The following is a 144,179-nucleotide window of genomic DNA, read 5'->3' as shown; positions in this document are numbered from 1 at the left end:
TTTGGGTTAACTGTCTCAGATAATTATGCCATTCGTCTTGTAGCTGCTCCAGCGATGGTCCTTCGTAGGGTCCTCTCAGGTATGGAATAGGCATCGGCCGACCTGTAAGAGCTTCAAATGGTGTCAAATGGGTTAGTCGGTTAGTTTGTGAGCGCATTGACAATAAAGCAAGCGGCAACGCATCCAGCCAGGTTAGTTTGCCATTGCTGTCTGCTATGATTTTTGCTAGTTTGTTCTTTAAAATGCCATTAGCCCGTTCCACTGCCCCATTTGATTGAGGGTGATAAACACACCCAAACTTCTGTTTGATACCCAATTGTTTGAATGTTTCTTGTGTAACCTTGGCTACAAAAGCCCTACCGTTGTCAGATGAGATAGTATCTGGAATGCCAAATCTTGGAAAGACATCTCGGCACAAGAATTTGGCTACCGTTTTATGGTCTTGATTTGCAGAGGCTACTGCCTCAATCCATCGGCTGAATCTGCATATCACTACCAAAACATATCTCATTCGTTTAACTCGATTTTCAGCTCCCATGTCTATGAAATCCATCATAAGATGTCTGAATGGCCCATCAGGGACCGGAATGTGGGCTAAAGGGGCTGTGAATGATTTCCGGACATTGTACTGTGCACATACCTCACACTCATTCAACAAACGGTCCACTGTAGCTGCCATATATGGTGACCACCAGACAGCTTTTAGTTTGTTCATAATTTGGACTCGCGAACAATGATCGGGTCCGTGGGCCCAAATGATTGCATGTCGTAATAAATTGGTGGGTAACACAAAATGTCCATGACTACTGCGCCACAGCTTGTCCGCTGGCCCCTGACTGCGTGTCTCAATAGCGCCTCGTTTAACCCACATTCGTTTTTCTTCTCCACTGGCCCTACTTTGAGCCACTATCAGTGCGTCAAGTGAAACCAGTGGGGCACAATCTTGGATGGTTAGCAGGGGAAACATATTTTCTCCTTGTGCTCCTTTGCGAGCTGCGTCATCTGCTAGGTTGTTACCTTGAGCTATGATGTTATTATTCTTTTGATGACCTGCACATTTAATGATGGCTACCTCAGACGGTAATTGGAGAGCTTGTAACAGTTGGGAAATCGCTTCTCCATGAGTGACAGGGGTGCCATCTGCTCTCAGGAATCCCCTTTGTTTCCAAATGTTTGCATGTACATGACATACGCCATAAGCGTAGGCTGAGTCTGTGTAGATATTAACACGTTGATCTTTAGCTATCTGGCAAGCCATAGTTAAGGCTTTGATTTCTGCCAGTTGGGCTGAACAAGGCTGATCAATTCCTTGGGACTCCAGTAATTCAAAGGTTTCGCCATCCGTGTTTAGTTTAACAATCCCCATACCCGCATGCAATCCCGCGGCATCCCGAAAGCATGAGCCATCCACGAACAGGGTTAGATCTGCATCTATGGCGTGATTATACAAATGTTCTCTGGCTCTCAAAAATTTCTCTGTCTCTGCCACACAGTTATGTGGAGTACCATCTAACGGTGTGGTCAATTTGGTGGCGGGATTCACCGTGTGACAACGTTGTATTGTTATTTCTGGAGCGGACAACACAACTTCATATCCAGTGCGTCTAGCTTGTGTTAAGACAAAACGTTGACTGGTTAGCAGGGCATGTAACTGATGCGACGTGTACAACGTTACTGCATGTCCCATGATTATGGATGATGCTTTTTGAAATGCAAAAGCAGCTGCTGCTAGACCCTGATAGCATGGTGGCAATCCTGTTTCAATGTTGTCAAGCTTTGTACTATAATAGGCCAATGGTTGTTTTCCTTCATTTGTTTCCTGCATTAGTACAGCACAAGCATATCCAGTTTTTTCAGTAACATACAAATGGAAAGGTTTCCCATAATCTGGGTTACCTAACGCGGGAGCAGATTGCATGTCTGTTTTTAGGGCCTCAAAAGCTCCCGTTGCCTGATCTGTCCAGACGAGGAGAGCTGCATTGCTTGTTTGCCCCACTGCTCTAATCATGGCACGCAAAGGTGCAGTTTTTATAGCATAATCACAAATCCACGGCCGACTGTACCCTGCCATCCCAAGGAATGAAAGCATCTGTCCCACTGTTTGGGGTTTGGGAGCCTTGATTATAGCCTCCACTTGGCTTGGGGCTATACATCGCGTGGTCCCACACAACTGTCTTCCCAAGTATTCTACTTGTTGTTTGCAGAACTGCAATTTGTCCTTACTTACTTTATGACCTCCATCTGCCAATGCATGCAATACAATTAATGAATCTTTTTCACACTGTTCTTGAGTCTCTGATGCAATAAGGAGATCATCCATATATTGCACCAATGTACTGGGTATATCAAGGTGTTGTAAATCTTCAGCCAGGACTTTGTTAAAGATGGCTGGGGACAGGTTCAGTCCCTGAGGTAGCCGTGTATACGTTAGCTGTTGTCCCAGAAATGTGAATGCAAACAAATGTTGTGAGTCTGGGTGCACAGGCACACTGAAATAGGCTGAACACAGATCGATTACTGTGTACCATTTTGCTCCAGCAGGGATGCTTGATAGTATAGTATGCGGATCAGGTACTATAGGTGCATCCATTTCTATTATTGCATTGATAGGACGCAGATCATGTACCAGCCGATACTCTTTGGTATTGTTTTTAGGGATAGGGTAGATAGGAGTATTGCATGGGCTTGCAGTTTTTATTAAAACTCCAGCTGCCATTAGTCCCTTAATTACTGGTTTTATGCCTTCAATAGCCTGAGGTTTTAATGGATACTGCCTTTGGTGAGGCAGTTTTGCTCCCGGTTTTGCTTTTATTTTTACTGGTAAGGCTGTTTTTACTAGTCCTACATCCGTTTTGCTTTTGGGCCACACCACTGGTGGTATTTGCTCTAACAATTTCTCTTGTTGGGCCGATAACACCATCTGTCCCTCTGGTCTAGGATTGAGCTCCACTTTTTGAGCTATAGCCTCATCATTTACTTTTAAATTAATTCGTATAAACTGCTGGTCTTTTGACAGATGTACTTGTGGACTTTCCATGTTTTGCCATTCTTCAACTTCTGAGGCTGTCTTTACCATTGGACCTAGGTCATGGGATTCGTACTTTTCTGAGACTAAAAGGGTCACATGAGGCATGGCATTCGGCACTTGATACCATTGTTGTTCAGCTGAAGTTAGCTTGACAGAAGCTGCGGCCCCTTGGGGGCCTAAATAAATTTCTGTGGTGGTTATGTGAAACAGCCGTTGATTCATCAATGCATCCCAGCAGCATGCATAGTCAGTTTGTTCTTGTTTGGCATCGAACATCAGGGTGACATGTAAAGGTAAACTAGGTGTACATACTGCTTCATAGTGTTGTTCTGCCCAGGGCTTCCATTTTTCCCATTCCAGTTGAAGATTTGAATTTTCTGGTTGTAACTTCAGCCAGTATACCATGGGTTGCACAGGTCGGACCTTGTTTTCCATGTCCATAAGCACCATAATGTTGGCAAGTGCCTCGTCAGGAAAGTGTATTTGCAGTCCTTGATGGGTACACACTATCTGGGTTTGTAGCTTACATAAAATGTCTCTTCCCAGCAAATTCACAGGTGTATTTTGTGAGTATAACAGGGGTGCTTCAATTGTTTTTCCTGCAATCGTTACAGGAAGTGGGCGTGTAAACGGTATTATTTGAGTCTTCCCAGAGAAGCCGATGGTCTTAATTACAGACCCAGAGAGGGGGAGATGAGCGCCCATTTTCCCTATGCAAGAGTATGTTGCCCCTGTATCCACCATGAAAGGGAAATCTCTGTTTTGTATATTAACAGTGACGGTTGGCTCTTCCTTAGGTATCATCGAAATAGCCAATGCCACCGTTTCCCCCTCTGTCTTCTCTAGGCCTCCCTATTGCCAATAGGCAGAGGGTCCAACCCAAGGTCGGGCCGGACAATTTCTCATTCGATGTCCAGGTTGTCCACAGCTCCAACACTCATTAGAGGGTTGATCCCCTATTGGGGGTGTTGGTCCCATAGGCGGTCCCGCTTGACTGTTCCTGGGAGCTGAGTTTTGGAATCTGTTTCCAAATGAAGGTTGGCGAGATCCTCTTCGCCACCCTCCTCTTTGACCTTGAAAGTTCCGTGACTCTCCTCTCCACCCCTGACTGTAGGTGGGTCCATTTCCGGGTGTGCCAGTGCTATGGTAGTGATAGTGATGCTCCACTGGTGCCGAGACTTCTCCTGCAGCAGTGCTCCCTGCTGCTCCTTGGGGGCTCTGTGTGGCTGTTACCACAGGTGCCTGTATGGTGGCAGCAGTGTTTGTCGTAGGGGCTAGGCTTGCCGACTCAGAAGGAACAGGGGTCATCATTGGTGCCTGGGTCTTTGTTTTTTCTTTCTTGACTTTGGTTAGCTCTCCCAACTGCATCTGCACCAATTTTTTCGTCAGGGATTTTGCTGCATCTTCTTCTTTTTGTTTTTCTTTCTTGTAGATTTCAAGATGGTGACAAATATGCTCAGAGTATAAAGCCCAATTCATTTTCGATAGTCCCACAACTCCATCTAGGGCTTTCTGAACCTCATCTGGTAGAGCCTTTTTTACAGTTATTTTAAACAGGATTTCAGTTGCTGGAGAATGGTTCCATGCATTTCCTGTTTCCTCCGCCCATCTTTTCTGGAATCGGTGCAGGAACTTCTTTGGGCACTCTTCAGGTGTCCACTCCTCATCATCCAATTTAGAGGGATCCAAGACCTCAGGGTACTTTCTTCTCAGTCCTTCCCACATGGAGTTTCTATAGCGATTAAAGGGGACTTCATTATGTTGATTAGTGCCCATCATTTGTGTTAGTCCAACCTTTCCTGCTAATTCTTCAGTGTCATGTTTTCCCATGACATGCATTAGCAAGGCTTTTATGTCACCTAAAGACAAGGTTACCCCTGCAGTGCCTTCTTCTAAGGCAGTTATCCATCTCCCAGCTCCTTGGGTGATGTCTGGCAGTCTGTTGGCCAGCCCCACCATGTCTGTCCAGCTCCATGGGGTATACACATGATGACCATTTCTAACCACCAATGGGCATATGAGGTCTTCGTCCTCCTCTTCTTCTGTGCGGGCTCCATACTGTCTTCCAGATCGAGTGCGACTGACTGGTTCCAGGCAGTCCATCCAGTCGGTTATATTCTGTTCTAAAGCCGCTATGTCTTTGGCTACACATTGTTGTCTTTGCCTGAGTCGGGCCTCTTTTGCACTCTCAATGATGATCTCACCAGAAATTTTTCGGGTGGGTGGCTGTATAATGTGATTCCCTTGATTGGGCGTCGATTGTTGTAATATTCTTCTTTCCTCAGCATCCCTATGTCTTTGTATTCTTTCCTTCGCTAGCCGAAGTTGCTCAGCTAGTTCTTCATTATCTCTTCTGGCCAGATCCAGTGTGTCACAGAAGCTCTTGTGCCACTCTTCGGAGCCTCTATAGCCTGTGAAGGTCCAGTCGGCTGACTTATGGTGGGAGGGGACGGTTTTCAGTGGACCTCGATGTGCAGGCGGAGCCTTTAGGTCTCTCTCTTTATCCTCGTCTGCCTCCGTGTCACTGTTATTTGTGGCCCCCCCTGCTGGTCGTGGTGTGCGACCACTTACTTTCGGACTTGGAGACCTTGTATGATCCATTTGACAGACTGAGGACCTGTCTCCTTGTGGCTCTCGAGCTTTTAGTGTCAGTGTGAATTTGCCCTCCACATCCATGCCTTGGTCCTCTTCACGAGTTCCTAATACAAATTGTCCAGCTGTCTTTCCCATATCATGACGTTTATATGGGGGTGGCTCTGATTCCCAGCTCGGTGCACTGGCTTTAGTCTCTTTGGATCTTTCCTCTGTCATTTTTTCTCTTTTCTGCTGTAGCCTCTGTGCTTCCTGCTTGAACAAGGCCAAAACTTCTTTTTCTTCAGTGCGTTTTTTGTTGTTTTTTACGTTCTTCTGCTGATCTTTAATTTCTTTTTTCTGTATTTCTACCGCAACTGCTTCACACATCACCGGATCAAATGATCCCTCCAAAGGCCATTGCCTGCCCCCATGTGACCTTTTGTGCCACTTTCTCATACATTGGTTGGCCTTAGTGCGTTTTCCTGGATATTTTCTTAGTACTAAGTCTAGCGGGGTACTTTCCCGACCTTGACCTTGAGAGTTACCCATGTAACCCTGACAAACGCTATGTGAGGTGTTTCTATGGTGTTCTGGTAGTCCCTCAGGGGCTGTCCTGATCCAGACCAATAACTTGCTGGCTGTAACACCTGTTTTGTATTTTAAACCCTTAAAAGGATTAAATTTCCAACTGTTATGCCCGTCTTCTTTTTCTTTAACTAAATACGAAAATTTACCTGTTTCCCACCGAACCTTCCTTGGGACCACAGTCAAAGTCAACCTAGGAAACAGTTCTTCACCTGGATCGGTTGGCAGTGTTATTAAATGATTTAATGGTATGCTAATTTCTTTATTAGGATCAGCACAAAGCAGCTCCAACCACGGGGTTAAACCCTGATGCCACAGACGTCTTATCAGCAGCTCCCAATTAATTAGAGGGAATTGTTCTTTCTTTTGCTTCAGATTGATTACCTTAGTAATCTGCCATAATTTCTGATTGATCTCTTGTTCGTCCTGCCAATGTTCTGCTCCTACCCTGTCAAAATAGGTCCTTTCCAGCCAAAAATGTGTCCTGATTCCCTGGGTTTCGATGTCTCCGTCAGTCAAGTAATGTTCTGGGAGTATTATTTCATCATCACTTAAGTCTCCCATCAATGACTGTCCCAAGCATTGATCAGTCTGTCAGCTTTTTCACTATAATCTAAGCTTTATCTCTTTTGATTTATAACCAATTTTATTTATTTAATCCTCTTACAACCCTAACACTTCCTAATGTCTTTGCTCCCGACTTTCTATTTTCCTTCTAATTTTTTTAACTTTCTGCTTCTAGTCTTTTTCTGCTATATTTGTTTATTAGTTTTCTCTCTTTGAAATAATATCTACCTTCTCTGTATTTACATAGCACTCTTCTCCTGTCTTTTTCTTCACTGTCTCTGTTTCACACTTTCCTCTCTGCCTGTCATGCACCTCCCAAGTCCTCCTGTTGGGTCTAAATACCTCCCCCTCGTACTCTTTCACATTAATCTTGTATGTCAGCCAGCTTGCAAGCCCTCACAGCTTTGCTTGCACCTCCCCGCTTACTCTCCACTCTCCCACACACAATTTTCAACAGCTTTATACACAAAAATTATTAAAAACAACTTTCTATATATCTCTATCTAGACTTCTGCCACTTTTCACTCCGCGGCTTTAAACAACCTTTTTATTCACTTAACACCAATGTGTTCTGTTTAAGCATGTATCTCTTCTTCACGTTAGACAGCTTCTCCGGCGCTGTCAGCAACTTCATATATTACTTTTTTCAAGCCCTCTTTGAGCGTACAATATTTCATTTACTTCTACGCCTTACCGCGCCTCGCGTGCGTATCCTGTGCTTAATATATTATTTTTCACCAGCTCCTTTCTGAGCATACAATATTTCATTTACTTCTACGCCTTACCGCGTCTTGCGTGCGTATCCTGTGCTTACTATATTATTTTCACAAGCTCCTTTCTGAGCATACAATATTTCATTTATTTCTACGCCTTACCGCGCCTCGCGTGCGTATCCTGTGCCTTTCTGCACTTTCTTCTACCTTTTTTTTTTCACTTACTGAGCTCCTCGTGAGCTTAATGTGCCTTTGCACTGAAAATATTCTCTTTTTCTTTTCTTATAAAAAAAACTCATATTACTGTGTACTTAATTACTTATTCTTCTCCCACGCCCCACAAGCGTGTATCTGGTGCCTTACTGCACTATTTTCTGCTTCATTAATTCTCATGTATTCTGCACTAACTCATCATTTATTTTATTTTTTATAGTTTTTTCTCTTTTCTTAAAAAATGACGTCCTTTATTGAGCTCTTTTACTTACTGTCAGCGGTGCTACTTTGCACTTTTAAATCTCTTTATCACGTACGGTATTTCTACTGCGCCCCCTCAGGCGCTTATCTTGTGCTTTCTATGCACGTATTCTCTTGTTAAACTCTTTTTTCTCACTTATTTCACTTCAGTCTCTGTTAAACTCTTTAAATAACCTTGTATTACCTTGTATCTATTTGTCAGTATACTCCCCTAAATTAACCCCTACAGCGCATGCTATCAGCCGGCACGTTAGTAACGAATTTCAACACCAATTATTCTCCAAGCATCCAGGTTAGTTCTTCACGCACTCTTTCCGTACCAGAGTTCATGAACATTCCTGACCTTTCACTCACATAGACATTCTTTTTCCCGGGAACACACACACCTTCTGAGCATTTTATCTACAAGGCCTGATAATTTTCAATCTTATCTTTTTTAGTCTCTTATCAATTTTCTTAGTCCAGGTTCTTTTGGGTAAGAGGCAATTAAAAAATATCACCTGTCAACTTGGGCGGAAATCCCGACTCACTCCTCCAGATCGTGCAGAAATTATAAAAGGTTTCTGCTTACCTTTTAGTCGTGATCACTGTTATTTACGGTCTGGAGGGATGAGCTGGACTGCCCCAGGCTGCCGGAATGCCCCTGGACCCTCCTGAAGCTGGCTCGCCAAGTTCTGTCGCGGCTCGTCTTTAGTCTTCTCAGGATGTCGTCTTTTAGATAACACAAACTAATTGCAAGTGATATGCTAGAAAATGACACAACACTTTAGAATAATTCAGCCTTAAGCAAGATAAAATGCACAGAGTTTTTAAGTTTATTTAAGCCTTCGACACAAAGCTTAGACAAACTGAGTCCTCTAGAGAGACTGAATATGACAACCGCGCTCGTCTATTTATTGGAGACCCGCGGGCATCGCTCCTCCTTCGACTTTTTTATTTATTTCATTCCCAAGACATGGTTTTCTATTGGAAGCGTCCTCTAGTGAACCCTAAGCAGGTGTTAGGCCATTATTTCAATGTGACAAACGCTCCCATTAAAACATGAAGGATTTACAACTGATTTTTTTAAAAGACCTTCAGCCACAGGTGCAGCTGGCCTGAGGCCCCCCCCCGCACGTGGCCTCAGTCACACGTGCAGCTGGCCTGAGGCCCCTGCACGTGGCCTGCGGGAAAGCACCTAAAAGGCCTTGGAAAGCCCCTGACAGACTGAATGACTAATAGAGCCCTTTTTTTGGGTTGAACACCTGCTAGTTCAACCAGAGGATATACAGTTCAGATCAGGACACTTGATAGTTCATCACAGTTCAAATATGGACCTAAAAATTCTTCTACATTGTTTTGGCGCTGGGTTCCGTCAGATGCAGGTCCGCTCCTCAACCCGTGTCGACACATAACAGTAGTTCCCGGCCATTCTAAAATGGACCCAGCGGCAGAGGCGGTTCCATTTGCCGAAAGAGTTCAAGAACACTTGGAGAAAATATGGGAGCAATTACAGCATCTCGCAAACCAAATTAAACAAACAGATGCCTGCGTTATGGAGCTTGCAGCGCAAGCCGTTCCGCTTCCTGCTGCTCCAGCTGCGGCACCATAGATACCGGTGCAGATAATTCCGTCACCCAGAGATTCGGCTTCCGAACTGATTATTTGTCGTCCGGAGCCTTATGCGGGAAACGTTGAAGCCTGTGCTCCGTTTTTGATGCAATGTTTTCTGGTTTTTGCTTATACCGTTGCCCAACGGTTGCTGAATCTCAGGCAGGGGAGGCGGAGTGTGACGGATTATTCTGTGGATTTCCGAATTTTTTCTGCTCAGTCCGGTTGGAATGCCGCAGCATTAAGCGGAGTGTTTGTGGATGGTTTAAATGATCCATTAAAAGACGAGCTAGTAGTCCGTGACGAACCAAACGATTTAGATGAGCTAATATCTTTGTGATTCGTCTAGATGATCGGCTAAAGGAGCGTGGACGCGAGAGGGCAGCCATCAGAACGGGTTTTTTCATCTCTGGGCTTTCCCCGACACAGGTTTGGGCTGCCTCTTCTTCGCCCCACTGAGCCTCCTCCGACGGGACCTCTGGCTCCTCTTGCGGATGAGTCCATGCAGCTCGGACGAGCTGAAGTCGCTATATTGCCCCGTCATATAAGCGTCAAGAAAAATAGTGGTGACGTCTCTCCAGGTGTTCTGGGACAGGCAAAATAATAAAAAAAAAAAAAAAAAAATTGTTTGGGCTAATGTTTTTTTTTTCTGAAAGGGGTTATAAATTGTTTGGGGAGTCAGAGGCGTTTCTGGTGGAGTGAACGACAGGCGGCTCGAAGCCCGTCTGGACTCAGTTGGTCGTTGTTTTTTTTATGTGTATTTAGGTATTTTCTGTTTGGGTTTTGGGGTCGTTTTGTTTTGTTGATTTTTTTATTTCCCTACTTCCCTAACCCCAACCTCACTTGCCCCAAGACCGTTCGTCTTGTGGGTTGTGGGGTGGTGCAGGTTGGTCACGCTGAGCATTCTCAGAAGACCTCTGCACCTAGGGGGGGGGGGGGGGTTGTTAGGGGCGTTTTTTCTGGTTTAGTTAGGGCCCAGTTCCACTCCAGCCTCGGTGGGCCTTTGTACCGTTCGTCATTGGTGTTGCCGGGGTGTGGTGCAGCGAGAACATACCTCAGTCAGAGGGGTGGGCCGATCTGTTGCCGTTCACCATTTCGGTAGTTCCACCCCTCCCGATAGGCTGGGGTATGGTCGGGTTGAGACACCCGACGTATTTCCGGTTTTCCGCTGTGCCTTGGGGTTGGGGCCGGGTTAGTTTTTCCTGTTCCCTTCCCCGGCTTGATATTTTGTGCCGTTCGCCAAAATTGAGCCGCCGAAAGGCTCTGGGAGGGATCTGGGGTCTTTCGGGGTGCTGGGGAAGGTAACAGGGTTTATCGGTTGTTTTATTTGCCCCCGGGGTTGTTTAATGTAGTCCTCCGGGGGTTGGAATTTTGTGTTTTTGTTTCCTTCCAGGTTCCACCTCCAGGGTTGATGGGACGGTCCTCTGGGGGGGAATTGGCTTGTGGGGCCGACTAGCCAAGGGTGGCCGGGTCTGGGGTTCCTGGGTTGTGGGGAGGGTGCCTCCTGGGGCTTGATGGTACGGTCCTCTGGGGGCGCCGTTGCTCCATGTGTACCCGGGGACCTCTGTGGGATTCCGGCTTTGGCTATTTCTCCTGGAACTGGCGGTAAAGGCCTTCTGGGGGGTGTTGGGCTCTGCAAGTCGTTCTGGGGGGGTTGTTTGTTATTTTTCTTTGTGCATTTATGTTTGTATTGTGTTTGTGGGGCTGTGTTGGGTTTTTGCATTTGGGAGTTTTTCTTTTCTTCCCGGGGTTGAATGGGACGGTCCCCTGGGGAGGTTTTGGGTGGGTTTTATGTTTTTATTGTATGTTGGGTTGTATTAGGGACTGTTTTGGGGTTTTTGATGATGCCGGCCGGCCTTCCAGCTGCGGTGCCCTGTCCTGCTGTCTGTGGTGGACCTTGGGAGCGTTACGCTGTCTGCTTCTTGACGAGGACCCTGGAGGGAGGTGCTGTTCTCGGACCTGGTCTGTTCGGTCGCCGGGAGGCTTCCCGTTAAAGGGGGGGTACTGTTGTGTGTTGGGGGGGTGTGGCTGGAGGTTTTGGTGTTCTTTTCTTTCTTTGCTCTCCAGGTGGTATGCAAACTGATTTATTGTCTGTGGAGGAGGTGCTGGCAGAAGAGTCCTTCACCCTCATCAACGTAATGTGCAGCACCTGTGGATGGTGCTCACGTGCAACCTTAAAGACTTTCAGCTGAAGCAGATAATGAGATGGCGTTCTGCATTTAAGCCATGTGTGATTCAAGCAGAATTGCCGGGAACTCGACCTTGTGATGTTCGTTTGTGAGACGCTGAGGACCGCGCCTGGGTTTGACACATCGTGCCTGTGAAGGAGGACGGGTGAGGGACACATGCTGTCAGCACACATCAGAGGTGATTTGATTGTCTGAATAATTGTTAACAGTAACTTGGTATTTTGTTACGCAGTATATGTGAATATTGATGAGAGTTGTGTAGCTTGCTTCTCACTGCCGTGGCGTGCAGACTGATGATCCTCCACCTGTTGTGAGAAGCTGCTCATTTACATAAAGCTTAAATTCAGACCTGAATGTGTTGCTGATAGTGTGTGCCTTTAAAGGATATTAGTTGTAGCTGCTGACTTACCTCACCTTTTCGATCCTTCGCAGAGTCGGTTTGTCGTGTCCACCTGGGGGGTGTTTGGCGGTGAACGTGGGTCCAGAAGCGCCGGGCTTCGATCCTTTTGGGCGCTGGAGAGCGCGCCGTCCTTCACTCTGCCAGACAGACGCATTTTATGTTTGTACACTTTGTATTGCACAGAAGGGGGAAAATAAATTGTTTTGTTATTGGAACCGCTTTCTGGTTGTTTTGGTGCTGGGTTCCGTCAGACGCAGGTCCACTCCTCAGCCCTGCTAAGTATAAGATGGAGCTATTTTTAAAAAGCATTTAAAAAACATGGATTTTTATCTGAATTTTAACCATCTTGGACAAAAGTTATTTATTTATTTATTTATGTGGTAGTTGGAGAAGAAAAGCCTTTTTTATTGCTGTGTGTTAGTTGCATTGTGAGGAGAAGGTTGAATGCGCAATTTAACCACAGTAACAAAAACTTATAGACAGCTACAATGCACACCATCAGCAGTTTTAGAACAAAATGTCACACAATAGATTATAACATGAAAATTGCCAAAACGTGGGTGTATCAGTTGTAAAAACTGCAAACATGTTGGATATACATACATATAAATATATTAATGTCTGTATGCTGCAGTCAAAAACAAACAAAAAACATCTTGATGAGAAAGTTTAAGAATAACCTGTGCCGAGAAACAGAGGTCATCACAGACCTACTGAGGATTTGTCACTTGAACTTATCGGTGAGATTTGCTGAATTGCTGTCATGCAGTTGTTGAAAATGCAACATGTTCTGTACAAAGGAAACCATTGTTATCTCAATAAACTTTATTTGTTCAAATAAATACAGTTTGTGCAATTATTGCAAAATCATGAGGTTTGATGCGAGTTCTTACATCATTCTAGATTTACAGTAGTGTTCAGAATAATAGTAGTGCTATGTGACTAAGAAGTTTAATACAGGTTTTGAGTATATTTCTTATTGTTACATGGGAAACAAGGTACCAGTAGATGCAGTAGATTCTCATAAATCCAACAAGACCAAGCATTCATGATATACACACTCTTAAGGCTATGAAATTGGGCTATTAGTAAAAAAAAGAAAAGAAAAGGGGTGTTCACAATAATAGTAGCATCTGCTGTTGACGCTAAAACCTCAAAACTATTATGTTCAAACTGCTTTTTTAGCAATCCTGTGAATCACTAAACTAGTATTTAGTTGTATAACCACAGTTTTTCATGATTTCGTCACATCTGTGAGGCATTAATTTTGTTGGTTTGGAACCAAGATTTTGCTTGTTTACTAGTGTGCTTGAGGTCATTGTCTTGTTGAAACACCCATTTCAAGGGCATGTCCTCTTCAGCATAAGGCAACATGACCTCTTCAAGTATTTTGACATATCCAAACTGATCCATGATACCTGGTATGCGATATATAGACCCAACACCATAGTAGGACAAACATGCCCATATCATGATGCTTGCACCACCATGCTTCACTGTCTTCACTGTGAACTGTGGCTTGAATTCAGAGTTTGGGGGTCGTCTCACAAACTGTCTGCGGCCCTTGGACCCAAAAAGAACAGTTTTACTCTCATCAGTTCACAAAATATTCCTCCATTTCTCTTTAGGCCAGTTGATGTGTTCTTTGGCAAATTGTAACCTCTTCTGCACATGTCTTTTATTTAACAGAGGGACTTTGCGGGGGATTCTTGCAAATAAATTAGCTTCACACAGGCATCTTCTAAGTGTCACAGCACTTACAGGTAACTCCAGACTGTCTTTGATCATCCTGGAGCTGATCAGTGGGTGAGCCTTTGCCATTCTGGTTATTTCTATCCATTTTGATGGTTGTTTTCTGTTTTCTTCCACGCGTTTCTGGGTTTTTGTCCATTTTAAAGCATTGGAGATCATTGTAGATGAACAGCCTATAATTTTTTGCAAGTTTTTAAGTTTTCCCCTCTCCAATCAACTTTTTAATCAAACTATGCTGTTCTTCTGAACAATGTCTTGAACATCCCATTTTCCTTAGGCATGTTCAACAGGTGCTGGCTGGCTTCATCCTTAAATAGGGGACACCTGATTCACACCTGTTTGTTCCACAAAATTGACAAACTCATTGACTGAATGCCACACTACTATTATTGTGAACACCCCCTTTTCTACTTTTTTGTACTAACAGCCCAATTTCATAGCCTTAAGAGTGTGCATATCATGAATGATTTGTGAGAATCTACTGAATCTACTGGTATCTTGTTTCCCATGTAACAATAAGAAATATACTCAAAACTTGGATTATTTCCAACAAAGTTGTATATTAATGAAGGCTCGCTGTTAAATGGGCTTAAACAATTCATTTTGACAAAGGTCAAGGTGAAGGAATGTGATTTTCAACCCAGTTTGGACCAAAAGTGGCACATACTTAGGTGAGTTCCACAGCTGTCCCAGCAAAGTCAGCTAGAAGGCAGTCATTTGGGTGAAGGTCAAAGTCATTGGAGTTAAATGTCTGATTGATGTCCACATAACCCACAGGTACTATTACCTCATGTGGCTTTTTTTTTTTTTTTTCTTTTGATAGTAGGAAGAAACTTCAAGCAGGCCAGGCTCAGTGAGGTGACCACCTGCTTTGGCCATACTAACAAGAAAAAACAAAATGCATGACACAAAATTGACAGAAATGTTGAGTCAAACAACTATAAGGAATCCAGTGTTGCAATAATAACATAGTTTAAAAGACAACCACTAGATGAAAATAAGATTCCAAATTTAAGAAACGACTGCATTAGTAAGTTAGTGGTTGTACTGATGTCAGGCTATGCAATTGAGGTAGGAGAATTCTGTGTACCTCGAGCCTCTCTCTGAGATGCCCCGTCATCCAGGACAGTGTGATAGCCACATGGACATTTGGAGGACTCTGGGGGATTATATGCACCTTGGGCAGGGGGTCTAAGTAGTACATCTGTCAAGTAATTATGCTGATTCTTATTGTGTTCCACTTCACAGGTCCATGGTCTTCACTACATGATTGTTCGGACAATTGGTTAATACGACCACTGAACTCCATAAGTATTTGGTTGCTGAGCTACATCATTGCTGGCTTTGAATGTTTAGCAGTTCTTTCTTAAGCTTTTTTTTTATTTGTTATTTTGCTATTGGTAGTATGACAAAAACAGATGGTCACCCCTCTAAGACTGTTCTGCTTAACATTTCTTCCTATAATCAAAAACACCTGAGGGAGCTTTTCTTAACCACTGTTGCCAATGTGCTTGTTCAGTTGGGTGGGTAAGGTTACCCTTGTGAAGTCCCTTGTGGTAATTTATGTTGTGATTTGGCGCTGCAAAAATAAACTGAATTGGGATCCTGAATCCAAAAGGAAAATATGGACTGTATGCATATCAGTGGACTTTCTCGCCCTCAACAGATGTTGAATGTTTGACATTTTGAGTTGTTGTGTTAATAAACGAGAGGTGACGGATCACAGCATTTTAGAGGGTACATGCCTAGGCTCTCCCAAAGCCTAGGAAAATGCAGCCAGTTTACCACTAAATGCTGTCTGAATCAAAATAAATGGTACCTTGAGTTTTACTACTACAACTAAATACCAGTTTAGTGATTCACAGGATTGCTAAAAAAGCAGTTTGAACATCATAGTTTTGAGTTTGTAGCGTCAACAGCACATGCTACTATTATTGTGAACACCCGTTTTCTACTTTTTTTACTAATACCCCAATTTCATAGCCTTAAGAGTGTGCATATCATGAACGTTTGGACTTGTTGGATTTGTGAGAATCTACTGAATCTACTGGTACCTTGTTTCCCATGTAACAATAAGAAATACACTCAACACCTGGATTAATCTTTTTAGTCACATAGCACTACTATTATTCTGAACACTACTGTATATATATATATATATATATATATATATATATATATATATATAAATCACGGTGAGACTCTGCAGGAGTGAGTGGGGGTGTCACCGCTGCCTTTCCCTGCAAAAAGTAAAATTAAAAATCATCACAGCTCCAATAACAGATTCCGATATCATAAATATGCATGATCAAAGGGAAAATTAATAGTTAAAAGAATTGTATTGCATACTTATACAACTGATTATCTAGAAGAATTCAAAAATAGGGATATCTAAGGACATTATTCTACCTAAATACACAAATAAGTTTCAATCTTACCTCTCAGAACGTGCAATTTGCAGCTTTGCAGAAAGAGCTTTGCAGTGTTGCTTTCAGTTTGAAATTGTGTAACTGATGTGGTCAGCCAATCAGGATGCAGCCAGTCAGGAAGCAGGAGCCAATCAGCAGCAGCTGTATTTCTGTACAGAAATTATTCTGTTCTAGGTGCCAGTGACAGTATGGTCAAATATATGGAAATTAATAAATAGTTAATTTGTACTTCATGGCTTTGATTTTTTTTTTTTTTTTAATCAAATAAATACTGCTCTGCCCTAATATGAAACAAAATGGCTTTCAAACCATCTGGGAAACATGTGTCAAACATTGTCCTAAAACATTCTGTTGTGACCTTAGGAAAACATACATAGAACATACTGCAACATTCCGAAACATTTTGTTACGATGTGTCGGCGAGCCTACACGTTAATGTTTTCAAAATGTATTTTGTAGAAAAAACTTTCTAATACCAAAGCACAACATTCTGGATACAGTTTGGTTTTCCTGCATGAAAAAAAAGAACCAACTTAAACCAACTTAAAAAAGTGTTACAGTTGGTAAAACCTGAATGAATTAAGTTGTATGAACTTAAGTTTGTACGTTACTTAAGCTCAAACAACTTAATTTGTTCAGGTTTGCCAAATGTAATGCTTTTTTAAAAGTTGGTTCAACTATTCTCTTTTTTCAGTGTGGGAGAGGACACTTCTATGTTGTCACCATGGTAACAAGCAGCCCTGATCTCCCACCAGCATGCAGGATATTAACAAAACATGAAGTGTCACAGAAGCTAATATGACCTCATTTACTGAAGTTATTTGGAAAGTTGAATTTTGTGTTTGTGTGTGTGTGTGATTTTCTTCTACCTCGTTTATGCAACATAAAATGAAGCGATTAAGAATAATTGTGTCATTGCTAGAAGAAGCTTATAGCTGAGGATGTAAGCGGCTTTTGTGTAATTAAAGCTATTGTGGGATGTAGTACCGTGTTTATCTCATGACATTACAGTGCTCCCTATTCAGGACATCATTCAGTTTCATGCAGTTATTTATGAAAAATTAATTCTCATTTGGCAACAAAAATGGGTGTTGTTGCTTCTCGTATATATATATATATAAAATATTAATCCTCCAGAAAGCGCTCTAATGGCTGTTTTGTCTCCACGCTGGGGGTCAGCTTTTACTGGGTACAAAATGTTCAAAGTAGGTCACGCCTCCATCAGTAGTTATTGTTTTCTACAGCCACGTGTAAACCTTCAACACAAACTGGAATCCATCAGGCCCAGAAAGGCTTCAGCTTCTTTGTGATTCTAAGCATTCTGTGCACACAACGGGAAAGAAAAATGAATGAAAGAGTTTCTGTCAGTAAAGTCTTTGCTAAAAGAGGTAGATGCAGAACAGCATTAACCACAGAGGTTTTTACAAAGGGGCCCGTGGGCCACGCAGCGGCACAGAGCGCGGCCTTCATCTGAGGAGACTCTGCTTCTGAGTGGGTGGGTGGAAGAACTGATCTCCCTGCAGGCACCTCATTCTGTTTACTCCTATCATGTGTTAGACTGTCTGTCTGTCTTGGCTCAAACCACAACTCTGTAAATAAAAAGATTATCTCCTGTAAGTCGAACTCGGGAAAATGTCACAACGAGGATGATTGGGGTTTATGCAAATGTGACGGGGTGTATGTTAGATTACATTTCTACTTTTGGCGTCAACAGCGAGAATCAAAGTTCAGACATCTTTCAAACAGGAAGCACTTCAACTGTCTAATTTTCTGCAAAGTTTTAGGCATCCGAGGGTTTTGATTGGAAAAAAAAAAAAAACTATTTGTAACTCCATGCCCCAATTAGCAGATCCGCATACTGTATGTCGTCCTACATCGTGGGTCCTGGGTGGTAACTGCCCAGACAGTCAACTGATCCATCCCCACCCCTTCAACAGTCGGGCACATGCGTGCTAGATCACGTCCAGAGTAACACGGCCAAAACATTGTTAGCTGACATTCCCTTGTAATGCAAATGATACTTGTTTGTCTCCATAAGAAACCACTCGTTTGTGAGAGTTATTCTAGCAGTACACGAGGATCCTCAGAAAAGACCTCGTACCCAAGACGTCCAATCATCACCTTGGATTGCTAGTTACCATCCAACAACCATACAGTAAAACAGGAAACACTAGGATCCTAAGAGTTTGGACTTTCATTTTCTTGCAAACACATCTGCATCGTCAGTGAGCTCATGACTCCAGCAGAGCTTCCCAAGCATGTTTTGAAGTTAAAGGCAGAGGATCCAGAGACATGGATATCACTGCTGAGATAAGTGAATGCCTCTACGAGTTTGACATTTTCACCACATGGGTGATTCTTAGACTACTGGCACTTATTATGTCCTTTGATCATATTGTATGAAAAACAGAAAAAAGGGGAAATTTCACACTTTTATAGTTATCTTTACAATGAAAGTGTGTTAAGAAATTTGTTCTAGTAGTCTATGATGACTTTTTCACCTTTTTTCAGCATCATTATATGCAAATATTGCCATTTTGTGCTTGTCCCACACCCAGACTTTTGATCTTCAATGATAAAAATGAATGGTAAAGAAACGTTTTTCTAATGTTTAAAATATCTCTGAATAAAATATCAGTAAAATAATAAAAACATAATTGGGGTATTCAATGTCATACAACTGTTGTGATTTTTTTTAAACAAAATGTAGTTGTCCCACACTATTGCCGTAATTTCCACTACAACACTGTAATGTCCCTTTAAACAGTTTGTATGAAAGATTGTTTGGGTAGTTTCTATGGAGATAAACAGTGACATCAGAGCACATGTATATAGCGCCAAATCACAACAAACAGTTGCCCCAAGGGGCTTTATATTGTAAGGGAATGGTGTGGTGGAAATTACATTTACAAGGCCAATAGTGCCCGTAGTTAAAGAATCACCCACATACGGATACACTTCTGATGGCCCACTCAGGTGATCAATGAAAATCTAGATCTTAGCCTTGAACCAGGACAATCACAAACCAAGACAGTCTGATCCACTGATTCCACAAAGATCACAGTATCATCCACAAAAATCAAGGTCAGTAAACCTTTCCTCACCAACAAAGGAACCTAAGCTGGTGGTTTTGTGATTCTTTTCTTATTGATTTCTGCTCTCTTGGCAAAACTGACTCCAAAGACTTGTGAAACCTGGATCCGTTTAGTGAGTTACACAGAAAATTATGAATTCTGAAAATGACTCGAGTTTCCATAATGTCTCACATAGGGTCGTAAAAAGGTTCAGTGAATCAGAGAGTCATTTTTCACATGAGCCATTAGAGGTCCGTGTTGCACAGACTCTACAGACATCCACAGACACGCGCTCAGTCACAGTGAAGGAAGTGGAAAAAGAAAATGTCTCGTAATCATGAAAGTCACCGTACAGCAGTAATCAGAATAATAATATTTCTGAAAAGAGACATTTTATTAGACCAACAATATTTCCAACACTGTATCTTTCCCTATTTTTTTTTTAATTAAATGGAATACAGTCACATTATAATTATCAACCCTCCAGTATAGCTCAGACAGAGCATCTACTAAACAATCACAGAGGTGGAGAAATCAGCTTTTTAAAAAAAGAAAAAAAAAAAGAAAAAGAAAAGCATTTTCCTTATATGAAAGCTATGGTTACCATAGCAACTTGGTATTACGCAGGACTGAAGAAGTTGTGAGTTCAGCTGAAAAACAGCACAGTTATCAATCAGTCTGGCATCAGCATATTCACACCTGCACTTCACATCAAGATATACACACACACACACACATACATACATACATACATACATACACACACACACACACAACTGCAAAGGGGGTAGGTAAAAAAGAGCCTCTGTCACTCTTCATCCTCGTCACTGTTCCAGAAACAGTAGGATCTACCATCCCTGGTTCTCAAGACCAGGCACCTAAGTGGCTCTAATCTACACTTTTCTACTCAATTATTTTACTCTTCCTTTTTAGATATACCTTTGTATACTGGCATAGTTCCACCTTAGAACTGAAATATAATATATAAGATATACCTTACTGAATTTTCAGGAAACACCTCATGCAAATTTTTTATCTGTGTGCGATCCAAATCAAAGCACAGATCGATCTTACCTCCGATTATTCTTGATATGGCACACCTGTGAGGTGGGATGGATTATCTCAGCAAAGGAGAAGTGCTCACTATCACAGATTTAGACTGGTTTGTGAACAATATTTGAGGGAAATGGTGATATTGTGTATGTGGAAAACGTTCATCTCATACAAAATGGGAGCAAAACCAAAAGTGCTGCGTTTATATTTTTGTTGAGTGTAGATCCCTGATCTTTGATTGGTTGATTGTATGTCATGAAGCACTGATTTGTCCCACTCTGTTAAAAAATAGTTAGTTCAACTTGGTTCCATTTTTCATGCATATCAGTCCCATATGCTTTCAGCTTCCTGTTTCCAGAAGAAACATATAATTTCAAGAAAAATATCAAACAAATGACAAGACCTCTTTAGGTGTCATATAAAACAAATAATGAATGTTTTCCATTCATGTAATAGTAAGAATGTTTGCATGAGTGAAAAGATGGAGTGTACCATTTTTATACTATATTGCTAATGCTGAAGTTAACAAGCTTATACTAGGCCCATTAATCAGTCTAACATTGTTTCTCTTTACATGCTGGCCTTAAAATCAAACACTGATGAAGTTGATGTCTAAGAATAACATTTATAAGGTATACGAGGTCTGTCAAAGTATAGGTCCTTTTTATTTTTTTCAAAAACTATATGGATTTCATTCATATGTTTTTACGTCAGACATGCTTGAACCCTCGTGCGCATGCGTGAGTTTTTCCACGCCTGTCGGTGACGTCATTCGCCTGTGAGCACTCCTTGTGGGAGGAGTCGTCCAGCCCCTCATCGGAATTACTTTGTCTGAGAAGTTGCTGAGAGACTGGCGCTTTGTTTGATAAAAATTTCTTCTAAACCTGTGAGGCACATCGAAGTGGACACGGTTCAAAAAATTAAGCTGGTTTTCGGTGAAAATTTTAACGGCTGATGAGAGATTTTGAGGTGATACTGTCACTTTAAGGACTTCCCACGGTGCGAGATGTCGCGCAGCGCTCTCAGGCGCCGTCGTCAGCCTGTTTCAAGCTGAAAACCTCCACATTTCAGGCTCTATTGATCCAGGACGTCGTGAGAGAACAGAGAAGTTTCAGAAGAAGTCGGTTTCAGCATTTTATCCGGATATTCCACTGTTAAAGGAGATTTCTTTAATGTCCTTTTTATTTAAAAATAAAAAGGACCTATACTTTATTGACAGCCCTCGTATATCACATATCTGCTGGTTGGAAACAGGAAGACCACACACTACATTTAACTTTCATCACAAGCCAAAGGTAAAGTTGTCTCCATGTACATTGTTCAGAGGAAGACAGGAGGTGAACTCAGCACCAAGCTATTACAAGCAGGGCATTGAACAAGATTTTTTTTCCCACCTGGTTTGTTCCAAACAGAAACGGTATTATAACAGTAGAAGCTCAAAGTTTTGAAAAAACGCACGCATGTGCACGAAGGTTCAAGCTTGGCTAATGCAAGCGCACATGATTCAAATCCATATAGTTTTTGCAAAAAATAAAAAGGTCGGATAGTTTTCTAACAGACCTCGTATTTAGCGGTATTAATATTCGCGTTTACATTATGAATATGTACGTATATGTAAGCAAGGTTTATGTATTATTGTAAGTTTTGAATGATAAGTTAAAGCACAAAATGTCCAATTTACTGGTTATTGTCAAATAGAGCTGGAGTGACCAAACAAAGCAAACCTTATATTAATAATTTATTACCAATTTTACAACGTAAAAAAAGAGAAATCTTAAAATACCATTCTTAAAAGAGGAAAAAAAATATTAAAAAAACCAACTTCCAGCAGAGCCAACCAATCCGGACCCAACCAAACATCCACCAATCCGCGGACGTTTTCCCACTGTCAGCTTAGGGGCGTGTCCTTCTCTCCTCCGATGTGGCACGACGCACTCTCTCAGCCGAGGGAAGGCTCCTCCCTGGCTGTGGCACGTAACGCCCCTCGTCGCTCGTTTCTCCTCCTGGCGTCTCTCTCCGTCACCTCGCCTTCCGTGCACCTACACACACACACACACACCCAGGCCAGCGAGCACACAACTCCGTCCCCGCGGGAAACTCCAACTTTCTGCTTAAAAAGCACCACCTCACAAACACATGAGAGTGTACTCACAGACACGGCAGGGTTCTCCCCTGCCGCTGCAGATAATCCACGTTTATGGCGTTTCTCCGGCGCGAGCGTTCAGCTGGAACCAGTAACATCAATGTCAACACGACTCCCGTTATCCAGTCGCTCTCCTCACCAGCTGCTCTTCATGCCTTCCGCCACCAGATCCTTTCCTCTCCGTGAAGTGAAGTGGAATGAAGTGAAGTCCTCCCCTCACACTACAAAACCCCTTTTTGTATCCACCACTTCACACCCCAGGTGAGCTGATTGCAAAGATCCAAAAGAAATCAGGTGCGCCCACAGTTACCATAGCAACCATCAAGGAGCGGCACTCCAAAATCCAACCAGCAAATAAACTTCCCCAAAGGCTGGATTACATCCCCCCCACCTTATCGTTACCAGTCCCTGCAACGCACACAAAACTAATCAGGATAATGGGCCGGTGGTCGGCCAAAGTTTACACGAGTAGAGCGGCGAAGCACGTCCTGGGGGGCATCCAACGGTCGCTGCTCAGGCACAGCTGGGTAAAACCCATACCACACAGGGGTTCCACATCCCATCCCCTGAGGGGTCCATCCTTTAGTTGATAATCCAGACTCAGCCTGAGGTGTGGTGCACACCTTTAAAGCGTTCCTGTGCACAGTCTGCTCACGCCCCCCTTTCTCTGGACGCACCCTATATACAACCCCAGTACTCCCTACACAATCCAAGATTACATAGGGTTCAGGGTCCCACCAAGTACTTAACTTACTCTTCCCCTTGCGACGTCTATTCCGCATCCACACCCGTTCCCCAGGTACCAGAGGCAAGGCTTTAGCACTTTTATCAAACTGACATTTACGCTGGGAGGCCTCACTAGCTGCCCTCTGACGTGCAATGTTATAGGCCGACAACAGTTTGCAATGATGATCTTTTACCCACCCCGTCAACCCAAACGATAATTGCTCAGAACTCACCCCAAGACCCACATCCACAGGGAGCCGTAAATGCCTACTGAACATCAAAAACGAAGGAGCATAACCCGTCGCACTATGCACTGTATTGTTATAAGCATGAACCAACTCAGAAATGTAGTTTGGCCAACTCCGCTGCCTCTCCTCTCCCAATGAATGGAGCATATTCAGCAACGTTTGGTTAAAACGCTCCACACCACCATTACCCGCCGGATGATACGACGTTGTCCTACTTTTGCCTATCCCATACAATTCACAGAGTTGCTGCATTAAAGCAGACTCAAAATTCGGGCCACGATCAGAATGGAACCGTGCGGGGCACCCAAACTGCTGTATTATATGCTTCCACAGCATTTTAACCGTCGTTTGCGCAGACTGATCTAAAGTGGGAATTGCCCATGCAAAACGAGTGAACTGATCAGTTGCAACCAAAATGTTCTGATACGTATCCATTGGTCGGCCAAGGGTTAAAAAATCCAACCCAATAACCTCCAATGGATAAGTAGCACCAATCGAACCAAGCGGAGCCCTAGGCTCAACACGGCTCCTTTGGAGACTGCACATAGCACACTTCTCCTGAAATGCCCGTACCTCCCTCTCCATATCAGGCCAATAAAACCTTCGACGAAGCTGAGCAAGAGTCCTATCCACACCAAAGTGAGCCCCAGCCTCATGAATCTTCTGCCACACCTCCTCACAGCGACAACCTGGACACACGATCTGACGATATTCCTCATGACTCTGTCCATCAACAAAGGTCCGGCATAACACACCCTCTACCACTGTCAGCTTTCTCCATTGCCGGAGCAAGTTTTGGGCTCGGCTCGTGAGCACCAGACGTTGGGAGCGAGTTGGAACGCTCCCCTCAACAACATACCCCTTAACAGCCTGGATATCCAAATCCAGGCTTTGAGCCTCCGCCCATCCATCCTCAGGTATTACCCCGACACCCGCACTAACCATTAACCCCTGGTCGTGCTCCTTTGCTGACACTATAACCCCCTTTGATGGAACCGGAAACCTTGACAAGACATCAGCATTGACGTTAGTTTTACCTGAACGGTATCTCACTGTGTAATTAAAAGAAGCCAACTGTGCCACCCAGCGCTGCTCCACTGCCCCAAGATGTGCTGTCTGCAAATGAGCCAAGGGGTTGTTATCTGTATAGACGGTAAATTCTGCTCCTGTCAAAAAATCTTTAAACTTTTCCGTCACAGCCCATTTCAAGGCCAACAACTCAAGTTTGAATGAGCTAGAATTCGCATCATTCTGTTCACGTGGATGCAGGCTCCGACTAGCATAAGCTACAACACGTTCCTGACCATCCTGGACCTGAGACAACACAGCCCCAAGTCCCTGGTTACTAGCGTCAGTGTACAAAATAAAAGGCTTATCATAATGAGCGTATGCCAGAACCGGAGCCTGCGTTAAAGCCTTCTTGAGGGCATCAAACGAGACTTGACACGCCGTGGTCCAATTCACCTTCTTGGACTGTGACTTCTTATCCACCCGAACGCCTGTCAAAAGCCTATTCAGGGGCCGAGCTAATTTAGCAAATCCCGCAACAAATCGCCTATAATACCCAGCTAACCCCAAAAATGCCCTGACCTGCTTAATAGTACTCGGGACAGGCCAATCCAAGACAGCACGGACTTTTTCTGGATCAGGTCTCACACCCTGTCGATCCACCACATGTCCCAGGAATGCTACCTCCCGCTGCAACAACCTGCACTTATCTGGACGCAATTTCAGACCATGCCGCCACAACCGCTCAAACACCCGGTCAAGATGCTGAAGGTGGGAAGAAAAATTAGCGGAATATATAATGATGTCATCCAAATACACCAGTAATGATTCCGCCATCTGTCCATTTAGGCACTGCTGCATCAACCGTTGGAAGGTTGCAGGCGCATTACAAAGTCCAAAAGGCATTCGCTCAAACTCATACAAGCCCAGCGGGGTAGCAAAAGCCGTCTTTTCCCGGTCATCAGGATGCATTTCAACCTGCCAGTAACCACTGGCAAGGTCCAAAGTCGAGAACCATTCTGAATGGCTAAGGCCAGTCAGTGTTTCTTCAATGCGAGGCAAGGGAAATGCATCCTTGTGCGTAACTGCATTCAACTTCCTATAATCTACGCAGAAACGCCAACTACCATCCTTTTTCCGCACAAGAACTATAGGAGCCGCCCAAGGACTACTACTCTCCCTTATCACTCCCCTCTCAAGCATACCTGAAAGAAGAGTCTTCACTTCTTTATACAACATAGGTGGGATCGGACGGTATCTCTCTCGAATAGGGGCAGCATCTCCCGTAGGGATCCTATGCTGCACCAAATTTGTCCGCCCAAAATCTTCCTCATGACGGACAAACACCTTCCCCCATTTTCGCAGCAAAGCCTGCAATTCTCCTTGCTGTTGTTCAGACAAATCCAGACAACTCTCACCCACACCAACTGCCACAGGCAATTCCGGACCAGCCTCAGCGACTGCAGCACTCACCAACAAGACCTGGACAACACCATCCTCCACAATCGACAGGGCCACATCATCAGGACCACACACATCAGAATCCTCAATATAATAAAGCCGACCTAGTTTGTGGAAACGGCCGATCGAAACGCTATACGGATGTGGGTTACACACACGAACCGGGACCCTCCCCTTCTTAACTTCCACCAGGGCCCTTGCCACACCCACAGCCCCAGAACCAGGCACAGCCTCCATCAAGGCACCATAATCCACCCCCCTTGGTCCCATCTTAGTACGACCCCACACCATCAACTCACTCTTTGGTGGAACAGAAATGCCATATTTAGAGGCCAACCTCACGTACTCCACCAAGCCATCCTCCGCTGAGGAAACCCTAACACCCCGGCACACAGCAAACGCATCCCTCCAGACCTTCTGTCTCTTAAAGGCCGGTGGGAAGGCAGATTCCCTGGGACATTTAAACAAGGCATCCCAACAGGCCCCAATGACATTCATTCCAACAACTAAGGGGTTCGTACACTTCTCATCTTTAACAACCACCACTCCCCGACTCGGGACCATGATACCCTCAACCTCTAACTCTAGTACAGCATAACCAACACAAGGTATCTCTAACCCATTAGCAGCGCTCAATCGAAACCACGTAGGAGCCTGCCCAAGCTTAATTTGTCCAAAATGCTTATTAAACAGGCTCTCTGCCATTAATGTAACTTGTGACCCTGTGTCCAAAAGACCACCCAACCGAATTCCCTCAATAGTCAATTCTATAGTAGGACATTGGCCAACAAAAGCATCAGAGGTCCTGGTCAATGGTGGTGTGGCAGCAAACCCGGCAGCTCGGACCTCAGCAGCCGGGTCTACCAGTTTAAAGCCGGTTCAGCTGTAACTACACAATACCGCGCAATATGTCCCACCTTCCCACAACGATAGCAAATGGGCCTCCCCCGCTCATCCCGATCGTGGAATCGCCTAGATGAATACCGCTGATTCCGCATTGAGTTAGCAACCCTAGGTTGAGGTGAAACTGACTGTCTTCGTGGTTTAAGTTCCGCCACAACATCCTGTGCCAACCCCCTGACCTGTTCCTTAACCTCTGCCAAAATTTCACCCTTTAACTTCTCCCTCCAATCAGAACCCTGATGGGGTCCACCTGAACCATGCAACTTACCTACCGAAGCACAGGTTACATCCGACTGGACACCCCCATATTCTAAATCAAGCTGGAGGGCCTCCTGCTGCAACTCAGCAAAACCCAACTCGGGGTTCCGATGAGCATAGACCTTCAAGGCCCGAGCAAAAGGCCCTTCACGGAGTCCCAACAACAATTGATCTCACAAAATGCTTTCAGAGGGGGCATTATCAAAATCTAGATGTTGCAACTTACGGTACAATTCACACAACCTCAACATAAATGATTATATAGGCTCATCTAGTCTCTGTGTACAACTGAAAAAACTAGACCTCAAAATAGGGGCGGGAACCCGTTCATCATATAATGAATCTAAATGAGCAAAGATTTTTGTGAGTTTACCTTTTTCATCCTCATCTAAAACTACAATTTGACATTTAGCCTCCCCAGTCAGTGCTCCTAAGACAATACTTACTTTCCTTGCCTCTGTCAAATCCTGAAACCCCAAAAACCCCTTAATCTGTTCCTTCCAATCACAATACCTTAATTCATCACCTGGCCCCCTAAATTTAGGGAGCCAAGGTGCACCTGGATACACTGGCATCATCATATTTGCTCTTGTTTAGAAACACCAGCTCCCAAAAGTGAATCCTGTTCGTGACGCCAAAATATGTAAGCAAGGTTTATGTATTATTGTAAGTTTTGAATGATAAGTTAAAGCACAAAATGTCAAATTTACTGGTTATTGTCAAATAGAGCTGGAGTGACCAAACAAGGCAAACCTTATATTAATAATTTATTACCAATTTTACAACGTAAAAAAAGAGAAATCTTAAAATACAATTCTTAAAAGAGAAAAAAATATTAAAAAAACAACTTCCAGCAGAGCCAACCAATCCGGACCCAACCAAACATCCACCAATCCGCGGATGTTTTCCCACTGTCAGCTTAGGGGCGTGTCCTTCTCTCCTCCGACGTGGCACGACGCACTGTCTCAGCCGAGGGAAGGCTCCTCCCCGGCTGTGGCACGTAACGCCCCTCGTCGCTCGTCTCTCCTCCTGGCGTCTCTCTCCGTCACCTCACCTTCCGTGCACCTACACACACACACACCCAGGCCAGCGAGCACACAACTCCGTCCCCGCGGGAAACTCCAACTTTCTGCTTAAAAAGCACCACCTCACAAACACATGAGAGCGTACTCACAGACACGGCAGGGTTCTCTCGTTTATGGCGTTTCTCCGGCGCGAGCGTTCAGCTGGAACCAGTAACATCAACGTCAACACGACTCCCGTTATCCAGTCGCTCTCCTCACCAGCTGCTCTTCATGCCTTCCACCACCAGATCCTTTCCTCTCCATGAAGTGAAGTGGAATGAAGTGAAGTCCTCCCCTCACACTACAAAACCCCTTTTTGTATCCACCACTTCACACCCCAGGTGAGCTAATTGCAAAGATCCAAAAGAAATCAGGTGCGCCCACAGTTACCATAGCAACCATCAAGGAGCGGCACTCCAAAATCCAACCAGCAAATAAACTTCCCCAAAGGCTGGATTACATATATGTACGTTATGTATTAAAATAGCAGTATTTAATTTGGCGACCTTGTTTAACTCACGAAATTCGCATAATAAATCCCACGCGAATATTTGCACCTTTACAGTATTTGCTGCAGGAAGGAGAAGCTCCCTTTATTTCTCAGCTTATACATACAAACATGTTTTTACAAACCAGACAAGTGTAATTGTATGTCTACATGGGTATTTACAAGCCTACAAATCTGTGTGATATCAGAGGAGGATAGGGACCAGGGAGCAAAAATTCTCAACCCCCATGGGAAAAGTTTATCTTGTTGTGGGCTGGGGTGTTTGGCTGGCTTTGTTTTTGTTTTCTGTTTCTCCCACCAGGTGGTATGCGTTCAAGACTGAGTGGCTGACGTGTGGCTGAGTATTAGGACCTCACCCTGAACACCTGAGGCTTGTTATCACGTGCAGGTCATCAGGACTCACAGCTGTGGTGTATCTGTCTTGATCAGAGCTTGCTGCACTTAAACCTTGAATGCACAGTGTGTGATTGCCAGAGACTCGACCTTGTGAGCAGACGTGTGAGATCGATGTCAGGAGAACAATCTCACCATTACGGACGCAGAGACCACTCCAGGTTTGACGCCACAGTCTGTGAAGGAGGATTGGGTGAGGTCTCACGCTCTTCAGCACCCTTCCTGAGGTAATATGTTTTTGGTGACTTTCATGAAGTAATGACAGTGGATTTGGTGTCCCTCACACCTTGTTATATTGAGCTGTTACGCTATGCTAATCGCCTAATCAGCTTCTGCTGCAGTGGAGATTTGAACTGAGTTGTTCCGTGCCTGCAGGGTGAGAAGCTGAGTTATATTAAAGCCAGGAAGTGTTTGCTGATTGTGTGCACCTTTGAACTGTGTATCTCTGTGTGGAGAGTGTTGGACTCACCTCATGATTTCTTCCTTCGCAGACTCGGTTTGTCGCGGCCGCCTGGGGGTGTCGGCGGGGTCCCTAGGTCCGAACTGCTGTGGCTCCGGACCGTTTGCGCTGCTGAGAGCGCGCCGTGTTTCCACCTCACCAGACCACAGACTTTTTGGGTTGTTTATCACTCCACTCACTATTATGTTTATTAAATTCTGTTACCTTTTGAACCGTCCTGTCAAACGCTGGGTCGGTGATCCGACTGCGCCCGACACATAACATATCTAGCAGTTTCCCCTTTCAACACTTAAGGGATTACTCTGGCAGAGGAAATTGAAACTTGAGGGTGTGTAATAATAGCTGTGTAACAGTTAGTGCTTGTTGCTTATTATCAATGAAAAGAAAATACATAATGTTGATATCCAGATCAGAAAAAAATCAGCAGAAAAAAAATCAGCAGAATTCTTGGGGGGGGGGGGGGGGGGGTCGGTTGAACCCCCTGAACCCCCATATACAGGCATGCAGAGCACAAGTGGCCTTGAACCCAAGACCATCTGTTTGGGAGGCAACCATGCTCACCGCTTGCACTACTGTACAGCCCAGCACAGTAGAGCAAATGTGTGCTCCACAGCTCAGGGAGTAAAAATGCTTCAGCTCAGGCACCGTCAGCTGAATCTTTAAGTGGACAGGAAACCTGCAGGGACACAGAGCTGTATCTAACCCGGAGAGGTTAAGTCCTTCTCCCAAAGCGCCTCAGCTGATCCAGTTTCTCACTGTCTCAGTTGGTCTTGCAGAAGTGGCTTTTAACGGATCATACAGTGTTTTTACACAAAAAAGAGAGATCTAATTATTTTTGCAAACAACACTTCCGTTTTAGACAGCATCTTTCTACCCTTGCAGGCTTTCCTCTCATTTCCACACAATATGAATATCAACTAGCCGACTCTTGAAAGCTGCTTACGCTATGTTGTGTAATTCATTACAGTGAAGTCTGCATCCATCTTTGTCAGTAGTAAATTATTATGAGGTAATGAAGCGCCCACCCCAACCCATAAAAACAACAGTATATTCAACATGATGAATTATAAAATGAATGCAAACTTCAAGAATCTAATTGTTTTTCATTCCAAGGAGAAATTGGCTTTTTGAAATCTAAAATGATATTAACTTTTGCCAGGAAAACATCAAAGGTCGAATATAAAGAGTTAAAACAAGAGCTTACAAAATCTCACAGTTTGGCAGAGGTGGGACAAAGTCAGTGTCAAGTCATTCTCAAGTCATCAATCTGCAAGTCCCAAGTCAAGTCTTAAGTCAGCTTGCAAAAAAATTGGGAGTCATCATGATTTGAGACTTGACCCGGGACTTGCTGATTCATGACTTGAGAGTGACTTGATGGTGACCTTGTCCCACCTCTGCAGTTTGGAATGTGAATTGAAGAAAAAATGTTGTGTGTTGGGGGGTTTGGCTGGACATTTTGGTGTTGTTTTCTTTTCTTTGCTCTCCAGGTGGTATGCAAACTGGTTTTTGTCTGTGGAGAAGGTGCTGGCAGAAGAGTCCTTCACCCTCATCAGCATGATTTGCAGCACCTGTGGATGATGCTCACGTGCAGACTTCAGGACTTTCAGCTGAAGCAGATAATGAGATGGTGTTCTGCATTTAAGCCACGAGTGGTTCAAGCAGAATTGCCGGGAACTCGACCTTGTGACGTTCGTTTGTGAGACGCTGAAGACCGCGCCTGGGTTTGACACATCGTGCCTGTGAAGGAGGACGGGTGAGGGACACATGCTGTCAGCACACATCAGAGGTGATTGATTGTCTGAATAAGTGTTAACAGTAATTTGGTATTTTGTTACGCATTATATTTGAATATTGATGAGAATTGTGCAGCTCGCTTCTCACTGCCGTGGCGTACGGACTGATGATCCTCCACCTGTTGTGAGAAGCTGCTCATTTACATAAAGCTTAAATTCAGACCTGAATGTGTTGCTGACAGTGTGTGCCTCTGAAAGATATTTGTTGTAGCTGTTGACTTACCTCACCTTTTCCATCCTTCACAGAATCAGTTTGTCGTATCCACCTGGGGGGTGTTTGGCGGTGAGTCTGGGTCCAGAAGCGCCGAGCTTTGATCCATTTCGGCGCTGGAGAGCGCGCCGTCCTTCACCTCGCCAGACAAACGCACATTTATGTTGTACACCAATTATTGCATGGGAGAAAAATAAAATTGTTTTGTTTTTGGAACCGCTTTCTGGTTATTTAGCGCTGGGTTCAGTCAGACGTAGGTCCGCTCCTCAACCCGCGTCTGCACATAACAAAAAAGCTTCTGTACTTTTCATTGTCAAGGAGGCACTGGACCATATCCCAGCTTGCACTGGTTTGAAGGAAGAGAGGCAGGTTTGACAGAGTGCAAGTCCGTCTCCTCTCCACTCCACATGCAGGAAACCAACACATTGAAATGGACCTAGAACAAACTGGGAAGTGCATCTCTTTGGCGCAGTCTATGAAGATGAACCGAATTACTTTCAGTTGTCCAGCTCCTGTTTGTAACTGAACCTTCAAAAAGAGGGTCTGGATCAAAGTATGTCCGTCGACTGTGAGGTGTCAGTAACCGAAACTTTGATTTCTTAGTTGCTGCAAATGTTTTTGTTGTAGAAAAAGCTTGACTTCTTCACAAAGTACCACATGATTTAAAACAAAAACAACTCATATGCATCACCATTTCCAGATCACAGTACCCTGTGATGGTCCCAACAGAACACTACGCATTTCACCCATAATTATAATAATAGTAATAATAATGATATATTTTTACTTATAGAGCACTTTAAGCAGAAAAATGTGAAAAACACTGAACATAATAAAACAGAATAAACACAGCTCATGTAATAATCAAATACATATGACCGACTCCTGCGTAGGAGGTGTCATTGGGAGTGAGTCTCGAACCAAATCAGAAGTTTATTTGTTTCTGACACTGGAAGCTACTTCCAGAAAGGGCAGCTAAGCTTATGGAATCAGAACTGGGCTCCAAGCTGACAGCGCACCTGTCTAACAACCTTGTATGAGGATTAGCTGCACAAAAAGTGCAGAAATTTCAACAGTACTTCCACAATTTATACAACAGCTTTGTCGGAAGTCTTGCGCAGTAGTCTAATTCTGACTTGGTCCAGGTCAATTCAGGTTTCAACCTTCCTGTACCGCACAGAACATATACTGTAGATATTTAACATTTACAAGCTGAGCTCAGGTGGGCTATGATTTTAATAATACCCCTTCTCAGAGTGTTTGCACCATGGGAGCTACAGACTCCAGTATTTATTTATATGGTGCATCGAAAAGTATTCATAGCGCTTCACTTTTTTCACATTTTTTCATGTTACAGCCTTATTCCAAAATGGATGAAATTCTTTTATACCTCAAAATGCTACACACAGTACCCCATAATGACATTGTAAAACTTTTTTTTTTTAGATTCTTGCAAATTTATTAAAAAAAAAAAAAACAACTAAGAAATCACATGTACACATTCATAGCCTTTGCCATGAAGCTCAAAACTGAGCTCAGGTGTATCCCATTTCCACTGATCATCCTTGAGATGTTTCTACACCATAACTGGAGTCCACCTCGGAAAATTCAGTTGATTAGGCATCATTTGGAAAGGCACAGACCTGTTTATATTTAATGTCCGACAGTTGACAATGACAACACAACTGTCAACAACTCAACACAACAACTCAGAGCACAAACCAAGCATGAAGTCAAAGGAATGGTCTGCAGTCCTCTGAGACAGGATTGTCACGAGGCACAAATCTGGTGCCTTTGTTGGAGCTCTGAATGAGCTCCAGCATTCCTATGTAGCGTGATGAGAACTTCCAAGAGGACAATCATCTCTGCAGTAATCCACCAATCAGGACTGGATGGTAGAGTGGCCAGACGGAAGCCACTCTTCAGCAAGAGGCACATGGGAGCCCACCTGGAGTTTCCCAAAAGGCACCTGAAAGACTCTCAGATGAGGAGAAACAAAATTCTCTGGTCTGATGAGATAAAGATTGAACTCTTTGGTGTGAATGCCAGGTGTCATGTTTGAAGGAAACCAGGCACCATCCCGACAGTGAAGCATGGTGGTGGCAGGAGACTAGTCAGGATTGAGGGAAAGATGAATGCAGCAATGTACAGAGACATGAAAATCTTCTCCAGAGCGCTCTTGATCTCAGACCGGGGTGATGGTTCATCTTTCAGCAGGACAATGAGCCTAAGCACACAGCCAAATATCAAAGATGTGGCTTCAGAACAACTCTGTGAATGTCCTTGAGTGGCCCAGCCAGAGCCCAGACCTGACTCTGATTGAACATCTCTGGAGAGATCTGAAAATGGCTGTGAACTGATCCAACCTGATGGAGCTTGAGAGGTGCTGCAAAGAGGAATGGGCAAAACTGCCCAGAGATAGGTGCGCCAAGCTTGTGGCATCATATTTAAGAAGACTTGAGGCTGTAATTGCTGTCAAAGGTGCATCAACACAATATTGAGCAAAGGGTGTCAATACTTATGTACACATTATTTCATAGTTTGTTTTAATAAATTAGCAAAAATTTCAAGAAAAAAGTTTTTTCATGTCATTATGAGGTGTTGTGAGTACAATTTGACAGGAAAAAAAAAATTAATTTACTCCATTTTGGAATAAGGCTGCAACATGTGGGAGGTGTGGTATAGTGGTTAAGCAGTGGGCTTGAGACCAGAGGATCCTCAGTTCAAACCCCAGTCTGCCTGGAAAAAACATTAAGGGTCCTTGGGCAAGGTCCTTAACCCCAATTTGTTCTCGGTGTGCAGTGAGAGCCTTGAATGGCAGCACACTGACATCTGAGTGTCAGTGTGAATGCAAAGCATTACTGTTAAGTGCTTTGAGCTTCTGATATACAACCCCAATTCCAATGAATGTGGGACGTTGTGTAAAATGTAAATAAAAACAGAATTCAATGATTTGCAAATCCTCTTCAACCTATATTCAATTGAGTACACCACAAAGACAAGATATTTAATGTTCAAACTGATAAACTTTATTGTTTTTGTGCAAATATTTGCTCATTTTGAAATGGATGCCTGCAACACATTTCAAAAAAAGCTGGGACACTGGTATGTTTACCACTGTGTTACATCACCTTTCCTTCTAACAACACTCAGTAAGCGTTTGGGAACTGAGGACACTAATTGTTGAAGCTTTGCAGGTGGAATTCTTTCCCATTCTTGCTTGATGTACGACTTCAGTTGTTCAACACTCCGGGGTTTCCATTTTCAATGGGTGACAGGTCTGGACTGCAGGCAGGCCAGTCTAGTGCCCACACTCTTTTACTACGAAGCCACACTGTTGTAACACGTGCAGAAATGTGGCTTGGCATTGTCTTGCTGAAATGAGCAGGGACGTCCCTGAAAAAGACGTTGCTTGGATGGCAGCATGTGTTGTTCCAAAACCTGGATGTATCTTTCAGCATTGATGGTGCCATCACAGATGTGTAAGTTGCCCATGCCATGGACACTAACACACCCCCATACCATCACAGATGCTGGCTTTTGAACTTTGCACTGGTAACAATCTGGATGGTCTTTTTCCTCTTTTGTTCGGAGGGCACAACGTCCATGATTTCCAAAAACAATTTGAAATGTGGACTCATCAGACCACAGCACACTTTTCCACTTTGCGTCTGTCCATTTCAAATGAGCTCGGGCCCAGAGAAGGCGGCGGCCTTTCTGGATGTTGTTGATGTATGGCTTTTGCTTTGCATGGTAGAGTTTTAACTTGCACTTGTAGATGTAGCGACAAACTGTGTTAACTGACAATGGTTTTCTGAAGTGTTCCTGAGCCCACACGGTAAGATCCTTTACACAATGATGCCAGTTTTTAATGTAGTGCCGCCTGAGGGACCGAAGGTCACAGGCATCTAATGTTGGTTTTCGGTCTTGCCGCTTACGTGTAGAAAGTTCTCCAGATTCTCTGAATCTTCTGATTATATTATGGACTGTAGATGATGGAATCCCTAAATTCCTTGCAATTGAACATTGAGAAATATTGTTCTTAATCTATTGGACTATTTTTTTCACGCAGTTGTTCACAAAGTGGTGATCCTCGCCCCATCTTTGCTTGTGAACGACTGAGCCTTTTGGGGGTGTGCCTTTTATACCCAATCATGACACTCACCTGTTTCCAATTAACCTGTTCACCTATGGAATGTTCTAAACAGGTGTTCTTTGAGCATTCATCAACTTTCCTTGTCTTTTGTTGCCCCTGTCCCAGCTTTTTTGAAATGTGTTGTAGGCATTCATTTCAAAATGAGCAAATATTGGCACAAAAACAAAAAAGTCTATCAGTTTGAACATAAAATATCTTGTCTTTGTGGTGTATTCAATTGAATATAGGTTGAAGAGGATTTGCAAATCATTGTATTCTGTTTTTATTTACATTTCACACAACGTCCCAACTTCACTGGAATTGGGGTTGTAGATGGAAAAGCGCTATATAAAAATGCAGTCCAGTCCATAACAGAATGTAGAAAAAGTAAAGCTATGAATGCTTTCTAGATGCACTGTACATCCTATCAAGATCTGAGGATTACAGAGAATTCTAAATTGTAGAATTCTTATTCTAAACTGTAGAACTAGAATTAAAAGTATGTGATAATTTGGGCCTCTCAGGGTATCAGTGTTGACACACACCACTGCCGATCCTATAATGCATTGCTTCCGATACTTTTTACATCATACTTTATAAAGAGTAATAAATAAATAAATACATTTGAAATACTCAAAAACTTGAATGAGATAATTGCTTCACAATATACGTCATTCTGAAAAACAACAAACTATTGCTTTAATCATTCTTTTAAAAAATGCATCAAACATTTAAAAAATAACGGGGGAGCTCAAAATAATAACTTCTGCAGCCTTCTGAACAATAAGTGAAAGTACAGTTTCAGAAAATGGATAAGACCTTAAAAATTGATTCAGTAAATAATTCACTGTTTTGAAGTAGTAAAATGAAACATTTGTTTGCATTCATGAAAAGCAGTGAAACAATTGCTGATTGGTGGCTTTAGGCTTTTATTTGATTTAATTATTTATAGAATAGAATAGGTCTTTACTGTCACTGTAAAACATTGCCAACCAATATCATACTGTGAAAGGCAGTTCAGCAGCTCTTTCAGTGATGATACATAAAATACAGAAGAAGAATAGTGCTATACAAAATAAGAACAGATAAATGAGCAGCATAAAAATGGATGACCGACAAAAGATTGGTGGGACAACAGGAATCGTGGTAATTGTGCAAATGCATTTTAAAGCTAATTTCAACTGCCTACTACATACTTGTTGATTCACAAGTACACAGTACCAAGAACAATAATCATTAAAAAAAACAAAAAAAAAACATAAGAATTACTCTCCTGGGGGAGGACACTAATGCAAATATGAAAAATTTGTAGAACAATTAAAAAAATAAAGAGCTATATGCAACTAAACTACACAATTATATAGACTTAAAAAACAAAAAAAAAAACAAAACCCCCCAAATAATGAAAATTTTATAAATTTTGTGTTATGTGAGTGGTAAGAATTCACTTTTTTTTATCCAACGCAGTCTAAATAATATATCATGAGTGATATTGAAAACTAGGGGCACTGTCAGGCCAGATCAGTCAGAGAATGTGAGAAACTGAGTCTGAAAAGACAGGATTTTAAATTAAACATATTACTTTTCTGGTGGAGCTTAAATGCCTGGGGGGGGGGGGGGCAACAGCCCCATCTTAATGCAGCTAATACAACTTCTGAAAACACCTCACAGTTTCAAAATGCACAAAACTCTATGATGGCACCACCTAGTGGATTGTTAGACTCCTGAAAAGCCAAAGGAACCAAAGTAATACCTTGTTCGTGCATCAAGGGTCTCCAGCTGGTTCAGAACGCTTAACTAGGACAAGAAAGTTTGATCACATTACTCCAGTTGTGTGTTTCCTTGCTGGTGAGGTCTGACTTTAAGGTTTTGTTTGTAACATATAAAATTCTTCATACACCATATTTACCTGGTTGTGCTGTCCTTTCTCGGGATCTAAATTGCTGTGTGTTCAGAGGGTGAAGAAGTCACCTGGCAACTCCTTTTCTTTGCCAGTTGTGATAAGACGGTCTGATTCTGTGGATTTATTCAAATAAGATTGAAGACTTATCCATTTTCTGTTTCTTAAAATTGACACTGATTTAGTGATTTGTTCTTGTACTCCCGTTTTAATTGCTTGAATTGTATTTTATGAATTTTATTGTTGTTTTATCACATTTGTACTTCATTGCTGTTAGTTGTAATCAAATCTCTTGTATGTTTGATTGCTTTCTGTTAATGTCTGTATTCTTGTGGTTGCCATAATGAACTGGGTCTGGTGTCGCAGACCGAAAGGCCCCCACTAAAAAACGGTCCGCCCTGCCTTCACAACGCATGCGTCATTAGCCACGGTTCACCGATTATCACCTTGTTTGTGCTTAACAGGGCCTCATTTCTGCTTAAAACTGACTTTAGAATGATTTAAGAGGTTTTACCTTGTCATCTGATGGTTAATAATCCCATTAATCCATTTGATCACTTTGGGTGAAGAGACTGTCTCAGATCTCCGAAATGATGCATGCACAGTGGAGGCAGGGCGGACCGTTCGGTCTATGACACCGGTCTTTTTGGGTACTGCCCTTGAGACGCATCTTGGCCCTTGAGATGCATCTTGAAATGACCTGTGTTGTGATTTAGTGCTATACAAATGAATCAAATTGAATAAATAAAATCTCCACTAAAACTCTTCAAGGTGACCAACTTTCCTGAGGCCAAAGGTCAAGGTCAAATTTGAGAAAAAACTGTCCAGAAATACATTTAAAATAAGTATTATGTATGTAGCAGTTGATGTTCAATGTACAACCCCAATGAAGTTGGGACATTGTGTAAAATGTAAATAAAAACAGAATACAATGATTTGCAAAGCCTCTTCAACCTATACTCAATTGAATATGCCACAAAGACAAGATATTTAATGTTCAAACTGATAAACTTTATTGTTTTTGTGCAAATATTTGCTCATTTTTAAATGGATGCCTGCAACACATTTCAAAAAAGTTGGGAATTTAGGGATTCCATCATCTGCAGTCCATAATATAATCAGAAGATTCAGAGAATCTGGAGAACTTTCTACACGTAAGCGGCAAGACCAAAAACCAACATTAAATGCCTGTGACCTTCGATCCCTCAGGCAGCACTGCATTAAAAACTGACATCATTGTGTAAAGGATCTTACTGTGTGGGCTCAGGAAAACTTCAGAAAATGACTGTCAGTTAACACAGTTCGTCGCTACGTCTACAAGTGCAATTTAAAACTCTACCATGCAAAGCGAAAGCCATCAACAACATCCAGAAACACAGCCACCTGCTCTGGGCCTGAGCTCATTTGAAATGAACAGATGCAAAGTGGAAAAGTGTGCTGTGGTCTAATGAGTCCACATTTCAAATTGTTTTTGGAAATTATGGATGTCGTGTCCTCCAGACTAAAGAGGAAAAAGACCATCCAGATTGTTACCAGCGCAAAGTTCAAAAGCCAGCATCTGTGATGGTATGGGGGTGTGTTAGTGCCCATGGCATGGGCAACTTACACATCTGTGATGGCAACATCAATGCTGAAACTTCACTGGAATTGGGGTTGTAACTGAAAGTTATGAGGTAAAGTCTAGGACTTGAGCTTGGACAGATGTTGAACATTGAATCCTCGTTAACCCGTCCAGTTTCACTGGGAAAAAAAACAAACAAAAAAACCCCCACTACATCTGGGCCAGGAACAGGCAGAGGAACAGAGGAATTAAGGACAGATTATTCAGGACACAGTCACAGAGGGACAGAACGCTCGACAGGAGACCAAGGACTCGACCTTTTCTGAATACTCATTGCAGGCCAGAAACAAGGGCAGAAAGTCTGAAAACGTTTCCTGAGAACTAAAGCGTCATCTACATAGAGCTTTAGACTGGGTTCAAAAATAAACAAATTAACAGTAATAACAGCAGGATCAGCTGGATGTGTGCCAGCCAGCAGGATCAATCGTCATTAACACCATCACGCACGTAGCTAGGACAGCGGGGATCTCTGAAGGCTTTCATCATGGCGGAAGGTGAATTGCAGCATTCCCCCCACCCCAGTGTAAACACACCAGTCTTGAAAATCTGGGTCATTTTCACCGTCTGACGTGCAAAGATGTGCCGCACTCGTGTGCCAAAAGTCAGGCTGCAATCATCTGTTATGAAATCCTTCAAGAATCTCAGGTAGGAAAGCGGTGGGGAGGAGTAGGGAAGGCTCTAATTTCTTGTTCCGGCTCTCTCTGTTTTATTGCTGATGCCTCACTGTTCATTAAAAATCCAGCCCTGCAGTCTTCAGGATGCACACAGTGCCACATCATGTAATATTGACATTGGCTCATGCAAACGCCAGGAAAGAGTGTGGCAGGAATTACTGGATGTAGAACAAGTGCAGCGCCGCCAGAGATTAAGGATATTTTCAGTTTTTCCTGTTATAAAAATAATGTTTCAAATCCGCCTTCACAGTACTGTATAGCCTGATGGAAAGACAAAAATACTGACAAAAACAGCGGTGGTAAAAGCTCAGGGTTGGCAAGAACTGTGAAATCCATACGCTGCTGCAAATTTGCCACACTTTTAAGTTGGTGCAATTACACACTAAAAAAGGCTGCATTTCAAAGCTTTGGATTTTATAGGGCAGTCAGAAAGCACATACTGTCACCGAGGTCAACCATCATTTCCACATCAGGATTAACAACATTATTACATATTTCAAACATTAGAATGTTTGTAACTTCATCTGGGAAACACCTATGCACCCCAACAATCATCCAGATCTCCAAGCGGGTGACCCCAAAAGTACTCTCCCCCTCCCCCAGGGTTTATGTGTTGGTTGCTCAGTATGTATTAATGTCTCTTAGGAACCTAATGCCAGCCATTACTGTAGATCATACTAGAAGTAAGTGAATGACTAGTACGGACACAATTTGGATGTGGGTGATTCTTTAACTACGGGCACTATTGGCCTTGTAAATGTAATTTCCACCACACCATTGCCTTACAATATAAAGCGCCTTGGGGCAACTGTTTGTTGTGATTTGGCGCTATATACATGTGCTCTGATGTCACTGTTTATCTCCATAGAAACTACCCAAACAATCTTTCATACAAACTGTTTAAAGGGACATTACAGTGTTGTGGTGGAAATTACGGCAATAGTGTAGGACAACTACATTTTGTTTAAAAAAATCACAACAGTTGTATGACATTGAATACCCCAATTACGTTTTGATTATTTTACTGATATTTTATTCAGAGATATTTTAAAACATTAGAAAAAAAAGTTTCTTTACCATTCATTTTTATCATTGAAGATCAAAAGTCTGGGTGTGGGACAAGCACAAAACGGCAATATTTGCATATAATGATGCTGAAAAAAGGTGAAAAAGTCATCACAGACTACTAGAACAAATTTCTTAACACAGTTTCATTGTAAAGATAACTATAAAAGTGTGAAATTTCCCCTTTTTTCTGTTTTTCATACAATATGATCAAAGGACATAAGTGCCCGTAGTCTAAGAATCACAAATGTACTATGCCACCACTACCTTCCCTGTCATTAAAGGTGTGTTTACACATAAGCAAGACGTGTTACGAATGTAATTTTTCTGTCATTCGTGACACATTCCTGACATTCTTAATGTGACTTAATGCATCTGAATAGGTTTCTTAATAGTGCGTGTTGGTGCATGATATTCTTGATATTTGTGGAGCATGTTTTTGCCTGTCAAAAAATCTTCCACGAATGTCACACACCACCCTCATTTCGTCTCACGCCGTGGAGGTCGCAACTGAGCGTATTGATCGTCTTGATGAGTAGTGATCCTTAATAGAACGTGACAACGTTCGTAGTGGTTCTTGTGATGGTTCTCGGAGCCCAAACTGTCACGGGTTATTACGAAGTGACACGGAAACTGTCAAGTTTTGACACGACTTGTAACACGGCGTCACATTTCACTGCGCGCCACGACAAATCAGTTTTCTGTCACATGCGCACAATTAAACTCGGCTCCAAATGTCGTTCCACAGTTTCTGCTGAAGCTCCTCAGGACGCTCCTGCAGGTATTCCACCTGCTGTTGTAACCGATGAGCGGGAGAACGAGTCTGAGCCAGAGGAGCGAAAGGAGACTCACATGCAGCCAGACATCTCTGCACCTCCTCCAGTCCGGCGGAGGAAGAAGCGCGCGCACAATTAAAACCTGCTGCACCGCATTCAGTTTGATTGCTGACACCAAGTCGGCTAAAAGTCTCATTTCAGTGCTCTTCAGCTCTTCCTGGATGCTGCTAAGTTTTTATATGCAACTACTTCTCTGAGTTTTCTCTGGCATTTCTTCTTCAGTTATTTGTCTCCAGCTGCATCATGGGATAGGGTACTGTATTCCGTTTGCACACTATGGAGGTAGTAGATCAACCAGGTAACATTCGACTACTGGTAAAAGCCTACCGAGTATTCACATATCCTATGGATTGAGACATGCTGCTTTTTGCCTACTATGTAGTAAGCTAGTATGAGTATTCAGACATAGCAACAGGGTGGCATACATGTCTGTGAGAAGGATCTGGCTGCACAAAGTGGAGCTTCATTCAATTTCCAATACACACTTATTCGGCTTAAGGATCATATGGGAGCTGGAGCCTATCCCAGTGGTCACTAGGCAAGAGGTGAAGTACTACACTCTGTACAGGCCACCACTCTGTCGCAGGACCACACACAGACAGACACATCCGGAGCTACGGTCAATTTAAAGTTTGCACTTCATCTAACATACGTCTTTGAACATCAGAGAAAGCCGGAGCACCAGGAGGGAACCCAAGCAAACATGGGCAGAACTTGCAAACTCCACACAGAAAGGACCAGGTTGGACCTTCTCGTTGTGAAGCAACAGTGCTAACCACTAAACCACCATGCTGCCCTAAATCAGAATTATGATTTACATTAATAAATTACCCTGTTCTCCCATCAAAGGGCCCAGGGCTCTCCACGTGAAATTCTGTCTGAAGAGGGGGTGGGCTGATGCACGAGCATGGCCAACATCATGTACATCAGAATGCCAATTTCAATCAAATGTCTACTTTCATCACAAATAACTCATGGAGTGGGTCCATTTTTGTCATTTTCTCATTCATTAAATGTATTCCATGTAATTTGATTTGAGGTAAGTGTTTAACCAATTTTCTTCAGAAAGTGGGGGTGGGGCTGATGCTTGGCTCTGGGCCCTCCAACAAACTAACAGGGTATATTAATTGTAATAAATCAAAATTTTGACTAAAAATTGAGAAAAAATATTAACATAATTAAATATTTCCAAATTAGAATTATAGAACACCAAGTTTAAATTTAGATTTTTAAAGTCATAACTAAACTATGAGATACTAAGTCAAAACGTTGACCTGTTAATCTAGTTATGGCCAATTAAACTATAATTTCAATATTTCATCACATAATTTTGACTTTTAAAGATGAATTTTCAATTTAGTGTCTCAAAATTTTAACTTTTGCTTTTACAATTCATTCTATATTTCATAGCTTTCTTAACCTCCTCTGATGGAAATAAGTTTTGGCAGGATAGTGCAGCAGATAATGGAAACAATCTTTCAAATGCACCAAACTTGGCACAAATACTCCTTACTCTTTTGAAAAAGCAGGCAGGTCACTTGACTCTTCAACAGACAGCCAGGTAGGGGTCAATGACAACTTGCACAGGGGTCAAAATTTAAAAATGCTTCAGTCATATTAAAAACTATACCATATAATTTGATCAAACATATTCCAAAAAGGTATAGTTTGTACCATCTATGACTCAAAAATGGTGACAGGATGGTGATGGTGCAAACTGTTCCTTTTTAAAACCATATTAACTCAATCAGTAATTTGCATCACATTTCATTTTAGCTTTTGACCCCTATACAAACTGAAATTGACCTTTGTCACCATTTTTGCTGTTTTTCTTTTTTTTAACCTCATATCATTCAGTCATAGATAGTCCAAACTATACCTTTTTGGAATCGTTATGATCAGGCAAATAATGTGGTATAGTTTTCAATATGACTGGAGCGTTTTTAAATTTTGACCCCCTGTAATTCATTGACCCCTACCTGGCTGCCTATTGAAAATTCAAGTGGCCTATCTGTTTTTTTAATAGTGTCTAAGGAATATTTGTCCCAAATTTGGTGGTTGTATCGCCATTTGAAAGATTCCTCTAAATATTATCTGCTGCACTGGGAAGCACAAAACAGGAACCATGCCCACCAAAAAGTGCAAAAGCTGTTCAGCTCAACTTTTCAAAACACAGGGTACCCAAACACAACATGCAAAATATACAGTAGTGTTCAGAATAATAGTAGTGCTATGTGACTAAAAGATGAATCCAGGTTTTGAGTATGTTTCTTATTGTTACCTGGGAAACAAGGTACCAGTAGATTCTCACAAATCCAACAAGACCAAGCATTCATGATATACACACTCTTAAGGCTATGAAATTGGGCTATTAGTAAAAAAAAACATAGAAAAGGGGGTGTTCACAATAATAGTAGTGTGGCATTCAGTCAGTGAGTTCGTCAATTTTGTGGAACAAACAGGTGTGAAATAGGTGTCCCCTATTTAAGGATGAAGCCAGCACCTGTTGAACATGCGTTTCTCTTTGAAAGCCTGAGGAAAATGGGACGTTCAAGACATTGTTCACAAGAACAGCGTAGTTTGATTAAAAAGTTGATTGGAGAGGGGAAAACTTATACGCAGGTGCAAAAAATTATAGGCTGTTCATCTACAATGATCTCCAATGCTGTAAAATGGACAAAAAACCAGAGACGCGTGGAAGAAAACGGAAAACAGCCATCAAAATGGATAGAAGAATAACCAGAATGGCAAAGGCTCACCCATTGATCAGCTCCAGGATGATCAAAGACAGTCTGGAGTTACCTGTAAGTGCTGTGACAGAAGATGCCTGTGTGAAGCTAATTTATTTGCAAGAATCCCCCGCAAAGTCCCTCTCTTAAATAAAATACATGTGCAGAAGAGGTTACAATTTGCCAAAGAACACATCAACTGGCCAAAAGAGAAATGGAGGAATATTTTGTGGACTGATGACAGTAAAATTGTTCTTTTTGGGTCCAAGGGCCGCAGACAGTTTGTGAGACGACCCCCAAACACTGAATTCAAGCCACAGTTCACAGTGAAGACAGTGAAGCATGGTGGTGCAAGCATCATGATATGGGCATGTTTCTCCTACTATGGTGTTGGGCCTATATATCGCATACCAGGTATCATGGATCAGTTTGGATATGTCAAAATACTTGAAGAGGTCATGTTGCCTTATGCTGAAGAGGACATGCCCTTGAAATGGGTGTTTCAACAAGACAATGACCCCAAGCACACTAGTAAACGAGCAAAATCTTGGTTCCAAACCAACTAAATTAATGTTTTGGAGTGGCCTGCCCAATCCCCGGACCTAAATCCAATTGAGAACTTGTGGGATGACATCAAAAAAGCTGTTTCTGAAGCAAAACCAAGAAATGTGAATGAATTGTGGAACGTTGTTAAAGAATCTTGGAGTGGAATAACAGCTGAAAGGTGCCACAAGTTGGTTGACTCCATGCCTCGCAGATGTGAAGAAATCATGAAAAACTGTGGTTATACAACTAAATACTAGTTTAGTGATTCACAGGATTGCTAAAAAAGCAGTTTGAACATAATAGTTTTGAGTTTGTTGCATCAACAGCAGATGCTCCTATTATTGTGAACACCCTTTTCTACTTTTTTTTTTTTTTTTTTACTAATAGCCCAATTTCATAGCCTTAAGAGTGTGCATATCATGAATGCTTGGTCTTGTTGGATTTGTGAGAATCTACTGGTACCTTGTTTCCCATGTAACAATAAAAAACATACTCAAAACCTGTATTAATCTTTTTAGTCACATAGCACTACTATTATTCTGAACACTACTGTAAGATGCAGAATAAATTCACCTGATGACTACACAAAGCCTTTGTTCTTGCAAAGAGCATGAAGCAAATGTCACGGACACCATATGCTGCCATTAAGGCTTTAATCGGAGCGCAGCAGGTGGGCAACACCACCATCTGTTTCTGCGCCACGAGGAGAGCTGACAGTTCCCCCTTAATTTTGGGCAACCGTTAAGTGCTTGAACTATTTTCTGACCAACACCAGCACAGATGGGAACAAACGTCTGCCCACAGATCAACCCGATAGCTTCCACTTGACCATAAATAAACCTTGAAACAGAATTCATTCTACAGAATGCAGTTAAACTAGAAAGGCACTCAAGAATGTTCTGGTTCTCAGTATTTCTGTTTAGTATCTGTGAAACTATGGTGATAAAACAATAGCCATTAATTTATCATGGGAACATAAAAAAAGACACTTCAACTTCTCATATTTTCTGGACCTGTGTGATAAATTTTTTGATTTCAAACTTGCTTGTTTGTGGCTGAATTAGTTTTTCCACCAGAACACATATTACTTTAGATTTTGGTATGTTAATTTTCTGACCTTTCACATTTTTCTTTGCTTATAATACTCAGAATGAAAAAAAAAAAAAAATGACAGAGGGAGGTTGTTGTGAGAATAGTCATACATTCCCACCTGGAGTCTGGTATGTCATCTCTCTGCAGAATCTCAGCTGGGACAAAATAAGCATGAGTCAGTTTGTCACTCCATGAAGTTGGGCGCCCGCATTCTACCATCAGACAGATGTTTGTAAAAGTGTCAGTGCCGTCACTATGTTCCACACTAATATTCCTACAACACATTCACATCCGGCTGTTCCACTTTTGAGTCCCATGATGCAAAGTGAGACAATAACTGAGGATGTAGTTGCCATTTAAAATTGACTTAAATTTTCTTGGTTATGCCACTATATCTAAATCAACCCCAAATGTTAAATGGTGTTTGACTAAACCAGACCAAACCTTCAAACTTAGTAACCCTGTGAACACTGCCACATCTTGACATGTCATTTCAATTACATTCAGTCTGTTGTCATTACCCATAAAGCAACATATTGCTACACAATGGTGCATGTATACAAAATCACTGTTAAGACTTCCAGTTTGTATTTGCTTCCAAGTGGATTCACATTTTTAATGCTCATATTCCTGACCTTTCAGGAATGATGGTTATCCACAGGTCGCCAAAGCTTTGGGGACTGTCAGCAAGGCTAACTGTAACTGTCAGCAACTGTCATTCAAAACATTTTTGCTCCAACACACACACACAATACACAAATAAGATAGTAAAAAAAGCACACAGCCAGAGTGGAACTCTTCCAACAATTCCCCCTACCAGATACGGGGGTGGGGGAAGGAATCGATTCAGAACGCACTGTGTTGTCAACTTACTTTTTTTTTTTTTTTTTTTAAAAGATCATCACAATAACAGCATTAATACGCGACAATTTTTGCATAGCAGTGCCTGGCTAATGGGCTTTATTTTGTAATTATTCTGAGTGTTTGTTTACGTTACTTTTATAAGCGTTACTCAAAGTCTGCTGTCATGGCAGAGCGCAAAAATTTCAGGAATATGACTGTTCCACAGCTGAAAAAAATCTTCTCACTTGTAAGGGTCATTTCCTGCAGTGAAAGCTGGTGAATCTCACGGAAAAAGCCTCACAAGTTTATCCAATTTTGGAGAAGCGTGACCATGAAGAGACCGAGAGAAAGGAATGGCAGGTGACAGTGGTGGACGGTTCTGTTCGTGATCTCAACCGGAGAGCTGTTACATGGACACGGGAATTAAACGGCTACCGGCAGTTTGTGTTAACGATGTGTATGCTTACCAACTTACTGACTGTGGATGGACAAATGAACGTATCAAGCAACACAAACGTGATGATGACTATTGGATGTTTTCTGAGCGCCATGGAACTTTTAAGTATTGAATGGGGACAACTGTTTAAATACCAAACGGTGTGAAACCAGAGCAGCGCCAGACAGCAGAAAGATCTTCTACATGGCTGCTGTGTGTGATACGGTTATGTTTAAGGGTATGTATTTATTACTACTTTGTTTGTGCTTACCCAATCTTTAGACATATTTGATGTTTTGTTAAGATAGAATTCTCAATACACCACAAGTTACAAAGGAGCCAGAAATACGTTCATTGGCCAACCTGAAAATTCAAGCAAAACTTACACCTCCTATGGGGGTACCTAAGCACCTATATGCGGCAGGGAGAATTCTGCGCACATGCACTGCTGCATAGCAATATTTTGCATTGTAGGTAATGACAAGAGACTAAACTGTGATATAGAAAGCCAAAATTACAATCACTGTCCAAATACTGAACCTCACAATCTGTAGACAAGAAATTCAAATCAAATGGTCTAAACTGTCCTTCAACAGACAGGGTTCAGTATTTTAGCTCCACAGGCCTGCTGAAAATTGTACCAAACCACTGTAGTCTGCACTCAGTAATGACAGCAATGCTCATCTTTTCTCAAAATCAAGTTTATTAAATTTAGAAAACAACATTTTGTTAACAGTTTCAGAGCAACAGCAGGAAAGAAGTGAAACTGCAAGAGATGGAGATGGGGCCTGGGCCAACCCCTGAGTTAAAAACCAGTTGTTTTGGATCCCTATTCTTCTGCTCTCTGGGGTTATCTGCTGCTAACCTGGCATAGACTAGAAGACAGTCGGTGTGGTACTCGACTTAATCAAACGAGACGTAAGAAAACTTCAGACATCAGGTAGAAAAGTTGATTCATAAAGTCAAGTTTTCAAGTCAAGGTTTTTCCTGCCAAACTATACCGAATATGCAACATTAACATGTAATCAGGTTGCAGGATTTTAATCGGTATGTAGGTTTATTCGCCTCGGGAGGGAGTTCTGCACAGTCATAGGGAAGGTGGACTCGGAGACTTTTAGGTACAGTACAGATGTAGTCCAGAGAGGAAGTGCAAACAATGTCTAAGGTATGCTTGTTAGGTTGGGAGTGTGGGGGATAATGGGGGAATGAGCAAAGTGGGCCCCCCCCCCCTTTGCTCATCAAGGTGCTGAGAGAGGTGACTCTCTGGAGGGCGAGCCTGAGATATCATCAGGGGGAAAGACTGTGAGTGTGCAGGCTCTGATTCCACCCAGCGACTCGGGTAAGTCAAACACTTTGTGCCACTCGTCTTTCTCGGGGTCGTATTTCTGTACTATTTCCACCATGCACCGATTGTTCCACGAGTAGCCTCCCACCACATAGATTTTATTCTCAAACACGGCCACGCCCACGTCGCTCTGACCTCGCAACATGGCGGCAATAGGTGTCCATAAGTCCAGGGCAGGGGAATAATATTCGCAGCTCAGCACGTCGTCATAGTCACTGGTGCCTCTGAAGTGGTTCCCCCCGATCACGTAAAGCTTGTCGCCCACTGTGCACATGCAGTGGAGGCCACGCACTGTGGTCATGGGTGCCTTCTGAGTCCATTTATCCGAATCTGGGTCAAAGCACATCAGCTCCTTCTGAAAAGTGTCATGAGTAATTCCTCCTGCAGGATCAAAAGCAAGAAAAACAAGTCAGCTTTGGCACGGATCATTTAAATGAGGAGAACAGCGCTGCACATAAATGTCAATTAGACAGACTGGTAATCCGAACTGGATTTAACCGGGCCGAGCTGAACCCAGATCACAGTAAACACAACTGGGGGAAAAAGTGATCATTCAGTGCATCACCATTATGGTTCATCTTCTACTCATTTCTGAAACCTTTAAAGGCATAGTGTGTCAGATTTAATGTCACCTAGTGGCGATGTTGCAGATTACATTATTCTGTCACTGGCCATAATTCAGTTTGCCTTCACATTTTTGATTCTTTGGTAGAAGGATTCATGCTCCCTTGTCTTCTCTTGCAATAAGCAATATGTATGCTCCTCTATTTCAGAAAAATGAGGGCTCTCAAAATTGTTAGCCTGGCAACATGGAGGCCTTAATGGAGGGGTGGGGGTGGGGGGTGGGAAACTATGGCAATCCCACATAGCTACGAGGGTCTTAGTCAAAGCACATAAAAACACAGATTCTTTGTTGCAGGCAATTATGCATTAATGAACAGATGGCTACAAATGCCATTTTCCATTCCTACTAATAAACACCCCTGAATCCTACATATTGTAGCTTTACATAAAAATAAAATACGGAGAACAATCTGTAACCTTACAAAACACTGGCATTAGTGTTTGCTCCACAATGTGAAAAAACACACTTATGAGTCTGCAGTTCAGCGAGAGAGAGAGAGAGAGAGAGAGAGAGAGGAAAAAAAACTGCCACGCGTTCACATACATGTGCACGCCGACTGTAGACAGTACAATGCGCATGTACACACAAAGCAGAGGAAAAATGAGAAGGGGGGGGCGGAAACAGGACATGTCTACAGGGAAGGCTTAAAATAACGAGGAACACAATCCCAGCATGCATTTGGGCAGAAGCCAGCCGCCAGCCCCCCCAGGCAGAGTGACTAGGAGCAAATGCAGTGAAGATTTGCAGCGCATAGTGAATTGAGGCAGCAGCGCTTTCCTGCTGCTGCCCAGTGATTGTGTGCGTCGCTCACTGTGGAGGCCAAAGCTCTTTATTCAGCTGCCATGACTCAGGTCTGTGATGCTGCACCGCCCGAGCTGATCAAATGCAAAGATAGTCTGTTTTCTTTATGCAAGCACTCCGCAGGGCGAGTGAAATACTAAAATACTGACAAGAGAGTATAAGAAGCTGTACAACGTCCTTGTTATTCCTCTCAAGAGACACTGATGCCATTTCAGTTTAGTTCAGGTTTTTTATTTTTTCCCTTTCCTGGTACAATAATATCCCATTAGAATCCTTACACCTAAATATGTCATTAACAATACAACAAACGGTGCTAACATAATAAAAGCCTTTCCGCAGGATCTGGAGCCAGTGCTGGACCTAAAGTGCAAACTGTTCACAGTATTTATACTATCAAAACAACTTGTACTTTCTTGCAAATATCAGTTCCTGTGCAGCATTTTCAGATCCAGAAACTTGGCTTGGAGCTTCGAAACTGTACCGTCACAAGCCAACAAGAAGGAGGTGCGTCACTTTGAAACCAAAAACAGTAGCTACATCAACTCACAGCAATTTGTCTGTTCAACCAATGCAGCAGGTGGTTGAACAGACAAACACATTCATGACAGCATGACACAAGACAGAAAACCAAAACTTCATAAAGTCTTGGTCCATGAGCTCACAGATAATTAAGAGATAACATAAGAGAGACTTTTTGTCATTGTAATAACCACAAAACTTCGTTGGTGACAACCACTCAGTAGCAGCAATTATTAAATATGAAAACAGAATAAATAAAGATAAAATACAAGAGCAATAAGGTGGATAAGACAACAATGGACATATTATTTGCAGCGTAAACTGAGATGTAGAAACTGCACTGCCCATTCAGTTGCAAGTTTGTTGATTTTGTTTTGTTTTTAACTTGCTTTGATGGTTCTGTTATTTATATTTGGAAAAACAAAATACTGCATTACCATCTATGACCACAACACAAGTGGCATTACAAGCTGCTCCTGTATACTAATCTATACTGTGATTCACACTCCTGAGCAGAAGCTGGTGGTAACATTAAGATGGATGCCAACCACAGTAAAACATGAAGAAATGAAGATCTGAATGAGAAGAACATACTGGGTCTTAGACAAATGGTAAGCTCTAGCCTTCCAAAATGAGGCATAGGCAATGGAAGAAAAAGTTACAGTTCTTTGACTGGCCACTTGGCGCTGGCTCAAAAAAGAAGCAGGTTCCCACAGAAGCTCATGTTAAAATGCCCAATTTTAGAGCAGAAATCAACATGTTTAAATCCTGGGACAAAACACTATGTTGCTTCCTATAGCAAGTTTTTCCTTCCATAACTGTATGGGGTGATTTTTTTTCTAGCTCCTTAGTTACATATTTTGGGGCATGGTCACTTTGAGTGACAGCTAGTGATGCTGCTGTCAGCTGAGCTCTGGTCACTCAGAGGTCACTAGCTGCAGCTAGTAGTTGTTTGGAGGACCCTGTCTGTACTCCTCAGCATTTTATTACAAATATCTGTCATGATTTTTGTTGTGTGGTTAATTGTCCTAACAGATCATCTAAGACATCTGTGCTCCATTATTTCTGCCAAGCAAAAGTGTCATGTCACTTAATTTTGTATGATAAAGGCGTTAGCACTTTTAACAGCTGTCAGTAACTTGATGTTCAGTCCAGTTACTCTATGATTACTGAGAAAATAATTTTATATCCCCAAACCAAAACCGCATGTTACGAAAACTACCATCCACTTACTCACATCAATTACTAAAATGAAAAATGGGGGGATCAGGGGTCATGTTCACTAGAAACTGCACATTACCATTAGGAGTCTTAATTTACACTAAAAGTTCATCTTAAAGCAGCAGCGAGTAACATCTAAGAACAGGTGATCTCTATAAAGGCGTATCGTCGACCCCGTTGCTATGGATTAGGTCAAACTTCTTATTCTGTCCACTGTGACTGAAGCAACACTTGCATTTGTATTACCTGGGTACATAAAATCTAGCTTTTACTAAAAACTTTGATGACTTTGTTTGGGTGGATTAGCGCTACTAAAAAAAAAAAAAAAAAGATGAAGTAGAAAAACGGGGCTCTCATTATTTTCCTAAAATGCCTCATTGATTAAGTGTGTCTAGACTTGAGCTCCAGTATCGCTTTGAATGATCTGTGTTTTGCTATGAACAAAGACATAAAATCCCCCAAGGAAGCACTGTTAAAGAAATAACCAAGCTACACTTTGGATTGATTAAGCGTTCGTTCCATAAGGTGACTTGGAACACTTTGTACATCACTCTGTAGAGTGAGTTCTTGTATGGATTGAGAAAGCAATGGAAATTTCTTCTGTGCTTCTTTTCACTTTATTTTTCAGAGCCAAAGCAAAAACTAAAGTGCTTTTCAATTATTTTCCCAAATCAGGTACAAAATTCTATGGTTCTTTGCCCTCTCTGATAAAAATTATTCTCTTAAAAAGTAAGACTGGTTTGGTTGATTTCAAAGCCTACTAGCACTTTAGATTTAACCAATTATAATTACAAGATATAAGAATAATTTCAATCAAAACTTTTAAATTATTTCTACTGTCTTTCAAATAACATTCTTGTCACTGGAACAAATGTCATTTTAATTTATTCACATTACATCTACGTTCGATATCAACAATCTAGTTGGAGATTTCAGCCAAACACAGCAGCTGTGACCAACTTAATCGTTTTTTCCTCACAGCCCATACAACTTTTTAATTCATTAACATGGTGAAATTTGTAAATTAACAGGAATATTTTAATTGTAAGCTCTCACAAATCTTAAATAAGCAACTCAGTTAATGAACTGTAAATGAGTTATTTTGGTCTCTTCAAGGTGAGGTCTTCAGAGATGCAGCAATCTTTCAGAGAGCCACAAAAATTCCTTTGCAGTTCACACACTGGAAGCAAACATTTCACACCATCTTTTCTAAACACTGATTTGTGCTTTCATGTCAAAAGGATTTTATCCAGTCTGTAGTGTATATCCACAAACACAGGTGTAATACACAGTTGATATACACATTTAGCATTTTACAGAGTGCAGCAGAGCAGCAAAGAGTAGAGCTATTCACATAGCAACAGCTGGATGCCATGTTGGTACTTTTTTCCTTCTGAGCATTCAGGGAGCAAACATGCACAAAAAAGCCTAGATTAAATTACGGAATTTTTTATACTAGAGTGCCAAGGGCCCTGTGGGTTACCGGCTCAATTAAAGTCCAAGGCAAAATGGCCATTTCAGGCGTAAAATGGCTGCCATTTCCAAACAAACAAATTTAAGCAAATAATTTTGGTGTTAGCATTTTTATTCGTAAGCTTAAGTTTGGGTTGTGTTTTTCTTTTCTCCTCTTCCCGGGGTTTGATGGGACGGTCCCCTGGGGAGGGGGGGGTGTTTTGGTTGTTTATGTTTGTCTTTTTTGTTTTATGACTAATCAGACTGTGAACATGGTTGGACAAAGGCTGACCGCACAGGTTCAAGAACTCCTGGCCACACCTGTGCTAATTGACTGATAGAAACAAGGGCAAAGATGCAGCCAGAGGAGAAGACATCAACCGTTCTGTTAGATGAAGATTCTGTTGGAAGATGAATGCGGATACGGTTTCCAGCCATGGTCCCTGGAGGGGGGTGTTTCTCCTGGGCCAGGTTTGTGTGGTCGCCGGGAGGCTTCCCGTGAGGGTGGGGGGGGCCTGGCTGCCTTTTTGTTTCTGTCTTTTGTCCTGTCTTTTGTTTTTCCTTCCAGGTGGCTTGCATTTGGGACTGAGTGGCTGTGTAGCTGAGTTTATCAGGACCTCACCCTGATCACCTGAGGCTGATCACCTGCGGCTCGTCAGGACTCACAGCTGTGGTGCATCTACATGGATTGGAACATGGTGGCATTTAAGACTGGAGTACACAGTGTGTATTTGCCAGAGACTCGACCTTGTAACCAGACGGGTGAGATCGTCGTCTCGGGAGCCATCTCATCATCAGTGGATGCAGAGAACGTCCAGGTTTGATGCATGGTCTGTGAAAGAGGAGGGGGTGAGGTCTCACGCTCGTCAGCACACTTCCTGAGACTCGGTTTGTCGCGGCCACCTGGGGGGTGTCGGCGGGGTCCTTGGGTCCGGGTTGGTTCTGGCTCCAGACCGTTGGCGCTGCTGGGAGCGCACCGCAAAACCACCATGCCAGACCGCGCACTTTTTTCACAGCACTGTTATGTTCATTAAACTCTGTTATCCTTTGTACCGTGCTCTGCTTATTTTATACTGGGTCCTTCAAACGCTGGTCGGTTCTCCGGGCTGCGTCCGACACATAACAAAAACTGCCTTAAAGTGCTCAAAATGGCTATTTTCGGCATATAAATGACAACCATTTCCAAACGAATGAATCTACAAATATGATTTTTAAACGGGAACAATGTCAGTGACCCATATTATACCTTTGCCAAATTAGGAAAAAAAATTCCCAGACAGTATTTGAGATATTGCAATAAACGGATGCCTACGATGCCCCGACATGACATAGGGTTAGCGGGCCCATCAGCCAGTAACCTAACAAAAAGTGTTCACCTGCTTTTCATAAACAAGGCTTGTACTTCATAGCAGAAATAACAGTTTACAAAGAAGGTGCCAGTAGTATATCATGCACGAAGCATAATAGCATCCAAGATAAAGTTAGCATTTTAATAAAAGAGCACAATCCAAACATAAGGGGCTGCACCCACCCCCCTAATATGGTGGTTTAGAAAAAAATACAAACAATACATTCATAAAATTTTAAACAATGCTGGAGTGAAAAACACCTTCAGAGAATTATTAAGTTATTCCCCAAAACACATCAGACAGCTGACAAATCTTCCAACTTCTTTTCTATCAAGTAGCAGAATGGTCTGACAAAAAGCCTTCAAGGGTGAATTTGAATATTTTACAGGATGGGAAGAAAACCAAAATGCATAACATCCTTCACTAATGACAATTTGCAGCCTTCTGTAGTCACAGGTAGTGAGATTTAAATTTGAAACAATTTTTTTTAGGATCACAATGTATAATCGTCACATTTTAGTTTCATGACATATGTGCCTACTTGCATATCTGAGAAAGGTCCCGAATTAGACTCCCATATAATTTTCACACAGACAGACTACAATCTTTCAGACCAGTTGTGGACCAGAGGTAGCGAGATGGTACTGCTTCAGTAATCTGTGCCTGATTTCTGCCACGCCACTTGAGCTGTGAAGGTCTGTGGGTGGAGTGCATCTGGCAGGTTCATCCAGCTGACAAAATACCTTGAGACAGTGCCGCAGCGCAGCTGGAGAATGTGATCTAATTGGACTGGCAGACAGACAAAGAACTGCAGTTTAGCATGGGTCACCTTGCACGGCAAGACGTGACCCCTGACACTGTAGGGACCTCAGAGAATTCTCACGTGGGCAACAGTTTATTACTGCTTTTTCACTAAATGAACTGCAGGATAATAAAACCAAACGAAAACAACAGTAACAGCCAGGTGTATTCACAGTACAACAAACTGGATGAAATATAATCCTCTAAAAAACACCTGACAACGCAGGATACAGAAATTCACAGCCGTATCCACAGAACTGCATGACCAGCTCTATCCTTTTATAGTGAAATGCAAATCCTTCTCACAAGTAGATTTAGCTTCCACAGGTGTAAAGGCTGCTGGAACATATCACAGGAACATGAAAACACAAGAAAGCAAAGCCATCAGAATAATGGCAACAAATACTATGCACTGCTGGCTCTGCTAAATAATTCAGTCTGTGTGGCTTCAAATACACCCGGTTTCTCAATGCAGTATGAGGATATTTAAATGCATCACAGTAATCTGTCTTGAAGAAGGTGATGGCTTTCTGGCCTTGTTCCACATGCAAACACACAGATTCTTTTTCCTGCACTGTCAAGCAAGAAAATGCAACTGAACACTTTTGATGGCTGCACATTTCCATTTGAATAGATGTCCAGTGACTTTAGGAGGCAGTATGAGCTCCTGGATAATACTGTTTCTGCACTGATGTGGCATTTTTAAAACATAAAAAAACAAAAACAAAAACTGAAACAGGAGCGATTAGCTTTGTTTCATGTTTATAAGTGTAGCGGCTTACTCTGTGCTGTGTTTTTACTTGTCCCACAATCTCTGGCATGGGAGGCGGATGCTTTGACCAGTTGGCCAAAAACCCGGGCGTGGCCTGAGTGACCAGAGCATGCTTTGGCTGTTGGGGGAGTGAGGCCTATTGACTATCACATGCACAGCAACACCTGCTAGCCTCCGTCACATGAGCAAAGTGTTCAGGTTCTGTGTTACAGAAAGGTGCTGGATCTCAAAGACCAGGAGGAATTAATGCAGGTGGTTCCTTCATATGCAGGCTTCCATCTGCTTGACTCCATCCTCACACCACCACCCCTCCCTTTCCTTTGTATCCTCACTTTGGATTAGTCATGCCAACAAAGTAGGGCTCATCTCCAAAACGTAGAATGTGCTTTCTAGCCTATGAACTGAACAAGGATAGAGACGACGCCTAAAAGAGCATGTATTGACCGCCAAAGGCTCAAGCTCAGTATCTGCTCTGTGCTTCGTGGCTGCAAGGTACTGACAGCACCCGCGTGCACAGACGCATAAGTGCAAGTCTGTGAGCGTTCCATATAAACACACGGCTTACGAAACACTGCTGGTGTGAAACAAACTGTCACTGGGTCTCTGACAAGAATGTAAAACCCTGAACAGTTATATCTCACCATTTGCTCAAAAACAGACAGGCACACTTAAATAGATACACAAGTACACAAAATCAAAAAGTTCTTCCCAAACTTTAGCTATAAATCTGTACAAAGACCAATTGTATAATGAGTGTGCATGCACAAGGCTCTACAGCATTTACAGAAACCTTTATCAGCCATTTCTGTATCTCATCAATGTCTGCTCCATCAATCTTGTAATGACAATTTTTTCTTGAATCTGGGGACATTTTCAAAGAGCTTCACAACATTTAGACTTGTTGAATGTGACAGAGACATTTTCACTCCGGTGTCAGACGCACCACTAAACAAATTTATTTCCTATATTTTATGGCATATAAAATCACACTAGAGTATTGGTCACATCTGTCATGAATAGGAAAAACACAAATATATATAACACGCACCGGTCTAAGTCACGCTTATTTTTGAAATATGAATTGTGAAACAGTTTCAAGCAACAAGAAGCAAAATGAATCGGCACATCATTATATATATATATATATATATATATATATATATATATATATATATAAAACATACTGTGTTAGGAAGCAGAAGCTAATCACCTAATTAATGTTATTACAGGAGATACAAAACTCAAGTCACTGCTCCTTGTTGCCACTAAACAGAGGATCATAGGTGAGGTAAATGTGCAATAACTCAGCACATTATTTATAATGCTAAGACTGCATTCGCAAGCAAAGGATAACGAGCCAATTAACATTACTATACATGGCACGAGTAAAATGCTTGAGGTAAAGAAGAAATACAATAAAAAATGTGAAAACTCAGTGCATTATATATTTCTTATGCAAACACTGCGTTCGTGAGCAGAAGCTAACAAGGTAATTAACGTTATTGTTAGAGACACATAAGTAAACTGCTTCTTGTCGCCACTGAAATGAGGATCACAGATGAGATAAAGGAAAAGAAATCCCACTGATAAAATACAGCTGGAAAGACAGACTGTGCTATAAACTAATGATTGATGCGTATCAATGAAAATAAGGACCTCTTACAACAGAAATATCCAGCTCCGAAAGTTGGCATTTAAGTAGAATTAAATGATTTCATAAATGCCGCCATTGACACAATTTTAACAATCAGAAAAAAAAAAAAAAACCCTGGATCGCTTGTGGCACTGCTATGACGTGGCATGGGCACAGAAAGCCATGGCAAACACATGCTGATGTAAAAGTTCTCTCTCCCTCTCTCTTCGTTGCTCTTTCTCTCTCCCTCGATCGCAATTTTCCTGCTGAGCAAACACAAAGCCTTTCAACTGTAAAATAAATTAAATTTCTAAATGTATCATCAGTGGTGCTCACGGGAGTAACTCTGGAGAAACACTGAAGGATTTTGGTGGTTTTCAGTGGAGAGCGTTCAGTGGAGAGAAAGTGGATCTCTGTTTGGCTGTCCTCAGCTGCGCTCAGAGCTGCTGTGAAAAGGTTTCACATCACAGTCTCGGGACGCAGAAGCAGCTGATTTTCAGTAACAATTCAGTTAATTTTTCGTAAAATCTGTGCTCTGCGGCACAGACCATTTGAACCTGAGAGCCGGGCGGAAATTTGCCGTTACCAGTGGATTAAAACTTGTCCCTGGTGCGGTGAATGAAAAACAGCTCGCCTTCAGTGCAGAAACCTCCCACTCCCCCTCCTCTCCTCCTGTTCAGCAGTAAACAGCAGAGAGCAGGCAGCGTGAGAGAGGTTTTATAGACATGGTTTCTCTCCAGTATCGGAAAATCCCGCAGGTTGGTTCGGGAAATTCCAATCTGTGAATTACGTCTGTATTGAACCAGATACTGATCCAGGATCCAGGATGTTGATTGCCGCTTACATGCTTTGCCCCTTCTATTCTGAAGAGCGACACTGACACAGTTGTGAACCTCTGTGCCCATGTGACATCACACATTGGTGTTATAGGAGCCGGCATGGCCGCCTGCTGGTGGCTTTAGAACAGCGATACAAAAACACTCAAACTTAACATAAATGATCACATATGCCTACAACTTGGCATATGGGCAATAATAAATGTCAGTGTTTTTTTTCCTATAAATGTGCAATGTAAACGTGTGACAACTTTTGTAAAACATTTGTCGACGATACCGTATTTGCATGGCGGAGAGCTTTGGGTATTTTGTGCAAAATTCTGCCTGAAAAGGGGGGGTGGGCTGATGCACACATTGCGGTGACTATATACTGAGATGATATATCGTGCACCCCAATGTACAATATATGCAGGATAGGAAGGATGTCTGGTGATGTCCAAGCGGCCAATCACAGAGTAGTTCTGAGTAGTAGTTGTGGTAATGGACAATCAATGGATTCTTGGTTTAAAAAGAACAAAAACATCACTTTAAAAAAAAAAACAAAAAAACCATAAAATCATGTTCTTTACTTTTTCAACTGTAGTAACAACAAATTTATTATTAATTTTTAAAAATTGTAAAATTAAACCAAGGCATTAAATTCCACAAACCACTTACCTGAAATATACATATAACCGCCATAGACCGTCCCAGCGTGACCATAATGTGGTTCATTCATTTTGGCAACATATGTCCATTCATTCGTTCTGGGGTTGTAGCACTCCACAGTAGCTTGAAGAAAGAAAAAAAAATACAGTATTAGCAGAAAGTAGGTCAAGACAACTAAGGAGGGCAAACAGTAGTAAATGAGGCCTTGGAGAGTCTCAGTGTAGGAGGCAACATAAGTTTTAAATACAGAGTACTCATCCTCACGGCCTCATCAGCACTGAGCACAGCGACAACAACAGAGATGGGGGGGATCATAAAAAATCCACCCACCGATAAAAGCAGCATCCTTTTTAATCAGAGTGCAGCCACTGTGCCGCTACTCAAATACAAGACGTATTTCTATACAAAGAAAATCAGCCTTAGCTTTAGAGAATTGGTGTGCCAATCGTGTTTCAGTTTTCATTCATTCATTCATTCATTCATTCATTCATTCATTTCTGCCACAGAACGCGATCAAAGTTCTTTCTACATAAAGCACTGACTGAGGCCATCTAAAAATATCTGTTTTTAATGTGATATGGCTCCAGACACACTTACCCTACAACAAATAAACAGCCAGTACATTGCATCTAATGAGTTTCCAGTGAAAGTGAAACAAGGTGCATCATAAATGCACATTTTGCCAAATTTCTTTCAGTAGTTAGTGCTGTAGCATGTCCTTTTGCTATTGTCTGCATTAACTAATTAATGGACTTAATCAAGCATCTAGATGATATATACCCGATACTCAATATTTCTGAAAGCCTTCCAGATAAAATATATCAATGTTTTAATTTTACTTTTAACTTTGGGTCATCCCCGTTATGCCGGCTGTGTTGACTAAGACACTCTTATCCATGTACTGAGTGGACATGATGTTACGCTGCTTTTAAGACATTCAGGACAATGTGAGGTACCAGCAGTAGCTGGCAGAAGTGTGCATCTGCTCTGCCAAAGCAATGAAAGAGGAAACGCTGCCCATAACCATGTCAAAAACATGGGCACAAACTTCTCCTTCACACTCACTCGAGACTAAGAAACAACTGCGAAAGCTGGCAAATTTTATTGGGTTCTGTTCGGTTGTTTACTTTGGCGTTTGTGCTATATGATCTGGATGGGTGCACTGGCAAAGCGATGAAGTGACTGGATAGTTGAATTAAACAAATTTCAATATCCTAATTGTTTCTCCCCCTCTAGGACAGAAATTCATACTAAAGCTGAGAAACGTGGCATTAAAAATAAACATCAAAGTTTGCTTTTTGGCTTTCAAATTTTGTAAAAAGTTTTAGGGACAAAACTAAAAATGGCTCTGCTGCATGCAGTTATAACATTCAACTTTTGAGTGTTCCATTCTTGGTGAAACTACTCTGACTTACTGAACACTTGTTCCCAATTTTGTGTGTAAGAATGTTATAAAAAGTGTATGGATTACTTGGGTCGCTACTGATATCTGGTGAAAATTTCATGTCAATAGCACCTTGAGAAATAGATTTACTGAGAAAAATGGCGACGTGTTCGAAATTTATTTTACCCGCTGTATACCTGGTATGTAAATTGGAGATCAGATTGCAATCAAATTGTGATTGATCACTTGGAGGTACAGGTGTAAATGCAATGACCTAAACCCCCTTTGAGGGTGGACAGGTATGACCACGTGGAACATCAAATGTGTTTCCAATTCATATACAACAGCTACATGGAGTGACACCAAATGGTCACCCCGATGTGACAATTTATCCCTTTATTCTATTCTAAAATGCTGAATTAGCGAATAAAAACTGAAATACATCCATCTTGAAACTGTTATTTTAAAATAATTTCATATGGAAAGAAAGTAAACATTCGAACTGATATGCACAGTAGAACTAACTGAGTTTGCAAGATATTTAGCCAAGGTGTATGTAAGCTTAAGTCAACAGCTGTATCAATTTATGCTGGTGAGCATGTTAGTACCTCTAGCACAAAACAGCACAGAATGCATTAGATGAATTGTTGACAGCAGTCAAAGACAAAAATGGGCTTCTATTTTTCTGCACACAAACAGAACAAGTTTTTTTCAATGACTAAAACATTCTTGATAATTGTCACTCCATTAAAAAAACAAAACAAAACAAAACAAACAAACAGAAGGATATATGGGTAATCTTTGGGACAGCTGATAGAAATCTCTACTGGGACAATACTCAACAACTGACAGCACGTGACCTTGCGCAAGGCATATCAACTGAAGCCGTTAAGTGGAAGTAAGACCGATCTTATTAGCAGACAATAACTGCAAGTGAAAGCGCGGTCATAAAATAAATTCAATTTATTTTCATTTATATAGCGCCAAATCACAACAAAGTTGCCTCAAGGTGCTTCACACATGTAAGGTCGAACCTTACCAACCCCCAGAGCAAGCACACAAGCAACGGTGGTAAGTAAAAACTCCCTGTGATGATTTATGGAAGAAACCTCAAGCAGACCAGACTCAAAGGGTTGACCCTCTGTTTGGGCCATGCTAACAACAAAATTTACAAAACGAATATACAAGAATTTTTGCCGTGCACAGGATGGAAGGGTGCACAAGTAGACACCACACCCATCTCTGGATGGTGCCGCACCTCAAACAGACAGAAAAAAACAGAATCAGGCATCGGAAAGACAACAAATACAGTACGAGGTCTGTTAGAAAAGTATCGGACATTTTTATTTTTTGCAAAAACCTGATGGATTTGAATCATGTGTGCTTGCATGAGCAAACCTTGAACCTTTGTGCGCATGCGTGAACTTTTTCATGCCTGTCGATTGCATCATTTTCTGGTGAGCAGCCTTTGTGTGGGACGTGTGCAGTGCGCTGGCGGATTTTCATTTCAAGGAAAAGACGGAACGATTGGAGCATCACCACATCAAATTTTGCCAGAAACTGGGCGACAGCCAGGTGGAAACCATTCGGATGATTCAGACGGCTTTCGGTGACTTTTCAGTCGTGTGACTATCTGAGAAATTGTGGAAGAGGTGGGCGTGTCACAGCATGTCCTGTGAGACTTCAACACGGAACTCCGCCGTTAGAAGCAGCATGAATTTCACTGCCACTCTTTTCATGGCAAAATCTTCTGTCACAGTGGAATGTACCGAAAAAGTGTTGATGTCCACCTCTTCCGCAATTTCTCAGATAGTCACACGACGGTCCCGCATCACCACACCATTCAGTTTGGAAATGATCTGGTCGTTTCAGCATGTTGAAGGCTGACCGGAGCGTGGCGCGCTCTCCACCGTTGTGCAGACGTCTTTAAACCGGTTGTACCGCTCCTTAATCTGTGTGATGCCCAGAGCATCGTCACCGAAAGCCGTCTGAATCTTCCGAATGGTTTCCACCTGGCTGTCGCCCAGTTTCTGGCAAAATTTGATGCGGCGCTGCTCCAGTCGTTACGTCTTTTTCCTTGAAATGAAAATCCACCGAGTGCACTGCACAATCCTCACACAAAGGCTGCTTACCAGCAAATGACGCAATCGACAGGTGTGAAAAAGTTCACACATGCGCACGAAGGTTCAAGGTTTGCTCATGCAAGCACACATGATTCAAATCCATCAGGTTTTTGCAAAAAATAAAAAAAGTCTGATACTTTTCTAACAGACCTCGTATAATTTGTCAGCATTAAGCAACAAGAAAAACAGAAGAAATACTAAGGTGATCGCCGGCCACTAGCCCTAAGTTTGACTAAAAGACTTTAGATAGACTAGACTTTAGATAAAGTTGAGGCCGCGGCACCGCTCCGTTTCCTAGTAAAATGAATTTAAAAGAAAAAAAAAAGCATAGTAACATACTATACCAGTATGTTAGCCATTTGAAAGGGAAAACAAGTGCGTCTTAAGTCCGGACTTGAATGTCTCAAAATACAGAATCTGACTGTTTTATTGATGCAGGGAGATCATTCCACAGAACAGGGGCACGATAAGAGAAAGCGCTCTAACCCGCAGACTTTTTGTTCACCCTAGGGACATAAAGTAGTCCTGCACCCTGAGAACGTAAAGCCCGGGCCGGTACATAAGGTTTAATTAGGTCAGCTAAGTGCCAGTCTGTGAACAATTTTATAGGTTAGTAGCAGAATCTTAAAATTTTATCTCACAGGGACAGGAAGCCAGTGAAGGAATGCCAAAATGGGTGTAATGTGGTCTAACATTACATTGCAGTAGTGCAATCAAGGAGACAAACAGATGAACCAGGGTCTCAGCATCAGCCACAGACAGGATGGGACGAACTTTCACTATATTTCACAGGTGGAAGAAAACAGTTCTTGTAGTATCTCTAATGTGGAGGTCAAAGGACAATGTAGGATCAAAAATTACCCCAAGGTTCCTCACTTTGTCAGTGTGATGTATGACACACGAGCCTAGGCTAAGCGTTAACTGGTCAAATTGATTTCGATGTGTCACTAGACCAAGAACCATCATTTCAGTCTTATCAGAGTTTAAAAGTAAGAAATTGCTAGATATCCAGGTTTTTCCTGATGCAAGGCAATCTTCTAAGGATTTTATGTGGATGAGATTACCAGCCGTTTTTGGCATGTATAACAGTATCATCAGCATAGCAATGAAAGGTAATCCCAAAACGGTGCAATATGTCCCAAGGGGTGTTAAATCATGCAAATAATTAAAATCATGTAAATAAACAACAGAAAAACAAAGGATAGTTGACAGGTATACTGATTTCAAATAAACGCTGTGTATTTACACAGAAATTAACATCTTCCATACAATAGGGTACAACCACCTCCAATTACAAGATTTCAGACAATGTTGCCAACTGAGCATCTCTGATTTATTTCATACTTTCATAAAATAATTATATTATTCCCAGTACATACCATACAAAATTTCAGTCTAATATTTTCATTGGGTTTTGAGTTGTTGAAGCTATAAATATGTGGGGTACACTGATTTTACTGTAAAAATGTTTTACTTGGTGTTCTTGACCCAGTTTTATTTGTTATTATCTATCGTCCACCTGGTCGTTACTGTGAGTTTCTCTGTGAATTTTCAGACTTAGTGCTTAGCTCAGATAAGATAATTATAGTGGGCGATTTTAACATCCACACAGATGCTGAGAATGACAGCCTCAACACTGCATGTAATCTATTATTAGACTCAATTGGCTTTGCTCAAAATGTAAATGAGTCCACCCACCACTTTAATCATATCTTAGATCTTGTTCTGACTTATGGTATGGAAATTGAAGACTTAACAGTATTCCCTGAAAACTCCCTTCTGTCTGATCATTTCTTAATAACATTTACATTTACTCTGATGGACTACCCAGCAGTGGGGAATAAGTTTCATTACACTAGAAGTCTTTCAGAAAGCACTGTAACTAGATTTAAGAATATGATTCCTTCTTTATGTTCTCTAATGCCATATACCAACACAGTGCAGAGTAGCTACCTAAACTCTGTAAGTGAGATAGAGTATCAATCAATCAATCAATCAATCAATTTTTTTATATAGCGCCAAATCACAACAAACAGTTGCCCCAAGGCGCTTTATATTGTAAGGCAAGGCCATACAATAATTATGTAAAACCCCAACGGTCAAAACGACCCCCTGTGAGCAAGCACTTGGCTACAGTGGGAAGGAAAAACTCCCTTTTAACAGGAAGAAACCTCCAGCAGAATCAGGCTCAGGGAGGGGCAGTCTTCTGCTGGGACTGGTTGGGGCTGAGGGAGAGAACCAGGAAAAAGACATGCTGTGGAGGGGAGCAGAGATCGATCACTAATGATTAAATGCAGAGTGGTGCATACAGAGCAAAAAGAGAAAGAAACAGTGCATCATGGGAACCCCCCAGCAGTCTACGTCTATAGCAACATAACTAAGGGATGGTTCAGGGTCACCTGATCCAGCCCTAACTATAAGCTTTAGCAAAAAGGAAAGTTTTAAGCCTAATCTTAAAAGTAGAGAGGGTGTCTGTCTCCCTGATCTGAATTGGGAGCTGGTTCCACAGGAGGGGAGCCTGAAAGCTGAAGGCTCTGCCTCCCATTCTACTCTTACAAACCCTAGGAACTACAAGTAAGCCTGCAGTCTGAGAGCGAAGCGCTCTATTGGGGTGATATGGTACTACGAGGTCCCTAAGATAAGATGGGACCTGATTATTCAAAACCTTATAAGTAAGAAGAAGAATTTTAAATTCTATTCTAGAATTAACAGGAAGCCAATGAAGAGAGGCCAATATGGGTGAGATATGCTCTCTCCTTCTAGTCCCCGTCAGTACTCTAGCTGCAGCATTTTGAATTAACTGAAGGCTTTTTAGGGAACTTTTAGGACAACCTGATAATGAATTACAATAGTCCAGCCTAGAGGAAATAAATGCATGAATTAGTTTTTCAGCATCACTCTGAGACAAGACCTTTCTGATTTTAGAGATATTGCGTAAATGCAAAAAAGCAGTCCTACATATTTGTTTAATATGCGCTTTGAATGACATATCCTGATCAAAAATGACTCCAAGATTTCTCACAGTATTACTAGAGGTCAGGGTAATGCCATCCAGAGTAAGGATCTGGTTAGACACCATGTTTCTAAGATTTGTGGGGCCAAGTACAATAACTTCAGTTTTATCTGAGTTTAAAAGCAGGAAATTAGAGGTCATCCATGTCTTTATGTCTGTAAGACAATCCTGCAGTTTAGCTAATTGGTGTGTGTCCTCTGGCTTCATGGATAGATAAAGCTGGGTATCATCTGCGTAACAATGAAAATTTAAGCAATACCGTCTAATAATACTGCCTAAGGGAAGCATTTATAAAGTGAATAAAATTGGTCCTAGCACAGAACCTTGTGGAACTCCATAATTAACTTTAGTCTGTGAAGAAGATTCCCCATTTACATGAACAAATTGTAATCTATTAGACAAATATGATTCAAACCACCGCAGCGCAGTGCCTTTAATACCTATGGCATGCTCTAATCTCTGTAATAAAATTTTATGGTCAACAGTATCAAAAGCACTGAGGTCCAACAGAACAAGCACAGAGACGAGTCCACTGTCCGAGGCCATATGTACTATGATGAATTCTAAAACCTGACTGAAACTCTTCAAATAGACCATTCTTCTGCAGATGATCAGTTAGCTGTTTTACAACTACCCTTTCAAGAATTTTTGAGAGAAAAGGAAGGTTGGAGATTGGCCTATAATTAGCTAAGATAGCTGGGTCAAGTGATGGCTTTTTAAGTAATGGTTTAATTACTGCCACCTTAAAAGCCTGTGGTACATAGCCAACTAACAAAGATAGATTGATCATATTTAAGATCGAAGCATTAAATAATGGTAGGGCTTCCTTGAGCAGCCTGGTAGGAATGGGGTCTAATAAACATGTTGATGGTTTGGATGAAGTAACTAATGAAAATAACTCAGACAGAACAATCGGAGAGAAAGAGTCTAACCAAATACCGGCATCACTGAAAGCAGCCAAAGATAACGATACGTCTTTGGGATGGTTATGAGTAATTTTTTCTCTAATAGTTAAAATTTTGTTAGCAAAGAAAGTCATGAAGTCATTACTAGTTAAAGTTAATGGAATACTCAGCTCAATAGAACTCTGACTCTTTGTCAGCCTGGCTACAGTGCTGAAAAGAAACCTGGGGTTGTTCTTATTTTCTTCAATTAGTGATGAGTAGAAAGATGTCCTAGCTTTACGGAGGGCTTTTTTATAGAGCAACAGACTCTTTTTCCAGGCTAAGTGAAGATCTTCTAAATTAGTGAGACGCCATTTCCTCTCCAACTTACGGGTTATCTGCTTTAAGCTGCGAGTTTGTGAGTTATACCACGGAGTCAGGCACTTCTGATTTAAAGCTCTCTTTTTCAGAGGAGCTACAGCATCCAAAGTTGTCTTCAATGAGGATGTAAAACTATTGACGAGATACTCTATCTCCCTTACAGAGTTTAGGTAGCTACTCTGCACTGTGTTGGTATATGGCATTAGAGAACATAAAGAAGGAATCATATCCTTAAACCTAGTTACAGCGCTTTCTGAAAGACTTCTAGTGTAATGAAACTTATTCCCCACTGCTGGGTAGTCCATCAGAGTAAATGTAAATGTTATTAAGAAATGATCAGACAGAAGGGAGTTTTCAGGGAATACTGTTAAGTCTTCTATTTCCATACCATAAGTCAGAACAAGATCTAAGATATGATTAAAGTGGTGGGTGGACTCATTTACTTTTTGAGCAAAGCCAATAGAGTCTAATAATAGATTAAATGCAGTGTTGAGGCTGTCATTCTCAGCATCTGTGTGGATGTTAAAATCGCCCACTATAATTATCTTATCTGAGCTAAGCACTAAGTCAGACAAAAGGTCTGAAAATTCACAGAGAAACTCACAGTAACGACCAGGTGGACGATAGATAATAACAAATAAAACTGGTTTTTGGGACTTCCAATTTGGATGGACAAGACTAAGAGACAAGCTTTCAAATGAATTAAAGCTCTGTCTGGGTTTTTGATTAATTAATAAGCTGGAATGGAAGATTGCTGCTAATCCTCCGCCCCGGCCCGTGCTACGAGCATTCTGACAGTTAGTGTGACTCGGGGGTGTTGACTCATTTAAACTAACATATTCATCCTGCTGTAACCAGGTTTCTGTTAGGCAGAATAAATCAATATGTTGATCAATTATTATATCATTTACCAACAGGGACTTAGAAGAGAGAGACCTAATGTTTAATAGACCACATTTAACTGTTTTAGTCTGTGGTGCAGTTGAAGGTGCTATATTATTTTTTCTTTTTTAATTTTTATGCTTAAATAGATTTTTGCTGGTTATTGGTAGTCTGGGAGCAGGCACCGTCTCTACGGGGATGGGGTAATGAGGGGATGGCAGGGGGAGAGAAGCTGCAGAGAGGTGTGTAAGACTACAACTCTGCTTCCTGGTCCCAACCCTGGATAGTCACGGTTTGGAGGATTTAAGAAAATTGGCCAGATTTCTAGAAATGAGAGCTGCTCCATCCAAAGTGGGATGGATGCCGTCTCTCCTAACAAGACCAGGTTTTCCCCAGAAGCTTTGCCAATTATCTATGAGTATCTCATCAGTAGTTTTACATCCTCATTGAAGACAACTTTGGATGCTGTAGCTCCTCTGAAAAAGAGAGCTTTAAATCAGAAGTGCCTGACTCTGTGGTATAACTCACAAACTCGCAGCTTAAAGCAGATAACCCGTAAGTTGGAGAGGAAATGGCGTCTCACTAATTTAGAAGATCTTCACTTAGCCTGGAAAAAGAGTCTGTTGCTCTATAAAAAAAAGCCCTCCGTAAAGCTAGGACATCTTACTACTCATCACTAATTGAAGAAAATAAGAACAACCCCAGGTTTCTTTTCAGCACTGTAGCCAGGCTGACAAAGAGTCAGAGCTCTATTGAGCCGAGTATTCCTTTAACTAGTAATGACTTCATGACTTTCTTTGCTAATAAAATTTTAACTATTAGAGAAAAAATTACAAAGATGTATCGTTATCTTTGGCTGCTTTCAGTGATGCCGGTATTTGGTTAGACTCTTTCTCTCAGATTGTTCTGAGTTATTTTCATTAGTTACTTCATCCAAACCATCAACATGTCTATTAGACCCCATTCCTACCAGGCTGCTCAAGGAAGCCCTACCATTATTTAATGCTTCGATCTTAAATATGATCAATCTATCTTTATTAGTTGGCTATGTACCACAGGCTTTTAAGGTGGCAGTAATTAAACCATTACTTAAAAAGCCATCACTTGACCCAGCTATCTTAGCTAATTATAGACCAATCTCCAACCTTCCTTTTCTCTCAAAAATTCTTGAAAGGGTAGTTGTAAAACAGCTAACTGATCATCTGCAGAGGAATGGTCTATTTGAAGAGTTTCAGTCAGGTTTTAGAATTCATCATAGTACAGAAACAGCATTAGTGAAGGTTACAAATTATCTTCTTATGGCCTCAGACAGTGGACTCATCTCTGTGCTTGTTCTGTTAGACCTCAGTGCTGCTTTTGATACTGTTGACCATAAAATTTTATTACAGAGATTAGAGCATGCCATAGGTATTAAAGGCACTGCGCTGCGGTGGTTTGAATCATATTTGTCTAATAGATTACAATTTGTTCATGTAAATGGGGAATCTTCTTCACAGACTAAGGTTAATTATGGAGTTCCACAAGGTTCTGTGCTAGGACCAATTTTATTCACTTTATACATGCTTCCCTTAGGCAGTATTATTAGACAGCATTGCTTAAATTTTCATTGTTACGCAGATGATACCCAGCTTTATCTATCCATGAAGCCAGAGGACACACACCAATTAGCTAAACTGCAGGATTGTCTTACAGACATAAAGACATGGATGACCTCTAATTTCCTGCTTTTAAACTCAGATAAAACTGAAGTTATTGTACTTGGCCCCACAAATCTTAGAAACATGGTGTCTAACCAGATCCTTACTCTGGATGGCATTACCCTGACCTCTAGTAATACTGTGAGAAATCTTGGAGTCATTTTTGATCAGGATATGTCATTCAAAGCGCATATTAAACAAATATGTAGGACTGCTTTTTTGCATTTACGCAATATCTCTAAAATTAGAAAGGTCTTGTCTCAGAGTGATGCTGAAAAACTAATTCATGCATTTATTTTCTCTAGGCTGGACTATTGTAATTCATTATTATCAGGTTGTCCTAAAGGTTCCCTGAAAAGCCTTCAGTTAATTCAAAATGCTGCAGCTAGAGTACTAACGGGGACTAGAAGGAGACAGCATATCTCACCCATATTGGCCTCTCTTCATTGGCTTCCTGTTAATTCTAGAATAGAATTTAAAATTCTTCTTCTTACTTATAAGGTTTTGAATAATCAGGTCCCATCTTATCTTAGGGACCTCATAGTACCATATCACCCCAATAGAGCGCTTCGCTCTCAGACTGCAAGCTTACTTGTAGTTCCTAGGGTTTGTAAGAGTAGAATGGGAGGCAGAGCCTTCAGCTTTCAGGCTCCTCTCCTGTGGAACCAGCTCCCAATTCAGATCAGGGAGACAGACACCCTCTCTACTTTTAAGATTAGGCTTAAAACTTTCCTTTTTGCTAAAGCTTATAGTTAGGGCTGGATCAGGTGACCCTGAACCATCCCTTAGTTATGCTGCTACAGACTTAGACTGCTGGGGGGTTCCCATGATGCACTGAGTGTTTCTTTCTCTTTTTGCTCTGTATGCACCACTCTGCATTGAATCATTAGTGATTGATCTCTGCTCCCCTCCACAGCATGTCTTTTTCCTGGTTCTCTCCCTCAGCCCCAACCAGTCCCAGCAGAAGACTGCCCCTCCCTGAGCCTGGTTCTGCTGGAGGTTTCTTCCTGTTAAAAGGGAGTTTTTCCTTCCCACTGTCGCCAAGTGCTTGCTCACAGGGGGTCGTTTTGACCGTTGGGGTTTTTACATAATTATTGTATGGCCTTGCCTTACAATATAAGGCGCCTTGGGGCAACTGTTTGTTGTGATTTGGCGCTATATAAATAAAATTGATTGATTGATTTTGCAGTTTTCAGACTAGATGCATGAAATTTTCAGGAGTTGGTCTTCGGTACAAAATATATAATGTCAAAGATGATCCCCAGTTGCATATCTGACAGTTTACAGCTTGCAGAATACTGTCAAAAATGAATGTGTTTTTGGACAAATTTGGCCCTCTATCTCCACAATGAAGCACATCGGTTTTTTTTTGTTTGTTTGTTTTTTTAACTTTTGGGATTCATTTTTCAGGCAGTACTGTTTTGATGATGAAATATTTATAAATGAAATACTGATTGTTGCAGCATTAAAAATGAAAAATAAATAAAAGGTTTCAAATGCATACTGCTCATGTATGACTATGACAATAAGAATTATACTACTGGAAAGAACAAGTCTTCCCTTAATATTTGCCTAAAATTTGAAGTTGCATCGCAGCCAAGATTATATTTGGTAAAGTTGTAACTCTTTTATAGCGTCGCAGGATAAACAATATGAGAAGTTTGAAGACTCATTGAAAAGTCAATTAACCAAACTGAATTTTATCAATCATGTGCCTCTCCCTCCATTTGCATTACAAAGAATTATGCAAAGCTTTTACTGACAAATGTGCCATCTGGCCCGACACACTTATTATTTTTATTGATGTATTTTTTCCCCCCACCAGCATAAGTATATGTCGTCACACCTTTTTCAAGCCCAGCGTCATGTAATACTAAAATACAGCAAGTATATTCTCTATATACTCCGTGTCAATTATGGTTATAAGATAAATCAGTTTAAAGTCGTGAAAATGTAAGTAGCTAATCCTGCAAGCAGATGTAATGAAAGTAAAGGATTTCTTTTCTCCTGTGAAAAAGCATCTTCACACTGTTGGGATGTTCTTTTACAATGCAGACATTTCAGACCATAATACAACCACGCCCACACGGCCTGTGCAGCGTAAACAATTGTTAACTGTGGCTGTGCACATCAAAGATAAACCACACACAGTGAAACGTAAAGCACAAAGCGTGTAGACAGGCAGTGAATTGGAGCATGTTCTTTGGTCCAATTATAACTCAAAAGAAAAGACTGTTTGCATGCTGGCTTGCATGTGCACAGTTGTAAAAGAGCTGAATTTAAATGTCGGGAGGCTCCGCTCTGTGGTCTATATTTATGGGTTTTCAGATTCCTAATTTTCCTTCAGCATCAAAAATAATGATATGACAATGAAACAATAAAAATGAGGGTGAACTGTTAAAATGTGACATTCAAATAAATGTCATTAAATATACCAGTTCCAACATATGATTCCAGTTTCTCCCCTATAACATAACAGGCCTGGCCACCTGCCAGGCTTATTTATTTATTTATTTACTTTTTGAATCATGCCAAGAATTAATTAATTTGGATGAAAATCACTGCAGTGCATCTGCTGCACTATGAATGTCTTTCCCTCAAACACAATCTTCTGTGGAAAATCTTTTGTTACTATTTTTAATTTTTTCCCAAACTGAGGTCAGCTGAGAGCAGTGCAATACTGACATGTTTCAGCCTCCTGTCCACATCAATTAAAGTTAGCAGAGCTTTCACAGAAGGGACCAGATGTCAGAATCTGACATTTGACTCCTCTCAATTTGGCAAATGTTTAAAATTACTTTCTACATCCTCAACATTATTTTTGTAGACATTTTTTAGACTTTTTTTTTTTTTTTTTTAAATGAAATGCTCTCCAACCATTTGTAATTTTTATTTTTAAAGGTAGTAAATTTTGATGGTCCACATGATGGGTTTGTCAGACTCTGTTAATCAATCAATTTTTTTATATAGCGCCAAATCACAACAAACAGTTGCCCCAAGGCGCTTTATATTGTAAGGCAAGGCCATACAATAATTATGTAAAACCCCAACGGTCAAAACGACCCCCTGTGAGCAAGCACTTGGCTACAGTGGGAAGGAAAAACTCCCTTTTAACAGGAAGAAACCTCCAGCAGAACCAGGCTCAGGGAGGGGCAGTCTTCTGCTGGGACTGGTTGGGGCTGAGGGAGAGAACCAGGAAAAAGACATGCTGTGGAGGGGAGCAGAGATCGATCACTAATGATTAAATGCAGAGTGGTGCATACAGAGCAAAAAGAGAAAGAAACAGTGCATCATGGGAACCCCCCAGCAGTCTACGTCTATAGCAGCATAACTAAGGGATGGTTCAGGGTCACCTGATCCAGCCCTAACTATAAGCTTTAGCAAAAAGGAAAGTTTTAAGCCTAATCTTAAAAGTAGAGAGGGTGTCTGTCTCCCTGATCTGAATTGGGAGCTGGTTCCACAGGAGAGGAGCCTGAAAGCTGAAGGCTCTGCCTCCCATTCTACTCTTACAAACCCTAGGAACTACAAGTAAGCCTGCAGTCTGAGAGCGAAGCACTCTATTGGGGTGATATGGTACTACGAGGTCCCTAAGATAAGATGGGACCTGATTATTCAAAACCTTATAAGTAAGAAGAAGAATTTTAAATTCTATTCTAGAATTAACAGGAAGCCAATGAAGAGAGGCCAATATGGGTGAGATATGCTCTCTCCTTCTAGTCCCCGTCAGTACTCTAGCTGCAGCATTTTGAATTAACTGAAGGCTTTTTAGGGAACTTTTAGGACAACCTGATAATAATGAATTACAATAGTCCAGCCTAGAGGAAATAAATGCATGAATTCATTTTTCAGCATCACTCTGAGACAAGACCTTTCTGATTTTAGAGATATTGCGTAAATGCAAAAAAGCAGTCCTACATATTTGTTTAATATGCACTTTGAATGACATATCCTGATCAAAAATGACTCCAAGATTTCTCACAGTATTACTAGAGGTCAGGGTAATGCCATCCAGAGTAAGGATCTGGTTAGACACCATGTTTCTAAGATTTGTGGGGCCAAGTACAATAACTTCAGTTTTATCTGAGTTTAAAAGCAGGAAATTAGAGGTCATCCATGTCTTTATGTCTGTAAGACAATCCTGCAGTTTAGCTAATTGGTGTGTGTCCTCTGGCTTCATGGATAGATAAAGCTGGGTATCATCTGCGTAACAATGAAAATTTAAGCAATACCGTCTAATAATACTGCCTAAGGGAAGCATGTATAAAGTGAATAAAATTGGTCCTAGCACAGAACCTTGTGGAACTCCATAATTAACCTTAGTCTGTGAAGAAGATTCCCCATTTACATGAACAAATTGTAATCTATTAGACAAATATGATTCAAACCATCGCAGCGCAGTGCCTTTAATACCTATGGCATGCTCTAATCTCTGTAATAAAATTTTATGGTCAACAGTATCAAAAGCAGCACTGAGGTCTAACAGAACAAGCACAGAGATGAGTCCACTATCCGAGGCCATAAGATGATCATTTGTAACCTTCACTAATGCTGTTTCTGTACTATGATGAATTCTAAAACCTGACTGAAACTCTTCAAATAGACCATTCCTCTGCAGATGATCTGTTAGCTGTTTTACAACTACCCTTTCAAGAATTTTTGAGAGAAAAGGAAGGTTGGAGATTGGCCTATAATTAGCTAAAATAGCTGGGTCAAGTGATGGCTTTTTAAGTAATGGTTTAATTACTGCCACCTTAAAAGCCTGTGGTACATAGCCAACTAACAAAGATAGATTGATCATATTTAAGATCGAAGCATTAAATAATGGTAGGGCTTCCTTGAGCAGCCTGGTAGGAATGGGGTCTAATAAACATGTTGATGGTTTGGATGAAGTAACTAATGAAAATAACTCAGACAGAACAATCGGAGAGAAAGAGTCTAACCAAATACCGGCATCACTGAAAGCAGCCAAAGATAACGATACGTCTTTGGGATGGTTATGAGTAATTTTTTCTCTAATAGTTAAAATTTTGTTAGCAAAGAAAGTCATGAAGTCATTACTAGTTAAAGTTAATGGAATACTCAGCTCAACAGAGCTCTGACTCTTTGTCAGCCTGGCTACAGTGCTGAAAAGAAACCTGGGTTGTTCTTATTTTCTTCAATTAGTGATGAGTAGAAAGATGTCCTAGCTTTACGGAGGGCTTTTTTTTATAGAGCAACAGACTCTTTTTCCAGGCTAAGTGAAGATCTTCTAAATTAGTGAGACGCCATTTCCTCTCCAACTTACGGGTTATCTGCTTTAAGCTACGAGTTTGTGAGTTATACCACGGAGTCAGGCACTTCTGATTTAAAGCTCTCTTTTTTAGAGGAGCTACAGCATCCAAAGTTGTCTTCAATGAGGATGCAAAACTATTGACGAGATACTCTATCTCACTTACAGAGTTTAGGTAGCTACTCTGCACTGTGTTGGTATATGGCATTAGAGAACATAAAGAAGGAATCATATCCTTAAACCTAGTTACAGCGCTTTCTGAAAGACTTCTAGTGTAATGAAACTTATTCCCCACTGCTGGGTAGTCCATCAGAGTAAATGTAAATGTTATTAAGAAATGATCAGACAGAAGGGAGTTTTCAGGGAATACTGTTAAGTCTTCTATTTCCATACCATAAGTCAGAACAAGATCTAAGATATGATTAAAGTGGTGGGTGGACTCATTTACTTTTTGAGCAAAGCCAATAGAGTCTAATAATAGATTAAATGCAGTGTTGAGGCTGTCATTCTCAGCATCTGTGTGGATGTTAAAATCGCCCACTATAATTATCTTATCTGAGCTAAGCACTAAGTCAGACAAAAGGTCTGAAAATTCACAGAGAAACGCACAGTAACGACCAGTTAAGTGGACTGTTACACAGCACCTGAAGTAGGACTGCAAATATGAGGCTCCCATTTGTTCTGGCATTTGTCAGCTTTGAAATGCTTCACAGAGGGGTCTGGAATCATATTTTAAAGAAAACAGTGGGAGGTGACCAAGAACCCGATGGTCACTCTGTCACAGCGCCAGCATTCCTCTGTGGAGAGAGGAGAACCTTCCAGAAGGACAACCATCTCTGTAGCAATCCACCATTCAGGCCTGTATGGTAGAGCGGCCAGATGAAAGCCACTCCTTAGTAAAATAGTCACATGGCAGCCCACCTGGAGTTTGCCAAAAGGCACCTGCAGGACTCTCAGACCATGAGAAACAAAATTCTCTGGTCTGATGAGACAAAGACTGAACTGTCTGTTATGTTTGGAGGAAACCAGGCACCACCCCTACAGTGAAGCATGGTGGTGGCAGCATCATGTTGTGGGGATGTTTTTCAGCGGCAGCAACTTTGAGACAAATCAGGATTGAGGGAAAGATGAATACAGCAATGTACAGAGACATCCTGGATGAAAACCTGCTCCAGAGCGCTCTTGACCACAGACTGCGGTGACTGTTCATCTTTCAACAGAACAATGACATTAAACACGCAGCCAAGATATCAAAAGAGTGGCTTCAGGACAACTTTATGAATGTCCTTGAGTGGCCCAGCCAGAGCTCAGACTTGAATATGAATGAAGATCTCTGGAGAGATCTGAAAATAACTGTGCACCAATGCTCCCCATCCAACCTGATGGAGCTTGAGAGGTGCTACAAAGAGGAATGGGCAAAACTGTCCAAAGACAGGTGCACCAAGCTTGTGGCATCATATTCAAGAAGACTTGAGGCTGTAATTGCTGCCAAAGGTGCATCAACAGAGTACTGAGCAAAGGGTGTGAATACTTATACACACGTGATTTAGTTATTTTTAATAAATTTGCAAAAAGAAAAAGAAAAAAAACTTTTTTCATGTTGTCATTATGGGGTGTTGTGAGCAGAATTTTGAGGGAAAAATTAATTTACTCCATTTTGGAAAAAGGGTATAACATAACAAAATGTGGAAAAAGTGAAGTGTGGTGAATACTTTCCAAATGCACTGTAGATCATTTGCCATCATGTATTTGGGAGCACTGAGGCCAGTGATGATGAAACTGATCCAAGACTCTGGGTATATTTTTTTATGTGTATTTTTTATATGCTGGTGCAATTCTCTATGTCATCACTGGTAAGTGGCCATTTCACAGAAAAATACATTTGTATTTTTCTGTGAAATGCAAGTATTTAAAATAACAAACAAATTATCAAGTTTTGCATGATTTTGGTAAGATTTCCTAAATAATGAGCACATAATTTAACTTTCATTTTCAGCATTCCAGGGTGCCTCACATTTGTGCAATGCACAATGAATATGACAAATCCGGCCTGAAAAAAATTCCAGGGCAAACACTGGACTCTATGTAAACATTAAACTTGTTCTGGCAAATAATACAAAACTGTCCACTTGCTAATGCCACTAAACCTGGAGTCCAAGATGAGATTCTGTAGTGTACATTTTCATAGTCTAAACTAAAGAAAGTAATTTAAATAAAAAAAATGCACAATTATGGCAAAGAAACATCTCTCTTAACAGGACAAAAACAATAATTATACATAAAACACTGCAAATATTGAAGTACTTCTATTTATAATGTTTTCATGATCAATGACCCAACTTGAGAATTTTATGAAATTATCAAGAACATCTACCCGATAATATGACAACTGGATTACTAATGAATATTCTCCAGAAACTGCACATAAACAAACATTTTGGTGTTTGAGAGTAGCACTGTCAAAGAAAGTCAGACAGAAAATTAAAATGTTGAGCCAATTTGAGGAGTGACAGAAAGAGTAAGAGGATAGAAGCTCCTATTTCTGGGAGTGTCACACTTGCTTTCCACATCATCAACAAGTACAGCACTTATGCTGAATTGCAGTTGTCATGAGTGTAAAACACCATACATACAGGAGTGACACAGGTCTGATTTTGTGTAATTAGAGGAAACTCACCTAGCTCACCGGCAGCATTTCTTCCTCCGACAGCGTACAGATGTCCCTTGAGTGCGCTGAGGTGGAAGAAGGTACGTTTCTCATTAAGGCATGCTACCTGGATCCACTTGTTGTAGCGAGGGTCGTACCGGAACACTGTGTCCACTGCTGTCTTGCCTTTGGTGTCATAGTTGCTTTGGCCGCCCACCACATACAGAAAGTTGCCAATTACTGCAATCCCGTGTTGATAGCGAGGTGCATCCATAGGTGCCAATGACTTCCACTCATGAGCCTTCTCATCAAAAAGACGCAGCTCTTTACTGACTACTAGCTGTTGCCGCAGAACACCACCCAGGGTGACCAGGTGGGCACTGTCTGATCGGATGGCTGTCCGTTCTGATTGCATAACTGGCTGCATATAGGGCATCATTTGGTAGTTGCTAGCTTCCAGGAGAAGGTTGACACAGGTGTTATCTGTTCGCATAAAGTCTACAGTCTGTACATGATTGATAAGCTCCTGGGGGTTCATGAGGGGAAAACGAATGTTCTTCATGAGTTTTGGTGCGTAGTCCATACGACCTTCTTCATAGCGTAGCCAACGGCAAGCTGCCTTAAAAAGGTCCAGTTCACTGCAGTGTTTCAAGCTGTTGCTGGACAGTACAAAAGCTAATCTCTCAAATGGCAGTTTAACAAACTCTCCTGTGCCCAACAATGAAGGGAAGTTCTTCAGGATGAAATTGTTGACATATTTGTCCACCTCGGTGAGGTTATATGTGTTGGCAATCCGCCCAACTTCTACACAGTTGTCAAGAGAAACCTGTGTGGGGAGCAAGAAGACTGTTTGAACTTTGGAAATGGTGCAGCTGAGAACAAGCAGTCATTAGCACTGAAAAAAGGTGCTGTCAGATTACCATACAGTCTAGCAACAGCACAAAAATCACTCACCAGTACTTCCTGCATTTTCTCATTTCATTTGATTGTACAAGTAAATACTTTTGTCAAAGATTTTTAAGAACCTCTGTGTCAGTCATTTTACAGCCTCTAACAAATAAATCAATGAATGGAATGACTGATCATTAAAGTAACTGCTAGCTCCACTACAACTTAACTTACATGCCAATTATCTTCTGTAGGAGTTTTGTTTTCACTGGGATGTGGCCGAGACGATCTGAGCCCATTGATTACTATCTTTTGCCTTACGTTTAGCCTCTCCCCATGAGAAACACAATGACAACTAGAGCACTGGGCTCATAGAGGGCAAACCTCTGCCAACACTACTTTCCAATTCCACAACATTTTACCTCAGAAAAAATTTTCAACATCAAAGTCCTGTTTGAAGTGGCTTTTCATAAGTTACATTAGACTGTGATCAAATGTCAGGAGTATGTATTTAATTAATTCACTTGAATCAAAGTTTTTTTTTGTGGTGTCAGGTTTTTTTTCCCCACCTTTTTCGGTTTCTGAATTCTTTTTCAGATAATTTTCAGAAAACATTGGCTATCTCTGCTCTGTACAATTTGTCAATGGTATTTGGCACTTGTTTCCCAACTGATTACTGGAAGACAGGCAAACAGGCATAAAATTGGAACCTCCATCCAAATTGTGGTGGCGTAGGTAAATCCATAACAGAAAAATGAGTGTAATTGAGGTACTTTTGATTGAGATATAATGCAAACACCATGTACACCAAATGGGCTTTTCAATATTAAATTCAAATGTCCACAAAATCCACAATACGGATCAGATCCGGATCAAACTTTGTCAGGCAATAGCGAGTGCCAGTCTGCACCTCACTTTCAAATATGACTGGGGCACGTTTGATTAAGATATAATGTAAAATATACATTAAATGCTGTTTTCAATGTTAAATTTAAATAGCCACAAAATCTGTAATCTGGATCAGATCCAGATCAAACTTTGTCAGCCAACAAAGGATACATCCTACATAAGCCTCTCAAATATGAAAATTTGATCTTTATTGACGGAGTTACGAATTTTTGAAAATTTCTTCAATGTTAAATATAGGGATTTTTCCAATTTATAAGATTTTCCTGATTTTTACATGTGACCATAAAAACTGAATCAGTTTTTGCCCATCAGGATATGAATCTTCAGTATATATATATTAAAAAAAAAAGTTCATAATGACATATGAAAAATTGTGGGCTCCAGGCTGTTCACAAACAAACAAACAAACAGGGGTGAAACATAACCTCTGCCCAAGGAGGTAACTAGAATTGTGTATATTTCTGCGTATCGCGTAGAGCTTTACTGTCAAGTGGTGGTGTTTGTCTTTATTGAAAAAATGCTTTCAAATATTCATTAAAAACTACAGTGAGGAAAATAAGTATTTGAACACCCTGCGATTTTGCAAGTTCTCCCACTTAGAAATCATGGAGAGGGCTGACATTTTCATCTTAGGTGCATGTCCACTGTGAGAGACATAATCTTAAAAAAAAAAAAAAAAAAAATCCGGAAATCACAGTGTATGATTTTTTTTTTTTATAATTTACTGTTATTACTGTTATTTACTGTTGTTAACTACAAGTTACTGCTGCAAACAAGTATTTGATCCCCTACCAACCAGCAAGAATTCTGGCTCACACAGACCTGTTAATTTTTCTTTAAGAAGCCCTCCTATTCTGCACTCTTTACCTGTATTAATTGCACTTGTTTGAACTTGTTACCTGTATAAAAGACACCTGTTCACACACTCAATCAATCACACTCCAACCTGTCCACCATAGCCAAGACCAAAGAGCTGTCTAAGGACACCAGGGACAAAACTGTAGACCTGCACAAGGCTGGAATGGACAACAGGACAACAGGCAAGCAGCTTGGTAAAAGACAACAACTGCTATGATTATTTATCAGAAAGTGGAAGAAACACAAGATGACTGTCAATCTCCCTCGGTCTGGGTTTCCATGCATGATCTCACTTTGTGGGGTAAGGATGATTCTGAGAAAGCTCAGAACTACACAGGAGGACCTGGTCAATGACCTGAAGAGAGCTGGGACCACAGTCACAAAGATTACATTAGTAACACATGATGCTGTCATGGTTTAAAATCCTGCAGGGCACCAAGGTCCCCCTGCTCAAGCCTGCACATGTCCAGGCCCATTTGAAGTTCACCAGTGACCATCTGGATGATCCAGAGGAGGCATGGGAGAAGGTCATGTGGTCAGATGAGACCAGAATAGAGCTTTTTGGAATCAACTCCACTTACCATGTTTAGAGGATAAAAACAACCCAAAGAAAACCATCCCAACTGTGAAGCAGGGGGGTGGAAACATCATACTCTGGGGGTGCTCTTCTGCAAAGGGGACAGGACAACTGCACTGTATTGAAGGGAGGATGGATGGGGTCATGTATTGCGAGATTTTGGCAAACAACCTCCTTCCCTCAGTAAGAGCATTGAAGATGGGTCATGGCTGGGTCTTCCAGCATGACAATGAGCCCAAACACACAGCCAGGGCAACTACGAAGGGGCTCCATAAAAAGCATTTCAAGGTCCTGGAGTGTCCTGGCCAATCTCCAGACCTGAACTCAATAGAAAATCTTTGGAGGGAGCTGAAACTCCAAACCTGAAAGATTTGGAGAAGATCTGTATGGAGGAGTGGACCAAAATCCCTGCTGCAGTGTGTGCAAACCTGGTGAAAACCTACAGGAAACGTTTGACCTCTGTAATTGCAAACAAAGGCTACTGTACCAAATAGTAACATTGATTTTCACAGGTGTTGAAATACTTATTTGCAGCAGTAACATACAAATAAATTATAAAAAACAAAAAATCATACATTGTGATTTCTGGACTTTTTTTTTTATTTTTTATTTTTAGATTATGTCTCTCACAGTGGACATGCACCTAAGATGAAAATTTCAGACCCCTCCATGATTTCTAAGTGGGACAACTTGCAAAATTGCAGGGTGTTCAAATACTTATTTTCCTCACTGTATTAACTGAAATGTACATGATCAAGAAATCATTCAGTTCCAAGTTTTAGTTTGTAGCAGTGGTGGCCAAAAGGTTAATGGTTCCATTCCTGGACTTCTGGTTGCACTGCAGTACTTGAGCAGAGCTTTAGGTTCAAGTGCAAAAGCCTTAAACCTGACAAGAAACCTTTTAAACAGGTTGGAAGTATCAAATATAATGTAACACATAAATACCCTGGGTCGTATGAGCATTGGCTTCTTTATAATTTGCAGTTGTTGGTATCCCAGAGTAAACATGCACACACACACATTATACACTCAACAAAAATATAAACGCAACACTTTTGGTTTTGCTCCCATTTTGTATGAGATGAACTCAAAGATCTAAAACTTTTTCCACATACACAATATCACCATTTCCCTCAAATATTGTTCACAAACCAGTCTAAATCTGTGATAGTGAGCACTTCTCCTTTGCTGAGATAATCCATCCCACCTCACAGTTGTGCCATATCAAGATGCTGATGAGACACCATGATTAGTGCACAGGTGTGCCTTAGACTGCCCACAGTAAAAGGCCACTCTGAAAGGTGCAGTTTTATCACACAGCACAATGCCACAGATGTTGCAAGATTTGAGGGAGCGTGCAATTGGCATGCTGACAGAAGGAATGTCAACCAGAGCTGTTGCTCGTGTATTAAACGTTCATTTCTCTACCATAAGCCGTCTCCAAAGGCGTTTCAGAGAATTTGGCAGTACATCCAACCAGCCTCACAACCGCAGACCACGTGTAACCACACCAGCCCAGGACCTACACATCCAGCATGTTCACCTCCAGATCGTCTTAGACCAGCCACTCAAACAGCTGCTGAAACAATCGGTTTGCATAACCAAAGAATTTCTGCACAAACTGTCAGAAACCGTCTCAGGGAAGCTCATCTGCATGCTCGTCGTCCTCATCGGGATCTCAACCTGACTCCAGTTCGTCGTTGTAACCGACTTGAGTGGGCAAATGCTCACATTCGCTGGCGTTTGGCACGGTGGAGAGGTGTTCTCTTCACGGATGAATCCCGGTTCACACTGTCCAGGGCAGATGGCAGACAGCGTGTGTGGCGTCGTGTGGGTGAGCGGTTTTCTGATGTCAATGTTGTGGATCGAGTGGCCCATGGTGGCGGTGGGGTTATGGTATGGGCAGGCGTCTGTTATGGACAAAGAACACAGGTGCATTTTATTGATGGCATTTTGAATGCACAGAGATACCGTGACGAGATCCTGAGGCCTGTTGTGCCATACATCCAAGAACATCAGCTCATGTTGCAGCAGGATAATGCACGGCCCCATGTTGCAAGGATCTGTACACAATTCTTGGAAACTGAAAATGTCCCAGTTCTTGCATTGCCGGCATACTCACCGGACATGTCACCCATTGAGCATGTTTGGGATGCTCTGGACCGGCGTATACGACAGCGTGTACCAGTTCCTGCCAATATGCAGCAACTTCGCACAGCCATTGAAGAGGAGTGGACCAACATTCCACAGGCCACAATTGACAACCTGATCAACTCTATGCGAAGGAGATGTGTTGCACTGCATGATGCAAATGGTGGTCACACCAGATACTGACTGGTATCCCCCCCCAATAAAACAAAACTGCACCTTTCAGAGTGGCCTTTTATTGTGGGCAGTCTAAGGCACACCTGTGCACTAATCATGGTGTCTAATCAGCATCTTGATATGGCACACCTGTGAGGTGGGATGGATTATCTCAGCAAAGGAGAAGTGCTCACTATCACAGATTTAGACTGGTTTGTGAACAATATTTGAGGGAAATAGTGATATTGTGTATGTGGAAAAAGTTTTAGATCTTTGAGTTCATCTCATACAAAATGGGAGCAAAACCAAAAGTGTTGCGTTTATATTTTTGTTGAGTGTGTATATATATATATATATATATATATATATATATATATATACACACACACACACACATGCTGTGAAGCATGGGGGTGGAAACATCATGCTTTGGGGCTGTTTTTCTGCAAAGGGGACAGTACGACTGATCTGTGTTAAGGGAAGAATGCTCGTGGCCATGTATCATGAGATTTTAAGCCAAAACCTCCTTCCATCAGTGACAGCATTGAAGATGCAACGTGGCTGGGTCTTCCAGCATGACAATGATCCCAAACACACCACTCGGGCAACGAAGGAGTGGCTCCCTAAAAAGCATTTCAAGGTCCTGGAGTGGCCTAGCCAGTCTATTTACATTAATTTTAAGATCCTATTGTCTTGTTTACAATTTGTGCATGTTTAATCAAGCCCCTCTATTTTGGGATGTGATAACAAAGACCATAATGGAAATAAGTGTTTATATTTTATTGTATTATTCCATGTATCATTGACACATTCATCTCTATGTTTTTATGGATGTTGCAGGATAAACTCAATCAATCAAAACAATATTTTATGAACCTTTTAACAGCATCTGCAGGAAGGCGTGCATGCGCCCATATATGAGTTTTTGAAAAGAGAGGAAGTTAACCGTTGACCATGTGTCATGTGGTGCACACTGACATCCGTGCGATGTCTGGTAAATCACTCCAGAGGTGTTATCGGGTTACAAAAACAGCATTCAGTTTTAGAAGTGTTTATTTCTCGCTGGCTTTTACATAATATATGAGAAACATGTTAGATTTACACAGAAACATAGCAGTTTCGGAGCTGAGTCTGCCATGTTGAATTAGCAGCCAGAGAGAGACCAGCCAGTGATGTCACGGTGTCTCTGTACTCTGATTGGCTGTCACCCCTCACCCCCCCCAAAAAACCCCAAAACAAACAAAAAAAAAAAACACCTAATTTGCATGAATCATAGCATAAAAACAGGAAACAGAATGTGACACTTTGACCTCTTAATATAGGTCAAGGTTGGCCGTCGTCCAAGGTCTGTGTGCCAAGAATGTTCCCTGTGAATTTGAAGACCCTGGCAGTAATAGGACTGACCTTATGCTGTTTATACAGACAGACGGAGAGACACACAGATGGACAGACAGATGCAAAGCCTTTGCAATACCCGATGGCCATATTTGGATGGCTACGGTTAAAAAGATGAAAGCTCTTACTCTAACAATCAAACAGGAAGGAGTCACGCCTGACAAATTTACTAAATTTGTATCACCAACAACTGCACAACCACATGTATCTTGTGTACTGACTAAGCATGCACTAAGAGTTAGTTAGCTGCATGCCTTTTCCTCCCAGGCCAGCATTCATCGTTACTTCAGCTCAGGCATGTGAGACAACAAAGAAATATGAATCAAATTCACCAAACATTTCTAACAGTATCCTGATTTATTCATCTAGCGGAGACAACAAAGATAAGTACACATCTTAGTGCCTGTGTTTGGGGAAAAAAAAGGTGTTAGGCCCTGAATCTTTTCTGACATGGTGGAACAGCATCTGTTTGACCTCGCTTAGATGAAGTATGCAGCAGTGCTGACCCAGCCACAAATCAAACTGTGATTCCTTGGGAAAGAGGGTGTCACCAACAAAGAACATAAATAATACAATAAACAAAGAATAAAAAAATGTTCTTTTTGATTTTTTTTTAAAAAGAGAATTCTGTCTTAAGAAGGCAGTCATCTAGACTGGGGGACCACTGGTCAGCAGAATACCTTTTTTTTTTTTTTTTTTGCAAAAACTATCCTCAAATGATGGGTAACATTTCTTGTTGGGTTGCAGCAACCACTCTTTGTGACTGTTCTATGTTACCAACAGTATCTGAAAGCTATTGACATGTTTTAGGAAACCATAGCTGAATTGTTGGCCATAATAAAGCAAGCAACACCAACAACAGAAAATAGGGTTTAGTGCAGCAAATTATTAAGAGCTAGCAATTATTTCTTCCCAGGTAATTATGACTAAACAGTAAAGAATGTTTACTGTACAGTCAGTGTGCAGAAGAGTCTCCCAGAGAACACCTACTTTTAATATTTTAACTGCTCTATCCACACCTGAGTTGTCAAGTCCAGCTTAATTGGCTGAACACAACTGACTTACAACTGGCTACAAAAATTATTCAAGTCAGGTGCTCGACTGCAAGTTGCATCCTTACCCCAGATATGAGAAAGACCTTGCAGAAATCCAGCACAGGAAGGATTTGCAGGAAGCTGGCAGCCTCAAGAGTGTCTTGCAGATTCTCCATGTTGAGCGACAATTTGGCAGTATAGATAAAGTCAATGATCTTCTTCAAGCCTATTCGGTTAACCCCATGAAGTTTGATGCACATTAAATCTTGTTCTTTCATTCCGCCTGAACCAGAAAAGAGAACAGAATAAGATAAAGTAGATGCATAAAGGTACTTTCAGTAAAACTAAAGTCAAGTCTGGCAACTGATACTATATGGTGCTGTCGCTACCACTCTATAATATAGCTCTAGGTTGTGAATGACAAGCAATGGGACAATTCAGCTACCCAGGACAATTGTTAAATAAATGCAGATAGCTCAAAAAAAAAAAAAAAAAAAAGACATTAAGAACAGATTGTGCATTTTAACTTGTACTATGATGTGTACACCTTATAAAACTAAAGCATTTTGGAAATTTACACCTAAACCTACTGGAACACCTGCAACCCCACGAAATCTGTAATGACCAAAAATTCCTACTTCAACAAACATAACAAACTTTGTCTCTTCCATTACAGAAACAAATCAACTGCCAATTTCCAAACCTCATACTTAAATTAAAATTATGAAATTTGTTTGTAATTCCATTACCACAGAATTGCCCACATACAATGACAGCAAAATCTGGCCTTAAAGTTTTGCTCTGACTGTAAGGCCATTACTGTAGAATTACCCAGGTGTACTGCTTGATATATAATACCAAGACAGTTGCAGATGATCACTCAACATTAAAATTAATGTAAAAACCTGATAAAATACAACAAAACTGTGTCAACAGCAGACCACCGACAAAAAAAATTATGCAGTGCATTTATCTGCGTGTACGGTCATTATTTTAAAACTGTAACTTGAAGAACTTAAGTCCAGTATGGACCCCTGAGACCCACTGGTGCTGGTGTTTATCCCTGGATTAAATAGTTTGTAGGGGATGGGGGTCTACAAGTTCTCCTGGACTGGATGGCAGTTCCACATGGCAGCTCATATCCATTTGCAGCTGGGTGGACTGAGACAGTGCAGATGAAGTGGCTTCTCCAAGGACACAGACAGGTAGCATGACAGGGAATTGAACTCATGTCTACACAGTGGTAGTCCAACTCCTTCCAAACTGAGTGACCTGCTCTGTGTTGTTTTTTCTTATTGTTTGGTTTTAAACAGTGAGGCACATTAAATTAGCCGCTTGAGGAACAATGAAGGATGCACTCTTTTCACCCTGCTATGCATGCAGACAGAGCTCCATGACGCAGCTGAGCCTATTCATGTTTTTTTTTTGTGATCAAAACACCACATCTTTGATCCTTAGCTTTCTATTATTGCTAATGACATTCAAGCACAGGCTAGTGAATTTGCACTCTGTTTTGTTCATGCCAGTGTGGAGAAAGTGGTGATCACAGCAAAATGTGACTGCAGTGGATGTGTGTACCAGTGACGAAGTGCGAATGAGTGAGCAAGAGAGACACAAACATAGGAGACTGATGACCAGGTATTCAGTGAGCAGCAGCATCATCACAATGTGAAAAGGATTTTAGTGTGAATACATTTACTGTAGTTTGATGAGCCCAAAAAAGGGGCTGCCCACTTAACATGTAACGGCGGCAGATAAATGATAGTCAAGACAGAATTCATAAGTGGCTTTATAAATTAATCAGGATTCTTGAGTAGAAGCGTTATCAGTATCGTTTTTAACTTGGTCTAGTTCATAGAAAAATAGGATACCAAGCTAACATTTGTATTTTTAGCTTCTAAGTGGACAAGAAATGTACATGTAGATAAACAACAAATTTTAAGTAAAGCATTCAACATTTCTGTGTATTTTCCTGAACATCAGGACAAAAAAAAATGGTGGTAAATGGTCTAGTCTATGATTACTTTGGGTGATAAAAGATAGACCGGGAGGATCTACCACTTAGGAGACAAAGCAGTTCCTTGAGTTGATGGATGTGGCAATGTGCTCACAAACCTCAAAAACTGTGCCTGAAAATATTATTATAGCCCACTGTAATTACTTTAAGAGTAGTCAAGATTTAAAAGTAATGTACCGCAACACAAAATGCAACATCATGATGATGATACCGGCTGTAACAAATTTATCATCCATTACATGTATATGATGCACTGTGATGATTTGCAGAAACCTCTACCAAGTATTACAGATACACATGGAGCACTGCAAGGAAGCAGACAAAAGGTGAACTCTCTGAAGTTAATTCTTAATCTCAAATCATAGTGGGACAACGGACTGCATGGAAAATTATAATAAGAATAAAATACAAAGAGAAAACACAATGTTATGGTGTTGGCTAGTGGAAAGCTCAGCGAACCCACCTGTAAACATGGCTTTGAAGTAGTCAGAGGAGGAGGCCATCATGGCACGGTGTACAGGGAATGCTTCATCTCCATCACCAGCCACTAGTGTGACATCACAGAGCAAGCCTTCTATCCTCAGCTGATCAAATCCCTAGAAGAACAATCAGAGGAAAGTGAGACATCTGAATGGTAGCTATTTATTCTCAGATAACTTGAATGGCATCATTTAAGAGGAGGACACCTTGCTTTATTCCTGATCAGACTGCCACCCAAGAAACACAAAACATTACTCAGGTGACTCACAATTGTGGTGCTCAGTTTTCCCAGCACACCACAGTGTATTTTCCATCTTTTTGGGCTTAATTTAGTAAGTGTGCAGCCAACAAAAAGCTCAAATAGATGAACTGTTAGGCAGGTCACCTCCAACTGCACCAGCTAAATGAGAAACACTGATGTGATTAGTTCAGTGGTCTAGAAAAGTTCTTACTTCCTTAGTGTATTCTCACACCAAAGATTAGTGAGGACAAAAAGCAGCCAGCACCTGGTGACCGAAGGTAGTCATTGCTGTGGCAGCAGTAAACAATGCAACTTCTGCATGTTTTGTTGAGCTGATGCGAACTTCCATATCAACGACTTGCTGAGGAAGGCAGTAAATGTAGGTGGGAATTTATGTATGTGTATATATAAGATGTGTCACAATACATGTATTTCTACTGAACTGTACGGTACACACTCAACGGTTCGGTTCACGGAACTGCACGCAGAGTACACGGGGCGACTCTGCACAGTAGGATTATACAGCCGTGATTATTCGTTTCTGTAAATCACTGACATTTCATCTCATGTCCACAGACTGTGTCACTCTAGTTTCATGCTGTGTGCAGGAGGTGTGGCCACACCCCTGAGTCTGCTGTCTGTGTCTGTGGTGAAAGGAGGAAATAGCAAGCCAGGCAATTAAAGTGAGTGAATGGATTATTCAGAAATTTTGGGATCATAAATGCAATTAAGGTTAATTTACCTTTTTCTTCAAAACATGAACCTAAAAGTGAAAGTGTACTGATAACATTTGTGTTGAATTACTGTCCCAAGATGAGATCAATGCGCATTCGAATTTACACAGAAAACACCATCAACTTATAAGTTGATGTTTTATAAGAATTAGTTCAAAATTTTACAGATGAGGAGGCTGTCAAATAGCGATACTGTGTGCAATAATTTAAAAACTGCACAGAGTAAAGTCTGATGAGATGCCACTAGTGAATTTTTTTTTCAGTGCCAAATCATAAGCTGTTCACCATTTACCTTTTTATAGAAACCCTTTTGCAATCATATCCTAGGATTTAAGATAAAACAAGGTACAGCTAAGAAAACAGCAAATTACTCTCCTGCTGAACAAGATTATATTTCACTTACTAACCACTGCTGCTCTTTTCCAATGCAGCACCATATTATAGAAAGACTTTAGCCTTACATTATTTAAGTTCTTCAGGATAAACACATTTTAAGGGGACAGTTTGTCTAGAGCTTTTAATTAATTCGATACCAATTAAAATCTCAGGCCTGTAGTCAGGTTCTGAAAGGGGGGGGGGGGGTCATCAATTTTGATAAAAGTGGAGTTTTTTGTGGAAAGTGTGGAGGTCGCTTTCTGATGGGTTTCTGATGTCCAGGGATGCACTCTAGAAGGTTTGTTTTTTTTTTTTTGATGACTATTTTCTCACCCCGATCGCCCCCCCCCCCCCCCCCAATTTAGTTTAGTACTTTAGTAATAGTAGTAGTTTAGTAATTTAGTACTGTAATGTGTGATGTATTTGTATTTTCTTTTGCACATTTTCTTTGCTTTTAACCAAAACAGTTATCACAACCTACATGTTTGTTTGATAAGATTACTAACCACAAGAGCCATAATCATTTTCATATTTTTGGCTTCCCTCATCCTAACTGACCTGATTTCAAAGCTAGAATCCAAAACAGACCCAGTAATGCCTGAGCTTAGACATTACATTAAAAAAAGGTATTGGTTCGCATTCCACTTTAGTTATGCAGAAAAGTTAAATTAAGTAAACTTACTATGTCCGCCAAGGACGTAATAAAAATCACTGGCATTTATTTATTTATTTGTCTATTTGTCTGTCTGTCTGTCTGTCTCTTAGCAGGATTACGTCAAAACTACTCCATGGATTTTGATGAAAATTTCACCAGACAGATATTAGGCCAAGGGAGACTCCATTAAATTTTGGAGGTGATCCGGATTCTGTATCAAGATTTCACTTTAAATGGGGTTTGAAGGATTACACCAAAACTACTTCATGGATTCCCACCAAATTTACACCACAGAGAGATATTACGGCATGGAAGACTCCACTGATTTTTGGAGGTGATCCAGATCTGGATTAGCGGACGTCAGAATTCTCTGATTGCTCATTGTAATATAGTTCATCAATTAAATAGCCCAGAACTAACAGTAAATCTTTGGCCCAGATTAATACTGATTTAAATATTTTAGTTGTTAAAATAATAATAGTAATAATAATAAAAAAAATATTATTATTATTATTTTCGTCAGGCTATGATGATGAATCAGACTGAAACGAACAGGTAAGATTAAGACTTTATATTTACTCAGTGTGTGAATGGTTTTAATATTTGAAACACTCTGAACCTGGTGTGTCCAACCAGTCGATTGTGGACTGAGTTCCAGCCGACTGCATGAAAAAATAAAAAAAATCTGGACTCATCGAGAGCTATAACACACTGAAGCAGAAGGTGGCAGCAATACACCAATAAGGATGCCGGCTGCCATCAAATGCCAAGGAAGAAGAAGAAACACCATAGAAGAAGACGGGTGAGGAGGACAAAGGAAAAATAAAATCTAAAACTTATTTTCATTCAGTCGGAAGAAGATTATTTTTTCATTTATTCAAATGGCAAATCCATCTGTCTTATCTGCAATGCAAATGTGGCTTTACAGAAGAGAGGGAATTTGGAGAGGCATTCCAAAATGAGCCACAATGATGCAAACTTCCCGGCTAAATCCCCTTTGCACGCTTGAATGGTCCAGGAATTGAAGTCGGCCGGCAGCACGGCTAACAAGATTGCGTGTTCTGTTCGGTCCAGGAGTCTGTAGAAGTGTTTTACATTCCCCCACAAAATAGAAAAATATGGCATGTCCTCGCAGTCATAATTTTCATTTTCACAGAAATGCTTTTTGAATTCCCTCGCAATGCTTGCATGGTGGCTGAGAGAGGGCACACCACTTCCGGTCTAGCAAAAGCAGAAAACACAAACTTTTTCTTTTTCAGAAATCTTTGTTGAATTATCACTTAAATAAGCAGAATCTGCAAATTTTATAAGTTCTACAGTATTCTGATATCCTAAAAATAAATTTTATCCAGTGGATTAAAATACATACATATACTTGCCGAGGATGGTATGAAAAAACACAGACTTATTTATATCGTGGTCCTGATGATAACAGAAAAAGAAACAAAAGAACAAAAGATAAAAAATAAAAAAAAAACAAACAAAATAAAAATATTTAAAAATGGCTACAAAGCCATCTATATACACAAATTAAAATGCAAAATTATTATTCTCACACACACACACACACACACACAACTGTTGCAGCATATTGGTGAGAATATGTACCAATGTTCACAGCACATATTGTCGCTGGTGCAGTCGATTGTACAACCCCTGGCAAAAATTATGGAATCACCGGCCTCGGAGGATGTTCATTTAGTTGTTTAATTTTGTAGAAAAAAAGCAGATCACAGACATGACACAAAACTAAAGTCATTTCAAATGGCAACTTTCTGGCTTTAAGAAACACTATAAGAAATCAGGAAAAAAAATTGTGGCAGTCAGTAACGGTTACTTTTTTAGACCAAGCAGAGGGAAAAAATATGGAATCACTCAATTCTGAGGAAAAAATTATGGAATCATGAAAAACAAAAGAACGCTCCAACACATCACTAGTATTTTGTTGCACCACCTCTGGCTTTTATAACAGCTTCCAGTCTCTGAGGCATGGACTTAATGAGTGACAAACAGTACTCTTCATCAATCTGGCTCCAACTTTCTCTGATTGCTGTTGCCAGATCAGCTTTGCAGGTTGGAGCCTTGTCATAGACCATTTTCTTCAACTTCCACCAAAGGTTTTCAATTGGATTAAGATCTGGACTATTTGCAGGCCATGACACTGACCCTATGTGTCTTTTTGCAAGGAATGTTTTCACAGTTTTTGCTCTATGGCAAGATGCATTATCATCTTGAAAAATGATTTCATCATCCCCAAACATCCTTTCAATTGATGGGATAAGAAAAGTGTCCAAAATAACAACGTAAACTTGTGCATTTATTGATGATGTAATGACAGCCATCTCCCCAGTGCCTTTACCTGACAAGCAGCCCCATATCATCAATGACTGTGGAAATTTACATGTTCTCTTCAGGCAGTCATCTTTATAAATCTCATTGGAACAGCACCAAACAAAAGTTCCAGCATCATCACCTTGCCCAATGCAGATTCGAGATTCATCACTGAATATGACTTACATCCAGTCATCCACAGTCCACGATTGCTTTTCCTTAGCCCATTGTAACCTTGTTTTTTTCTGTTTAGGTGTTAATGATGCCTTTCGTTTAGCTTTGCAGGTGTTAGTTTTGGGGATGAAAATTTACAGGGTGATTCCATAATTTATTCCTCAGAATTGAGTGATTCCATATTTTTTTCCCTCTGCTTGGTCTAAAAAAGTAACCGTTACTGACTGCCACAATTATTTTTACTGATTTCTTATAGTGTTTCTTAAAGCCAGAAAGTTGCCATTTGAAATGACTTTAGTTTTGTGTCATGTCTGTGATCTGCCTTTTTTTCTACAAAATTAAACAACTGAATGAACATTCTCCGAGGCTGGTGATTCCATAATTACTGCCAGGGGTTGTATGTAGTGACACACCTGGCATATATTGTAGCTGGTGACAATATGTGCTGTAAAAGCTGGACACATATTGTTGCCAGAGACAATATGTGTCGTGATGTGCCATGAATATCGGCGTATATTGTCACTAGCGACAATATATGCTGTAACAAGGTCTAGGAGCAACCATGCAGGCAGACAAATGGTCCAGTTTCATCTCTGGAAAATAACTATCTATCTGTCAGACAAAGCCAGGTGATACATGGGCATCCCCATGGCTCTGTCCAGTTGCTGGGATTGCTTTCAGCATTGAGGACACTGATAAGCATTCAGGAAAATCAGTTACTTGTAGCTTTACAGATGTCACTTGAGCCCCTGTCACATTGGCGTATTCGTGGAGCTGCTCATTGCAGCGCTGTGTTTCATTTAAATACGCTCGAAATACGTGCGTACTCAGCCTTTTTCAGTGTTCGTTCATACTTGCAGCTGCGTGTGTTCGCAATTTAATGTGTGCACACAGTTGCGTGTACCATGCCGCTATTAAACCAGTTCAGTGCTATTTTCTGCCTCTGTTCTCTACTGCAGGGTGTGGTGCGGCTCAAAAACAGAGTCATTCAACATTATTATTATAATTTTTTTTGTCTTGGTGGATCACTTTCTTTGTGTCCAGATGCTGCTGAGTCTGGCTGTGGTAAAGGCTGCCCTGAACGAAACGCTGTGACTCATTAAACTGGCAGAGAGCACTTTTATTGATAGTGCGCGCGGTCTCTCTCTCTCTCTGTGTGTGTGTGTGACACAGAGAGAGAGAGAGAGAGAGAGAGAGAGAGAGAGAGAGAGAGAGAGAGAGAGAGAGAGAGAGAGAGAGAGAGAGCTCCATTTATAGCTCCAGATGAACAACAGGGAGATGTGAAATGGCGTACAGTACCGTATTGAAGCGTGGGCGGGCTCACAATAGCGGACAGTAGCACGGCGCTGTGTGTACTCGCGTGAAGGCTCCATGCTGTGCTGTACGCCAAAGAAAATTAAACATGTTTAATTTCTTCTGTCCTACGCGCGTAGCCCTCAACATACTGCTGTGTATTGAGAAAAAACTCCACGTGAAGTGGGCGGAGAGCTGCTCATTACAGCGTAGACGATACGCTGTAATGAGCAGCTCTACGAATATGCCACTGTGACAGGGGCTTTACTGACCACAGCAGCAGAATTCAATGCATGCGCTCTCTGCTTGGTCTTGCTATTTTTCCAGTTTGCAACTGTATTTATGAGATAGACAGGCCTTGCGGCCACAGCCCAGGCTACACCATAATAGCACGAATCTCGTATTGCGTTCATTGGTCATAACAGCTTAAAAAGAAAAAATATCCAAATCTTATTTACCGTAATCATACATGCGCTTACAAAAAAAAAAAAAAAAAGAAAAAAAAAAGTCACAAATCTCACCTGCAGAACCACTGAGCTGTGTGTGTTGCTTGTGAAAAAGCGAGTGTTTCCAGTCTTTGATGCCTGAAGGTGAGCAGAAATGCCCATATCACCATACCCCAGTGCCACTTTCATGTGAGCGTCGTCGTCTTCCACGAGGGATCTGTTTGAAGAGGAGGGGGGAAAAAAAATCCTTTCACAAAAGGCACAAATGTGTGTTTCAACTTATTTTTATTTATTTATTATTTTTTTTGCAGAAACAGTAAAACACAAGTTCAAACAATACTATTCAATAACAATAAAAGTGATGAAACACTGATTGAGATGAAAAGATTGCCAGTCTAAAACAAAGAACCAGCTGAGAACTTCATAGGAGGAAATGTATTGACATATTCCATTCTGCCCAACTAGGTACCTGAGCAAACACCTCATCTCTCAAAGATGTAAATTTTTCAGTTGTACACAAGTGTTGAAGCACCTTTCAGCAAGTTAGTATTTTTATTAAATGATAAATACATGCAAATATTATACAAGTGACAAATCTTACAATGTTAAATAAATGGTGATTCATTCTACTTCGAAATGTTTTAGTATCCACTCCACTTGTCAAGCTACCCATCTGAAAGTAGGGCTGGGTACTGAACTTCGGTTCTTTTGTGACACCGACCGAAATGCTTCGGTAGTACCGAGTATCAAAAAATGCCTCGTCTTTCTGTGCCAAGTTTCGGTACCCAGAGGTTAGTCACGTGCAAAAAGAGCAGCCCGCAGCTGTCCTCCTCTCAGCATTCAAGTCCACCTGTGGACATTACAGAGCACGAGCAGCCTGATTCAAAATCTCTACCACCGGACTCCGCTTCAACTGCAACTTAATACGTGCATCGTTTTGAAGCTTGAAGTACTGAAGCACTGTTCCGACCTGCTGCTTCAATTCTTTGCTTCACTGCCTTTCAGAAGCGGCAAATCCATTTCTTAACCCCTCTCAGAGTCATTAAAATGTGTCAATCATGCGTCACATTTGAATTAAAGTCACTAACTGGGACTCCTGTCTTGTTGCGAGGAAGAAACGTTCCGTTCAAACAGCTCCAAACGCTGCGTGGCTCTCTGCCGATTGAGTCACGTTAGAAAGACAGAGTCCGATTGAAATTAATAACTTCAAAGCAAATTTCCATTCAAATCAAATGATACCTCTTTCCAAATGTTGTAATACAAACAATAAACTGCAATCGATCAAAAGTTTTTATCTCCCAAAATGAGACATTCTGCGCTGACGTGCAGCAGCCAGCTGAGCTCAGCTCAGAACTATGGAGAGACATTCATGCCAAAATGTCTGAAAGGAAATGCTTTTGACAAAAACTACAGTGTTTTCAAGTGTTCTTTTGTACTGGAAATTATTTGTTGCTTATTTTTTTTCTGTAAGAAAACTGCTTGGAGTGGAAAATTACCAAAGCTGAAAAATAAAACTCAAGAACTATGTGTAATGCAATTTTCTTTTTGTTAGAATCGATCTTATAAAATTGGTATTGAAAAAAGTATCGTTCAGAAACCGGTATTGAAGTAAATATATCAAAATTGGTACTGGTATTGAAAATTTTTGATTGATACCCAGCCCTATGTGTACTTCTATAATATATTATTTTCCATTTCCAACTAGTTCATTTAATCAATTTTAGGGATATGTTTTTACTTTAAGATTAAGACCATTTATAACATCAAAGAAGCCTGAATTTTATTTTGTTCACTTAAAAAATATAATGTGATGTGCTCTAACTTGGAGCTACACCTGTTACACTGGTACATAGCTTCGGCCATCAGATGTCATATAAAGCAGTTGACAATACATATTATTCCAACTCCAAAATAACCTCACTGACCACATTCTACTGTCTACCATATTTATACATTTATTTTATATTCTACCTAGATCTCGGGTTGGGTGGATTGGAAACTTTAAATTGTCCATACGTTTGTCCATTGTCCATAAATTTATAGACTTACTTTTGTATACTTAAAAGAGAAAAGACAGCGCTCTGTTTGTCTCTCTCCATCCATCTCTCTCTCAGTCTCCCTCTCCTTCTCAATTTCAGTGGGGCTTTATTGACACTGGAAACATATTTTTACATTGTCAAAGCAAGTGTTACAGTAAAAATTGAAAATTAAGTCCTCTCTCTCCCTCTCTCAATTCAATTTCAATTGAAACATACGTTTACATTGTCAAATCAAGTGTTGGAGCAAAAAAAAAAAAGTCCTCTCCCCCTCTCTCTCTGTTTCTCTCTCTCTCTCTCTCTCTCTCTCTGCCCCCCCACTCGCTGTTTTCCTGCTAAGAGTAAACTTGAAACTTTTTGGAAACACAAAGTCTTTCAACTGTAAAACAAACTGTAAATTTCTAAATTTATTGCCAGCCAGGCTCATGCGAGCAATTCTGGATTAACACTAAAGGATTCTGATGGAGTTTTCTTCACATTCAGCAGACAGAAACAAACTCTGCTTAGTTCCACTCTTGTGCTCTGCTCTGAGCTGCTGTTTCATAGTGTTTCACAGCCTTGGGATGCCGAAGCAGCTGATTTTATTGAGCACACATTTTTAGTTCTTTTTCGGAAAAATCCGTCCTTGGCGGCACAGACAATTTGAACCCGAGAGCTGGGCCGAAATTTGCTGCCACCCGTGGCTTAAAACCCTCGGCTGCGGTGCACTGAAGAAACAGTTCAGCTTCAGCTCAGAAACCTCCCCCTCCCCCTAGCTTCCTCATGCTCAGCAAACACAGCAGAGAGCTTGCAGCAGTGGAGAGGTTTCACAGACGTGGCTTCTCTCTTATCGGAAAACGTCGCAGGCTGTATTGTATTTTCCAATACTTGAATTACCTTGGTATCGGAAGTTGATCCAGACACTGGATCAGATCGGTCTCAACCTTAATTACAAGCTGAAAAATAGCTCTCCAAACTGTCTAAAATGAAAACATCCAAAATTTAAAACCTCAGAAATTCAATATGCTGCATCTCAGAAAATATAGCTTTTATAGATTTATGTTTTTTATTATTATTATTTCTCAATTTTTCTGGTATTCAGGCGTGGTTTAGGAATTATCTGAAAGAGTGACCTGGTGACCCCAACTTGATTTGGGTAAGTCTGTGGTAAGGCAATCACAACAAATTTTCAATGGTAAACTAAAATATGGCCAGCTTTTATGGTCACTGTAATTCACTGACTGTAGAATTTGCTATGGGATGACCCTCTTATTTGTTCTGCCAGTGAAGTAGAGGATGAATTGTTTTGTTTTCCCAATATATCAGTTCTTTCAGTTCAAGTCTTACATTTGATTCTCAACTCTCTCTGGGAGACAAGATACGTATATTTAATTCAGCTTTCTGTAAACACAGGTGCACAGTGATGGGGAATAAAAATAAAGGAAGCAATTTAACTGAGTTCATTTAAGACACACTGAAGGTCATAATGCATATGCCTCCCATTTGGCCTTTCAGTGAAAGTAAGAGATCCCTGTACAGTTGTAACATTGTGTACAAACAAGCTGTAGGTATGTATATTACCAAGATCAACTAAATGGAAAAAAATTGACAACACTTCCCTACAGTTAAAGATTTTTTCACAATTACAACATATCTTTAAATGTACACTTGCACTGTAAAAGAGAGGGCCCACTACAAATCATACTCAATGCCTGCTTGGAAAATTTCTCAGAAACTTGGATGAACTCAATTTATTGTATGACCAACAGGAACAGGGCAATAGTCTAGGATGAAATTTAATGAGGGTAAAGACAATCAAACTTTAATAACTATTTGTTTAAATTTTCAAAAGGACAACAGCCAACTTACAGTAATTCAAATACAATTTTCTACATATTCATACACAATTTTAAAAAGGTTTGTATAAAAATTAAAAATCACTGATTGCAGAACTTTGCTATCAAAATAATCATTGTCAGTATATATATATATTTTAACTGGAGCCCTAATTCTTACCTTAGACCAAACCCCTCATCAGCAATCAACGATTAATGACAGCAGTTACAATGACAACAATAGCAGCAGTGCTGCTAGACACTGAGGCCAAGGTAAGCTTATAAATGTCTAATCAGTCATTTTAAAACATTTCTTTAGATTGAGCGAGTTAAATATGCACGTTTACCAATGGCATTTTTAACTGTTCAGTTACTTCTCCAAATAATTCTCAAAATCAAAGTGGCAAATGTTAAGATAGCCACCCAAAATTCATCACCAATATAGCTGTAATATTTGTTTTTGTTCTTGAGGTTTCATCAAATTGTCACTTTGCACCTGAAATTGCCATATTCCCTAAACTGGAAACAGTTGGGGAATCAGATGAGCAATGTAACCTCTTAAAAAACATGAATAGACACAATTTAATTCAATTTAACATATGACGTTAATTTAAATTAGGGTGCAACTTTGCGGAACGTAATGTCAAGTGTCAACGTGCTAGTAAAGTAAATGTGACAGATCCAAATCAGGTTCAAAGACGACCCCTGCACAAACTGGTTGTTTTGAGGACATGTTGCAATCTCTCCGTTTTGTACCGTATTTGCTCTCAAATGTAAATTGCGTTTGACAAAAGCATATGTTAAATGCATCAATACAAATCCTATTCCAACATGTTCTGTAAAAGCTTAATACTCACATGAATAAAACAGCTTATTGTCTTCAAAGCTCTGCAACCTGTTGCCCCAAGTACTTGGTCCAGGGCACTGGCTCGTTTGCCTTTTCTGAAGTAAACATTAGCTACTCTGTGAAAAGTCTGTAATCCTTATGAAGCAAGGCATACAGCTCGGTGTACAGTGGGCTTCTTTGATTTCGACTAGACTGCAACTTCTTTGGGCAACCTCAAAGGCTTTTGGGGGTTCCCAAGGATTTCAACTGTACTGAGACTTTTTGCTACCCGCCACACCACACCAAATTCACTGACTGCATACTCAAAGAATTAAAGATCATCTTTTGCCATCATTCACTAAAGTCTGCAAAGGCAGTGTGCTTCAGGTGTGCTACATTTATGTACTTCTTTTTGGAAGGCACAATGATGATTTTGCTGCCAAAATACAACTGATGTGAAAATATCTAAGAAAGTCAACAAATTATGACAATAAGTAAAAAACAAAAACAAAAAACACTTTAATTTTTAACATTCCTTTGAGAATTCGCCATTATTTACATATTGGTGTCTGAGATTTGTTACCTAACTGTAACTGTAGTTAAAACTGCAGTTAATCTGCATAAACGGAGAATATGTGGAGAGGATCTCGTACTCCAGGTTCCTGGGCACCCACATGAAGAAGGATGTAACCTGGGCAGCAAACACCTGCCCTCCTAAGCAAACTGCACTCCTGAGAAAGGCTCAATAGAGACTGTACTTCCTGAGACTTCTCAGGAAGCACAAACTGTTAAAGAGGCTGTAGGTGGCTTTCTACAACTGCTCCACCGAGATGGTCCTGAGCTATGGAATTACACTGTGGTTTGCCAGCTGCACTGCTGCTGAGAGGAAAGTGCTCCAGAGGGTCATCCAGATCACCCAAAAACTCACTGGTTGCCCTTTCCCCTCTCTTGAGGCCATCTACAGGTCCCACTGCCTCAGGAGAGCCCACAGCATCCTCAGAGACTCATCCCACCCACCGTAGAACAGTGTGTACAAAAGAGCCGTTATTGCACTGAACACTGAACAAACCTGATACCTGAACACTCAATACAGATGTGCAATATTCTGATGTGCAATACTCTTTAGTGTTAATTATACAGTTCTTAAATGTTTTATTTTTAACATATTGTGTCTGTTATTTGTTTCTTTTTATCTCTAGTGTCTCTTAAACAGCTCTTAAACTGAATTGAGAGGCTCTACCTCAATTTTGTTGTACTTTTGTGCAATGACAATTAAAGATATTCTGATTCTGTAACACAAACTATGTCGGCAGTGAACACTGCTGCAGTTATCAAAATCTCTGTTAACACAGAAAGTACTAATGCCTAGCTATACCTTTGAGAATAATTCCACTACACATTTTTTAAACATGCATTTTTGGCAGTCTAAGTTGATTTTCAAAGTAAATGTAAATGAAAAGTACCCTCTGCAAATTTGGCTTTTGTTGTTGGCAGTGGGAAGGCCTTTTTTTTTTTTTAAAGTTTATTTTCTACAAGCCCTCTTGTGGCTGAAAAGTCTGATGCGGGATGCACAAGACCTGTTACACTTGGGGCAAATGAACACTTGAGTAGGCTGGGCTTGTGCTGCTGCCCGCTCTTTCTGTCTTTGACGCTTCTGGCGTGAGGCCTCACTTCTTTCTGCCTCAAACTTCAGGCTTGCGGATTTGATGCTGGAACGCCAGCTGAGTCTATCTGTAGCTAGATGCTGCCATGACTGATGCTGAATGCCTGCAAGGGAGAGCTGTTTCTTCAGCTGGTCCTTATAGCGCTTTTTGGGGGCCCCTTGGTTTCGTCTCCCTTCCTTGAGCTCGCCAAAGAGAATTAATTTCGGCATGCGTGTATCATCCATCCTGGCTACGTGACCTGCCCAACGAAGCTGTTGTTTGAGTATAATAGACCCTCTGCAAATTTGGCTTTTTTTCAGTTTTAAACTAGCTTTAGAACAATCCATTTCCTACTTCTTGTAGGAACGAACATATCAGAGGGACAGCTCAGGTGGGACGGTTTGGAGACAAAGTCAGAGAGGCGAGATTGAGATGGTTTGGACATGTGCAGAGGAGGGACCCAGGGTATATAGGGAGAAGGATGCTGAGGATGGAGCCACCAGGCAGGAGGAGAAGAGGGAGACCAAAGAGGAGGTTCATGGATGTGCTGAGAGAGGACATGCAGGTGGTTGGTGTGACAGAGGAAGATACAGAGGACAGGGTGAGATGGAAACGATTGATCTGCTGTGGCGACCCCTAACGGGAAGAGCCAAAAGACAAAGAAGTAGGAGAGAACAATTGCTGAACTGACAGAAACTAATCTTTTAATCTAATCTAGTTTAAAAGAAGCCTACTTAAATAACTGAGCCACACGCCTGTGAAACGTCAGAAGATATGATCCCACAGCAGCCAACCAAGGGAATCGGCAGCAGCAGCAGGACTTGACAGCCACAAGAGAAATTTAAAACATGCATGCAAGCAAGAATCTGTTAAAATGACTTTCAAAGCTTTCAATTCATTATATAGTCTGTGTAATTTTTGGTGTGGTCATAATGACTAATGTTAACCCTAACTTATAAAGCCTTTTAACTCCACAACCCACCAAAGGGTTTGAAATGGGTGTCCGCTAATCTAAGATGACATTTCAGTTAATGCTTTTCCAAAAATAAACAGCTTTGTCTATCCAAATTAAATTAAAAACAAACAAAAAATGTAAAACCTTGGATAACTCAGCGTAGACAAAACAGTCATCTGACAAAAATTAATCAACTGTTTGACTGAATTTCAGACTGCGGCAGAGGACAAACTAAATGGAGAGTTACAGTGAGAGAAATAATAACACAATAAAAGAAGCAGTTATATGTGTGTGTAGCTTGCAGAGCTCCCTCCCCTCCCACCAAATACTGGGAACACTTGTAGGCACCTCGAACTAGAGATCTGTGATCAAGCTCACAAAATGATCACCCCCCACCCGATACTAGTTGCATGCATGAAAATTCAGTAAGGTATATCTTATATATTATATTCCAATTCTAGGTGGAACTATGCTAGTACAGTAAGGTATATTTAAATATCTAAAAGGGAGAGTAAAATAGAAGAGTGGAAAAGAGTACAGAGTAGTAGTAGTAGTAGCATGTATTATATAGCCATGGCTAATCTATACATATAATTGGCAAATATGATGTATTAAAACAAAAAAATAAAAATAAAACAGCATTTCATCATGTGAGATCTACATAGGTGTGCAACTATTGTCTAAAGTTTCATTGAAATGTATGAAGCAGATGAAGAGACGTTACACTTAAGAAGTCAATATCACATAATGCTTTAATTAAAAACAAAACTCCAAGTTTCTCCCTTTGATGATGTCTGATATCTGAATGGAATTATTTTCTTCTTGCACATTTTCATATGCTGTGTGAGATGTTCCACTGAAATCCATGCAGGGTATAGAAGTACTTACAAGGTTCATGGACAGACAGATAGACAGACAGGTTGATTCCTATATTATATCCAGCCCACACCCCCTTATTTTTGTTTCAGGGTGTATACAATTGTACTACATGTTTTTCTACCTGCATTAATGGCACAAAAACATGTTTGAGTTATACCCATTTCTAGACATGATTTTGCCGTTTTCAGAGTAGTATGATTTGCAGGTGCAGTGAAAATATTAGTAAAAGATGTGACAGGAGGACACCCCCCCCTCAAACAACCCCCACTCTACTCAAAACTGTTACGTTCAGAGGGTCAAGCATGACGAGTGAGTCTATATAACCACTAGTCATGTTTAGAAAAGAAAGACATTTGTTAAGATAGGTGCACCCTGCCCTCCCCCCAAAAAATGATTAAAGGTATATATAGCAGAAAGGTTTATTATTATTATTATTATTATTATTATTAAGTGCTCATGCTAAATATTAAGCTCAAATTTTCTAAATGTAATATTTAGTTGTAATTACAGCTTTTTCTCATGGTTTGCCTTAATTAGCTGACAAGGTGATGACAAACATGGCTGAGAGAAATGAGGACAATCTCCAAAAATGTCAAACAAAAGATTAAGACAGTTCATCAGGACAAAACAGGGAGAGAGAGGGAATGAATACAGCACACACACACACACACACACACACACACACACACACACACACACACACACACACACACACACACACACACACACACACACACACACACACACACACACACACACATCTCTTTCCATGTGCTAACAGAGGGTTGTTATTCCCTTTAGGTCTTCTGGTGAACTCCCAAGACAAACTTTCTTACTAAACTGAGGATTATTTCAAGGCTGAAACAGGCAGTAGAGGTTTACCATTCTTCACTCACCCAAAAAAAAAAAAAAAAAACTCTTTACCACAGGCAGCTAACCAAGCTATATATAGAATGGGGTGGTGTCAACACGTGCCGAACACTCGCTTTTATATCCTGCACTTTATATAGGCATTATTCTCTGAAAGCTTTTGTTATTGCGACCCCCCCCCCCCTTTTTGCTTTCTTTCTTTCTTTTCTTTTTTTTGCTTAAAACAGAAAACACGACCAGCCTAGCAACTTAAAAATATCTCTCAGCCTGAAGGACACAGGCTCCACTTACAGGCATATATAGAGTGACTTTTCCCTGGCCACACAGTAACCTATAATTGGGGGCAAAATATCACCCTGCCTAAAAACACAACTTGCATATATACAGTGTAGGCCGTAAGTTTGCATGTACCTTGTAGCCCATTTTCTCCATTGCAACACATTGCATGTTACTGAACAATACATGTTGAGTCAGTTAAAATGCTGACTTCATCCTCATATAAAATTATTCAAAAATAGTTGTAAAATGCATAATTTATTCCTATTCACTATGTGAGATATTCTTAGGATCAAATGTTTACATATACTGTACAAAGTTGGCTGCTTGTTTCAAACAGCAGGGAAAAATTCAGAAGAATACAGACACATAATTAAATAATTTCCGCAGAACCAATGCATTCTTATTATTTTGAAGACCAGACTGGTAGAGAATAAAAAATAAATATTAAATCAAGGCATCTGGAGCCAAATTCTGTATGTCCATAAGTCAGGTTCCTCTTTAGGAGCCATCTCAAAAATGTATGGCACCACAAGCACCTCTACCATTTCTGATACAACAACATACAAAAATAATGAATGTTTATGAGTGCAATAATATGAAAGGTTTTTCCATTACACAAATGAAAAAGCATTCACTATGTCTTATATAAACACCAAAAATAGATCCTTGTCACTTGATATTTTATTAATTTATAAACAAGAGAAAGGGGACTTACATTTTGGTGTGGTTCCAAACAGTCTGACACGAACTTTAAATAGCAATCGAAAATTGTTCTCAGTCAACTTGCAAAAGCTATCAGATAGTTCAAAAACCATCCTGACCATGTCGTCCGTAACTGATGCGTGCTTTGACTTTTTCGTGTACAGTAGGCATGTGGAGACTAATCAATACGAATCGGTATCTAGATACACACATGCGCAACGTGAGTGCATCAATTCATTCAGTGTGCAGCGATTCAATTGACGGGAGAAATTGCGATGGATCGGTCGCGGCCTGCCTGCATCGATTTTTTTCCGATGCACAATGAATGCACCACGGACAGAAGCTAGAAACCACATTTCTACCACAACAAAAATGATGACATCAATAGCCTTTTTGCTTAACGATTCCCTTATCGGCCCTTCAGCTAGGGACACCGGAGTGGCCATTGTTTTTGAGGGTGTTTATCAGGAAATTATTATTTCTCTACGATGATTGCAGACTGCAGCAGGTCTGCCTGAAACAATGAAGTAGCGCTTCGACGCGCTGTTTGCTGGTTCTCTGCTTCGCTTCCAGTGGCAGGTCCACAATTTCTTCATTAACCCCTCTCAAAGCCATTTAAAGATGTCATTCATGAGTCAGCTTTGTGTGGATTAAAGCCACGAACTGGGACTCTTGTCTTGTTGTGGGCAAGAATTGTCCTCTGTTCCACACTGGAGTTTTACACAATGGTTCTCCGGTCTATGGAGTTACATTTGTGCCATTAATATCTAAAATAAAATGCTTTTGACAAAAACTACAGATATTGTTTATTTCTATTTCTGTCCAGAGATCAAGGATCCATCATGTACATCAAGGATCCAGTGACCATGTGCAGATTTTATGGATTTTTATTTATGTCCAGAGATCAAGGATCCAGTGACCAATTTCATATTTATTTACTTTAAGACAATGAAATGTTGTTGACATAGAAAACCTGCAAAGCCTACTTTTAATGCATAGAAAATTCACAAGAGGTATTGATGAGGGAATCGATAAAGAATCGGATCAATATGCGGAACTGAAAATGACATCGATAGCTAAAATCTTATCAACACCCATCATTATTCGTACTGCACAAAATTGCATCATATCGCATTCTGAAGAATTGAATCGCCATCAAATAAATACCAAATCGCATCGGGAATAGGGGTGAATCATATTGCATCGTACCGTCATGTATCACTATATGTATTGTATCGCTGGTAGTGTAGAGATTCACATGCCTAGTGTACTGACTGCCATCTGCTTTCCTCAGTCCAGCGAAAAACTGTGATAGAAATTTGTCAAGCTCTTCATTCGAGAGTGTTTCTATTTTAGTGAGAGACGTCCCAGCGAATACTGCAAATGCCTTCAGATGGCTTGCGGCGTAGTGTATTTGTTTTTTGTGTTAGAAGAATGAGCCCCGTCAATAAGCTTGTTCAAATAATCATCTGTCACCAAAACAAGCCCTGCTATGTTCATTTTTAAGCTAAGCACCATCGCTGCTAGTGTGAGCATATGGTGACATGCAATGGTACAAAACGTATGGAACCAAATTTGCACGCTAAATGGAAGCAAAATTGAATGGTAAATGGAACACAATGGCAAATGGGAGAATGATCCATGTCACGTGACATACAAACATCAATCAAATGACAAGGATCTATTTAGGCGTGATTTATTTATATTATATATACAACCCCAATTCCAATGAATTCACTGGAATTGGGGTTGTATAAACCCTACACAGAAATTACATTGTTACTGAATAAGGCATAACTATACACAGGTATTAAACTTTTGATCTAAAGGTCCAACAGAACATGAGGATCACAATAAAATATGGAAAGAGTGTAAGGCATCAGACAGAAATGTGACATCATGCACCAATAAGAGAGGACTCCACTGCTATGGATTGAAAAGCTGTCAGCCACGAAATAATTTACAACCAAGTCAACAGCCAAGGTTTGCTTTTAATGTCAATTTTGGATTAATTGCTTCCTCTCTGGTTGACAGCCTTTTAGGTCATGGTGATGAGTGTTCTCTTAAAAGTTGATGATGCTACATTTCTGTCTGATGCCTCCAACTCCATCAACTTTTGAGTTGTGATCTTGAGGTTCTGGAAGACAGTTACACAATAGTTCATTAATAACCATTTTGTTTTAGTATTTATTCAGACATTACCTTGAACTCTCCAACCAACCAGCAGGTTTGAAAGACATGTTTTCCGTTAAAAATAAATAATTAAAAAAAACTCCCCAAATGTCACCACTTACCAGAAATGGTTAATAAAGGATTTTTAAGTTTCTCAATTCCAAATGTCTTATAAAGTTCAACAAAAAAAGTTTGTTCTCTTCCAGACTCAGTACTCTTCAGCATAGCTGTGAAGTTGTGAATGACTCAAAAGAGAGAAACAGTCTCATGAATAAAATTCAGTGAATCATTAACTGATTTTCATGTTGAAGAACAGAACAGAGTATGAAAAGAATAGAAAGTTATGGTTAGAGGGAAAATAGCACAGATAAAGAAACATGCTTATTCACATATTTACACCCCCCCCCCCCCCCGCCCCAAAAAAGTGGTCAAACTTGTGAACACTTCAGAAACTGTTTTATATGTAGATTCTTTTTCCAATTTTTGTAAAAAATATAGTTAATGAAATTCAACTTGAGACATTTCTTCTTTGTGATTTGACAGTGTAATACACTGCGCAAAAGACATCTCTGAGTTATATACCCAATTACAGCCATGACTGTGCTGTATCCATATAAAGAAACAGGACATTGAGGTGATCTGAAAAATGCAGCCACGGTGAGTAAAAATGTGACTGCAGCTAAAAATGCTCAGAAACTGCTGAGGGCTCAGAGGATTAACACTAAAATGCTTTATTTCAGCCCACAATTCACATTATTCCATTAGCTGTAGACCATCTAATGCCACAGCACTGGCACCAGAAATAAAACTACTAAGGTCATCAGTTTGATCTGCACTTCAGAAGGATACAATCTGCCTGAGGAAGTAAAAAGACCTCTTGTCCTCCTTTGTTGTATGTGCCCTTCAGCAAAGCCCTTAACCTTCTAACTGCTGGTGCGTTTACTGTGCAAGAATTAAATCAGGGTGTTTTTTGGTTGCTGTGTGTTGTGTGTGTGTGCTGGGGAGGGGGGAGGCACACACCTGCTCATAACTTGATTAAACTACACTTGTTAAATTAATTTCTAAAAAATAATTTCAGAGTCAATTTTGACCCAGGGAAAACAACAATGTAATTTATATATATATATATATATATATATATATATATATATATATATATATATATATATATATCATAAGGTTCTGCTAAACTAACAGAACAAAATAAACTGCCTAAATTAAACTTAAAAAAAACCCACAACAAAACAACTGAAGGTTTGGTAGCTTTTTGAAATTAAAAGCAATCACTTAGCCTAGCTTGCCTTGAAAAGTATATCAGGATTTTGGTTTTCACTCTCAATGCCAAATCTCTGTTATTGCTGAAATGTCAGATTCCAAGGCTGTTTAAGGAAAGCACAGAAAAGGTTAAAAGAAAAAAGGACAAGATGGTGAGAGCCGGTGTGTGAGAACCTTTTAAATTCTACCCTCCCCCCCCTTCCTGAACAGTAGCAGATGACAATAGCTTCTAAACCAGGGCACACCAGACATCCTGACAAAGCCAGGCTCCTCCCAAGCTGCTGAGTCCCTGTTCCTAAATCAACATAGCCACAGGGAGAGGGCAAGAGTCGACATGTGGTGCTCACCATGTCCAGACGAACAGCTAAATGAGCCTTTTCCCCCCAAAGGCAAAGCAGTCTGCCAGGCAGCCATAAAACACACGCTGGACAAGGCAAATCTCCTGACACAGTACGACAACCAATCAATCACATGCCGTCTAACGAAGGTTCCTCTGAAAAATCATGGTGCTCTACAATCTATTAAAAAACCCCAAACAAAAACTAATCCACCTCCATATGCCATACTGGTGTTAACAGGAATGCCATTTAACTCATACTCACATGTATGCAGGTGAAAGCGGTGAGGACCTGGATGCCTTAAGAACGGGCACTGGGAATTTCCAGCTGACAGGAGAACCGCTTTTCCATTTCAACGGCATGTTGTAGTCACCAGAATGGTGCTAGGGCAATACCAACAGCAAAGACCATTTCCATGAAAAGATTTCCAATGCAGTCTTCCATCCCACTCTGCCCACACCATTTAAGAGGGAGGGAGGGCAGCGGCAGCAGCAAGAGAAATCCACTGGCTGATGCGGAGTGGGCTACAGACAGGGTTGTGACTTTAGCAGCAGCATCGAGAAGCCAATAGATTATATCCACCGTGAGTACTTGCCCTGCTGCATTCACAGTTGTCTCGCAGTAGGAGGGGAAAGATGCCCTCCCTTCTCATCACCCTTCCAGGGTTCATGAACAGCCCAGTAGCTAAGCAACAGTGCCACCTTGTTAAAAGACTTGTGATTACAGCACTGGAACAGCTAATGAAAGGAGTGAAAGGGAAAACAAGGAAAAGAAATAGAAATTCCTCTCTTAATTTCCATCAAATACACCTCCTGTCTTCTCAGGCTTGTTGTGCTATTTCAGAGGCAGGAATCTAAACCATCAGTTCCACAGATAGAGTTGTTCCCTGTGTAACAGTCCAATATGTCCTAAAGGACACAAACAAGAATGTGCACCATCATGAACAGATGTCAGAAAAAAAAAGCTAATAATAAGGCTTTTCATCTAAACAGAACCACTTCTCTGTAAGAGCACATAACCTTTCGAGCAGCATGGTGGCCAAGCGGTTAGTACACTTGTTTTCAGAGCAGAGGGTTCCCGGTTTAAAATCACTTGTGGCCAATCTATATGTAATGTGGGGCTGCATCAGTAAGGGCATCCAGTGTAAAACTTGTGCCAAATCAACTTGCAAATCCATCTCAGATCTGCTATGGTGACCCTGACTCAAAAAAGGGAGAATGTTTAACATTCAATCCACATGAAAACATAAAAAGAAAGATAAAAAGACATTTATGCATTTATGTACATTTATGCATCACAACTGCTAAGAAATAAATTTTATTAAAGAAAAAAAGCGCTGCATACAAAAATAATAAAACTGTCTTAAAAGTTGCACTCAAATGTTACATCATTGATGGTAGTTGGTGGTAATGGCTGCTGAACTTGTCAGACTTTGTGAGATATATTGTGCAAACTAACAAATAAAAATGTACAAAAAATAGAATGACAGCAAACAGTACCTGTCATGCAGTCCAATGGACACTGCCTCCCCTCTGTGAATAGGGTGCTCCATACCCTTGCTGAAACCACACCTAAATCAGAAATAAGTTATTATTTACAACAAGCCATTACACAAAGTAAAACTTTATAAGTATCAACAAAGAAACCGCAAGACACTTGAGGTTTGGAACGGAAATGGCGTTGTTCAAAATTAGAGGTGTTCCGCCTTGTGTGGCGGGATGCTATTTTAGATTATAAGCATGCATTACTGGCCACGAACCGGACCTATCACTCTGATTTGATCAGTAAAAACAAACATAACTCAAAGTTTTTGTTTGACACGGTCGCATTTCTTATTCACAGGCAGCCACCTGTTAGTCGTTCTCCCTTTTCAGCACAGGATTTCTTGGATTATTTTGAGAAGAAAATAGAAAACATTAGGCTGAGCATATCTCAGCATGCCTCGGCCCAGCCATTAAAACCTGCTATGGAAGTGGGCGCTACCATTGAGGTGTTACCTAGATTGACAGAATTTAATAGTATTTCATTGGGTGTGCTGACGAAACTTGTTTCGTCTACAAAAAGCACAACCTGTTTATTTGATCCCATACCAACAAAATAGTTTAAGGACTTGTGGCCCACTCTTGGGCCGACTGTGCTGGAAATTATTAATCTGTCATTAACCTCTGGATCTGTTCCGAAATGTTTTAAATCAGCAGTGATTAAACCATTACTTAAGAAAGCTAATCTGGACCCTAGCGTATTGAAAAATTACAGGCCGATATCAAATCTATTATTCTGTTCCAAAATTTTAGAAAAGGTGGTTTCACGGCAGCTCGTATACCACCTCACTGAGAATGATCTTTTTGAGCCGCTGCAGTCTGCTTTTAGGAAATATCACTCCACAGAGACAGTGCTCACTAAAGTAGTGAATGATCTTCTGCAAGCAATGGACTCAGACACCACTACGGTTTTGGTGTTGTTAGATCTCAGTGCTGTGTTTGATACCGTGGATCATCATATTTTGCTCGATAGGTTGGAGAATTTTTTTGGGATTACTGGAAGTGCCCTTGCCTGGTTGACGTCATATCTGCCCAGTCGTTCTCAATGTATCTTGTATAATGGCACTACCTCTGACCTTGCTGACATGAGATTTAGGATTCCACAGGGATCTGTTTTAGGCCCCTTGCTTTTTTCCCTGTATGTGGCACCCCTTGGGCGTATACTGCAGAGTTTTGGGATTGCCTTTCATTGTTATGCTGATGATACTCAGTTGTACATGCCGATAACTGCGGGAAATCTCACTCCCATAAAATCCCTGGAGGACTGTCTTCTATCAGTGAGAAGTTGGATGTCTAGTAACTTCCTACTTTTAAACTTTGATAAGACTGAAATGATGGTTCTTGGTCCAGTGAGACATCGGCATCAGTTTAACCAGCTGGCGCTCAGCCTGGGTTTGTGTGTCATACATCATACGGACAAAATGAGGAACCTCGGGGTAATTTTTGATCCCACGTTGTCTTTTGACCTCCACATCAGGGATGTTACTAGGACTGCTTTTTTCCATCTGAGAAATATAGCGAGGATCCGCCCCATCCTGTCTATGGCTGATGCTGAGACCCTGATTCATGCTTTTGTTTCTTCTAGACTAGATTATTGTAATGTTCTATTTTCAGGGTTACCACAGTCCAGCATTAGGGGTCTTCAGCTGGTTCAGAACGCTGCCGCCAGACTTCTGACATGTAGCAGAAAGTCTGAACATATCACACCCATTTTGGCATCCTTGCACTGGCTCCCTGTCTCTGTGAGAGCATATTTTAAGGTTTTGTTATTGACTTATAAGGTTGTTCATGGACTGGCGCCATCTTATCTGGCTGATCTGGTGGAACTCTACGTGCCGGCCCAGGCTTTGCGGTCGCAGGATGCGGGACTTCTCCGTGTTCCCAGGGTGAAGAAGAAGTCAGCAGGTCAAAGAGCCTTTTTGTATCGTGGACCCACCCTGTGGAACAGTCTTCCTGCGACCGTGAGGCAGTCTGAATCCGTGGACATTTTTAAGTCAAGACTCAAAACCTATTTTTATTCTCTTTGTTATGAATAGTTTTTATTTTTATTTGTTTTATTTTTACTTCTCTTTTTATTTATGTATTTGATTTTTTTAATTCATTTTTAATTATTTATTCAATTTTATGTTGACTTGTTTTATGTAAGGTGCCTTGAAATGGCTTTTGCTGTGATTTGGCGCATTATAAGCTAATTAAACTTAAACACTGCCTGTAATGTATGAAACTTTTTCCTTTCAACACTTGAAATTCCAGTTTTACAGTCAGCACAATATATGACATTTGTAATAAAGTTTTTGTCTAAAGAAGAATAGAATACTGTATTAGCCCTAAGACTGGATTTTTTTTTTTTTTGGCTTGAAAATATACTGGGGGTTAATTTTGCATATCATATACATTGTCAATAGTAGGTGGCACCAAATATCCATGAAGTGAGTGTGTCCCTCTGGTTGCCTTCAACATGTGCTGCCTACACTGCTTTTTATTCACAACCACCCACAACAGGCAAACTTCATTCAGGGGTTGACATTAACTTTTTACCCACTGGCCAACAAGGGCAGTAACAATTCAAAGTTACCGACCCTTACCTAAAAATGTAAGATTTTTTTCCCCACTACATGAATAAATAAAAAAAAGACAGAAAACTATTTTTCCTTTCACGTTTTCTTCACATTTCATAACATAATTCAATATTTGTGCCAAGTGGTGCTGAAAACAACATAACGTTATTAAACCTGAAGGGATAGATAAGAGAAGTATCTAACAACGTCAAGCGAAAGTCAAACGTGGACATCCACTGATCGTACATAAGCATTTCACAACAAAGATAATTACCTCTGCCAACTGTTTGTTTGTGAACAGCCTGTAACCCACGATTTTTTTATAGAACTTTAGGAAATGTTTACAGAGGATTCATACCCTGATCGGCAATAGGTCAAAATGAAAAATCTTGGAAAACTGGAAAGATCCCTATCCTTGAACATTGAACAAATTTTCAAAAATTCATAACTCTGTCAAAAAAGGTTAAATTACTTTCACATTTGAGAGCATTACGTAGGATGGTATCCTTTATCGACCAACAAAGTTTGATCCAGACTACCAATTTTGTGGTTACTTAAATTTAACAATGAAAACCCTATTTAATGCATATTTTACATTATATCTTAATCAAACATGCCCCAATCACTCTCCTATTTGAAAGTGAGGTGCTGCAGACGGGCACTCACTATTGCCTGACAAAGTTTGATCCAGATCTGATGGACATTTGAATTTAATATTGAAAATTTTGATCCATATTTTGTATCATATTTTAGCTTATGAAAAGCCACTTCTAACAGGACTTTGACCTTGAAAAATTTTTCCACGGTAAAAATTTCTGGAATTGGAAACTAGTGCTGGCGGAGGTTTGCACTCTACAAGCATGGTGCTCGAGTTTAATTTTCAGCCTGCAAAGATGAGAACTTAAGCTGCTGCTATTCACATTTATCATGCCCAAACGGGCTAGTAACATAGAAAATGTTGAGGCCCATGCTGGCCCAGAACACCTCAAAAATAGTACCAGGCCATCAGGAAGGGCATAATGTCCTTCCATGAGTCATATTTCCTCTTATAGTGCTAAATGGCATTTCTCTGCATTTTAACACCATTCACTATCAGTCAAACAAGATCAATACAAGAACCAGCATATAATAATGACAAATAACAATAAATTAGTTAGTGACAATTTCCCCAAGAGTCATTGTGCTCCTGTTCCTTTGGTCAGCGGTAAGTCCTCACCTGACTACTTCAACACAGCGGTTTTAACATGCGCACAAAGGAGCTCCTTGTTGCCCCCCCCCCCACCAATTTTATTTCAACAGTGGACTGACAATATTTCCCCTCCTCAAACTGATTGAGGACAATTTTATCTTTTTTACTTCCATCTGCCTCTCCCTCAGACCAGACACCACAAGAGTGACAAGTGGTTCTTGCCTGTTACAGAACAACTCTTCCCTTTTTAAATGTGCGTGCATGTGTAGGGTCATTTGGGGTGGATAAAACACATACAACATCACGATGTCTTGATATTTAATTTTATGATATGGGAACCACTGTTATTTATTTTCATTTGTAAAGTCCAGAATCAATAGAATTCAAATTCAGTTGCTGGTTGAAATGAGGTGACCATGCAGTACTACTTTAATTTAGCAGACAGTGCGATGAATTCTTGGCCCAATCTGAGTATTACGTGATGTCACCACAGTTTCAAACAGACATGACAAAAAATAAAATAAAATGACAGACCACAAGAAGTTTCCTGAGATCAAACTGAGCACTAATGAATATTTAAAGGAGTGGTACAAAGGAGTGGCACCCAGAATGTGTGCAAGTCTTTACTTGCATGTTGATAAGTTGAGATAAGCAGCCCGTTTTTGAGCGCAACGTGTGGTGTACTGAAGTGCAGAGGCTGAGCAGCCATGGCAATGACACCCTTGAATGGCTGTTCCACTTCAGTGGTGAAGACACAACATGGTGACCAATTTTCACTTTAAGCATAAAAATAATTAATCCACCACAGCAAAGAGAGCTCCTGGCATGATGCTCCATAACAGACATGGTGATATACTAATTAAGGAGACATTGCAAACCCCACTATTTTTACCACTTTCATTCAGCCAAGTCTGGGGTTACAGATACACTGGCAGGAGGCAGCTTTCAAAAAGTGTTTGAATTATTTAATTACCAAATATGCGTATGGTTCTCCTTGGGGGGAACAAACTTAAAAATATGATGTGCAGTGTTTATGTAAAATTGATACGTGACAAAGCCTCTAGATGTTTACAATTTAAATCAACTTTTTTCATGTTTGCTTTTTTTCACTCTTCTAAATGAGATCATACAAATAATAGAGTTCTAGCTATGATAAAATTTTAGTGTAGTGGTAATGTCGGGGGGCGGGGGGGACATGGTGCGGAAGGGGGGAAGCTTTTGAAAATGTAAGCTAAAAATTGGCCATTCTAGGGGTAGCCAAAGGGAAAAGCCAGGTACGACAGCCTAAGTCCCTTCATCATGTCCAGAAGGCTGGGGAAGTTTGTTGAGTGGGCGATCTCATTCTGGGTTAGCCAGTACATGGCCCTCAGTCAGGCAGTCAGAGTCCGTGACATTTTAAAGTCAAGACTTAAAGCCTATTTTTATTCTCTTTCTTATGAGTAGTTTTTATTTTATGTTTTATTCTTTCACTTCTGTTTGTAATTAGGTATTTGAATTTTTATTTATTTATTTATTTTAATTTGTTGAACTGTTCTGTGTGAAGCACCTTGAGACGGCTTTTGTTGTAATTTGGTGCTTTATAAACTGATTAAGTTGAAATTGAACATTTTATTGAGTCTTAAAGTAAATAAATATGAAATTGGTTACTGGATCCTTAAACTATGGACATAATAAACTCTACATGGTTGATCCTTGATCTCTAGACATAAACAGAAATAAAATGTTAGTTTTTGTCAAAAGCATTTCCTTTTAGACATTATTATTGGCATGGATGTCTTTCCATATCTGAGCTGAGGTCTTGCAGCTGCACTGCAGGTCAGGTTTATAAAGAATGCAGGACGTCTCATTTTGGGAGGAAAAAATGCTTTAGTTGATTGTAGTTTATTGTCTGTATTGCAACGTTTGTAAGAGGTGTCATTTTATTTAAAGTGGTGATTTGTTTTGAAGTTATTAATTCCGAGCGGACTCTGTCTCAGCAGAGAGCGGTGCAGCGTTTGACAGGGATGAGATTGGCAAATTCGATTTTCAGAGGAAAATAAGCCAGGGTCCAGGGGCCGCAGGCCCCGGTGGGTCCAGGGCAGAGCCCTGGCCAGGGGGTCAGGGTGATGAAGTCCCCCTAAAGCCAAAGCATTTTTGCTGTTTTAAAACATGTAAATTGCACTAAAATATTAAAAACTACTATAAATGCCAGGTGTTCATACCTATAATTCAAACTGTAAACCCTTACAAAGACCATCTACTGTACATGTGTATTTTTGTGACCAAAATATTTTTTCATAACTAGACTTAATTGATTTTCAGCATTCTCCACTTTCAGCATGGCACACTTGTCAACAAACATACATGTACATGTATATCCTCAAATACATGTACATGTATAATCCAAAGTTCTATGTCCATTGAACTGTCAGACCATATAAGATTTATATTAAGTCATGTGATCTCCACCTATAACACTGTCATCACGTGTATACATGTATATAATATACACACACATACATGTATATATAATTACAATGTTCTAGCACACTACAATAACATCAAAATGTCTGTTTACATAATCCACTGACTGTGTGTGTGTGTCTGTGTGCGCAACACGGAAGAAAGGGCGGGAGAAACGCATATATAACCTTTGCGCTGATTGGTCATAAGCTTTGTAATAACCAATGAAAACGTGTGTAAAAGTAATAGCTTCGACTGCGCTTCGATATCGTCTCGGTTTTTATGATTTGTTGGAGGGAAAACTACCGAATATTGGAAGCTGAAAGACTACACAGTTACCTCCCTTACACTACATGCTCATTGCGCACCTACCGTATTTTCTGCACCATAAGGCGCACCGGATTATAAGGCGCGGCCTCAATTAGCGGGTACTTAACCCTTACAAAAGGCGCACGCTAAAACATATAGTCTACAAGAAAAAAGAAAAAAAAAGTGAAGAAGCAAAACAGTGAGTTTATTTGAACTTTTTAACAACCCTGAACTACCGGTATTTAACAATATGGTAATCACATTATTTTTTATTATGGTTCTGTCACAAATCCATCGAAGTCCTCATCTTCTTTGTCTGAATTGAACAGCTGGGCAATTTCGCCATCAAACATGCCAGGTTCCCGCTCATCTTCCCTCTCATCATCGCTATCGTTTTTGACTTCAGCCGAATGGTGACTGTAGAGACGCTTCTCCCGGCTGTTCTTTGTTCAATGACCCATTGCTCGAGTTGGTCTTCTAGCTGTGCCAACCTCGCTTTGTTTCCGCGGAAACTCCGTGTGGTCTTTTTAACTTGGCGCAGCTCATTTTCTTGTTTCCTCCACTTACGTACCATAGATTCATTTATCTTGAATTCTCTCGCAGCTGCTCTATTCCTATGAACAACAGCGTAACTGATAGCCTGCAGTTTGAATTGTGCCTCGTAAGCATGTCTCTTCGCTGGTGCCATTTTCAGGGGTCCTTAGACAAACAAATGTTTTGCAGGATACCTGTAGTATACGGTAACTACCAGAGGAGTGGCGGAGGTAAGTGTACGTACCACGGACTCACGGACTCTTCTCTGATTGGTTTATCGCTGGCATCATACGTACTCTACGCTACCAGCGTACGTACTTTACGTATTACGTAATGTTCTCCGATTGGTTTATCGCTGCCAGGGTACGTATTCTACGCTGCCAGCGCACGTACTTTACGTATTACGTCCCTGTGTCAGCGGGAAATGGTCCGATATTCCGACGGTCAAAGACAACGTCTGTCGTTTTTTACAGATTTTGGAATTCAGTGCGCACATAAGGCGCACCGGATTATAGGACGCACGGCCGATTTTTGTGAAAATTTAAGGCTTTTAGGTGCGCCTTATGGTGCGGTAGCACTTTGGGATTTGGTGTTAGCACTCTGGGATTTGGTGTCAAATGTAAAGTGCATTATAAATAAAATGTATTATTATTATTATTATTACTACTTCATACTGGTCACTGATCAGCACAGCGTTACTTCCGCGTTCGGCTGACTGACGGACTGATTGAACTTGCTGCGTCGGCGATAAACAAAGACCACTTAGTGTTCTGAATAGACGACAATTTTATTAAACAAAGGTACTCCTGGCATTAATTTTTTTTGCATTCCCCCCCCCCCCAAAATTTTCTCAACAGATTTGGACGTTTCACAAAATCGACCCCAGGGACTGTCAAATCCGCAGAAATCCGTGGATCCGTGGAAAAATCTCATCCCTGGTTTGAAGCACGGAACGGAGGATGATTCTCGTTTCTCGACTGCAACAACACAAGAGTCCCAGTTAGTGACTTTAATCCACACAAAAGCGACTCGTGATATTTTAATGGCTTTGAGAGGGGTTAAGAAGTGGACTTACCGCTTCTGAAGAGCAGCGAATCAAAGAGCCACGAGCCATTGAATCGAAGCATTGCTTCGATTCACGCTTCAAACTGGAGCTGCAGAAACGGTTGATTACAGACGCTGTATTGAAAATCGCAACGATCCAAAATAAGCGTAACGGTCCAAAATTATAGCGTAACGGGCCGTAACTCAAGTTTGCGCTAGCTAGAACCCTGAATATCATTAGTTATAATCTTTATTGACGTGTTAAAACATAAAAGGTGCACATACAACATGTACAAGGTTAAATATAGTGACTACAACTAACATGTCACATTATCTGAATGGAAATTCAGATAAAAATGTTATTGTTCAATATTTGAAAGCATTTTAGTTCTATTTGGTAATTATTTAGCCATATGCAACTTTCAGGCTTCTTTCTTATCATAAGCAGTGACAGAAAAAGCCTCCATTCATGTATGACTGAGCATGACCCTGCTGGAGATAATCCTCTAATTAGCCCACCTGTGATCTTAACAGGAAATTCCCGACTTGAGATTCTCTATCATCACTTGTCCAAGTAACGTTAATTACCATTAATTAATGGAACTGATTTCATATTTCGGTGATGTTTTAAGTACTGATTTCTAAAAAGACCCTTTTGTTGATCTTTTGAGTTTTTTTTTTTTTTTACAGTGATTTAAATCACACCAGCTCTCTCGTGGCTGCAAAAAAGAATGAATAAATAAAATAATAAAACAATCTATACATTTTATTATCAAATTACAATACGTACAGAATAACAATTCTAACTCAGCCACATGGGTTGTGCAGCCAGTACATTTTGAGTGCCGGTCCCAAGCCCGGATAAATGAGGAGGGTTGCGTCAGGAAGGGCATCCGGCGTAAAACAAGCCAACCCAACTATGCAGACTAAGAATCGAATTCCCATACCGGATCGGTCGCGGCCCGGGTTAACAACGTCCGCCACCAGTGCTGTTGCCCAACAGGGTGCCAGTGGAAATTGGGCTACTGCTGGGTGAAGACGACGAAGAGGAGGAGGAAAATGTTGCCACAAACAGCGGGAGAAAAAGAAAATTAGAAGGGTGGAAATGAGAGTGGGGACTTTGTATGTTGGTAGTATGACTGGTAAAGGGAGAGAGCTGACTGATATGATGGAGAGGAGAAAGGTAGACATATTGTGTGTGCAAGAGACCAAGTGGAAGGGAAGTAAGAGCAGGAGCATCGGCGGTGGGTACAAGTTGTTGTACCATGGTGAGGACAGGAAGAGAAATGGTGTTGAGGTCATTTTAAAAGGAAGAGTATGTTAAAAGTGTGTTGGAGGTTAAGTGAGTGTCTGACAGGGTGATGAGTGTGAAGTTGGAAATTGAAGGGGTGATGATGAATATCATCAGTACATATGCCCCACAGGTAGGTTGTGAGATGAAGGGGAAAGAAGATTTCTGGAGTGTGTTAGATGAGATGGTGGAGAGTGTGCCCAAGCATGAAAGAGTGGTGATAGGAGCGGACTTCAACGGGCATGTTGGTGAAGGGAACAGAGGTGATGAGGAAGTAATGGGTAGATATGATATCAAGGATAGGAATGGGGAAGGACAGATGGTAGTTGATTTTGCAAAAAGGATGGAAATGGCTGTGGTAAATACCTACTTTAAGAAAAGGGAGGAGCACAGGGTAACATATAAGAGTGGAGGAAGGTGCACACAGGTGGACTACATTCTTTATAGAAGATGCAAGCTAAAAGAAATCAGAGACTGTAAGGTGGTGGCAGGAGAGAGTGTCACTAGACAGCATAAGATGGTTGTTTGTAGGATGACTTTAGAGGTAAAGAAGAAGAAGAGTGAGAGCTCAACAAAGGATCAGATGGTGGAAGCTGAAGGAGGAAGACTGTTATGTGAAATTTAGTGAGCAGGTGAGAGAAGCACTGGTTGGAGGGGAAGCAATTTTGGACAACTGGAAAAGTACTGCAGATGTGGTGAGGGAGACAGCTAGGAGAGTACTGGGTATGACATCTGGACAGTGGAAGGAAGTCAAGGAGACTTGGTGGTGGAATGAAGAGGTCCAGGAAAGCATAAGGAGAAAGAGGTTGGCGAAAAAGTTTTGGGATAGTCGGAGAGATGAAGAAAGTAGACAGGAGTACAAGGAGATGCGGCGTAAGGTGAAAAGAGAAGTAGCAAAAGCAAAGGAAAAGGCATATTGCGAGCTGTACAAGAAGTTGAATAGTAAGGAAGGAGAAAAGGACTTGTACCGATTGGCCAGCCAAAGGGACAGAGCTGGAAAGGATGTGCAGCAGGTTAGGGTGGCAAAAGATGCACATGGTAATGTGCTGACAAGTGAGGAGTGTGTGCTGAGAAGGTGGAGGGAATATTTTGAAGAGCTGATGAATAAAGAAAATGAGCGAGAGAAAAGGCTGGATGATGTGATGAGAGTAAATCAGGAAGTACAAGAGATTAGCAAGGAAGAAGTGAGGGCTGCTATGAAGAGGATGAAGAGTGAAAAGACAGTTGGTCCAGATGACATTCCAGTGGAGGCATGGAAATGTCTAGGAGAGATGGCAGTAGAGTTTCTAACCAGATTGTTTAATAAAATCTTGGAAAGTGAGAGGATGCCTGAGGAGTGGAGACGAAGTATGCTGGTTCCTATTTTCAAGAACAAGGGTGATGTGCAGAGCTGCAGTAACTACAGAGGCATAAAGCTGATCAGCCACAGCATGAAGTTATGGGAAAGAGTAGTAGAAGCTAGGCTTAGAAAACAGGTGAAGATCTGTGAGCAGCAATATGGCTTCATGCTGAGAAAGAGCACTACAGATGCAATGTTTGCTCTGAGAATACTGTTGGAGAAGTACAGAGAAGGACAGAAAGAGTTTCACTGTGTGTTTGTGGACTTAGAAAAAGCTTATGATAGGGTGCCAAGCGAAGAGTTGTGATATTGTATGAGGAAGTCTGGAGTGGCAGAGAAGTATGTTAGGGTAGTGCTGGACATGTACAAGAATAGTGTGACGGCAGTGAGATTCGCAGTCAGAATGACAGACTCATTCAAGGTGGAAGTGGGATTACACCAAGGATCAGCTCTGAGTCCTTTCTTGTTTGCAGTGGTGATGGACAGGTTGGCAGATGAGATCAGACAGGAGTCCCCATGGACTATGATGTTTGCAGATGACATTGTGATCTGTAGTGAGAGTAGAGAGCAAGTTGAGTCTAGTCTGGAGAAGTGGAGATATGCTTTGGAAAGAAGGGGAATGAAAGTCAGTAGAAGCAAGACTGAGTACATGTGTGTGAATGGGAGGGAGCCCAGTGGAATAGTGCAGTTACAAGGAGTAGAAGAGGTGAAAGTAGATGAGTTTAAATATTTGGGGTCAACTGTTCAAAGTAATGGAGAGTGTAGTAAAGAGGTGAAGAAGAGAGTGCAGGCAGGGTGGAGTGGGTGGAGAAAGGTGGCAGGAGTGATTTGTGACCGAAGAATATCAGCAAGAGTGAAGGGGAAAGTTTACAAAACAGTAGTGAGACCAGCTATGTTGTATGGTTTAGAGACGGTGGCACTAACAAAAAGGCAGGAGGCAGAGCTGAAGGTGGCAGAGCTGAAGATGTTGAGATTCTCTTTGGGAGTGACAAGAATGGACAAGATTAGGAATGAACATATCAGAGGGACAGCTCAGGTGGGATGGTTTGGAGACAAAGTCAGAGAGGCGAGATTGAGATGGTTTGGACATGTGCAGAGGAGGGACCCGGGGTATATAGGGAGAAGGATGCTGAGGATGGAGCCACCAGGCAGGAGGAGAAGAGGGAGGTCAAAGAGGAGGTTCATGGATGTGCTGAGAGAGGACATGCAGGTGGTTGGTGTGACAGAGGAAGATACAGAGGACAGGGTGAGATGGAAACGATTGATCTGCTGTGGCGACCCCTAACGGGAACAGCCGAAAGACAAAGAAGAAGAAGACAGAATAACAATTCTAATATACAATGACATGTACAAACTGTCAATGGCACCAAGTATCATGACATGAATTGCATTGGGACATATGTGCATCATCCCAGCCCTAGTGTTCCTGAAATTAAACCATGCCAAAACCCTGAAATCCCACAAATAAATAGCGATATGCATTATAATGGGAAATGACATGCTCCTTTGCTGCCACTAGCACAAGAAAGCCAGAATTTTAAACTTTTTAACCTGATTCTACCAGGACGAAACATTTTCTAAAATTACTGACTTCAGTCTGGAAACAAAAGACATGCATGTACCCCCCACCCCACCCCCCCCCCCCCCCCCCACACACACACACACACACACAAGAAAAAGAGCATTTGACCAGGAAAGTAAACCAGTGAAGGCAACGAGCTCTAAACACAATTCAAACAGGCAGTGGATGCATCGGAAAACATGCACGTTATACGATGACTCACCCACCAAGCTGGTGAAATATAAGTCAACTGGCCCACAGTGGCTCAGAGTCCAAATAAATGCCATCAGGTTAATGTTAATAACTAGTTCGTATGGCATTACAAAACTGCAATAAGAAGTTTTTCCTGACGTACCACTGATATTTCAACTTAAACGCATTTGAGACATTTACACTCAGTGACCTTGCTACTGATCTCAGTTGAGGATGACTTTACAATGCAGCCATTCGTAGTTAAAGTTAGTCCCATTGAGATCAAGCTCTCTTTTGCAAGGGAAACCTGCACAATTATAAAGTTTCCAATTCACCTAACCTGCATGTCTTTAAATATGGCAGTAAACCAGAGCAAACCAACGCAAACACAGGTAGAACATGCAAACTCCACACAGAACGGCCTCAGGTGGGATCGATCCCATGACCTTTTGCTGCGAGGCAACAGTGCTAACCACTAAGCCACCGTGCTGCCCATAATAATTTAATAAAAACTAGAATAACCATGTGAAGATTTAACTCTGCAAAAATATTTACTGAAATTAAAGCCATACAAGTTAGCCTGTCTTGTCGCTTATTAAAATAAATAAAAGCTGACACTACAATCATAAATTATGTTGGCATATTTCATACTCAGTTCTACCCATGTTTATCATGTTATTCAATGGACAATGGAAATTAGTATTCATATTTATTGTGGGTCATTCTATTTGAAATCAACAAGTGGCCCCAAGTTCAAGGTCTCAGCAATGTTTTCACATATTTTGTGCACTATGGGCCCACTACGAAAAATCTGAAATATCAGATTACTACTCCAAATATTTTTCCTACCACAAGGGTCTGAAAAGGGGGCATTCGCCCTATTGAGGTTTCAAATGCCGCAAAATTTCGTAGAGTTACATTGAGACGCTCTGATAAGGCTGCACTTTAACCGCTGCACATGGACAACAGCATTAACATTGCAAAATAAAACTTTGTATATTGTGCCTAAAACTCTCATGAATATATTAGCTGGGTTTTTAGGTGTTGTTATTATGTTTGTTTTATGTAAACATGCAAAAAGCACAGGTTGTTTCTCCATTATTTTCCAAAGGGAATCGCTGTGAGCCACAATCGCTTCCTGTGCATGTCATTCTGGGGTAAAGTGAAGATTGCTCTTTAACCTCCTGATTATTGTCCTTTACAGCATTGTTTGTACAATTTGCTCCAAAGTAACATATATATATATATATATATATATATATATATATATATATATATATATATATATATATATATATATATATATAGTGTCTAAAATTCGGTTTGCGCTTATTAAATTCTATGCAGGTTAAACGTAGCAGACATTGATTTGGAATATTTGTTTTAGCAAGTATTCAGGGCCCCATGCATGCAGTCTCTTATTAAGGTGATGAAAAGCATTAAAAAAAAATTACATTTTGGTGGTATAAGGCTCATCTGCAATTGTCATGTGGATTCTTTATGTTGTTTAGACTGCAGCAACTCTTGCACACAAGTGATTACGGGATATCTTAGGGTGAATGCACATTTTTTGGCACAGATATTGACTATTTTCTTACCATCTTTGAAGAGCCATATCTTTAAAGGCATGAGATAAAACCTTGAAATATTCAGGGTTTTTTCTTCCCACCTGTACATATTTTCCATTTTAAATTTAATAAATGTTTCCTTGGATATATAGTTTTACATTTATGGGTGTTCTAAAAAAGAACAAGGAAAAAAAAAAAAAAAAAAAAAACTTTCATTTTCACAGTACCCTGCCTGACATATTTAGCTTCTGTTACAATAAAAGTAATGTGGTTTTGAAAGTGTCCCATGATAATATCATGAGAATGCATTATGTATGTATACATACAAAAATTCCTAAATGGTTCACTTCAAATTTGGGCAGAAAAAGGTGTGCACCTGTTGATCTCAATCTGCTGTATTCTTAGCTATTTACTTAACACATTCTCTACAAAGGTGACATTAATGGTTAATGTCATACTTTTGTTCAACTATTTGATCATGGTTTCCTCCTGAAATCCAACAGCTGCACAATATTTCAAACGTATTTTTTTTTTTACCCAAAAAATAGGTGAATTAAAGCTCAAAATAACTGTCGTCTATATTAACCTATCTGGCAGGAGATTATACCAACGGTTTTGAAATAGATCTTACTTCGTATGCAAATTAAAAAGGTCAATTGTTGTAACAATGACAACCAATACAAAAGTAGTTAGTAGTAGCAGCTGTATATGAATGCTAACGCTAAACGGGAGGGAAAGAAAAACTTAAGTGAAAAGAGAGGTTCGCTTATTCGTAAATGTGCTACCCTGTCACAGACTATGAGCCTGACTAAAGATGTCACTGAAGGAGCAACGTTAAGACTGAAGACGGAATTTTGTGGCCATGTTCACCGTCACACTTCGACATGCTAAAGCTAACTAGCTAGATAACCAGCAACTCTTTCTACCTCCACTTTGAATAACCTGTCGTTTGCTATTCCCAACCACCGTCAACCATCTGTGTTGGCTCGCATAATATCCGCCGATATAACACCGGTTATTGCGAGTTACTTTAGTTTTCAGTGACTAGTTAGTCTAGCTAGTTGGGTGGCTTTATCAGCACCACATAAATAACTCTTGACTTTGTGTCAGCATTATATGTGGTGACTAAAACAATTCACGTACGATATTTCGATCACTTTATTGATCTTAAACACACTAAAACTTTTAAATAAACACAACCGTACCTTCGAAAACGACAAAACGCTAACTAGCGTCCTTGTTTTCCTCAAGCACCTCTCAAATCCACTTACAACCCAGTGGATCCGCCTTCCTCATTGAAGCCAATGCCACCATCACTTACTGGAACAGCCGAGTATCCAAACTTTCGATTGGTTGAAGAGTATGGCAATCTCTCCCATTGGCCAAAAACTTCCGAAGCTAAATAAAGTGCAGATGATTCCTTCTTGGAAGCGTTTGTAGGTTGTAGCTACTGTCGGTTTGCCCAAAAATAACACTAAAACAAAGGTAGTTGGAGTTATTTTATTTATTGTAGTAGCAAAAACAGTCTCCCTCGGTTAAAGAACAAAGTCACTTAAAGGTAATCGTACACGTTTTAAATATTCACAAGGACAAACTTAGATGTCACCTGAGAAAGCTTGTTCAAATTTTGCCTCTTATTAAAGTTACAGCAGGGGTCGCTAGAGTACATCTCCATCTCATCCTGTCCTCTATTCTGTCACACGTGTGTCTTCCACTCTCAGGAGCTCCACTAGCTTAGCTTATGACAAGCTAAAAGTGGACGCTCTCGTTATGGCCGAACAACTCTCCAGTTTCTGGGTATTCTGTGTTAGTACGTGCCCGCGGCCGACGTGCTTGATGAATTCCTGCCCAAAAAGTAGTTCCCAGATAATTGTGATAAGTGTATCTCATCTAAAGAGTAAGTAAGTCCCTTCGGCTGCTCCCTTGTTTGCACTCGGCGTCGCCACAGCAAATCCAAGGTGGAGCTGCATGTTGAATTGGCACAAGTTTTACGCCGGTGTTCAGTCGAGATGAGATGAGGTGCGCTGCTGCTGCTGCTGCTGCTAATAGATTCCGGCAGGCTATACGCTGGCGTAGCATAATGCTGCCCCCCACAGGTAATAGTTAAATACTTTATCATGTTAGACTCTCAAATAGAGGTTGGTGGAATGGAGGAACTTAATCACAGCTTTATCCACTAAATGCGAGTAACTGCCCTCAGAAAAAAATTGACCTAAAAGAAAACTCAGTCAATCCACAGTCTGACAAATCTTTAAACAATTTCCGCCTATCACTAGGATACATAGGACAGCACATTAAAACATGATGAACACTTTCCAACTGACCACACTGACACAACCCATCTGGATGTTTTCCAATCACTTTTAAATATGCTGCCAACCCACAATGCCCCAGTCTCAATCTAATCAATTTGACTTGATCCTTACGACAGGATGAGGAGAGGAGTCTCTTATTTTTAATCGAAGGCTGACACATAAAATAGTGCCGCCCTACCGACTCACTCTCCCACTGCTTTTGCCACTTCTGATCACTCAATTCTTTAAAATACTATAACAATCAACCTTTCCCAAGGGATATTAGCATCAACTTTATTTTTCAGAAGGGACTCTTTGGCCAATGAATCTGCGATCTCATTACCTAAAATGCCAGAGTGCCCAGGAATCCAAGTGAAGGTTACACAACAGCCAGCTGACTCAATGCGATGGAGGAAAGACAGAATCTCTAGCACGAGGTCAGGACGAGCTCCTCCGGAGGCTCCGCCCATCAAAGCTTGCAATGCAGCTGCAGAATCAGAATAAATATGACACTCAGAAGGTCTGTTACTTTGTACCCACTCTAACGCCCACCATATGGCTGACAGTTCCGTCGAACATACAGAAGAGCAATTAGTAACACGGGTACTCTGCCTTATCTGATTATTCATAACATAAACCCCAAAGCCTGCCCTACCAGAGCTTGGATCCCTAGACCCATCTGTAAAAATGTGGCACATACTAACTGTATTCTGAGATATAAATCGATTTACTAAATTGCTGGCTACAGTCTTATTCAGCCCCTGAAGGTCCAACTCAATATCTGGTACAGGCAAAACCCAAAAAGGAATAGAGACCACACTGGCCCTATCACCTTATTTCCCTTGACAGCCTTTTTAGCGACCTGCCGGACATCAAAAAGGAAATTAGATTTATCCTTTTTAGTAAATTCATAACTCTCTTCCAATAAACACTTCACAGATGAGTTATGCGCAAGTCCTGACAGCCTGGCCCAGTACTGAAGACCCAACTTCTCTCTCCTAATACTCAAAGGGGTCTCTCCCATTTCGACTAACAGTGCTGGGATAGGAGTAGTTCTGAAGGCACCGCTACAGATTCTTAGGGCTTTTGCTTGGATCCTATCAAGTTGAGAAGTCTGGATTTAACCGCAGCACCAAAAACAAAACAACCATAATCCAGTGATGACCTTATCATTGCTCTAAAAATCATGTGCAACGTTGACCTTTCTGCCCCCCAATCACTACCAGCCAGAATACGAAGTACATTATTAATCTTTTCACATTTCACAACAGTTTTTTCTATATGTGTACACCATGTTTAGTTTTTCATCCATCCACATACCTAAAAATTAAAAACTTTCACCCTCTCTAAAGGACAGACATACATGAAAGGGTATGTCTGGGATTTTCTTTTAAGTCCAAAAATCATATAACTACTTTTGATATAGAAATCTTAAAGCCCCATTATGTGCCCACCGCACTATTTGGTTTAAGGCAATTTGTGTTTGTTTCATTAAAAACCGCATGTTTCTACCCCTCCTCCAGATGGCGCCAGTCATCAGCAAAACAAAGACCTCCCAAATCCTACTATTTGATATCAGAAAAATGTCATTAATCATAACATTGAATAAACTGGGACTAATAAACTGATCCTTGGCGGAGTACCATTAAAAATACTTACTATTTCAGAAAATTCCCCTTCACTCTTACTTGTATAGTTCTGTCACTTAAGAAATTTTTGATCCATATGAACATCCTACCAACAAATGCCCTGCATTATGTAATTTAATCAACAATCCCTCTCTCCAACATACTATCATAAGCTTTCCTAATATCAAGAAACACGCAACTACTGCTTCCTTATTGATTATAGCTCGTCTTTATATCTGGTCTAACACTGCAACTGAGTCCATAGTATTCTCTTCCATTCTAAAGCCATTTTGATAATCAACAAAGAAACCCCCAACTTCTAAATAATAAACAAGTCTGTTTGTAACCAATCTCTCCATCACCTTACACAACACCGCAGTAAGTGCTATGGGTCTGTATGACAATGGAGAGGAAGGGTCCTTTCCTGGCTTCAAAATTGGGAGCAAAATAGCTTGTTTCCAAGCTTTTGGCAAAGTTCCAGCATCCCAGATATAATTAAAGAGGGCTAGAATCTCCATTAAGACTTCATCGTCAAGATGTTGCAACAGTTTATAACTAATCCTATCTTGTCCTGGTGACGTGTCTGCACCAGCTTGTACTGCCACTTTTAGTTCTTCAAGGGAAAAATACAAATTAAAAGCACAGTCATTGTATCTACACTACCTTTCAATTTCCAACCTTCTACACACAAAAACTCTCTCAATCTCAAGCTTTCTTCACTTAATAATTCTGAATTATGAACTTCTTGGAATGCTTTAACACACATTCCAGCCTTATCCTTACTACAAATAGCTTCTCTACATCCATCTTTTAAAACTGGAATTGAAGAATTGTTTACCTTACCTGACATCTTATGGATTCTAGCCCAAACCTGCTTCACTGGGGTATCAGAGTTTATTGTATTACAAAATGCCCGCCAGCATTTCTTTTTTTCCACTTTTATTGTCTTCCGAGCCAGAGCCCTACACCTCTTAAACTCAACATTTTCCAGAGTAGGATTCTTCCTTAAATTCTTAAATGCCTGCTTCCTATTTTTAACCACCTCGTCACAAGCTTTGTTCCACCAAGGCACAATAACTCGATTACGAGGACTTCTTCTACAAGGAATAGCCTCAGATGCAATCCTCACAATCGTTGTTAAAGACTCACATTTCCTCTATTGACCCGTTACTATTAACAAAATCCAACCCTTTAACTGTATCTTCTCTAAACTTTCCCCAGTCAGCTCGAGAAAAATCAAACCGAGCCACTCTGTCAAACGGGTTCACTACTAAAGACTTATCAAATGTACTTAAAACCGGAAAGTGATCACTACCAAGTGTATCTTCTTCTAACACCTTTCACTCTGCTATCCTAGCTAAAGCTGGAGTAGCAAAGGTTAAATCTAAGCAAGAAGTCTTACCTGTATTTATATCAATACGTGTAGGGCTGTTGTCATTCAACACTACCAGGTTTCCATGATCTAAAAATTCCTCTATTACTGTACCGTTAAAATCCCTGTCCTGACTTCCCCACAGAGGGTCACGAGCATTGAAATCACCAACCCAAAAGGGCAGGAGCACCTATTTTACTTAACACCTCCTCAAGCTCGGCAAGTACAAGGGGTTTACATGGGTTATAACAATTAACTACATGATTTTACCCTCAGTAGTCCACACCTCAACAATCACACATTCAAGCGGACACTTCACATTCACACCATTTGTATTGTAACCCCGTTTTAATAAATGTAGCACATCCACCTCCCTGCCGATCAACCCTGTCCTTGCGTAGACACTCAATATCCCGGAATAGAGAAGTCAAGACACGGTTTCAGCCATGTTTCCTGCACACACAAGAGGTCTGGTTTAGCACTAAGATCTTTAATGAACTTTTTAAACTCTTGACTGTTTGCAATCAGACTTCTAGCATTCCACTGCAGGATACAGACCAATAAAAATAAAACTAAACATCATCTATATTGCTTCAAAATCACATTCCCCCTATGTCAAAACCCTTCTTCCTCGTCCTCCTCATCCTCCTCCCCTAAGAGTGGTTGACTCAAAGGCCCTGTCTTGTCCTCATAAAGGCATGAGATCCTGGGAAGCATAATCCTTAATCCCAAGAATCTTGCTGGCAACTTCCGATACAAACTTTATTATGTCAGACCTTGCTTGCTTGCCACGGGTACCATAAAGAACATCAACAATAAAAGCGAGAAACCCTCTTTGTTAACAACAATCGTCTCTTTGACTAGAACTGTTTAGATGGTGAACTACTGCCCTCTATCGGCACCTTCAGGTAATGTTTCATATTGCATGGGAACAGGAGAATCTTTTTTCCACTTTTTTAAGGGCCTCAGCGTAAGATAGTTGTTGCTGTTGCTTTATTTCTTGCACTTGTTTGGCTTTTACAAACTGAGTACACTCTCTTGAAGATGCCACATGACTGCCTCCACAACTGCAACACCTATCAATCAATCAATCAACTTTTTCTTATATAGCGCCAAATCACAACAAACAGTTGCCCCCAAGGCGCATCCATATTGCAAGGCAAGGCCATACAATAACCATGAAAAACCCCAACGGTCAAAAACGACCCCCTATGAGCAAGCACTTGGCCACAGTGGGAAGGAAAAACTCCCTTTTAACAGAAGAAACCTCCAGCAGTAACCAGGCTCAGGGAGGGGTCAGTCTTCTGCTGAGACTGGTTGGGGCCTGAGGGAAAGAACCAGGAGAAAGACATGGCCAAGAAGGGGGGCAAGATCGATCACTATGATTAAATGCAGAGTGATGCACACGGAGCAAAAAAAGAAAGAAACAGTGCATCATGGGAACCCCCCCCCACAGTCTACGTCTAAAGCAACATAACCAAGGGATGGTCCAGGGTCACCCGATCCAGCCCTAACTATAAGCCTTAGCAAAAAGGAAAGTTTTAAGCCTAATCTTAAAAGTAGAGAGGGTATCTGTCTCCCTGATCTGAATTGGGAGCTGGTTCCACAGGAGAGGAGCCTGAAAGCTGAAGGCTCTGCCTCCCATTCTACTCTTACAAACCCTAGGAACTACAAGTAAGCCTGCAGTCTGAGAGCGAAGCGCTCTAATGGGGTAATATGGTACTACGAGGTCCCTAAGATAAGATGGGACCTGATTATTCAAAACCTTATAAGTAAGAAGAAGAATTTAAATTCTATTCTAGAATTAACAGGAAGCCAATGAAGAGAGGCCAACACGGGTGAGATATGCTCTCTCCTGCTAGTCCCCGTCAGTACTCTAGCTGCAGCATTCTGAACCAACTGAAGGCTTTTTAGGGAACTTTTAGGACAACCTAGTATAATATGAATTACAATAGTCCAGCCTAGAGGAAATAAATGCATGAATTAGTTTTTCAGCATCACTCTGAGACAAGACCTTTCTGATTTTAGAGATATTGCATAAATGCAAAAAGGCAGTCCCTACATATTTGTTTAATATGCGCTTTGAATGACTATCCTGATCAAAATAACTCCAGATTTCTAGCAGTATTACCAGAGATCAGGGAAATGCCCTCCAGAGTAACGATCTGGTTAGACACCATGCTTCTAAGATTTGTGGGGCCAAGTACAATAACTTCAGTTTTATCTGAGTTTAAAAGCAGGAAATTAGAGGTCATCCATGTCACCTAGGAGCTGACACTGAACAGGAGACAATGTCGTGGTCACCTCCACATTTTGCACATCGCCTGCCCATTACAGGAGCCAGCCATATGGCCATAACGCTGACATTTAAAGCATCGCAAAGGGGGTCTTTGGTAACTCTTCACTTGGAAAGGACAAACAGCCCACAAACACTCTTTCTGGCAAATTTTCCCAACAAATGTAATCAAAACTGGGCATTGGGGTTTCCACCGTCACAGGCTTCAAACCGCTTTACATCCCGCACAATACCTCCCTTAATGTTTTCTTTGATTTCACTCTCAGACATTTCAGCACACACGTCATAAATAACACCTCTTACAAGTTCAGTATTTTCTACAGCTAAAGCTTCTACTTTCTTACCCGCAATTTTCATGACTTTCTCGCTCTATTCACTTGTGTCACTGTTTTTACAGAACACCTAAAAGCACTCCGCTCGTAAACACGGGCGTCAAGGCCCTCACCAACACTCCTAAGCGGCTCAACAACCTTTAGTGGGTTAACAGCTCTAAACCCACCGCCGGTTTGATCTTTAAGCTTGTAAATCACTTTATATTTCCTCACTGGGCTTGCCCATCTAGTACACCTAGCCACCTTCTTTGTCAAGCGATACATCAGCCCTATCACGCTTTCAGCCAGTTTATTGACTTCTCCCTCCTCAAACACTTGACTCTCCCTCCCTCCACCTCCCGAGGAGAAGCCATACAAACAACTCACACAAACAATCAAGTGACTACTATTGAAACAGGTATTGCACACCACACAACCAACAGAGAAGAATAGCGCAGAGTACCGCTACCGGGCCCATACAGGCCGTCGGCCGATACTCCAACACTTTCCCACTCTATACCTACCAACAACCAAGTCAATCAACCGTAATCCATGCCAGAAATCAGTCTGTCCATAACCGAAACACGACAAACAATATTAAGTAACCCTCTTGGAGTTTCCTCCTCAGCCACCGTCGGAACAAGTTCGTGGAGCTGCCAGATGAGGTGCGCCTCATCTCGACAGACAGAGCGGAGGTGCGTCGTCGAAATGAGGTGCGTCGCGTAACTGCACGTGTGCACTGAAAAAATTACATGACAAAAGGTGGCTTATTTTGATGGGCAAGTAAATGTATAAATTGTTCATCCGAACGTAGTAATGTATAAAATCTACTCACTATAAAACGATAAGTATTTTTTAACCTGGAGTTATCTTATTTTGACAGGCAAAATATACATATACGTACATACATTTATGCTCCTAATGTAAAATACAGAAAATGTTTTACTTACTAGGCTATAAATACACTGAATACAATTAATACATTTAAAAAAAAAAATTTTACGGAAAAAAACAAAAAAAAAAACAAAATGCGCATGCGCAGTTGCACGTCGAGCGAATTACATCATCTCCCCATGTGTAGTTGCGCGAGGCACCTCATCTCGACGGGTGACGTCATCCAAGTCCGGGGTAGAGTGTACTGCGCATGCGCAGTTGCGCGATGCACCTCATCTCGACGGGACACCGGATCCCCTTCCTGACGCAACTCCACATTCAATGGAGAAATGTGGCAGGGGTGGGATTTGAACCTTCTGAACTCAAACCAAGCACATTAACCACTTGGCCACCACCCCCTTGTATCTTATCTAAATCAATTCTAAAATTTACCAGTGTTAAAATTATAAAGATAAGTGAAGTTTTAAGAGTGGCCGTAATAAATATTTAAGAAACTTAAAGTTTATTAGCAACTTTGCCTGTTATCATAAACATTGACACGATGGGGTTTGATGCGGGAGAGTTCAGAAAGATACGATTGGAATGTTTTGATTACCATTTACAGTTGGCGATGAAAGACTTTGGTGTTAATTTTGTGTTAAAGTCAGAACAAGAAGCTGCACTGAAAGAGATCTATCTGGGAAGAAACACATTATGTGTGTTGTAGTTCCAATGAGAGTGGCACGCTGAGCAGTTTCGAGAAAGTAGTCCCACGAGCTCAGTCTGTGGGCGAGCTATCCCACAATGCCAAAATAGCAGAGATGTCGGTCCAATGAGAGCAGCGCACTGAGCAGGGTGAATGGCATCAACTCAGAACATGGCGCCATTTTGGTTTCAACTGCGCTGAACTACTAAATTTATTTTTTTTTAACCTTTATTTAACCAGGAATAATCCCATTGAGATTCGGAATCTCTTTTGCAAGGGAGTCCTGGCCAAGAGAGCAGCACAGTAGTTCCACATAATGTACACACTTAAAATAACAACAAACAACATAAATAACAGGTAAAACAGTTGGCAAATCACGTCATTACATTATAATAACCAGCTGCTTTCGGTAAGAGGACATGCAGTAGTCAAAAAGTCCTTGATCCTAGCTTTGAAATCTTCCATACTTGGGCGATAGTCCCATTTAAGATGACTCTGTAATTTATACCAGGATGAGGGTGCGAATGCTTTGAAGGCACTTTCCCCAAAGACATTCCGCATACGAGGAATAGCATACATTATCAATCTATTGAGCCTGAGACTACAGCTTTTGATGTTGATTTTAGGAGCCAAGAGAGAACATAAATAAGGAGGGAAGTCGCACAGGATGGCCTTATAAAGAAAACAATACCAGTGTTCCAATCTACGATTGTGTAGAGAAGGTCAGCCAACACTCTCATAAAGATGACAGTGATGAGTACGAAAAACTAAATCTGTTACAAATCTTAATGCTGCATGATACACTGAATCCAGCATTTTCAGAGAGGAGAGATTTTGCATGCATGTAAAGATGTCACCGTAGTCAAGTATTGATACGAAAGTTGCCTAAATCAGTCTTTTTCTCACCTTTAAGGATACACAACTTTTGTTTCTATAGTAGAAACCAAGTTTAACCCTGAATTTCTTTGTAAGACACTCAATATGGTATTTAAAAGACAGATTTTCATCCAAGTAAAATCCCAAGTATTTATAGACTGAAAATCACTTTCTCCTTTTGTGTAACAATCTGACAAACATCTTCTGTTTTCCCTGATTTTGAAAAGCACATCATTTTAGTTTTGTCAGAATTGAGCACAAGTCTTAATTAAGATTACTCTGAATAACATTAAAAGCAGATTGTAGCTTTTCTGTGGCACTTGCTAATGATAAAGCAGAACAATACAAAACAGTGCCATCTGCATAAAAATTAAATTTGGCATCAGTTACGTTTTGACACAAGACATTTATATAAATAGTAAATAAAATTGGACCCAAAATGGACCCCTGGGGGACACCATTTTGAGTCAACAAAAGTTTGGAAGACACACCATCAGTCTGAACACTTTGTGTTCTGCCGCTCAAGTAGTTGTCAAACTACATGACAGCTTTTGAAGACATTCCAATATCACGCAGTCTCTGGCACAAGAACAAGTGATCAACAGTGTCAAAAGTCTTTGACAGATCTAAAAACAATGCAACACAGTATTCTTTAGAATCAATAGCACTTATGAGATCATTTAAGACTTTCATGGTGGCAGTGACAGTACTGTTTTTTCTGAAACCAGACTGCAATTCATTTAAAATGCTATTTCTTGTTAGAAAATCTTTCACCTGGTCACTTATAAGCCCTTCTAAAACTTTGGCTAAAGCAGACAGATTAAATATCGGCCTATAATTATTAAGATTTGTTCGGTCACCACCCTTCAATAAAGGAGTGACATATGCTGATTTTCATACACTAGGAATTATTCCAGTTTCTATAGTCAGGTTGAAAATGTATGTCAAAGGTTCTGCAATATGTTCAGCAGGAATTTTCAAAACATATGGGTCTAACCCATCAGGACCAGAGGATTTCTTGGTATGTAACTTAATGAGAGCATTGTACACCTCCTCTCTAATAATGAGAGCAAAATCAAAATCACAAGGTACATTTTCACCAGACAGAGAGAGTAGTCCACTTGACTCATCTCTTGTTTCATTTCCTGCTCAAACAACAAACCAGAAGATATAAAGTGCTGGTTCAAGGAATCTAACATACTTTTCTTGCCTTTAATGATCTCATCATCTTCAAAAGTATTCGGAAGTACAGTGTCCCTTGTGCCTGAAGACATTGATTTAATCATCTTCCAGAATTTAGAATTGTTGTTTCTGCTATCACATATTTCATTAACATAAAATCTGCTTTACCTTTACCTATTTGACAGACACTCTTGTTTCTCAGATGCCTAAAATGTTGCCAGTCTAACTTATTTTTGGATTTTCTTGCAGTTGCCCAAGCAAGGTCTTGTTCATGAAGTAACTCAGACAGTTGCTCTGAAAGCCACGGGTTATCACGTCCTTTAATCTTGTATTTTTCGAGAGGAGCATGTTTATTTATAATGTCCAACAATAATGATTTAAATATTGCAATGCTATCTCAGGCTCTGGGATCAAATTTACTCTGGTCCAATTTACTCTGAACCTTTTATGTTTTCAACGCACACACACACACACACACACACACACACACACACACACACACACACACACACACACACACACACACACACACACACACACACAGTCATCTTCAAGAGCTTAGTCCAATTAAGGGTCGCGGGGTGCTGGAGCCTATCCCAGCAGTCATAGAGCGCGAGGCATTCAACATTTTTTTTTAAATCATTTAACCACATACAGCAACACATCCAGGTACATGTGCTATCAAAAATAAATATAAAATAGTTAAGCTATCAAATTTAGATTAACTTACAATTTATGATGACTTATTTAATTAATTTAAAGCCTGATTTATGCAGCTGCACAGCTATAATTCCGTGTCATGCAATGATGTGTGTGACAGTTTTAAAGTTCTCTGTCGCTGGATTATGCTTTATTATGGACTTTTATTTCTACAGTCATCACCTTCAAATCAAAGGTAAGCTGTACAATTTCATCTTTTACTGACTTCATGCTGTAAATGTGCAGACTTTTCTGATCCATTTGTAATCAACGTGCACACTACAAAAACTATTATAATGGCAGACGAAGGATTAAAAGCAGAAAAGTGTCAAATCACTGCCTTTTGTGTCTGATTTAACAGGTACACATCAGGCAGAGGGCCCGAGTCTGAACATGGTGTGGAAAAAAATAAACGGTCGGACTTTAAATCATGGAAATAACTCCAGTCCCACTTTATTCAAATCGGCGAGTGTCAGAGCTGAACTTTAATTTGTAACTCTGTTGCTGTGCACGTCCACGCTGCTTTGGGTTTTTAATGGAAATACATTGCAATCGGGTGGGACATGTTATTCGATGTGAGCGAAAAATCCATTATACAAAATCGTTTTGACAAAATCCATTATGTTTATTACATGGAAAATAATACAAAAACATTGGGACTTTTTTTTGTCCAGTGACTGCGAATATCTGGTTTATACGATGATGGTTTAGGTGACTTTTACTCTACATGGGACTGAACAACAATTTTACCTCTCAAAACTTTGACGATGATGTTGGCTTTCATCCCACATGGCTGACTTTATTTTCCCCAAATGTTTCTTCTCTTCGGATCTGAAGGGAATCTGTACATCTTGAAGCCCTTGCTGTGCCTATTTGTTCACCCAAATGCACAGCAACCTGGTATTTTCAGTGAATAAATAAATAAAATAGCTGGATTTACATGCAGACAGATTAACAGCGAACGCTATTTTGAACCCAAGATGGCACCATGAGTCATGTGAGCTTTTTTTTTTTTGACTCATCACCACTCTCTCAATTAAGGCACTCTATGTCACACCAACCACCTGCATATCCTTCCTCGACACATCCACTTTGGTCTAACTACTGCAACAACTATTTAGGTATTGTAGGCATCTTTATACACAGTCCTGTCATTTTAAGAGGCCATTGGTATTTGAAGAGATGAACTATAAGACTTACTGTTCTTATAAATCAACATTTTTGCAGCCATGTTTCTTTAGACAAGTCAGGATATGGATCTATGAACATTTCCAAGTCACTGAATACATTTCATACTTCTTTTATATTTTATACAAACAATGGTAATATGGTAATTCTGTCTCTCGTAGAAAGTTCTCCAAAGCTGAGTGACTATGCAAAAAAGGAGACAAGTGAGGGAAGCCACCAAGGCAAACATGACAACTCTGAAGTAGTTATCGGAATCTGTGGCTGTGACTGGAAACTGTACATAGTGGACTTTGGTCTGCCACCTTAGGAATGACACAGTAGGATTTCCTTTAAGAGAAGACATGAAATTTCAGCTGCAGTTTGCCGGAAGGCACATGAGTGACTCAAGCCTAGATTTGATTTCTTTTCTTGTATGAAATTCCTTCTGTCTGATACTCTGATGGATTGTGGGTCACGTGATGATGTTGGAGCATTGGAAACTGACATTGTCCCAAACTGTCATGTACTTTAGCAAGTAAAAGGTAAAAAAATGGACTGCATTTATATAGCGCTTTTCCGTCTGCATCACAGACGCATGCTCTTTAGGGTTTTAGCGGGGGAAAATTAAGCGAAAGAAAGAAAGTATAAACGAAGCAACAGATCGAAGCATTGCTTCAATCTGTGAACCACTGCTTCGATTGGTTCAAGGTTCAGAGCAAAGCCGCGCTGCAGAAAAGTTGATCACGGATCCGCTGCAGGGACTGTAATCAATGTAGAGAAATTATCATTTTCCTGACAAACACCCCCCAAAACAACGGCCACTCTGAAGGACCGATAACAGAATCGTTAAGCACAAAGCTTATTGATGTCGGTGGATTGAATCATTTCTTAACGATACCCGAAAGGAACCGGTTCTCGATACCCATCCCTACTCCAGCTATATACAGTAGTGTTCAGAATAATAGTAGTGCTATGTGACTAAAAAGATTAATCCAGGTTTTGAGTATATTTCTTATTGTTACATGGGAAACAAGGTACCAGTAGATTCAGTAGATTCTCACAAATCCAACAAGACCAAACATTCATGATATGCACACTCTTAAGGCTATGAAATTGGGCTATTAGTAAAAAAAAAAGTAGAAAAGGGGGTGTTCACAATAATAGTAGTGTGGCATTCAGTCAGTGAGTTCGTCAATTTTGGTTGAGACTGGAGTGCCTTGATTAGAGAGAGTGGTGACATGACTAGTGGAAAAAATCGGTCACGTGGCCCAGGGTGCCACCTTGGGGCAAAAATAGCGTTGGCTGTAAATCTATCTGCATGTAAATCCAGCTATTTTATTTATTTATTTGCTGAAAATGCCAGGTTGTTGTGCATTTGAATGCACAAATAGCCACAGCAAGGGCTTCAAGATGTACAGATTCCCTTCAGATCTGAACAGAAGAAAAATTTGGGAAAATAAAGTCACAGAAGCCAAACATTCTTCTAGTGTTGTGTATTGGTGGCTTCTCTCACTTGTTTGTATTTCTGAATGATTGATATAAATGAAATCTAAGAAATATTCAGTGCCTTGGAAATGTTCATGTATTCATCCTCTGGCATTTCTCAAGAAAACTGGCTGTAAAAATCATTAATTAATTCTTACATTTAGAATAAACTGCCCTGCCCAACCTTTTTTTTCTTGGAAAATGCTGCAGGCCTTAAATGTAGGAATGGATATTATCCATCCATCCATTTTCTTCCGCTTTATCCGGAGTCGGGTCGCAGGGGCAGCAGCTCAAGCAAAGCCGCCCAGACCTCCCGATCCACACACACCTCCCCCAGCTCCTCCAGGGGAACCCCAAGGCGTTCCCATGCCAGCCGAGAGATGTAATCCTTCCAGCGTGTCCTGGGTCTTCCCCGGGGCCTCCTCCCAATGGGATGTGCCCGGAACACCTCTCCAGCGAGGCGTCCAGGGGGCATCCGGAAAAGATGCCTGAGCCACCTCAACTGACTCCTTTCGACTTGGAGGAGCAGCAGCTCGACTCCGAGCTCCTCCCGAGTGACCGAGCTCCTCACCCTATCTCTAAGGGAGCGCCCAGCCACCCTGCGGAGGAAACTCATCTCGGCCGCTTGTACCCGCGATCTCGTTCTTTCGGTCATGAGCCAAATCTCATGACCATAGGTGAGGATCGGAACGTAGATCGATCGGTAAATCGAGAGCTTTGCCCCCCTGCTCAGCTCTCTCTTCACCACGACGGTGACCGCATCACTGCAGACGCTGCACCGATCCGTCTATTAATCTCACGCTCCATCCGTCCCTCACTCGTGAACAAGACCCCGAGATACTTAAACTCCTCCACTTGAGGCAAGGGAATGGATATTATATATTAAAAAATAAATAAAAATAAAGCTGACCACCCAAAACATGAAACATGTTGGTTTGATATAGTCTGAAGTTACAGAAATAGAAGACAAAGTAAACGTAAGGATCATTACGTGTCCACCACCACCACATTTTGAAAAACTGTAAGACCACAGGCCATGCATTATTTATGTTTTGTGTCTTTTAGTGAAGTTTTTTTAAATTTGGATTAAAGCCATGAGTGCCTCCCTGTATTACCACAGAGAACTGTTCCTGTTACCACATCTTCTGAAATAAAATTGTAGAACACTAAAGCCTAAAAACTAAAAGAAGGAAAAAAATGGGAGCAGAACAGGAGTGGGAGTCATACTGAATGGGACCAGGATGGGAGTGCGAGTCATTTTACCAGGAGTGGGAAGGGACAGGATTTTTTTTTGTTGTTGTTTGTTTTTACTCTGGCCCGGGATTTAGTGCAGCAGATGAGAAAAATACTTCAGTATTTACATACAAAGAAACATAAACTTTGGCACACTTGCTCACTAGGACCAACTCTTTTGAAAAGTTTGGATAGCCACGCAAAATTTCAATATGGCCACCATTTTTTCAAGATGGCCACCAATTGTACCGATTTCCATCATTTTTTGGGTATACAGGTGATTCTTAGACTACGGGCACTTATTATGTCCTTTGATCATATTGTATGAAAAACAGAAAAAGGGGAAATTTCACACTTTTATAGTTATCTTTACAATGAAAGTGTGTTAAGACATTTGTTCTAGTAGTCTATGATGACTTTTTCACCTTTTTTCAGCATCATTATATGCAAATATTGCCGTTTTGTGCTTGTCCCACACCCAGACTTTTGATCTTCAATGATAAAAATGAATGGTAAAGAAACGTTTTTTCTAATGTTTTAAAATATCTCTGAATAAAATATCAGTAAAATAATCAAAACATAATTGGGGTATTCAGTGTCATACAACTGTTGTGATTTTTTTTAAACAAAATGTAGTTGTCCCACACTATTGCCGTAATTTCCACCACAACACTGTAATGTCCCTTTAAACAGTTTGTATGAAAGATTGTTTGGGTAGTTTCTATGGAGATAAACAGTGACATCAGAGCACATGTATATAGCGCCAAATCACAACAAACAGTTGCCCCAAGGCGCTTTATATTGTAAGGCAATGGTGTGGTGGAAATTACATTTACAAGGCCAATAGTGCCCGTAGTTAAAGAATCACCCACACATATAAAAAAATACACATTCAAGTGTTCCATTCCTGTTCCACTTTGCAGAACAGTTAATTTAATAAGTCAGAAGTAATATATTTTTCATTTTGATGAATTACATTTAACAAAATGACCATCGAGGGACCCTTTTGCTATGAGAAATATCTGTAAAATCCCTTTTGCGATAGAAAACTTTCTTTTTTGTTTGTCTGGTAAGACAACTTGATTCTAGGATTTGTATTGCTATATATGATGCACAAACGTATGGTGGTAATAAAGAAGATAGAAGCAAATCACAACAATGCATTGAAAACTCCAAATTATAAGGCTGGAATTTTTAGTTCTGTTACGGCGTTGACGTATCTTAAATTAAATTATTTTGAATGCAAGAGTTGTGAGATACCTATAGATGCAATCTCTGCCTGTCATGAAATATTTTCAGAATTCATGAATGAAAAGATGGACTATAAATATCTAGGGAAAATAGAACTAATCCAGATGTGCATCATTGTGACACTGGCTCAATTTTGCAGTTACAAGCTGGTAAATATGCACTGTATGAGTGGCAGTCTTGCCGGACAATGATTTGATTTAGTGCACCTTTTGGAAGAAAAATATATTTACCACTTTCACTTTGTGCTATTTTAATTGTATTCTGTAAGTATAAGCAAATGAAGATCAATAAAAAAATGTATGAGCTCATTTATGTGGCTTGTGGGTTTGCAGCTGAAAAAAAACTTCAGGCCAGATAGGAAGAAGATGTGTCCTTTTCCAAAAGACATTAGGCCGACTAACTCAGCAAACCCATACAAAAATCATAAGCTCATTCAGGAGACAGCTTACAGGTCACATTTGCAACTGCACAAAGCTGTACAAGCTAGTCCGAGCCTGTAGCATTTGCACCTGCCACGGCAGCCAGAGTTGCAGCCACATTTGGTGAGTTGTTCACAACTCTTTGCAATTGATGAGTTGGCTGTTCAGTAGACCTTCCACTCATCACCTGCTTTCTCCCAGCCCCAATCAGATGGACTCTCTGCTTCTGGCTGTGTTAAGGATTTTGTATATATGTTATCACTGTTAAACATTTGTACATTTGTCTTCTTTCTCATGAGAACGGTGTTGTGCTGTTTTGCACTTCACCCTGAGAATGTACGTGTTATTCAACCTTGTTTTAGCTTTGTCTTCTTTCTCATGAGAACGGTGTTGTGCTGTTTTGCACTTCACCCTGAGAATGTACGTGTTATTCAACCTTGTTTTAGCTTTGTCTTCTTTCTCATGAGAACGGAGATGTGCTGTTTTGCACCTGTCTTAATGCAATCCTGAGAATTCAATTTTGTTTTAGCACTCTGGGGTCAATCTGAGCTGGGAATGAAGGGCTGGATGTACTTATTATTATAATATAACTTTGTTTTTGCAGCCTCTAACGACTGGGAGTAAGAGAACGTTTTGACTATTGTGATGTGGTGTTTAGTGTGAAGGAGTGTGAAAGACAGGACACTTCAGGCAGATGCAGAACAGCTGATACCTGCAACAGACGAACGAGATGTGCTGACCTGAAAGTGTTCTTCCTTACAGCTGCACTTATTGACGTATGCGTTTATGTTATGGGAAGAAACTTGTCTTGCGTCATCACCCCCACCCTTAGGACAAGTTTCTTGTTTATGTGATGAGGGCGTCTCTTAATAAAAAGAGCGGAAAAGCAGGCCAGACTTTAGTGTAGCCTTGGTGTACAGCCTGGCCGCACTCCGCGCGTAAAATTTGACTTTCTGTCTCACTGGTGTTTCTTGACTCTGTTTGTCTTGTTAAAGGTTTTAAAAATGTTTGGAGGAGAAAATACCCAACATTGACTGGGGGCTCGTCCGGGATCTCAACAACACCGGAGGTGTCCAGCGGAGGTCGTCAAGTCCAGACGTAAATCCTTGGCCAAGGTCCGATCGATCGATTGATCGTGTCTGCAATTGTCGACCACCGTTGGCATCGTCTGGTTGACGAGATTTTCCCGAAGAAGACAGACAGGAGGTCGAGTCAGTGAGTAAAATTTCTTTGTAAATAGTACTGAGTGAGTGGTGATCAGATCACATAAACAGTTAAATTCCGCAAGCGATGATACAGAATCGTCTGTTAATGCAAAGCAGTTAAACTCTGTAAGGAGGGTGCGGACTCCTCTGTTTATATACGCGTACCGGTAGGGGATAAAAGTGATCACATAAAACAGTTAAACTCCGTAAGCGATGATACAGAATCGTCTGTTAATGCAAAGCAGTTAAACTCTGTAAGGAGGGCGGACTCCTCTACGGTTGCGAGGGACGCCCGTAGTTAAATTCCGGAAGGAGGATACGGACTCCTCTGTTTTAATACGTAAAGGAAATCCCGGGTGCACTGTAAAAAAGCAGTTAAATTTGGCAGGGACGGCGGAGTCCCCTAATGCAGGACATTAGTTAAATTTCACGGGAGGGCGAGCTCCCCTGACATAAGAATACGCGTACGATTATTAGGAGTGTTTCTATGTGTAAATAGTGTTTTGCGCAAGTGTAAATAACTGTGTGAAAGTGTAATACTTTGGACAACGTTAGTGACAACCGTGCGTGTGGAAGCAGCAGGCAAGTGATTCCGCTTCCTACGGGGAGGTGAAAGGAATCAACCACACGACGGCAAATTAATTGTCACGTCCAAAGAAAGTGTGAAAACTTCAGATTTAGAACACCCTAGGTGTGCCCCCGTCTGAAGTCCAAATTATAACAAGGGATAAAAAATATAATAAAAATGGGGGGTAAGACGTCTAAAAATAAGGAAAATTTATCAACTGACGACTGGAAATTTATGGAGGCAAAAAATCCAAAAGCAACAAAGAAATTGGAGACCTGGATAAATAAACATGACTTTGACGGACGACTGAACCTGATCAGCATACAAAAGCTGAAGAAGGAGTTAGAACAGAAACATAAAGGTGATGAGAAAAAGATGCAGAAAGTAGGGGCAGATTTAGTGGCATTTTGGGAGGAGGAAGCAGAGAACAGACGGAAGGGAGCAGAGAAGCGACAATTAGAGAAAGCAAGGAAAAAGAAAGCTGTAGGTAAGGCAGAAGAAGATGTGATAATTCAGCACAGAGAACCTGAACAACCTCAGAAACCACCGACGGCTGGACCGCCGGCAACAGAACAGACCGCCGGCCAGAAAGTGGACTAGTCAATTCTGCATAGCAGGGAATCCATGCCCTGCAGTAATTAGTCAGTCCAAAAAATGACATCATCTGCTTTTTGGTTTGTGGTTTTGGAGCGTGCAAAATTGCTTCCTTCCTGTCAGACAGGATCGTGCGCCCTGTGGCTGATAATTCATGTCCTAAATATTTTACTTTATCCCTACACAACT

General features: G+C 40.8%; 1 protein-coding gene across 2 annotated transcripts; it reads right to left on the bottom strand.

The window, feature by feature from the left end:
• Positions 1 to 48,164: 48,164 nt before the first annotated feature.
• On the bottom strand, positions 48,165 to 125,129 carry klhl13 (kelch-like family member 13). Of its 2 annotated transcripts, XM_034178554.1 has the most exons (8): positions 125,037 to 125,129; positions 109,763 to 109,834; positions 94,550 to 94,691; positions 88,209 to 88,341; positions 85,815 to 86,011; positions 77,794 to 78,589; positions 59,493 to 59,606; positions 48,720 to 49,207 (listed from the first exon to the last, which is right to left on the bottom strand). In XM_034178554.1, the coding sequence occupies exons 2-8, from the start codon at positions 109,813 to 109,815 to the stop codon at positions 48,720 to 48,722; spliced, it is 1,923 nt and encodes a 640-aa protein (XP_034034445.1). In that variant the 5' UTR covers positions 109,816 to 109,834; positions 125,037 to 125,129. The 2 variants fall into 2 exon arrangements, with proteins under 2 accessions (XP_034034444.1, XP_034034445.1); XM_034178553.1 differs by lacking the exons at positions 109,763 to 109,834; positions 125,037 to 125,129 and adding an exon at positions 108,528 to 108,625 and having other exon boundaries at positions 48,165 to 49,207.
• Between the last annotated feature and the right edge of the window lie 19,050 nt (positions 125,130 to 144,179).

This window comes from Thalassophryne amazonica, chromosome 9 (assembly GCF_902500255.1).
Source record: "Thalassophryne amazonica chromosome 9, fThaAma1.1, whole genome shotgun sequence".
NCBI lineage: Eukaryota > Metazoa > Chordata > Actinopteri > Batrachoidiformes > Batrachoididae > Thalassophryne > Thalassophryne amazonica.
The sequence above is the reverse complement of the archived record's forward strand: the minus strand, read 5'-3'. Positions and strand labels throughout refer to the sequence as shown.

What these genes read in the sequence shown, in the direction of transcription:
- klhl13 (XM_034178553.1), bottom strand. Translation starts at nt 108,625, where the DNA reads ATGCCGTTGAAATGGAAAAGCGGTTCTCCTGTCAGCTGGAAATTCCCA. An exon ending in ACAGCTCAGTGGTTCTGCAG is followed by an intron (nt 88,342 to 94,549) that starts GTGAGATTTGTG and finishes TTGTTCTTCTAG; the next exon opens with GGATTTGATCAGCTGAGGAT. An exon ending in CTTCAAAGCCATGTTTACAG is followed by an intron (nt 86,012 to 88,208) that starts GTGGGTTCGCTG and finishes TTTCTGGTTCAG; the next exon opens with GCGGAATGAAAGAACAAGAT.